The 130251-nt window shown below is 38.4% G+C and overlaps 1 protein-coding gene across 1 annotated transcript; it reads right to left on the reverse strand.

The window, feature by feature from the left end:
* Nucleotides 1-2701: 2701 nt before the first annotated feature.
* Nucleotides 2702-92807, reverse strand: kcnn3 (potassium intermediate/small conductance calcium-activated channel, subfamily N, member 3; the record flags this gene model as incomplete). Its single annotated transcript, XM_038290184.1, has 7 exons — nucleotides 92241-92807; nucleotides 90544-91667; nucleotides 61944-62039; nucleotides 21144-21440; nucleotides 18395-18516; nucleotides 13902-14043; nucleotides 2702-2881 (listed from the first exon to the last, which is right to left on the reverse strand). Coding segments are annotated over exons 2-7 (1932 nt in total), but the record flags the coding sequence as incomplete, so codon positions are not given.
* Between the last annotated feature and the right edge of the window lie 37444 nt (nucleotides 92808-130251).

Here is a 130251-nt window from a genome sequence, read left to right on the forward strand (position 1 = left end):
TGGCTGCATTTAGGTTCCCTCTACAGAGATCTCTGTCTCACTTTTCTGTTTTCTGTATGTCTCAGCTATTATCATTACTGTGTTCAAGTATCCGCCCTAACTATTATATAGGGCACTATATAGTGATTACGCCATTTTAGAGTGGCGTAATTACTCTAGTGGATGAAAAAGTAGTGGACTCGAAATTTCCCACTATGCACCTTGAAAAGTAAAGTGTACATCCATGGTCACTAGATCAGCATAAATATTCTGGAATGCTTTGTGAGGAGAGCTTTCCTCACAAAGCATCATGGGATTTGTTGTCACAGCAGCAAATGACAAAGATGGCAGGAGCACCATGCAGGGAGGCGGAGTTACGTGACCAACAGGGAGCAAAAAGTAGTGATCATCTGTCTGAACGGTCAGTTAACTGAGTCCACTATATAATCCCAGCTCTAAATAGTGATTGAGAGATTTTGGGGTTAGGGCAGATGTTCTGAGACAGCCCATGTTACTTTAACACCGTCTCTTTCTTTACATATTTGACAGACTAAATATAAACAAATGATAAATGATTATACATTTATGTTAAATGCTGACATATGAGCACACTGATGCAAATAACAAATGGTGTAGAGACAACAGGAGGGTGAAGTGATTGCAAACAGTTCTAAAGCCTGTTTGTTTCTTTTGTTGATATTTAATCCATGCTCAAATTATTGATCACCCAACCCAGCTCAGACACCAAGATAACCCTGCTGCCAAAATGTACCCTACATATTTGATATGGGAGCTATTTTTAAAACTTGGGTCTTTCAGCTTTATGAAAAATTGAAAAGGATTGGAGGAGGGAGGGAGTGAGAGATGAAGAGAAGGAGGTAGGGAGGGGACAAGAAAAGAAGAGGGTGGCAGAAACAGAAAGAGGGAGAGAGAGGGATTTACTGTAAGAGAGACAAATGTCAGAGGAAAGAGGAGGTGGAGGGACGGCCATGTGGGAGGAAAAAGAGTGATGGAAAGAAAAAAAGAGGTGGTAACTGAGGGAGCAGAGCAGGCTGAGCCAGATAGAGATGACCTTTTATTGCTCAAGTAACACAGTACTTTGACCCAACCGTGCATGTTGATGTGTAATGTGGTAGTTTGGGAAAGTGAAAGACCCAAGAGTTTAGAATCTTGAATTCAGTTAAATCCTGTGATACTCAACCCAAAAGCAAAATAAAAACAAAAGGTCAGTTTTTCATAAAGAGTCACAAACATGTTTTTAACATATTTCACAGAGATTGTAGGTGATTCAGACATAAAGTCTGACACCTTTAACTCTTATTTCTTTTTCTGTTTCAAAAATTTAGATAGATATGAACATTTTGAGGTTTTCCACAATCAGGTTTGCATGTCAAGAGAAGGATAATCTTTGCCATTCTGTTTAACAAAAATGTTTCAAATGAAGCTCTGGATGATTGGATGAGGTGCATCTGTGTACACTAGTTCAATCTGAAAAACTCACACGAAGAGAAAAGACAATTAGGAGAAATTTGTTGATACAATTACTTTGTCATTGGCGCTCAGACCTGCTGCAATTGTTTTTCCTTCAGACATTCATCCAAGCACCACACAACAGTTAGAATAAGGTACATAAAATAATAAAAGGGTCTTATGCGACATAGCAGCATCAGAAACTGTATATATTTCAATGTATTTTTATTAAGTTTTAAACTGTAAAGATCCCTGCAAAATGTAACTCTGTGAAAAGAAAATTCACAAGATTATATTAGAGATCATTGGTTTGATATTTATATACTAGATGAAAATAACTACCGGGATCTAAAAATTTATCGTAAAGTTCACATAATGTTCGATGTTCAAGGAAATAAATTCAATTGAGAAGTTCAGACTACTTTATCTAGACAGAGCTCTGTTAGCCAGTTAATTTATAACATGTTAACTTTTATAATTACTCTTCTTAAAAAAATCATAATCAAGAATTGATAGTAACAGGAATCATAACTAGGGATCAGAACTGGAAATTCAAATTCAGACAATACCCAACCCTAATCCTGAGGAAAACTCAGAGTAAGCCTTTGTATAGTTACATTTTGCACCACTACTAACAGTTGTCCTGTTGATGGAATCCCCAAACTGAGCTTTGAAATTCTACAGCTCCTCTAGAGTTGACACTGGCCTTTAGTAGCTTTCTCGATTACTGATCTCATAATCAATTATTGTCTGTATGGCATTAATGGCTGCTGTTTTTGGTTAGCAATGCTTTCTAACCTCTGCTTCCCTCACAGAGCAGGTGGATTTATACTTAGACTAAATTACACACAAGTAAAGTTCAAATACCTGTTAATAACGCCTTGTAAATAGATAATGGATTATTGTCTCCTGTCAAACAGATTACAATTTAAGCATGCATTGTTCATTTTTGGTTATTCAGCATACTGTAATGGTTTGTAGCTACACAATTGGTTATAACTCTGATTACTAGATGGCGTCAAAGAGCTTTCAATGTGATTGAAAAGAGCGGAATATTTATCAATAGGCATAAGTGCCTTACAAACATTACTGTGGCTGTGGGGTGGTTTTTATACAGTTTAGGACAATAATCAACAAAAAGTCCATTGATAATGGTGAAATCTTAAAGAAATTGGTTACACAAATGTTTATTGGTGGTTGGGTAAGAAAATTATAAAATACATGGAAATATGTGAAAATGTAAAAAGTTGGAAAAAAAGTTACAAGGTGTATAGATTTTGTATGTGTGCTCTTCAACAGTACAAAGAAAGTGATTACACACCCTCTTGGTGAGCTGCGTGTCCATCATGAAGTTGTGCACATGTTTCTCAGCCTTGGTCAGCTCCAACTTCCTGGCTACCACAGCAACCACCAGAGCTGTGCATCCAGCACCCTGAGAGAGAGGGACAGAGAGAGAGTGAGAGAGAGAGGGGCGAGTCGGCGGAAACAAAAAGTCAAGGCACAGACACATTAATATGGGAGATTTCAGGACAGAGGGCTCCCCCAGACAATTGATGGTTTATGAGGGAAAATTTGAGAAACTGAATGACAGAAGGAGATATGAATAGGGGAAGAGGAGAGGATTAGGAGGAACAGCTCTGCTCCAAATCCACATTTATTCACGGTGAGAGACAAGTCAAGTCTATTTTCACTTTCACTCCATCTGCTGTTAGATGAATTCTATATATTCCCTACATATGCAAAATGTACCTCCTCATGGGTTAAAAAAAATCAAAAATCAATGATCGGCACCACCTACTTTCATTTAATTATATGCTGTCGTTTTGAATTATATGGTGTCAGTCTTCTCCTCTCACCGGAGACTTGGAGGCTTGCAGGACGTGTGAAAGTGTAAAACACAGACCAGTTTGTCTGTATTCCAGCTAAGCCCACGTGGGATACATGGCAAAATTCATTTGGGAGAGAGTGACAGCAGACTCTCAACCGGAGAGACATGCTTGAGAGGAGAAGAGGAGCAGAAACACAGGGAGGAAAGGCAGACTTAATTAACTTTCAGATTAGAAGCAGTTTTGAACGGGGATGGTGAGTGCTCACAGGTTCCTGTGGAAAGAAGGGGAGAAGGAAAGAGGAGATATGGTGAACCAAGGAATCATAAAGGGAGGCATAAGTGCAGGAGAGGGATGTGTGTGTGTGTGTGTGTGTGTGTGTGTGTGTGTGTGTGTGTGTGCAAAAATAGCAGGGGAGGAAAATAGAGAAGAAGTCGGTGTTAATGAGGTCACATATCTCCTGATAGGCAATGAATTAAGATTAAGAGTGGTTAATGAAAGTGCACAAGTGTCTTCCTTCCTGTTTTTGAGTGTGTGTGTGTGTAGAGGATACAAGAGATGTTTAAGAAGACAAACACAAGTTTAGAGAGCAAACGCACGGAGGCTGCTGAAATGTGTGGGAAGGAAGGAGCCAAAGATTCGTGCACACTCTTAAAAGACAAGACAGGTTTGCCAAAAATAAGTTTGGCTGGCTCCAGTGAGATGTAACGCACAAACAGGCATTAGTGCCCACGTCTATACACTCATCCACTCTATTTGCACTCATACAACAGCTATGAATAAAATATGATGAGAGCCAAAGGAAAACCCTTAGAGCATTCATAAATGCGCTCAATGAACGAGCATCACAGTACGCGTGCAAACACTGCGCTGGTGCAGTATGCACAGGGGTCCTCCTTGGTCAGGAGCAGTAGGGGAGTGATTGGTTCATCACATCAGCCGAGGTGGGTGTATGTGCACACACGTTTGTGTGTATATGGGAGTTTATTTGGGTCTGCATCCACTTGATTCCAGCAGGGTTCCCTGTGCAATCTCTGCAGAGTGACACGACTGATGATGGCTGAGCTGCTGTGATTTGTTTTATATGCCTGCCAGGGTGTTTTCCTTCGCTTCCTCCGGTAAAGCAAAGCCATCTACACAGCAATCAGAAAAAGAGGGGAAGCTCCATCTGTGCTTATGCACAGTCATAACTAAAAGGGTCTTTATGAACACCGACACGGACAAGCAAAAAAGCACAATAGTGCTGCAAAACAGATTAGATCACAGTCATCATGGCAACATCAAAATCAGCAACATCACCATTACTGTTTCTTAGCGGAAATATTTTGCAGGACATAACATATAAATGTCATGCATACAAATTCGGAATAGAGGTGATAAATTTGCTCCGTTTAATAAAGACCTTCAATAACCCCAGTGCTCACACTTGATATTTTATTTAGTAGACAGAGCACACAAACCGGGGTGGGGACATCATGATGAAGGAGAAGTAGGTGAAGAAAATGGTTTAATAACAATGTTGCATGGACATTTAGGCATATAGTAATATTGCAAGAAGCCTTTGACTCAGTTTAAATGATGCTCTTACCCAGTTTTACATTACTGTACTCTTTCTAACAAAGATACCTCAGTGATGTTTGCAGGCATTTGTTATTCCACAGCTCTCTTTATCTCCCGCTAAGGGATTTCCATCATGTCTAGACTCTAGTAATTGTAGTCTAATTCATTCTGTTTACTAAGCCGTGTTTAGGGTCATTAACAACTTGTTGACGACCCTGTTTGGGTCAAACTTCAGCAGCTGCATAAAGAGCCTCAAATTTGACTTTATAATACTTTGGTATACAAAACATAACAAGCTTTGCTCAGCAACTCTTTTGGAGCAAACCAAACTGAGATTACCCTACCTCTACTATGATGCCTGAGAGTTTGCAGAGAGGGTTTTTTTAATACGTCGTGTTTGTTTTTGACATAGCACAGCAATGTTTATGATGATCGGAAATATTTTTGGTCTAACCCATTACAAGGACTCTGTTCCAGAAATTGAGTAGATAACTTAGTTTCAGAGGATAATTTGGCCATATTTACTAGAGGTGAGCATTGGCATGAGTGTTGCGATTCGATACATGTTGCGATACTTGGGTCACGATACGATATTATCACGATATTGCAGTATCACCATATATTGGCATATTTTCCTCAGCTATCAAAATCAAATGATGAGATAAAACAGCAAGTGCTGTATATTTTCATCAGAAAATATTGATTAGGTATTATTATCCATGTTGTTTGGGGTTTTCTTCCACTGTGACTGCCTCAAATACAGATTTGGTGCTGCATGCACAGTTAAAGGGCTCCACAGCGCTTTCTGCCAGAGTGGTGGTGCAGAGGTAGCCCATTTTCCCATCAATGTTTTATATAACCATTTTCTTTTTTTTGAAAATCGATACTAAGAAGTGAAAGATCGATATTATATTAGCAAGCTGAATATCACGATATATCGCCAAAACGATTATTTCCCACACCCCTAATATTTACTTTAAAGGTCCCATATAATGCAAAATTCAGTTTAATGTGTAAGATTCACAAAAATAAAAAAAAATAAAAACATATCCCCTCTCTCGCCCTGGCTTTCTTCACCGTTTAGCTAATGTGTTTAAAATCATCTGTTTGAAATGCCCTTTTTATGTAATTTGCCCATCGGTCATCTACAGCCTTCATCTAATAAACTATTCCATGCTCCTAGCCAGTATCTTTACAAACTCTGACTAGCTGGCATGTTGCGGGTTGTGGGGGCATGGCCTTCGGGTGGACAGCCAAAACAGCTCATCCAGAGGAGTGCTGAATAAGGAAGTTTTTGCCTAAAGGCTGTTTGCCTAATGGCAAAAACGTGCTCTGGGGGTCTCATTGTTAAAATTCTTTATTTTCAAATGTATAATAATAAGTATTAGAATAATATTAAAGAGAAAATGCTTTCTGCTTGGGAACCTTTCCAAATAAGTAAGATATTCAAAATATTTTTTGATAAACTATAACCTTTAACAAACTGAGGAAAGTGAAGTCAGAGCTTTCTTACAACAGATTGCTGGACTTCTAATTGTTTGGAAATGGCTTTGAAGAACTGCAAAGCACTCAGGACTGCACATATAATCAAACTTGCCTTTCTTTAAAGCACACCTGTCTGCCCCAGACAAATGAATTGACCAAATTCCTCCTACTTAAAGAAGTGGTCACTCTCGCCCATGGTAAATAAATCAAGTGCATTTGCATTCCCATGATCATGTAACATTCATGAAGTTAATTCACTATTTAGATTCAGAGGGAGGATTATGTCTGCACCTGTCTCCTTCCGCTTAACCCCATTTTAAATCACACTGCAATTACACAGAGCAGAAGTGTATTGGCTCTTGCTTTTTTTGCTTTTTACACCAACCAAGGTCCTAAAGTGAAAGGTGCAATTTCTACTTAATATAGTGCACTTGCAGAAACGAATCTGTGGGTATCTTAAAGATTGATAAAAAAAAGAAGCTATTTTAGTCTAAACCCTACCCACCACTGCTATGTTTTGTACATTTAGCATTTCAAGACTTAAAACAAACATAGAGGGAAAAAAAGAACAGTTAGTGAAAAGAAAAGGGACAGGGGCGGATACGGAGGATGTGGGATCTGGGTGTCATCCCACGTGGCGTACTTTCTTGTGATTAACTTATTTGTGATTGGTTGAAAACCATTACCTGCTTAAAAAATGCATTTGTGTATTGAGGCACATCAGTAAAGTCTCAAAAATCAACACACAAATGCAGTGAAGTTTAAAGACTACTGTACTTTGTATTTTAATTCATAATTGTTTATGGACCAGAAATACTTTGGTGAATCTTGTTCTTTGCGTGTGTGGATCCTGTGTGCTTTCATGAATCGTTCTGTGTCTGTGGATCTTGTCCTATGTGTGTGGACTTTTTTGTGCTTGTGTGAATCGTGGTGTGCATGTGTGGATCTTGTACTGTGTGTGAGTGGATTTTTTTATTGCGCCTGTGTGAATCGTGCTTTGCATGTGTGGATCTTGTACTGTGTGTTTGTGGATTTTTATGCGCTTGTGTGAATTATTCTGTGCATGTGTGGATCTTGTTAGATGTGTTTTTTTTGCACCTGTGTGAATCATGCTTTGCATGTGTGGATCTTGTACTGTGTGTTTGTGGATTTTTTGTGCTTGTGTGAATCATTCTGTGCATGTGTGGATCTTGTCCTATGCATGTATGAATCACGTATGTGTATTTGTGAAAATTGAGACCGATCTAGCTCCATACTTAGATGATGAAAGTGCACAAAGCTATTTGAAAAGCAGTTATTCTCTGAAACCTGATGGAACATGGTTATAAAAAGAAAGTGGCCACCAAGGCAGGAAAAAACTCCTCTCATGTTTGCATCACAGAGTGCACTAAAAGAAGCATAACTCCAAGGGTCTGAAAATTGGAGTTGGTGCAGGAGTAATAAAAGCCTGTTTTGTTCAAATGGTCAAGTAAAAAAATATTTTTTTGCTCAAGTCTATAAATAAAACCCTCAACATTTTACACAATATGCTTATGGCCTAAATTGTTTTAGTTCAAAATAATGTTTTTCGTTTATCGTCATTACATAACTATTGAGAAAAAGAGATGATTTGAGTGGGGTTTTCTGTGGACAGGATTCAGCAGCAACTGACAGATTTTAAAAGATAAATTATTTGAAGGGTTCTATATATGTCTGAAGGGCTGAATTTAAACAACCTTAACAGTAGCTGACTATTTAAAAGTATAAGGATGTTAAGCCTCTTTCCAGAAAATCCTTCAAATATTACACACTTCCATCATTCAGAGCTCCTGAATCAAATAGATGAATGCTGCATCAGCATACAGTCAAATTCTACAGTCCAGATGGATTGATTCTTTGGTTCATGTGCGTTGTAGCAGAACGACATGTTAAAGTTGCAGGACACCGGTCCTAGAGGGCTGGAGTTTGATGTCCATCTGTTAAACTGTGGTTTTTATGGTGCAAATGCTCAGTGATAAAATCTTTTTTATTTTTTCACTTTTGAAAATCATTAATAAAATAATCTTAGGGCTGCTCTAGAGCCTCTTACCACCATCCTTTCAAAGCCTGTGCACAAATGTATGGCTTACCAAAAATGCTATTAGCCAGCAAAATAATATTATAAAACCCACATGCTTGTGATTTGTGTCATTTGAAAGCTAAGACTTTCTAGTTTCTGGAGATATATGTACAGACTCTGTAGGTTTTACACAACCAGAGCTATGTGACTTCAAACATCCAAAAAACCCTTTTCCCCCCCTCTAATAAAATATATGCAATTCTTATTATGTTATATCTTTTGTATAATTCCTATTGACCTCTCCCACTTACTGCACTTGTTGTTGATGTGGTGTAAATTTCAGATCTCTAGTCATAAGCATTGTGAAACTATGACCCTTTTTACCGTATTTTCACGACCATAAGGCGCACCGTACTAAAAGGCGCAGTCTCAGTTATGTGTCCCATTTCTGTATTTAACACACACATAAGGCGCACCGGACTATAGGGCGCGTTTTTTATATACCGGTACATGTCCTCTACTACCTTTAAATACCTCTACTGCGTATTTAAAAATACAGCGGGGGCAAAACTGAGTATGACTGTGCTTTATTCATGTATTTATTAAAAAGTATTAATCAAACCTGGCAGCTGGCCGTGAGACAGACACATCGCAGATGACACAGCGCTGTGATCACTCCTAAATTAACTTAAAATCCTGAAACCTGCCGACGGAATATGTTCGCTTTTATGGGTGCCTGCAGTTTAAATTATTTAGATGAAAAACACCTGCCATCCACCGCGTGAACCCGGAGGCTACCCAGCCTAGAGGCTGCTGATGAAAGGATTTCTACTGTCGGCGCACCGCTGGTATGTGGGGGTCTGAGCGCCTCCGACAGAAATAGATAATCTGGATGAACTGACTGCAATTATTAAGTTTTCAGGTGGACTTTCTCACTTAAAAACATAATAAAACTACTTAATTCCCACTGATCACAGCAAATATAGCTGCAAGATTTAGATTATTTAGATGAAAAAACACCTGCCAGCCACCGCGGTGAAGAGGAGAAGACCCGCCCAGAGGCTGCTGTTGAATTAAGTTTTCAGGTAGAAAAATAGAGCGGGAGCAAAACTAAGTATGATTGTGCTTTATTCATGTATTTATTACAAAGTATTAATCAAACCCATCAAAGTCATCATCCTCTGTTTCTGAATAAAACAGCTGCGCTAAATCAGACATGCCAATTTCCCCTTCTTCGCTGTCAGTCACTTTCCGTGCAGCGCGGCTCCTCAGAAATAATGCCTGCTTTTGCGAAAGCTTGAACAACAGAGCCAGCAGACACGTTAGTCCATCTACAATCCATCCGCAAACTGTGGCGTAACTTGCCCGGCGCTGCCTTCCACTTATCGTGAAACTGTGGTCTCTGTCGGCCATCCATCGCTCCCACGCCGCTCGCAGCCTTACTTTGAACGGCCGCTTCACACCGATGTCGAGCGGTTGAAGCTCCTTTGTCAGACCCCCCGGGATAACGGCGAGCACAGCGTTAATTTGATTCACCTTTTTTTTCACATCGGCTGTGAGATGGGCACGCAGCGATGGTGATGCGTGGAAAAAAGCACCTGGTCTCCTCACATAGGCTACACCTCCCTCAGCCACGCTTTCATCATCTCCTCATCCATCCAGCCCGTTTCATTTGCGTTAATATCATATGTCATCAGAGCGCTGTGTCTGTCTCGCTGTCAGCTCCCAGATCAGCTTCTCTGATTGGTTGATGCGGTGCGACCAGCAGCAAAACTTCAATTTTTCCATCTCGAGCAGCAGCAGCGCGTTGGCAGATGCTTAAACGCTCCTGCTGCTCAAAACGCGCTGCAGGACCTTTTTCTGCACCTATACGCGTGTCAACCATTGACTTTGCATGTAAACTCGCTGCTTCTGCTGCACCTGCTGGGTCCGGTTCACACCGATGTCGAGCGGTTGAACAGCGAGCACAGCGTTAATTTGTTTCCCCATGTTTTTCACATCAGCTGTGAGATGGGCACGCATGGAGTTACATTTTAACAGCGATGGTGATGAGTGGAAAAAAAAAAACACCTGGTCTCCTTACATTTAGCCACTCTTTCATCATCTCCTCAATGAGGTGGTCTCAAAAGTCGCAGTTACAACACTCATAGGGCGCACCGCACCATAGGGCGCACATTGGCGCACACTGCACATTTTGAGGGGAAAAAAAGACGTTTAAGTGCGCCTTATAGTCGTGAAAATACGGTATATGTAAAACTTACTGTATGTATCATAAATACACATCATTATGGAAAATGGATTATATGTGTTCATCCTTATGTTTAACAACGACCTTTGGTGGATTATTGCAACACATTAGTTTATTTTTTGGGAAATACAACTGGATGTTAATTTTCTCTAGAGTGTTAGGGACAATATTAGCCTACTTTTGACATGTTTGTGTGTGTTTAGGACCGCCAGAATCCAAAACACACATTGCCAGGTCATATGCGGGGTTTCACTTTGATATGAGCGTGATGTTTGATGTATGGTTTGAGATAAAATAACTAAATACCCTATATAAGCCAACCCAAAAAAGGCAGTGACTCTGCGCTCACCTTCCATAATGTTCACCCTCTCTAGAATACGTTTCCAAACCTTTTAATGATAATCAGATGTTTCTGTTGAATGAGATGGGCCTTTTTATTATTTTTCCTCTGCAGCAGTTTAGGCTCTCCTCCCATGGATGCTGATTTTGTGCGAGATGTAGGCCTATATCATGCAGTCTGTTGTCAGGTGTCCTGTATTGTTATTATCTGATCCCTGTGAGACACTTAGCCCATGTCAATCTCAATTTTAAAACAAATGTCTCAAACTGTTCACAGCATTTTGAGGCTTTTAAACTCTCCCACCATCTACCCGCTGACAACAAACATACAACCGCCCACATGTGCTCACTAACACCTGGAACACCCCCAGGTAGCTTCAGGACGATGGTATATTCCTTCATGTGTTGTCATAGTAACATCACTGAGAATTTCTCTCTTGCAAACTCATTACATTAACTCTCAATCACACACATATACACATACAAATGATAAAACATATCCTGCTTTGACAGGTCTATAGGCTGTTATTTTTGTTTTGTTTTCAAGACTGTAAAACTCTACCTTATATTTTCCAGTGAGGCAACATTCCTAGTAACCATCTGATGTTCAATAAAAATAAAACACTCTGACCGCTCAGAGGAGCGCATGTTTATGTGTGTCTTTGTTTGATGAGTGTGTGTGTGGGCGCCATGCCGAGAGAGCACCTGAGGGGGGGGCACTCCAGCCTGCAGAGTTTGGCTTGGGACTATCTGTATCCACCACTCTGTTTTATGTCTGTCTCTTTCTGTGTGTGTTGAGGTGAGTGTTTTACTCCATGACAAACATCTATTGGATAATTCACCCAATAAATGGGGTCTGTGTGTGTCTATCTTGTGTGTTTGCTCACACATATAATGGACCGCAAAGTGAGGAAGGTGGGTGAGTTGGCAAATACAGAAAGAGATGTTGAATACAGTGAAGATGAAAGAATACACACGTTGTTTTTTTTGGGGAGAAATCTGAATCATCCATCTGATTTTTTGGAAAGATACGTCTACACACAGCTCAAAGATCTTTTTAAGTTTTATTTTTGGAGATTTATTTCATACCTATTGATGGTTATAGACAAACAATATTTTTAAACAAGGCTGTTATCCTCTTTTTTTCAAAGTTACTACAGAGTGTAACAATGAGAGCCCTTTCAAAATCTTTTTGTGCTGCTATGCACACTAATCCCTCAATGTGGTAATGCAGCCAACCTTGCCTCTGCTCTCATTACATCATTAATAGAGGGACCAGAAGGATGTTTAAAAAAAAAAGCAAACAGAGAGGCTGTAAAAGTAAGGTGAATTGTAGAAGCTGGGTGACCTTAGACAGAAGCACACAGGGGGGGATTATGAGATAAGTTATGGAGAAAGGAAGGGGGAATACAATGGCTTCTTTATGACTGTAGAAACTTTACCTAAAATAAGTTAGGTCAGCTTTGGCAAAAATTCAACCAAACATTTTGATGAGGATCATGGTATTTAGTTGTGGATAAAATTTAACATTGAAATCTTCTTCGCAATATTGATATATGCAAAACTGCAACTGAAAAGAACTGGTTTGATTCGATAGTTAATGACGAAGTACATTGGATTCATGCACTGGATCCTCATCCGTATAATTTCATTGTCTATTTACCTTTTAAAATTTTTGGAAAGGTTTGATGATATTATGATTTTTGCCAAGTTCTGATTTACACTGAAGCAGGTCATTGTATTAAACGTATAGCGGAGGATTTTATTCCAAATTTTTGAAACACTAACAAAAATGCACATGCACAACCCTGTATCCGCTCTCTAGAGGGAACGACTATTAAACGTGTGCAAGAGCATGCCCAGGCCCATTTCTCCTCGTGCACGCTCTGTTTCAAAGTTGCTGTTTGCATCACTTATACAAGCTTACTTTCCAAAAGAAGATTTGCAATTTTTTCACAATGTCGGACTCACGACTGGTAAGTCAAAATGGGGACGAGCACAAAGGACGGCCTTACGTAAACATATCACGAGAATGATGGATAATTAGGAGGACCACTTATTTTGATGATCCACCCAGATAAAGAACATCCTTTACTATACCTTTAAATGGAGGCAGGCTATGGATTTTTTTGAAGGAAACACTAAAACAAGATGCCTCCATCAACTGCCAACAGAAATCAGCAGACCAAGATAAGACTGTGTACGTCCTCAAGCCTGGATCCTCCTTTGGAACTATTTCCAGACTGTTAGCGGTGTCACATTCAAGTATGTAAACCCCACAAAAAGCTGGTTTAGAGTGAGTACTAAGAGGTAATTTTCTTCCTTAAAATACTGCAAAAAGCAAACAAATGAAGAGATGGCTTGATTAAAAGGATCAGAATTGTGCCAAAAAAGAAAAGCAAACAAGAAAGTGAAAAAGTTGAGAAAGAAATATCACCAGCAGTGTAAACAGTGTTGAAGTTGTTTGCTTGAACACTGCAACTAGCAGATGGACGGTAGATAAAAATAAACACATGGCCTTGGGGAGAAGGAGATGGACGAGAAGAAGGGAAGATCAAAGAAAAAGGAAAGAATATGGTGAAATGTAAGGGGTAGATTGTGGCAAAGATAGAAATTGAAAAAATGATAGAGATGGTGAGAAAGTGAGAGTGGGAGGACATGGCACATTGAAAGGTAGGACCTTCATTATGCAATAAGGACAGAAACACAAACAACACACACAAAAACACACATAAACTGCTAATGTGCTCTTGTTTGGACGCCTACGCAACCAAAACACACAGAAGCACAGATGCAGCTAATTCGGGGAGGATTGCCCAAATTACACAAGGCAGGATTGCTCTAGCAAACGACAGCATGCTCTCCAATCTGCTGACCTTTGAACAGGGAGAGGACAACGCCTAGGGGAGACTGTGAGGGACACAGGAGGAGGAGGAGGGAGACAAAATGTACTGACCATGATGCCTGTGAGCAGACAGACTCCTTTGCCACAGTAGGTGTGAGGGACCATGTCTCCATAGCCGATGGAAAGAAAAGTGATAGAGATGAGCCACATTGCTCCCAAGAAGTTACTGGTCACATCCTGGGCATCATGGTACCTAAAGAATAAATGAATAAACAATACAATGAAAAACATCAATAAAGGTTTAAGTACTATCTCTTAATAAATTTGTGTATATTAAGTAAAATAACTTTTTACATGAAAACCGCAGAGCGTTTGTAATCTGGCTCACGGAGGTTATCATTCCTAGAATCAGGTATGATTGATTTCACCAGATTTTCATAGCTTAAGAGTGAAAACTTAAAATATATCAAACTTTGCCAGATTATTTGTAGCTTTTCCTTTTAAAATCTTCCCAGAGATCTGCTGTTGAATATAGCTCTGGACATTAAATGGACCATTATAACTTGTGAATATTTATGTGATATAGGTAAACCTTTGGCCTAAATTCAAGTCTTTTGAAGCATCAAAGTTTTCTTCCAGTGTTGTCCTCTAATTAGTACCATTTATCATCCCATCACCTTTGACCAGTTTCACTGTCAATAATAGGGATAGTATAGACTGGCCAACCGGACTGACTTATACAGGGCATACTATAAGTCAGTCTGGTAAGACTCAATACTCTCCGGTCTAAAAAAGACTGGATCAATCACAGCGTGGAGGGCGGGTCCATAATATCACAGTGACTTTCTGTAACAATAACAGTCAAGACTGCAGTTGAAATGGAGCAATGTTCTATTGTTAACCTTTATCATGGCCTGAAAAAACTGTTTGCATTATGAGAGCTTTTCTTCAAAAAGTGATGCTTTTGCATGATTGGTTTGAACCTGATGACACATACTCTGTTAATCTCACCTTTGATAATGATCTCTACCAGCTCTTTACCAGACTGACAATATGGACAAAACTAATACTTCATTATATTGATAGACAGGATATCATTTTAAATTCACATAAAAAAAAAAATAAAACCTTGCAGAAAAGAATATCCACTAGACGAATCCTACATAAACCTAACAATTATTTTACCATGTTTGCAACATTAATCCAATATAACACTACAATCTTTTTTTTTCAAACCAAAATACATAAAACTAAACAAAAACAGAAAATCAGTCAGTGAAAAATACCTAATCATAGATTGGAATGTGTATTGAAATTTCTGACCTGTGATTTCACAGCAGTTGAATAATTATATTTTGATATATATTAACGCATTATTCCACCCTAAGTACTCGGATGTTGAGGACTCAAGTGTGCCTGAGTATGTGGGAGCATTAATAGTATTATTTTTGATAGATTCTTCAAACTACATTTTGGATGCAGGTTCTTCTGGGACGCATGGTTCTTTTCTTTGTTTCTGTTGACTACGATTTTGGAACATTTTCTAGGGTGACAAACCCCTGCTTTAAAGACCTCTACAGGTAAATTTACCTAAAAAGGCTTAAACTTTCTCCAAATATTTCTCTCTGACCTGTCTACTCTGTTTCTTAGTCTCTGTAAGAAACCAATGAGGTCTTCCTAAGCAGCTGTATTTATACTGAGATTAAATTACACCTGGGAGCTGGTTGTACCCTCTGAAATCGAAAAATTTATTTATAGTTACAGAAAGGGAGCTCCTTTTTTAAAAAAAACATTTCACTCTAAAAGTCCAATCAAATACTTTGATATTTATTGCTGTGAAGTGATAAACTGTCAAACAGTTCAAAGGAAAGTATGTGAATAATGCAAAACACTGAAATAACAGTCAAACCTGACATGCTCACTGGCTCAGTCTGCAAATGTGGGCGTCAAAACTAAAATACGTGTCCTGCTATTTTTCCTAGCACTGAATAAAATACATTACTGCAACTACATCATTCCTGTTCCCATAGCTACCAAAGCCAGTACAGATAAAAAAAAAAAAAAACTGCTTCTCTTTCAGGAAAACTATTCAACACACACAAAAAATTGTAACCTTGGTAGTTTGCTCTAAACACTATACATACATTCATAGCAAAGAAGTTTTTTTATTAACAAATTCTTTACACATTCTTTTAGTGAGTTTAAACTCTTTTAGTATAAACCTAATTTGCAGAGGAGAGAAAATGTCAATTAAAGATGGATGTGAAGTCAGGCAGCCCAGAAGCCAGTCAATGATGTCTTTAATCAAGCTTATTAACCAAGTGACATTTCCTGTTATCTCTGAGATTATCTTCAAACGCTTGAGAACTCATCAAAACAGTGAGTCATTTCTCACCTTCTATGCAATGCTACATCAGAACCATTACACAACTCATGAAGTTAAATTACCATCCGTTAAATGCAACAGAGCCATGTGATACCACATGAAACACTTCTTAAGAAACGGTTTTTCCAACATCTGGAAGCTGAGCCAGCATCAGTATTCAGCAGAGTGAAAAGTTTGACAGTGTAATAAGAAGAAATGTGTCTTTTAGAATGTGTATGTAAGGAAAAACAGCTTACCATGTAACTTCGGCAAATATTTAAATATGTCATTTAAAATCAGCTGATCATCAAATAAATAGCAGTTATCAGCGTTTATCAGTGCCATGGAATGAAATAATAATTGAACTTTATTGATCTCACATTGGAGAAATTTACTTCTGCATTTAACCCATCCCCTTAGACAGGACAGGGGGCGCCCGATGAGGGTCTCGCTCACAGAGCCAGAGTGCCAGTCTGTGCGAGTGGGGCTCGAACTCAGAACCTCAGGATTCCAGGCTCTGTGCTCTAACCACTTGGCCGCCACTCCCCCTGGCTCCAGTAGTTTTTCGTATCATATCCAGATTATGGCTGATAATAGCTGCTTCAACCACTTCTAAAACCGTTCCACTTTCTCTTTACCTAATTTATATTTTTTATCTACTTTATTGACAGGCTATATTCTTTTATAAAAACTACATTTAAAGATTTTACTTTAAGTGAATTCAACATGTTTCAGTCACATGGATTTAATGTGGGGTCTAAAAAAAAATTCAGTTGACAGACGAGCGACATGCAAATCACCTTTTTTATTTTATTTATTTTTTTTTTACAATACCTGAAGAACTACTAAAATTATGTTCACATTACACATAAATACATTTATTAATTCTTTGGCTAAAAAAGGAATTACCTTAGTGTTAGGATTGGATTTCATTTGGTGATATCAACCTACTGAGCATACTGATAGGTAGGAGGCACAATCTGAAGCCTTTCTATGGGACTAATAACTGCTAATTTACAGCCATTTATTGGGATTATAACATCTAAAGCCGCTGTTTGAAATAGAGGCCCATTACTCTTGCTGCTTGTGTGAATTATTTCATGCAGCCAGAAGTACTCCTGGAGATATAAAAACCTCTTAGGTTTTATTTTAGCTAGGTTTTATTTTTCCTGAATTTTAAAATAATGCTTCACTAGCAATTCACCAGGCCACCTATAAAACTTTGCAGCTGAGAGAAAGAGCTTTGAGTCTCATTCCCAGACTGCGGCGTGCACTTCCTATACTGTTTGATTATAAGAAAAAAATTATTTTATTGTGTTTTTTTTAAATACTTTTTAAAACTTTATATTAGGAACCACATTTTAATGAAACCATATGGTATGTTTTTTTAAAAAGGGATCTGAAAACAGTGTTTTTATCTTAAATCTTTGATGAGCATCTTATTAAAAGAAAGGCTTAGTCCAAATAAATTTTTCATATTTTTATCTGAATGAATTTTTCTTCATGTCTGACAACTTTACAGTGAAGTAATCATAATGCTGCTTTAAATAAGCAAAATAAACTCAAAAACATATTCTTTATAACTCAACTTATTTCCAAAAGAAAATAAAGCAAGTCTATCAAACATTTTGTTAGTAATGTCTTTTGCACTGAAGTTGTACTGCTGCTGATATGAGTTACATTTAGCCAGTCTTATTGGTTTAACAAGATAGAGAGTTAAGACTGTCTCGTATTTGCAATGTTCTGTAAGTTAGCATAATTTAAAGATAATATAGCAACTGAAAGAATTGGAGCTGTTAATGTGAAGTGATCTTTTTCAGTATAGACACAATATCTGCATACCATGGATAAGGTTTCATGGTTATCTGATAAATACAAGAATATTCATCTGTACATTGCTTGTGTAAATTCTTTAGTAGGGTCAAAATAAAGTTGCAAGGTGATAATATAATAAATACACAGAAGTTTGTGGATTTTCTACCACAAAATGCAAAACCTCAAGTGATGCAACAACTTTCATCAGTGTGTAAATTCTTACTTTTGTTTAAACAGAATAATCAAAGAAATTTGCCAAACCACTGACTGAAACAAATTGAAAATATAATCCCGAAAATAAACACACATTCCGATGTTTCCCATATTTTTAATTTCATTTTTTTCTGCCAAATGCAATGGTAAACTCACTTTAACATAATATCCACATCTATTTACAGTCAAAAATGCTAAGTTCTCTACTGACCTCTCACACACTCGTACAGTCCAGGCAGCGATGATCCAAAGGGAAATGCTGAAGACCAGCAGCACCGTCCCGGGGCAGATGGTCATGAGGGTTTTCATTACAAACCTTGTGTTAAAATGGACCTGAAATGCACACAATTGCAAAAACACACTTTCTAAATACATTGGTGTTGATAAAGGACAGAGTAGAGCTGACTGAATCTAAAATAGTTATCCTATGATACTCTAAATCTTCAACTGGAAAGTAAAAGATCACAGCCTTTTCTAATTAGTGGGACTCTGACAAACTGAGAGCAAAGGGAGTAAAGAGCAGGTCTTGACCTCCATCTTTGGTCAAGCTTTACAGTGTCTTTGAGTAATTGGCCTGTTTCTGAGTAGCTGTTAAACGTGAGTCATTTGTCAATAAGAGGCAGACGGTGAGGTTCTGGCAGATGGATCATTTGATGGTTGTGCCCTGAAAGGATAAAGGGGACGATAAATGAGTTGTCATTTTAGAGCAGAATTTCAGTGGCAGCTTCACCTCCTCTCCTTGTCACTGTGAGCCTTAGGGCCAGAGGAATGTCATCATATTTACAGCAGCAAACTGTTAAATTACTAGTTTGAAGTCTGATTCATCTGTACATTGCTGTTCGGCCTGTTTTACACCTGGTTGGCTGATAGATGATAGATGAATGGATGGGTGGATGCATAGGTGGGTGAAAGGATGGATGAATGGATGGATGAATGGATGGATGGATGGATGGATGGATGGAAACATGGATGCATGGGTGGGTGAAAGGATGGATGAATGGATGGATGGATGGATGGATGGATGGATGGATGGATGGATGGATGGATGGATGGATGGATGGATGGATGGATGGATGGATGGATGGGTGGATGGATGGATGGATGGATGGATGATAGATCGATGTATGAATGAATAGATTGATGGATTTATGGGTGGGTGAAAGGTTGGATGATGGATGGATGCATGAATGGATGCATGGATGGATGGATTGAAGGATGGATGAATAGATGGGTGGATGGAAGGAAGAATGGATGGATAGATGAATAGATGGATGAATGAATGGATGGGTAAATGGATGGATAGATGAATGAATGGATGGGTGGATGGAAACATGGATGCATGGGTGGATGGATGGATGGGTGGAGGGATGGATGGATGGATGATAGATGGATGTATGAATGGATAGATTGATGGATGCATCAGTGGGTGAAAGGATGGATGATGGATGGATGCATGAATGGATGGATGGATAAATGGATGGATGGATGGATGGATGGATAAATGGATGGATGGATGGATAAATGGATGGATGGATGAATGGATGGGTGAATGGAAGGAAGAATGGATGGATGCATGAATGGATGGATGGATGGATGGATGGATGGATAAATGGATGGATGGATGGATGGATGAATAGATGGATGAATGATTGGATGGATAAATCGATGGATAGATGAATTAATGGATGGATGGATGGATGGATGGTGGATGGATGGAAGGATGAATGGCTGGATAGATGAATAGATGGATGAATGAATGGATGGATAAATGGATGGATAGATGAATGAATGAATGGATGGATGGATGGATGGATGGATGGATGGTGGATGGATGGAAGGATGAATGGCTGGATAGATGAATAGATGGATGAATGAATGGATGGATAAATGGATGGATAGATGAATGAATGAATGGATGGATGGATAGATGAATAGATGGATGAATGAATGGGAGGATGGATAAATGGATGGATTTAACGTTTTGATAATGGGGCAGGAGACAAACATTATTCCATATATGAATTTTCACAATTGATCAAATCAGGTTTCATATTCTTCTAGACATTCTTCTAGACATTCCATGAACAGACAAAACTTAGGGTCTGAAGTTTTTCCTTATTCCACACTTAAAAAAATGTATCTGCACTTCTATCAAAGTGCATCTTGGTAAATGTTTCACATAATTTCCTAATAAACATTATGCTAGAGAGTTTAAGCTTCCAGATACTGAGAAATATGTTATTAGTTTTTTTTTTTTTTTTGTAAATAATTTTCTAGAGAGACTGGTCACTTATCTTATCCTTCCCCAAATCCCACTGGTTCTCTTGCTTTGAACAATAACATCAATAGGTTTAGTGTGATGTCAGGCTCACATCCTTTTTTTATATATATATGGGACTCAGTTAACTGCTATATGCTTTATTCACTACTCTGCAGTTGTTTCTCATTTCAATTTTTCTTTTTGACTTTTGCTGGTTATTAGCTCTGCAACAAAAATTATGTGTTAAATTCAACCTTACAAATAATAGAAAGATGGATAAAATCATCAAGCGACTGTTGAAGTACCACTAAAGGCAGCCCAACAGTTTGAGAGACATCAATTTTTTGCATGATTTGCTCAGTTATTCCCCCATTTCCATTTTCTAAATTCATTCCAGTCTTCAGTTTTTTATGGCCCCTCTGAGCCGTATGCAATAACATGTTCTCACTCGATACTCTCATCTCATACTGTATTATGAAAAATTTACAAAAGCTTAAGTCTTAGGCTCTAAGCACAACAAAAACAGAGAGGAACAACAACCTGATGAAAAAAACTTATGAACAGGAGTGCAAAATAGAGGAAGGAGCTCTTATAATAAGAGACAGAAGCTCTTGACATCTGTGGCCTAAGATTTCCACCACTTAAGTCGAGTTAAACCTTGAAGGAAACCACACTCTTGAATCCACTGAAGTTTTCTAACCTTATTTAGGGCACCTATACTCCTAGAGGAGGCATCAGTGAAGAGTTTGCTGTGCAGAAGCATGACTCTGGCGATGAGGTAGAGGCGCAGGAACATGGGCACGCTCAGCACCATGTCCAGGTCAGCCTCGGCATGTGAAGGTGAATATGAGAAGGCCAGCCGTGCCCGCCAGTGGAACTTAAAGTCCCCTGGCACAGGGTGCACTGCAGACACCAGCAGCTCCAGGGCAATCAGCAGAACCCTCTCCATGGTCATGGCAATGCGCCAGTCGTCTGCTCCGTTGTCTATGACGAATAGCTGTGGGGACAGTAAGGACACGGCGAGAGTCAAGTCAGTAAAAAGAATGGGACGATTCTTAATAGCTGTTTGGGAAAAGAAAAAGAAAAAAAAAAGCTAATTTTATGATGAACCTCTTGTGGCAGAATTCTCTCATCAGACTGGCTTCATGATTATAGATACCAGCAGCAAATCTAAGTAAATGTCTTTTCTACAATGTAAAACATAATCCATTTAATCAGCAGTTTAGTCTCGTCGCAGTCCTCTGGCTCATTTTCATATAACCTGCGAGACTTATCTATCTCAAATTAAACCACAGATGCTGAGTCATGTGGAGTACCAGCTCTGATGTAAAAGCTTTCTAATTACTGAATGACTTCTTTTTTTTTTTCAAACAAAAAATGCTATTGTTTTTATGATTCCATGCAAGTCTGAGTGCTGTGGCTATAAAATGAAGAAAAATAGCAGGTGAAAAAAGCAGAACATCACCCAGAGACCTAAGTATGTTGTGTCCATATATGGTCAGTTCACAAAAACCCTCATTACAAACAACATAAATGTATTGTGTGGCATACAAGTATAAAAAATAAAGCTCTGACAGAAGGTTCTGTCAGGAATTTAAGGCAAAGGTCAGTAGGCTGAAATTAGAAAGAGAGTAATGCCTCCTGAATGTGAAGATAAAGTAATTTTCTATGTAATTTGATTCAATATCTTAGAAAAGTTAAAGCTGAATTTATCGGATAAAACATTTAATACTATTACTTTTGTTTAGATGGAAAGCTTTTTTGTTTTAGCTCTCCATATTCATTGTATCCACAGGAAGTATCTGTCCCTAAATACAAATACAGACATTTAACACATTAACATTTATAGACAATATTATTGGAACTTCAGCAAAATTACAATACCAGAAACAATAAGTGAAGAAGATGATTATATCTTTCTTGTGGATGGATCATTCATTAATTTCCTGGAAAGATAGATGATTATAGCCAATTATCCTGCTGGTCTGATCAATCATCTGAATCAATTTGGTCTGTTAAACTGAGAGGTTTACTGCATATGGATGTTATATAAAAAGAGAGAACACAGCAAATAACCTAAGTGATCTTACTGATGTTGACGCATCTCAATGTCAAAGGAGATGATTCTTTTCTTAAAGATTCATATGTAAATAAAAGGAATGTGGCCTACTATTTAGAGCAGAGTGCTTCCATTCTGAGAAGGATGCAAGAAACGGGTTCAAACCCCACAGCCTGCTACTCTGACTCCCTAAGAAAGTTTTTTTCCCCCACTTTCAATCCCCCTATGGGATGGGTTAAATGCATATGTCATATTTCGCTGTAATGTATTCTTGCAAATGACCAGTGATGTTTACATTCCATATCCTTATAAACATGGCCTGAAATTAAAACAAAATTTTTTGTTGATTTTCAGAATCACTGTGATGTGACCTCTGTGATGTATTGAAGGACAAATAGAAAAAAAAATTATATGTATAAATAAATAAAGTAATGAATAAATGTATCATTAAATTATTAAGTATGCATTTTAAATTATTCAAATTAGTACATTTCATATTTTGGATATAATCCTATTCAAAAATATATATAAGTATTTCATTCTGTATTTATTAACCCTTTTCTGTATTTTTAAAATTGGAATAATATACTGAAATAGAGGTTTAACAGATTGCCAAAATGGGGTCAACAGTCTCCGCCAATTTCATTTTGGGTTTGGAAATTAATGTTTGGGAACCCCTGCTTTAATGAGTTTAAAACTGGTATTAAGTAAGCGTATTAGGTAGTAATGCCTCAGTGCTGGCACTTATTAAAAACATCCCTGAGCGCCATTTACTAAAAGCCTTTAATCGTAACCAGTGAGTGGTAGCTGCAATGTCATGCTGTCTTGTGTGAAATTTAAAAGGTAATCTGGTATGTCCATGTTGCTTACTATGTGCTGAGGTGATGTTGGATATCTGTGTATTTTTCCATGTTCTGCTGAACAGAATCTCACCTTCAAACAGAAGTTATGCTGAGGCAGGCCAAATTACTTTAATCTTTTCCTGTTTTAAAAACTTAACTAAATAAACTTAATCGCTAACGCTTTCTTTTACAGAACATCAATGACCATGTAATAACATGGTAATAACATAGCAAGTCACACTATATTACTTGGTGACAAGAAAAAAAATATTTGGTAACTACCCCAAAATTAAGGTATATAATTTTAAAGTAATTACCTGCATGTAATTATTATAATTGTATGTTACTATGTAACAATGGAGACTTTTGGTGGGTAATTACAATTAGGGTACCACATAGTTTCTATTATTTTCTACCACCTACCAATGGTTTACAAAGTAAATTGTAACTTATGATCAGGTAACTAAAGCATTCTAAAACTGAAGTCAAGTTACATATAAATAAGAGTTTAGTTTAGAAGATTAGCTTGTTGTCTTCTAGGTGTTGTTTTCTGTTATATGCCATGTAATAAACTGCATCTTACTAGATAATAACACATTCATTTTTTGCGTTTGGTGAAATTAATGAGTTACCTGGTAATAACGGTAATAACGGTTTGAAATCTTGAAGTCTGACATTACCTTGTCTGCTTGAAATTTGAAGCACGGCATTTATCAAAATTCTTCATTAAGTTTTTTTCTTGTTACCTACTAATATAGTGTAAGTTAATATATTATTATTATGTTATTACATGGTTATTGATGTACTGTAAAATAAAGCAATACCAATTATATTGAAGCTAGGAAAGTGGTAATGTTGAACCTTAAACCATGGTAAGCCACAAGACAGGAAAAGTGCAGAAACAGATACTGGGAAAGACGTGGATTAAAGATCCCGATGTGAAGACCTGTACTCTGGATGGTGGCATGGATGATGAACAGCTGGTTGACTGCTTCATAACTATGAGGCACCCCAAATAACAAATACACACACTAAGAGTCGGTGGGGTTGTTATCATACATCCAAACATATACATCAGCAGATTTAGCTCTAAGGCTTGTGTATTTTTGTCTACCTTACATCTATAAACTTTAAATAAGATGAGGGATAAATACATATACTTGTTTTAGACTCAGGAGGCCTGTCTCTTTAAATTATTTTAAATAAGGTAATAAGCCTCAACCTTTTTTTAGCTTAAACATTTTAAAGCAACCTGAAGCAAAATTGTGTAAAAGCCAGAAAATAAATAAAAATAAAGTAAATCGCTGTGTTTAATGATAAACATTTTTCGCAGAGTTAACTGCAGTACGGCATAAAGATCTCACCTAACAGATACAAACTGCATTTTTATATCATAAGGAGTTAATTTACCTAAATACAATGAAGAATATGCTGATGGATAAAGTATTTGGTTATAATCTTCCATTAGCCAAATAAATCTCTTGGCTCTTTTACTTGATGAGTAAATTGATGTCAAGGGAAAATTGTGGAGCTCAGCCAAGAAGAAAGCTTTATCCTGCTAATTTTCTTGGAAAACAGATATTAGCTTGATTTATTTTATTTTTTTTTAGTGTAGGCACTTACTCAGTTATACCTCTGTGGATGACCCAGATTTTGTGCACATCCTGTATGTTCCTACAGCACATTTCCTATTAGGTATACTACTATAAAAATTTTACGTAAAGCTTAAATGTGTTTTCCTAAACATACACAATTGCTTCATGTGTTTTTATAATTTTTTTTAACACAAATTTACATTAAGTGTTTACTAATTACGTTCACCGCAACTTTCATTCCGATGTTCCCTACAGAGAGTATTTATCATTTGTTGTTGTCCTCCAGAGTGAAATCAAATTTCTGGCCTCACTAACAGCGTTCCTTTAATTGCGGTTTTCCCTCCATGTTTGTGGATATTTTGTGTGCATAATTGCTGTGGTTACTCTTGATATTGTCACCAAAGCCGCTGTTACAAGGAGGTGGTAAGAGCTGGTTTTCAGTAAGGGGGCCCTCCCACCAGGATGAACTGACTGGAGCTGGGGAGATGAGAGGAAGAGTGAGTTGGGCTGATGAGCACAGTGGAAGTAGATAAGTGAGGAGAGCAGGAAATGGAGAGATAAATATAGGGAAAAAGGGATATCAAGAAAAAAGATGGATTTTGGTTGCTTCAGCTCTTCGAGAGGAATAAATCACAAAAAATGCAGAATCGTTGGACTGAGTCCCATTTCTTCCTTTCCTAATTGTCTAATTTGTGCATCCTTTCGAGGGGGAAATAAGTCACAACCTTTTGTAATTCAGTTAAGGTAAAAAATAAAAATAAAAGGATCTTAATTCTAGTCTTTTGTACAAATAATTTTTAAAGTAAAAAATAGAAACAGCTGGCAGTGCTAGCAATAACATTCAAAATTTCAGTTTCTAAATATTGGATATTAAAAAAGGTATGTAAAGAAAAACAATCCCCCCACATATGAACAGTTAAAACCAATTAATAAAAATAAATCAGACAGAAATCATGTGCTATATCTATAGCGATTTATGGCACAGGTGAACAGGACACCTGGCCAGGGTGGAATTTTTCCCCCAATGACTTACAGGGGGCAGCACGAATACTAAAAACAAAGAAAAGAAATAAAAAATCATGTGTGCCTTAAAAATGGTTACCATTATCTATCCTATCACTGTGTGGGGGATTGACAAATTGGAGCCCCTTGCAGCTGCAGACATTACTAGACTACAGTGCTGGTGTGATGTATCTGATAAGTCAGTAACTAATATCCAACAAATATATCACCTAAAAAAACTGTTTGTTTTTTTCTTTTGCTATAGATTATTTCCCTGAATGGAAATGGAAGAGAGCAAGTCAGAAGAGGTGAAGCAGGAAGGTTGGGGCACTGAGAGAGGAGAAACTCCCCGACATTAAATCAACCCAGTTTACCAGCTGCCATCCAGCATAGAAAAACTGCCTGAGCTATAACAATTGCTCTTTACCTCATGATTCATCTCAAGGGCTTTTAGGGCCAGCAAACATTTATTTAGTAAAACAATACAAGTCCAATAACAGGTCAAGCGTGGCAGCAAGCGGACATGATGGCTGGTGTGTCAAAACCGACTGATCGGCGTCATGATCTGCCTGAATTAGCTTCTTGAAACCACCTGTGGATATGCTCACTTCAGAGTTCATCATCTTCTGTATGTCACACAGCATTATTTTTTTCCCCTCAATCGCCAATGTATGGACACAGATGTTCCCCACTCAGAACTCATTGTGTGCTGTTGTTTGAACCAAGGGTCAAACGCTGGTTGTTTTCCTCAATGATGGCAGGCAGCATACACCAGCGTGCATATGCATCTCTCTGTCTGTTTGTACTGTACTCTGTGTTTCGTTGTGCCTCTGAGAGTGTGGGTGCGTGTGTGTACAGACCCAACTTCGTCATGGCGACTGTTGCCGAGGCGACAACATCAAAGAGCAGCCAAGCTTAATTAGGATCCCCAGTGAGAAAGAGGGAGTCAAAAAGAGAGAGAGAGGTGAGCAAGGAGAGGCGAGGAAAGTCTTGGAAAAAAAAGAGGAATAAGAACAAACGTTGAGGTGCGTGTTTGTGAGTGAAGAGGGGATACAATTGACGGGTTGCCTAACACTCATGATGGAGATTTGTAAAGGTTTATGTTTCTGTGAGTGACTCCTCATACTTTGGGGAGGAGGGAAGGAATTCATAGAATCGCATTTGCAGATAAAAGACTGCCCCTGTCAACTTTTCTAAGGTTTTTTTTTTCTCTTTATTCTCAGGAAAGGCTTTGCCTCTGTAAAATGTAAAGTTTACTGTGAGTTGGATTGAGATGCTTATTGTATGACAGTAGCCTATATGATTCATTATCAACCTATTGGAGCTTTTAACTACCAAAAAAAATGCTATTCCTTAATCAAAATAATATCCAAAGATGTCGGAATAATCCTAATGAAATCTGCTGTCTGAGCAGCAGCTCCTCCCTCTCCTGGAAAACCTAGTTGCCACCACCATCCTACAAAGGAAAGTTATTATCCGCCCCCTCCAGGAAATACCAACCTTGACCATTACAGCTGGTGGTGTTTACTGCTAAGGAACACTCCTTTCAGAGAGCCATGATGCCAGGCAGAGCGTGTTTAGACATGGTGGCTTCTTAGCATCTAATCTGCACGGTGACAACAACTGTTTGTTTTTCAGCTAATGTCTAAGATGTAAAAAAATGTTTTTTTTGGCTGCAAAAAGGTATCAAGCTTTGTTTAACCTTCCTAAAGTGGAACCAAATGCCTGAAGCACCGTGATACGACAACCTTATGAAATGTGTGGCATCCACAACGGAAGAGCTGGCTTTGCATTGAAGGCAAGTGTCTGTCTGTCTGTCTGTCTGTCTGTCTGTCTTCCGGTTTGTATTTCTGTTTACACTGATTATGCAACAAATTCATATATAAATGTATTTGCTCTCTATATGTTTTTCTTTCTCCCAACCCCCTTCACTTCTTTTAGTTGTTTCTCACAAAATGAGTTTCCTCTGAATCAGAGCCTGAGTGATCCTCCTTCTGGCACCGCTGGAGGAAATGAGCATTGCTCCCTTCCTTTTTCCCAGCGTCCTCCCCTCCTGTCCTATCCTGCTGCAGAGTCATGCTGTTGGTCTTTTCCTGGCAAAACCGCCACGAGGAAATGATAAATAATTAAATTCCATTAGGAAAGTAATCTGTCAGTGGGAGTGAGTGAGTGCCACTGCCCCTACATGAAGAGGGCAGAGGCAGGGGATGACAGAGGACTGTGCAGGAAAATTAGTCTCCAAATGGTTCCAAACGCATATTAGTCTTCATCATCTGCTAATGAAAAATAGGATTGTGCATAAGAACTAGTGCAAAACGTTGGGTACATCTTTAAAAATTGTACAAATTCAAATACAAAATATTTCTTAACTTCCCACCCTACAAACTTAATTTCACATTTTTTTTACAGCACTGACAATCAGTAACAATTATTATTAAAATGCAAAGATAAGAATATACTGTTATATGGAACCTGTCAATGTCTAGCGGAAGTCGACACGTTGCAATTCATAGACTTGCTTCTAACTCTGACCTTTGCAGTTGTTTTATGTAACCTGTTCTAGCAACGAGAAAAAGCAAACAACCGTCCGCCAACTCACCCCTGAAGAAAATTAAGTGCCACTAATTAACCTGAAGTGAATGTTTTTCAATTGTTCCAGAATAGCTGGAAAAGTCCTTCTTCCAATCCAAACCTGCATGCTTTATACAGTTAACACTGTGTTTAGAAACAAATTGTATTAATATTCTAAAAATAAAATACTGACAAAAAAAAACTGTTTCATGGCACGCAGGGAGCTTTCGCAATTTCCTGGAGTATTTATTCCCAAAGGCTATAAATACTCCAGGAAATTGAGAAAGCTCTCTGCTTGCCGTGAAAATGTTTTTTGTTTTTGGTGTGGAGGTAATGATTGTGGGTAGCTGCTCAGCCAGCTAAAGCTACAAAGATCAAGTAGTGTTGATATTAATATGTTAATATTGTTTCATATGAAGAGTTGATAGGTGTTGATTTTGTTTTTTTATTTTTTTACGTTTAAAATGTTAATGGGAAACTGGGTCATATTGGGTAACACTTCATATCAGTTGTTTTGTTGTTGGATTAGACACTTCACCTGCTGTTAATGGTCAGTAGACTAAATTATGCCAATTGTATGTCAGCCTTGTGTGAAGCTTTGGCTACAATTAAGCAAAAATCATCACTGTGTCCTTAAACTTGATAAGGCGCTATGATTTACACAGCATAAAGACAGAAAGTTGGTTTAAAGAATTGGTAAACAATGAATTTTAACAAAAAACTAAACAAATAGCAAGTAAAAAATACCTTTTATTTGTCAAATAAAAAGAGAAATCAATTCCTAAAGGAAAAGGAAATATAATTTCAAGTTAAAAGTGTCCTTATCTGCTGTAATCAAATAACAGCAAGGATAACAAATATTGAACACTATTAAAGAGTGAAAATATTAGTGCTTCACTTTTAATACAGTCATTTTACCTGAGGGTGTGTGAGAATTACATCACCTTGGAAAATCTGTTAAAATGTAACATCACATACACTATATTGCCAAAAGTATTTGCTCACCCATCCAAATTATTGGAATCAGGTGTTCCAATCACTTCCATGGCCACAGGTGTATAAATTCAAGCACCTAGGCATGCAGACTGTTTTTACAAACATTTGTGAAAGAATGGGTCGCTCTCAGGAGCTCAGTGAATTCCAGCGTGGAACTGTGATAGGATGCCACCTGTGCAACAAATCCAGTCGTGAAATTTCCTCGCTCCTAAATATTCCACAGTCAACTGTCAGCTGTATTATAAGAAAATGGAAGTGTTTGGGAACGACAGCAACTCAGCCACGAAGTGGTAGGCCACGTAAACTGACGGAGCGGGGTCAGCGGATGCTGACGCGCATAGTGCGAAGAGGTCGCCAACTTTCTGCAGAGTCAATCACTACAGACCTCCAAACTTCATGTGGCCTTCAGATTAGCTCAAGAACAGTGCGCAGAGAGCTTCATGGAATGGGTTTCCATGGTCGAGCAGCTGCATCCAAGCCATACATCACCAAGTGCAATGCAAAGCGTCGGATGCGGTGGTGTAAAGCACGCCGCCACTGGACTCTAGAGCAGTGGAGACGCGTTCTCTGGAGTGACGAATCGCGCTTCTCCATCTGGCAATCTGATGGACGGGTCTGGGTTTGGCGGTTGCCAGGAGAACGGTACTTGTCTGACTGCATTGTGCCAAGTGTAAAGTTTGGTGGAGGGGGGATTATGGTGTGAGGTTGTTTTTCAGGAGCTGGGCTTGGCCCCTTAGTTCCAGTGAAAGGAACTCTGAATGCTTCAGCATACCAAGACATTTTGGACAATTCCATGCTCCCAACTTTGTGGGAACAGTTTGGAGCTGGCCCCTTCCTCTTCCAACATGACTGTGCACCAGTGCACAAAGCAAGGTCCATAAAGACATGGATGACAGAGTCTGGTGTGGATGAACTTGACTGGCCTGCACAGAGTCCTGACCTCAACCCGATAGAACACCTTTGGGATGAATTAGAGCGGAGACTGAGAGCCAGGCCTTCTCGTCCAACATCAGTGTGCGACCTCACAAATGCGCTTCTGGAAGAATGGTCAAAAATTCCCATAAACACACTCCTAAACCTTGTGGACAGCCTTCCCAGAAGAGTTGAAGCTGTTCTAGCTGCAAAGGGTGGACCGACGTCATATTGAACCCTATGGATTAGGAACGGGATGTCACTTAAGCTCATATGTGAGTCAAGGCAGGTGAGCAAATACTTTTGGCAATATAGTGTAGCTTGAATTATTACTCCTATTAACTACTTCGTGTATATTTTGTTATAAAGATTACATTGCTAAGAGAGGTAAACTTTAATATTTTCAATTAGTTCTCAAAAATAAATAAAATTGCATAAAAATGTATAGATGTATTTAATTACATTAAATAAAACATAATATATCTGAACAAAAGTATACTATACTTTTGAAATTGTTCAATTTTGCCCTGATTATATAAGAGATCTGTAGTATCCTGGTTTTCTTGCAGTTTTCTTTCTACATGTGCAATCTTCTATGGTAGGTCTTGATCAATAAAGAGGGACAAGAGGTTTGATAACAGTAAATCAACTTCGACATAAAGAAAAACCCTAAAGGAGAGAAGAAATGTTTAAAAGAAGATTTAGCTGCCTATTTTTAACAGGTTGTGGCATAACAGGGCAGAGGGCGAGGGGCAGGAAGCAAAATGCAAAGTGAATGGGACAGAAGGAGGACACAATGAGAAAAAAAAGGAATCAGCTGGAGAAAAACAGACTAAAATCGAAGAAGTAAAATGTGAGAAAATGATAAGCATTAAAAATAAGCCGGGGAGTCTACAGAGGTGAAGGTGTGAAGTCTGACAAACACTCTCCACCCACGGCGTTCCCCCGTCTGCTCCTGCTGCCAGCCAGAGGAGTCTGCGACCTCTCCGTCTTTCCCTCTCAACAAGCCAGCCAACCATGCCTCAACCTCTAAACACTCCTTAGAGGACTTCATATTTCTAATTCCAGATGCCTCAGTTCATGAAGTCAGACTGTTTACTGTTCCAACTCTGCAAGTCCAGCAAGAATATTTCACATTTAAATATGTGCACATCCACATATGCATCCTAACAGTCTAAAAAAAAGGTGCACCTGCAAGAATAAAATATCAGCACTAAAACTCAACTTCCCATGGATGTGAGAGATGCTAAAGGAGATATTTGCTAAAGGAGACAGTGACAAAGCATGAAAAGCTAGTGCACACTGTTACCCACACACAGTGAGAGCTCAAGGGAATGTCTGGGTCCTGTAGCATAGAAACCTCAGCTACATGAAGACAGACTAAGTGGGGCAAACTAAACACACATACACACGCTCGACACGCAAGCCCAGTTTCCCACACCCTGATATATATGAATATTCAAGGAGGATAACACACGTTTTCCCTTCACTGTAATTGCAGTTGTGAGGGAACACCCCTGTGGCTGTTTCTATGTGAGGTGGAGTAAAGGAAGTGAGAAAGTGAAGAGAAAAGGAAATGTTAGAAAGTGTGATAGATGAGGAAAGCATCACAAGTTGGGCATGTGTGTGTGCTGTGCAGCCTCGTTTTTAGGCTACACAGCCTAAAAACAGCAACTGAAGGGGAGTGAGGAGGGAGTTCCACCAGTGGTGTCTGGAGACAGGGAATTTCCTTCATTCAGAGCAGATATGAAAGAAGCACTGTCTTCCCCAAAATGTCCTGAGGGAAAATAAGAAACACATGGAATCGGATAAATTTTGGATTTCTTGGAAATGACCAGATGAAATGCTTTTTCTTCTGTGTCTAAAGAACATTTTCTATCTGTTCTCTGGATACATTTCGTCTGCTCATTTTCAACAAGCAGATGAAATGCTTTTTTATTGTATCCAGAGAACCGATTTTCTAGTGTTTTGTGATCGTATTTTGTCATTCTCTGTCATTCACAGGATGATGGAGTATGCATCATGAGGAATCTGCAGAGTATGACATCATCAAAAGACTGTCCAAGTGTTAGGCATCTGCCTGAATGAGAAAAGACCTCCCCCTTGGAAGACAAAAGCTCACTTTGCTTTCTAATGCCATCTTGCTTTCCTCTGAGTGTCCATGAGTGCCAAGCTGCTGTCTTCTTGATCAATGGAATGCCTCTAAAACTCTCAGAAAGTAACCGAATAACAAGAGTCAGTAATGCTTAAAGTGCACTAATGGACTGGAGAAACATCCCTTCCTTGCACACTCTCTTAAAAGTTTCTATTTGATTAATTTCAACATCAATTAAATTTTTTGCCTCTCAAGTGTAGATTTCTTTCAAGTGTATGAGCTACAATGATCGGTTTCTTTCACAGCAGTTTGTTTCTTGTTGCTGAGTTTTTCCACCTGTGAAGGAAAATGGAGAAGCCCGAGGCTGAGATGGCAGCTGAAGGATTTCTGTAAAACGCAGTACTTTAATAGAATGGGTCTCCACAAAACACAAGAGACAAAACGCAGGCTTCTTACATATTCAGTGGTATGGAGGAGTATTCTGTTAAAATAATTTGATTCTGAAAAATGTTTAGCATCAGATGCATATAATTACAAAAAGCTTTTTTCAAACGATGATTTCATTCATCCAAACAAAAAATGTCAGATGATACATATTGCCACACTTTCATTCATGATTATTATCAGAGAGGTATGAGATAAGTCAAGAACTTAATTTGATAGCATATGTCTAACATTAAGTAGACTATAATATCACTTTGGCCTAAACCAAACTGGGAGCCATTATTCAAAATGTAAAGGATGTAGAAGATGTGGAACATTAGTTGAATGTTTCCAGAACCAAAGTTACTTCAAAAGCACAGCACTCATTCAGCAGAAAAACAAAGAACAGTATAAAAAGCAGGGCAGGTATTAATTACCTCAACCTAGGTGAGTGTTCCTGATACAACAACATTAAAACATGACTAAAAGCCCAAAATATATCTTCATGGTCCCTGAGACCTTTGGGAAAATAGTCTGTGGACTGTAGACATAGAAGTGAAACTTTTTAGAGGATGTTTCTGGTGCACTTTAGGAAAAAAAAAAGGGCTTGCATCAAACAGATTATGCAGGAAAACATGTTCAGGCCGGGCCTACACTATAAAATTTTTTGCACTTTTCAGACCGATTCTCCAGTCATGCGAGAATATTTTTCATTCGAGCCGAGTTTCAGCCTCATCTTACGTCCTGCGTCGTGTAGTATTCAGGGGGTAACGAGGGGCGATCAAACTCTCACGACCACCTCCTGATCAGGGATTGTAAGATCGGGAGAAAATCAAACATGTTTGAAATCCAGTTGGCCCTCGTGAGGTGTTGGTGGACAAATCCTGCAGTTGAAGCAGAGCTACGAGCCGATTTACCAGAACCTCACGCACTCCGCGTCCAACCAGCGTCATCTCTCCTCGCTGAGTCAGACATGTGGTTTTTGGACATACAGTGTGAGCAGGTGATAGCATCAGAGCGTCGGACCGTACAGTGTAAGAACAGAATTTGTGAGCTGTACACTTTAAAACCCTGGGGTTTCATCGCACAGTTTGAGCTGTAGCTGCATGCAACGATCTCTGCAACGAACGAAGATCATACTGTGTATGCCCAGCTTTAGTTGTAATATGAAGAGGTCTTTCAGTCAGTTTAACCTTAAATTCAAGCAGATTAAATAGGAGGTGAATGATACAAAATAACACAAACATGTCCCAACTTATATCTTTTTATATTATCTCTCCACTCAAGCTGAATAGAAACACATCTGCGAGGAAGAGTCGAATGATAATCCTCTAGCGCACTGTAAAAGACTCATTACCAATTACTGCAAACACTTGATGGCAGATGTTACCATCGAGGGTGGCCCAACCATTTATTTGGCTTAGAGGCCATTACTTTTTACAGGGTAACAGTGGGTTGCTATTTTCAATTAGTAAATGAAATGATCATTTTAAAAAAAATACACTTTTGATTTACTATGATAAATACAAAATGTATTTAAGTTCTTCAAACTAAAAAAAATATTCTGATGATAGGGAATGCTTCATTGTTTGAAATAACACGAAACAGGGAAAATCTGTATGAGAAGAACACATTTTTGATGCAATTCACTTCTTGATTTTCTTTTTCCATTAAAACGGACCTTTAAACAATGTCTTGGGGTAGGTCTTAAAATAATATCTCTGATTAGCAGTGTATTTCACAACTGATTTATGATGTTTCACTGTTCCATCAGCCGGTGTCCTAATGGGTTTTGTCTTGATTTACCATTGAGAAAACCCATATATTTCTCTTCCTCGTCTCCATTATGTCTCAGTGATCACAGTCAATAGGTTTTGTATTTAAGTCAATCTAATGGAAAGAGGTTGTTCACTTAAGGCTGTCAAACATGACACATCACTCTTACTATGAGTTAATATCGGTCCTAACTATCACAACTAATATGATAAGTAATAATTATTAATAAGTAGACCAGTGCAGACATTTCCTGAAAGCAAACTACTCACTATTATTGGAATTAAATCTCCCAACAACATGAATGTGCAATTACAAAAGCAGTCCTGAATCTAATAATGATTTTTTTCTTAATATACAAACAAAATGGCTAAAATGTTAGTGAAAAACTCTGCAGATGTTGAATGTTCCATAACAGAGGCAATCTTAAATGTTTTCAGCATTTCAAAGAGAAACACCCTGAGCCTTACTTTAGAAAGTAAGGCTATGCCTTTGATTTTATTTTTTGAAAAACAACAGAAAAAAAAAATTAAAGAAGGAACTTAATCCCAGCAACAACTAAAGTTTTTTAAGTACAGCTTGTTTCGAAAGTTGAATCCTATGTTTTTCTAACTGTCATCTGTTTTGTTTTTTCAGCACTAGTGGCTTATTTTTATGGACAGTACACAGACAGGAAAGGGGGTGAGACATGCAGGAAAGGACCAGGCCAGATTCAAACCCATGTCAAGGACTAAGGCCTCCAAACATGGAACGGTGCGCTAACCACTGCTCCACCAAAGCACACCCCTTCTATCTGTCTGTCAAATGTAAGTTAAGCTTAAGGCAGAGGTGGATGTTTTAAATACATTTCCAATACTGAGATAAACTTTGTCTGAACACATCTGCTACCAGTTCAATACAATGCATCAAATTTATCTATATATCGCAAACTTACAATGTCAACCAAAAAATATTATATAGATAGACTGGTTAAAGGTTATCTATGTAAGGAAAGCCAGTGGATAACATTAAATTATTAACTTGCAACCATCCTAGATGAGCATGTAGTGACAGTGGATAGTTGCTTCCATTGTCTCATTAAATTTGTAGTTTCCCTATAACAGAGCATGAATATAAAGACAGTGGAAAGGAAAACTCTTCTTTAACAGGAAGGAACCTCCAGCTGAGGCATGCTCAGTGTGAGTGGTCTTCTACCGCAGCTGACTAAGGGGTTTTAGCATACAGAGCACACTCAAAAAGAACACAGTATCACTTATCTACTGGTACCATAACCTTTGTTTAATGTTGCAAAAGCAAACTAGATTCAAAATGCTTCTGACACTTCAATTTTCTCTCCTACAAAATATTTCCACATCCCTCTTTGCACTGAATACATACTGTACATATGTTCTGGTCATAAAGGACACTAAAAGTCAGTAAACATATTAACATTACAATGATGACTGTGATTGAACATAGTGTGCAACTCTAACCTAGCTGAAGATTCTTAATGCAGATCCATACACTATGAATAGTTTTGGCAAATTAATAATCTCAAAAGATTTAAATCAAATAATACCAAGGCCCTACATAGATAATAATAGTTAATTTGAAATTCTAGCATATAGCTAAACATGGAGACTTAATAAAAATGAATGAAAGTAATTTTCTTTGATCTCAATATTGCAAACAAAATACATACTTGCCTATGTAAATTCTCAGTCATCCGGATCATCACAACTACAACAGGCTTAAAATGGAAGAAACTGGACTTTGGCTCACATCTTTGAAGATGTTTCGACACCTATATAGGAGTCGTTGACAATTCTGTTGGCTTGCATCAGAGTGTATAATTTTTGATTCGTAACATTGTTTAATTTGACGTGTTCCAGTCAGGTTTCCGTGCTCACCGCAGTACAGAGACCACCCTTATCAAGGTGTTTAATGACATCCGTATAAATACAGACTGCAGAAGAACCACAGTACTGGTACTATTGGACCTCAGTGCAGCATTTGATACTGTAGATCACTCCATCCTGTTAGTGCACCTGGAAAACTGGGTCGGCCTCTCTGGTACAGCTCTCAACTGGTTTAAATCCTACTTAAAGGACAGGGACTTTTTTGTGTCAGTAGGCAACTTTACATCAGAGATAACAAAAATCACATGTGGGGTTCCCCAAGGGTCTATCCTGGGTCCCCTCCTATTCAATATCTTCATGCTCGCTCTGGCTCAGTTAATAAAAAACAACAACATCAGCTACCATAACTATGCAGACGACACACAGCTTTACATCACCATGTCACCAGGTGATTATAAACCAATGCAAGCACCGAGGAAATGCTTAGAAGAAATCAATGCCTGGATGTGCCATCATTTTCTTCAACTGAATAAAAACAAAACTGAAGTAATAATCTTTGGACCAATAGAGGAAAGATCTAAAGTTAGCACACAGCTTCAGTCGCTTCAGCTAGTAACCACTGATCAGGCCCGAAATCTAGGTGTAGTACTGGATTCAGACCTGAACCTCCATAAGCATTTAAAGACAATTACAAGGTTGGCTTTCTATCACCTGAAGAACATTTCCAGGATTAAAGGACTAATGTCTCAGCATGATCTGGAAAAACTGATCCATGCGTCTATTTTTAGTTGAATTGATTACTGCAACGGTGTTTTCACAGGTCTGCCTAAAAAGTCAAGTCAAGTCAAATCAGCTTTTATTGTCATTTTCTTCATATGTACAAGACATACAAAAGTGGATCAGACAGCTGCAGCTGATCCAGAACGCTGCTGCCCGTGTCCTCACTAAGACTAAGACAGTAGAGCACATCACCCCAGTTCTAAAGTCCTTACACTGGCTCCCTGTATCTCAGAGAATAGAGTTTAAAATACTTCTGTTAGTCTATAAATTTCTGAATGGCTTAGCACCTAAATACATCACAGACTTGCTATCAGTGTATCAACCCTCCATACCACTCAGGTCTTCTGGCTCCAGCCTGCTCTGCATACCTAGAACCAGAACTAAACATGGAGAAGCAGCATTTAGTTCCTATGCTCCACTTATCTGGAACAAACTTCCAGAAAACTGTAAAAGTGCGGAAAGCCTGAGTTCCTTTAAATCAAGACTAAAAACACATTTGTTTAGGATTGCCTTCGACTGCGATGGACTGGCAACCTGTCCAGGGTGTACCCCGCCTCTCGCCCATTGACTGCTGGAGATAGGCACCAGCACCCCTCGCGACCCCAATTGGGACAAGCGTGTAAGATAATGGATGGATGGATGGATGCCTTCGACTGTTCTAGTTAAACAATTCAACTAAAACATATTTTCTTTAGTACAACTGTTTTTAATATTCTTTTTTGTTTCTGCATGTTTTATTTTATTTTATTTATTTATTTATTTTTTCCTACTTGCTTTGATTCTGTTTTATCTTCCTGTATTTTAATCATGTAAAGCACTTTGCATTGTCTTTGTACTGAATTGTGCTATACAAATAAATATGCCTTGCCTTGCCTAATTATCAATACAGAAAATTTTAAGTTGGAGTGAAACTTAATATGTCAAATTTTCATGCCACATACGAAATAGGGATTTCAACAAATTTCTTTCCTTTTTAGTTTTCATTAACAATTAGGTGTCACAAATCCACGAATGCTGTTACATGCAGAATGCAGAAACAAACAATGAGAAAATCTTTGCCCCCATCTGCAGTTAAAGATAAATGGATTCAGATATCACAGTAACTGCCAGAAATGAAAGAGACAGGAGAAAGACAGCTTTAAAATAAATTTGCACCAGAGCAATCCCTCATCAGTTTATATGTCTAAGCTTGAGTTGAACAATAAGACCAGCACTCAGTGACTGAAGAGGGGATTATACTTCTGCAACAGCGCACATCAAATGTCGCTTGCGTCTGGTCACAAACCAGTTTTCTGGTATACTTCCGCAACACAGGTCAAGAATTTCTAGGGACACACAGCAGTTTCCTGCCAAAGCACTAGGGGGAGCCTATTCGAGAACTCGAAAGAACTTTGGCGGATGGTAATAAGAACTTCGCTAGGGTTATTTTTTCTAGATTGTCTGTGGCATCGTACTTCTGAACCTCCTAGGGGGTATGGTCACCCACAGACACAGTTTTGACGGTTGCAGAGGTTATGCGTCAGAAGTATAAATTGGCCTTTAGACCACTGGCCGAAAAACAGGTATTTTTCTTATTTCTGTCACTGTTTGTTTTTCTTGCCCCAAAACTAAGTGTTTTTACTGATTTAATTCTGATACAACAGAACTAATACATAAATCAAGGACTGCTGTAGCACTGTTGTCTTGCAGCAAGAAGGTTTTGGATTCGATTTCTGGCCCAGGGTGCATTTCTGCATGAAGTTTGCATGTTCTCCCCCTGCATGAGTAGGTTCTCTCTGGGTACTAGCTTCAGGTGTGAATGCCTGTCTACATAGATGTGTGTCTCTATGTTGCCCTGCAACAGACTGCTGACCTGTCCAGTGTGTACCCTGCCTCTCACCCATAAAAGATAGATGAAAAAAATCACAATAACAGATTATAGTGTAAAATAAAGTGGATATAAATGTGTACAGCGCTAGTGAGTTTGGATATAATAAACTGCTAAATACCCCCACAGGTCTGCGCAGTTGATCCAGTGGTTAGCATTGTCTCAGAAAAAGAGGGTATTCTCTTAAATATCATTTGTTCTCCCTGTGCATGCTGAGCCCATCAAAAAGATATGCTAACCAATAAATTCAATATTTTGGGCACCGGTGATTATTCAGCCAAGCATAGTAGAAAAACAACTACTATCTTAATCAATATTTTAAGCTTCAACCCTCTGATTAGCACTATCAAAACAGTAAAATACTTCAAAAACAAAACATAAAAAGGAAAAGGCTTTCTAAGTAAATAGTTTAAAATGTAAAGTATGATTTTAGCTCAATATATGTAATCATTTCTACAAAAGACTGAAATTATTCCCTAAAAAATTCTGAGCAGCACAAGTCAGAGCTGATTACAGACGATACTGAGTATGAACTTTTTAGGCAGTTGAAAAGATTTGGTGTATTTCTTATTTCTAACCACCTGCATAAGTACTTAAGAACTTGTAAAGTATTCCAGGAAGACATTATTAAGAAAATTAACCAGTAATAGAAAAAAACAGAACTATAAGTCAGTAGTTACAAATACATTTTTATGCTCTGACTTACCCTTAGCTTTTTACTATGTTTTTTATTCTCTTAACAAGTCCTCAATGAGATCACTATGCTATAGGGAAATTCTGCTCCTTAATTTAGACATCTGATCTCTGAATTGTGCTTCTGATATGACAAAAATTATACCAGAAGCAGCTGTGTTGGCTTAAAGAACTGCAGCAATAGATGAAGGGCCTGTTTTTGTGCTTTATGACTACAAAAAGAGTCAATTGAAAGGTCTGGATGGCCCCAGATATGAGCATGTGAACTGCTGCCTCTTTAATGATCCACATCAGACTCCCATCAGACCCTGAAGCACTCATAGATGCGCAAGATTAAGTCCCATGTAAGAGACTTAAAGGAATCAGCATAAAAAATGGGGGGACTTGATACATGACTTGAATAAAACATCTGGGCATCCATTATATCATTAGGATGTTTAGAGCTCTACAGAAATGGGCTATTTTTCACTTCACTGATCCAAGTGAAAAATATGTTAAATAGTAAAGAATCTGAGGCAAAACTGTAAAATCTTTTTGAATTCCCATAAACTGGTTTGGTTTAGGGACAGCTAATGATCACAATAGCAAATATCAATCCAAACCTTTAAATTCACATCATATCCTTGTCTTTTTGGGTAAGATAAAAACTTTTGCCTTATGTCATGTTAACTCTTTACTCTATAGACAAAAAACGTAGTAATAATTAATCTGTATTTAAATGGAAAATTACTCCATTAAGTCCCTTCAGACTATAATAAAACTGCCCAATGACACTACAGTAAAAAACAGAAGGAACGTGGCTGCTTGCTGGAGGCGATGTCTTCTGGGAAGCAGAAGGAATTAGAGCTAGGGCTGGACGATACAGAAAAAAAACATATTGATAAAAAAAAAATGCATATTGATTGATATCGATAATTATCTAAGATTTAAAGATTTGTGAGGGCGTACCTGGGTCCACGATTGCGATTGGTTGGGAGGAAGTAGTGACTGTAGCATCAAACTACATGATAGGCTACAATGAAAAGGAAGGAAAACCTTGTTTCTATATCGACCTTTAATTAACCCTCTTTTTTTGTATTGCACCAAATATCTATAGATTGATATATATATTGTTAGTGAATTAACTTTAACTTTAACCTTTCTGATGTCAAAAACTGGATGTTATGTGATGATTTTCTCATCATGAAATATTTTGATTATAAATATTCTGGAGTACTTTTAATCTGTGGACCCTTATGGATGAATGAATATAAACAATTGAAGACTGGATTTATAAAACAGCTTCTTGACCCCATCAAAGGTATGTTTGTGGCTGGTTTGTAATGTTTACATTTTGACATGCTGCTATATATGTGCTAATTTTACTTTGGTGCTCGCTTAGTCCATAAAATTAACTTGGTGGTTGAATTGTTAAGAATATAAGCTTTCCAACAATGTCTAACTTGTCCATAGTGGTAAAAATTTTACCGTTGTAATTTTCGGGCATTCTTATTAGTTATTAGTCGTATATGCTATAAAAACGGTTGCAGGTGATCGGGTGGGTTTTTAGAGGATAAAAATACTCTTCTTGAGTGAGACCTTGGTCATTCATTACCAAGGTGGCAGTGACTGTATCCTGCTTCTTGCATGATGAGATCAGTTATTTTTATTATCATTGACTTTGTTTATGTAAACTAGACAGACAATAAATGCTAAAGTGATTTATTGATCAGGCCCCTTTTCAGATTAATGTAAAAAAAAAGAAAAGAAAATGTTTTATGCACAATGCAAAGCACCACCTGCTTACACTTACATACCGTTTACATACAATTGCACATATAGACTTGTTAATAGGAAACAGAAGGGACTGGTGAGTAATACAGAATAAATGTTCCATACTGTCCAGAGAAGGTCTGATACATATTTGTACTTCATCACACAATCACCTTTTTACCATTTGTTTAGAAAATGTAGGAAAAGGCAGTTGAATTACTCATATTGACTGAATGTCACAGAATCCTCACAAAAAGAATTTAATGGTGTTATTTTTTTTTCTATTAGTAAGACAAACAAAGTCATTGCTGCCATTGGTGAAAACCACCTAATTGCACACTATAGGCAGACCACAATTAGTTTGGCTTGTTCCTCACCAAATTACACAATACTTAATACTGTAATAGCTAAAGCCTAGCAGGAAGGCAGTAATGTAAGGCAGGGTTTTTCAACTGAAGTCCTCAAGCTCCGGTGTCCTGCATCTTTTAGATGTGTCTCTACTTCAACACAACTGAGTCAAACAATCAGGTTATTGGCAGGACTCTAGAGAATTTCACTTCATACTGAGGAGGAAAAGCAGCCATTTGATTCAGATGTGCGGAAGCAGTAGCACATCTAAAAGGTGTAGGACATCAGACCTTGAGGACTGGTACTGAAGATCCCTGATGTAAGGAAATGTCAGAAAGAAGTAGAGAGTGATTCAATGAGAAAAAGGACTGCATCAAGCTCTTTTGATGGTGTGCTTTTTTTATCGATTTCAGGAGTGAAAGATGAGTGGGAGATATTCATGTGTTAAAGTACAACAAAAGCAAAGCAGGAGAGAAGCTGAATGTCGTGTAACGAGGGAGTAGAACAGTCTGGAGAAAAGGATGCAGGACTTCATAACAAAATTGAATTGAAATCCGTTGGAGGAAAACAGAGAAAAAACACTATCTGATCATGCAGAGGGAGAAAGAAGAAGAGAAGAAAGACAGTGAAGCATACTTTTGGTGGTAAACAAACCGTACAAAGATAAAAGGCGTTAAGAAAGGGAAGCCATAAAGAATTCAGAGAGAGAATGAGCAAGGAAGTGTAAATGCCATCTACACCAGGTCACATCATTCAGATCCCAGAAACAGCTGAATGAATCTCTTATAAAAATACATACATGTGCTTTATGTTTAATATCCTGCAACATCGGAGTCAAAATGCATGAGGAAGACTGTCTGAACTCAGAATAAGATATTATCAAATCACGGCTTTAATTTTGCGTGACAGTGCTTCTCACAATATATGTCTGGTGTTTATGCCACAACAATCCAATAATAGTCACCAGCTACCCAGAGTAAAATTCATTCTGTTTAGCCTCCAAGGTAAACAGGGGTGGAGCCAGGAGGGCAGGTGCATAAATGTCATAACGCATAGTGCATAATGTCATAAGTGAATAGTCTGAGGCAGTCTTTGAAGATTAATGTAGTTTGAATTCACACCGAGGTAATGAATAAATCTAAGGGGCACCACACTCCTTGAGTACCAGGAGGCAGCTGCAGCATGTAATTAAACTGTTCTTCTATAGCTGTGATTATGAAAGTCTTAAAGAAAAAACAATATAGTAAGGTAATAAACATGATGATTTTTATTTAAAGCAGTTTTCATTTACAAAGAACAAAAGCAGTGGTTTACAACTGTCACACCTACTTGCACCTCCTCAACCTTAAAGGCCTATTTAAGTAAAGACAAAAGCATTTAATGTATTTTATTTCACCTTTAAAGCAGCTTACAGGGGAAGAACAAAAACAGTTTTTACCTTTGTTAATTCAGTCCTCTTAATTTTTGATTCTACTTTTTTTTGTATCACTATCACTTGAGAGAGCTGGAGCTTGTAAGTAAAACACGGACATTTTTCATGGTGTCATGGTTTTGGTTCTGTTTAAGTTTTATCTTTGAGTTTTCATCAGTTTTATTTCCATTTTGTTTTATTCTCCTTATTTTTGGTCGTATTTGAGTTCTTAGGAGTTTATTGTTCGCCCTCTGTTGTCCTCTTGTGTCAGTCTCATTTTCCCTAGCTCCCTTCTAGACTCTCACACCTGCTCCCAATCTGCTGAACAGTTTTGAATCCACTTGGTGTTCCCTCTCCTGAGTCTGAGCCTGCTCTATACCCATGTTGTGGGTCCCAAGCATGGGTCCATGTGATGGACTTGGGACCCAAGTGATGCTGCTTCGTTGGGCAGCTACCGAGGTTTGACAATGACTAGCTCTTCAGACCTCCATCAGTCAGGCCGCTGTACTCACAACAGAGACCACCAAGGGCGCCGCCCTGCCCACCCAATAACCTTAATTAAGACATAAAAAAAACAAATAAATCTTAAATTTTAAAATCAAAATATGTCAAAATATATTATTCTTTTTTTTTAGATGTGCTAAAAAATTTTCAGATAAATATTTAATCTTTAATAGTATGAGTAAAGCTGTTTCGTTTTTTGTCGGATTGGTGACGTATTTCCGCCCTAGGGCGCAGATATCTTTGGCCATACTGTAGACTCTCGTTAATAGTTGTACATGTGCAGTAGCTCCTCTGCAATGCAAAAGGATAAGGGAGCTCTGGGCGCAGGAGAGAGAACTGATTAGCTGAACATCAAAATTAATCAGCAGTCCAGAGACCGATGGAGATGGTACACACTGTCTTTTTCCAGGACTGGGTTTAGCTACAAGGCTTGGCTAACTGCATGCAGCGAGGCTAATACTTTATTCTGCTTTTCCTGCTTTTCTACTCTCCGTTTTTCAATCATCAGGATCTTTTTTTTTTTTTTTTTTTTATATATATTAAAAAAACAAAAAAAAATCGTCAGGATCTAACCCAGCATGGAAAAAGACAGGTAAGACTGGTTTACAGCACTTTTTACAAAAGGCAAAGAAGCATGAACAATCTGGGATTCACATGGAAAATAATATAATATAGTGTACTTTTGTTAGGTGTTTGTTAATTGAATAGTTTCTCCTAGATAAACACATTCTCAGAAAATACATAGCTTATATATATTATAATTATATATTAATTAAAATCATATTGTACGAACAGTACAAACATCCACTTTTAAACAGAGCATGCACAAGGAGAAATGGGCTTCTGCATGCTCTCACACGCTTTATTAGGCATTCCCTCTTGGGAGCAGGTACAGGGTTGTGCATGGCCATTTTTTTTAAAGTAGAGAGGACGGGTCTCATGAAAATCCTCCATTATACCTTTAAGTTGCTTTAAATTGCAATTAAAAAATATTAATTAGAGTGGCTTTCGACACTAACAATATCAGTTAAAGTCTGTAATCCATCTTTCTTTCATTTTCAATTTATCCATGTTCATTATCTTAATAAATTAAATAATTTTATGTTTTCATTGTTATTTTCCTGAGTTATTCTTATTCATCTATTTTTAAATACTTATATGTGTTCACAGTCTTTTCCTATTATGTCTTTTCATATACAGCACTTTAAATTGCCTTGCTACTGAATGTTCTGTATAAAGTTGCATATCCTATATATATTTTAATAAAATTTCACAGCACTGAAACGTTGAAGAAATATAACAAAACAATTAAAACTTAATTATTTAAAATAAAGTCATGAGAAGCAGTGTTGGGAAAGATCTCTTTCTACTTGAACTAGTTCAAAGTTCAGTTCACACATTTTAAAATGAACTAGTTCAGTTCATAGTTCATAATTCAAAACCAAAAAATGAACTAGTTCATAGTTCTTTTTTTTTTTTTTTTCATATATTGCTCAATTACACCATAGCCTACTGTAGAACCACAGACAGCAATTATTTTATCAGTTGTAACACTGAAACTGTGCGTCATATTTCATCTTCATATCCAGTTTTGAATCCTTATCCAACCAGGGTTTACATTAGCATTGAGGGGACAGATTTCCCCATTGTTGCTTTAACGCTTTGTTGCTGTCCATTCACTTCACACTAGTAGCAGCTGCAGCTTTCATCCCTACTGTATATTCTCAAAAACATCAGGAAAAATGTGCTGCTTGAATGGTCTTTTTCATGAGGAATTATTAAAAGAAAAATAGGAAAGTAGTCTTTAAGGTGCAAATGTTTTTTTTATTTTAATAATTTTTTCCATTTGATATTCCATTTCAATACATACTAAAAAGGAATACTGGAATCCTGGAAAATTATACCAGGCAGGTTTAACAAACAAGTTACATGGATAGTAAAACCCTCAAGAACAGGGGTCTTCTATGTTTTCCAGACCAAGGACCCCCAAACTGATGGCGAGATGGAGCGGGGACCCCCTAACTATATATATTGTATGAAATTGTGTCCTATAGTCACTCTATTACAGATGGAGTAATGTAAAGAAATTAATTTCTCCCTGGGATTATTAAAGTTTTTCTGATTCTGATTCCTGGTTGTTGTGAAGGAAACGGTGCCAAGCTTGAAAGAGCTCCTGTGTGTCGCTGAATGTGTGCATTGATGACTGAAAGACATCTTTTGTCTCCATTTATCTGTTTACTACAGTGTGTTGATTTCATGTTAATGAGTATTTAAAGACATTTCAATTAGTGGGGGGGGAAAATTGCAGGGGGGGAATATAAAAATATCAACTAACCATGCAGACCCTCATGCAGTACCTCCGTAGACCCCCTAGGGGTCGCAGATCCCCTGTTGAAGACCTCCGCTCAAGAAGATTTTACTAACACAAACTGAGGGACCAGGCTGAGGTAGGAATTTAAGGTTACTGAAGTGCGGATTTTTTTACTGAAAGCCGGCGGGCAAACTTGTTGCCATCATCCTCACCGACCACCTGGTCATAAAACTGTTTTAAGTGATCATACTGCTGCTTTGTCGCCTCCACGCTGCTGTGGCTTCCACGCGGCATTTTGTTTTGATGACGCACGCGGCTGTAGGCTACGACATTGGTAGCTGGTGTTGCCAGATTGGGTGTTTTTCCCGCTACATATTAAGGCCTGTTTACGGTTTGATTTAGCAGGGGTTTCGCCTGGAGGACTCTATAGAAATCTGGAAACCTATTGAACGGAGCTGAACTGAGAGAGCGTGCCGTTCACAGACACCAGAATGAACGAGTTCACAATAACGTTCATCAGGCAAGAATGCAGTACGTTCAGTTCACGTTCGCCCAAAATATGAACGAGTTCATGAACTTTCGTTCAATGAACGCGTTCAGGCACAACACTGATGAGAAGTAATTTCTGATGAGAAAAAAATTTGGTAACCCCTATTTTATATTCATACAAAGGGCTACTTTTACACACAGGCATTTCACTTTAGGTACATTTGATGAGAACATGATTACTCAGAATTTTAAGGTTTTCCCTGTTAAAACTTAAAGCCTTTGTTTAGGTGAGCTCCTGACTGTTGAAGTAAGTAACAAAAAGAAAAACAGCGTGATGACCTTATAACAAAGACTGTAGCAGCCTACAAGGCTGGTAAGGAGTTTAAGAAAATGTCTAAAAAGTAAAGTATAGTCAGGCAATCTATTATACAGAACAAAGGGCTTAGCAATGAAACTGGATTATTGATTAACCAAATTTTCTGCTTCTGGAGACATTATTTTTTAGAAAATCAAGATTTTTTTTTCACCAATAGAATCTTTGGGCTTCCATAGCTCAGAGCAATATCAGTTCAATTTTTGTTTCCTAATAACTGGCTCACTGTACTAACTGCAGACATTTAGTGTGTTCTTGTTGTTTTGTTGTTGTGAAACATGCTTGTAAAACAACCATGTTTCATAGCTTGAACTTTGTTGCCCTTTCAAAACTAGTTTTTGATAGTAATGCAAGTCATTTGTCACTTTATTATGAAATTTAAGCGGGGGGGGGAAAATCGATTAATCGAATTTAGTAGGGAAAACCCTGGGATTAGATTTTGAATCCATATCACCCAGCCCTAAGAGAACATAATTTATGAGTGGAAAACATTAAACTCCTATTATGTTGTAATAGCAGGACCCATTCTTTGGAGCACTTACTCTTTGGATAAAACTTCACATAAAACTTCTTATAGAAAACAACTCCTAACCAAGACTTAAATTTTAACATGATCTTATCTAAGTGTAATAAAGTAATAAAACAGTTACAGCACTGAGTAAATGTTGACATCGGTGTGAAAATATCAACCAGAAATGTCATCATATGGGTATCTATCAACCCACCACATCATAATTCCTGCCTTAGTGCCATGCTGTGTCTTTTGCCACAGCATTATGGGCATGTGTTTTCTCTTTATATGCCTGCCCACTGGGAAAAGTTACTTTATTATTTATTGTCAATATACAATAATAATAAATCTATTAAAGTTGCTCTGTATCCTTCTGTTCTTTTCCCCAAACTTGTGATTTATGCAGCGAAGGTGATTAATTTACTCTCCTTCAGCTAATTTGACTCCTTAGAGAGATCAATGTTTAAATGTATACCTTGTAGTTTTTCTCTATGGGCAGGAAAAAACTGTCTATAATTAATGGAGAAGTATACACATCTTATATATTTAACATGTTATGTATGCTTAGGATTTACCAAAGTTATTTCTGAATGCTCAAGATTATTCCCAACAATTAGACTGAATTACTCAACAGTTGCTGTTTACAACTACAGGATCCTGTAATAGGTATGTGTCAAATAGTTTCTTTTTGATAGTGAAAGAAAAGAAAATTAGTATAAATATGTGTAAAATAAACCCAAGTATGTATAAGATGATTCATTTATACGGTACAAATAAATAATAAACTTTTTGCAATATATAAGAATTACGCTCTAATTTGTTGTTATTGATCTGTTGTTACTATATTTTACTTTGACAAACCGGATCTTGTGGCTGTTCTTTTTCCTGTTATGTGCAATTGCAATAGCGGATCTTGACCTGGCTCGGACTGGAGCAGAGCCTGTACATTTTGAGTATGTTTGGCTCAACCTACTGCTCTGAAGCAGGAATCTCCACAATGAAAATAATAAAAAATAAATATGGATCCAGGCTCAAAATGAGCACCTTGATATGTGCTTGAGAATGGCTCTGTCTCCATTGAAACCCAGGTTTAAAAGCCTTGCGGGGCAGCCTAAAGTCCACTGCTCTCATTAAGCCATAAAAAAGAAAAAACAAACAAAAACAAAGTCAGTTTAGGTCTTTTGTAAAATATTTGAATCAGGAAATTGTCTATTTACCAAACTGAACGATTATTATCTATTTCAAAAACACTTTAGATTTTAATATGGAAAATGGTCTATTTATTTTATAAATTGTTTTATTAAAAAATTCAATGTATAACATGGATGTATAAAAACCTCATTTTATTTCAGCGTTAAATTCTGTTTAAAGTAACAGATTATAATTAAAAATGTCTCTGTACCTTTACTCGTTGATGATTTTCTTTATTCGGACCACGCTGATTTTTAATTGGTTACCCCTGCCCTAAGCCAAAGTTCAATGATCATCTATGTAGTCGAATCTTCTCACCTTCGAGGAAATGTCTTGGACATTCAGGTGAAGAGACGAGCGTAGCTTTTCACTGATCATCACCTAGTTCAGGAACATGTGGATCTCGTCTTTTTTTTTGGCAAATGATATGGTTCTGCTGGCTCCCTCCTGCCAAGATCTACAGCATGCACAGGGGCAATTCTCAGCCAAGTAAGCGACCGGGATAAGAATTTGCTTCTTCAAGTCCAATGCCACAGTTCTCGACTGGAAAAAGGTGGCTTGTCCCCTTCAGGTTGGGCAAGAGTTACTGCCTCAAGTGGAGGGGTTTAAGTATTTTGGGGTCCTGTTCAGGAGTGAGGGGAGAATGTAGCAGGAGATTGTTGCTACGATAATGCAGATCCTGGATTAGTCTGTTCTGGCAAAGAGACACCTCAGCAAAAACACAAAGCTCTCGATTTTCCGTTTCATCTACATTCCTAGCCTCACCTATGGTCATGAAATCTGAATCATGACCGAAAGAATGAGATCCAAGATAGAAGCGGCTGAAAAAAGCTTTCTCAGCAGGGTTGCTGGGAACTCCTTTAGAGATAGGGTGAGGAGCTTGGTTATTCAGGAGAGGCTCTGAGTAGAGCCACTTCTCCTCCAGATGGAGAGGAGTCAGTTGAGGTGGATCAGACCTCTTTTTCATATGCTCCCTGGACGGCTGTTCCAGGCACATCCCACCGTGAGGAAGCCCAGGGGATTACCTAGGACACGATGGGGGGGACTGTCTGTTGGCTGGCCACACCAGAACCTCCGGCTTCTCCAAGAGGAGCTAGAAGATATTCTAGAAGAGATGCTAGAAGAGAGGGAAGTCTGGGAGCCAATGCTTAGACTGCTGCCCCCGTGGTTGGTTAAAAGGACAAGAAGCTATTTGAAATAATTTGATAGACCAATATTTGAAAGTTCACATAACATCACGTAATGTAGAATTAATATTGATTGAACTAATTAAAGGTGCAGTAGGAGATCTTGAAAAAATGGTTCCAGCAAACTATATTTTTGAACATACACAACCATGCCTCTCCCTTCGAACCCCTTGAAACCACGCCTTCAAAACACATGAATGTGCATGCTCTCCGCAGCACAGCTGAGCAGCTGAAGCAGCACGTCGCACAGAGCTGGCAGGGAGACAGACAGCACTGATGATGTCGAAAGCAGTAAGTTTGGGCTGCACTGCACTGTAGACGATTTTGAAATTCCCCCCAGGCCAACCTGGTGACCGTGTCCTTCTCCCTACCAGTAAGGGTGGCAGGGGGAAGCATACTGTCCGGTCTATTTCACTGCTTACTAAGCGGCTGTGGAGAGATCTTTAAGCCATATGGTAAAAAGTGCGTTAGAAAAGATCTTCTACTGCACCTTTAACTAAATAAAATCTATGAATCATTAAAAGAGTTGTTGTCCATTAGATTCCTTATCCTTTGTTCCAATACTGCATATTTTATTCAGTGGTATGTACCCTAAATAGACTCTGTCCAACAATACAGAAAAATTTTCACTACTGTAAAATGGTGTTCTGTCCCATGGATGTACAGTGGGGTATAATATTCAGAGTGTTGTTGAAAAAGAAAAAAAAACTAATACCAAGACTACCCATCGATCACTGTCCCCAAACTCCTACACCAAGAGGAGGTCTGCTTGAGCCGTCTCCTCCAACAGGCCACAAAAATCTGGGTTAACACAGCCCACCCACGGGTGTGTCTTTTAAACAGCCTTTCCTCTGACAGACTTATGGTCACGCAACCTACAGCAGCAAATAAAGAGTAGCTTTTTCCCCATGGTTGTGAAAAAAAATGCCATAGGACAGCACAAATACATACACCACTCCCTCGCAGTCCAACAAATGGACTACTCCACATTTTTAAATTAAGATTTAAATGTACTTTTTTCTGAACTATTAACTTCAAATATGTCTTTATCTATATCAAAACCAAATATTTACAACACAAATTTTGATTTCAAAAACTCCATTGGATATGTTGCCATTATTTATGTACAACATCATAAAAGGGTATAGTATGGTATGGTATGCTGTAAGACAGGCTGCAACAGGAGATCCTACCTGTCTAAAGCCATCATCATCTACAATGAAAAAATCAGCATATTATGAACTACAATTATATCAGGAACCAAGGTTGTGCAGTTTGTAGCAGTGTTCCCTTTAAACAAGAAGGTCCAACGGTCAATCCCAACCCTGGAGATTTTCAGCAGGGAGTTTAAATGCCTGTGTAGGTTTTCTCTGGGTACTCTGGCTTCCTCTTATAGTCCAAAAAACATGTTAGGTTTATTGGCATTTATAAATTGTCCTCAGGTCTCTGTGTGCATGGCTGTGTGTCTCTGCCCTTTTTTATTCCACAACCTCTTCAGCCTACCTTGCCTTTTTGTCCATACACTGAAGAGCCCCCCCTCCTGTGATATATCCAGCAGATGTGGATAGATTTTAGTATTTTAGGGTAGTGGACATAATGTGGTGTACCGTACTTTATTTCTATCTGTAGCAGCATTAGTTATATAAGTCTTACTCCAATGTTATTTAAGGCATAACATGTATTAATGTATTGCAGCAATCTTTGTGAGGATAAGATTTTCAATATCGAGGCATTTAAAAAACAAAAAATTAGCGGAAGCTCATGTACTAGAAAAGAATTACCCTGTCAAGCTGTCATCTGCTGTTGTGTAGAAATGCACACATTTTGTCACCTTCCTCACACAAGTGATTATCCAAAGTGATTTTGGGCTAATCCCAACCTCACCTCCCCCAGCAAGCTGGGAATCCCTTTTCTATGTTGTCAGCATCCTCCCCAAACTCCTTCTTTTATTTAATAAAAAGGAATTACTTCTCAGTTAGATTATCAAAAGACCATTTTATATCTCTGTTGTCGGCTCAACATGCTCCCAATCTCCTGCCGGTAATAGCGTCCCTATCACGTGAAACCGCAGCAGGCGTGTGCGGATGACAGACGGTATGTGTAAAAGTCCATAAGCAATAATGATACCTTTTTCATTAATATACATACAAAATAAATCTAGATGAATATATGCAAAGATTTGCTCTTTTTTTATTTTTTTTTAAAGCAATAAGTAACAGCTTTTAACACTTGAAGCATTAATAGTTTATTTAAAAGTAAATAAAAAAACCTTTACAATGGATCTATAAAAATTTATCAAAATACATATTACATTAGAGATTGTCAAGCTTCATGTTCAAAGGATCAAATCTGATTTCTAGATAAGGTCAGAGGTCTGGAGCAACAAGTGATGAACAAATATCTTTTTATTAAATTCACTTGACTAAGAAGCAGAATGAAAAAAAATATCTCCACGATTGTGTCTCTGTGACTCGTTGGCTTCAACTAACATCCAATAATTAATGCACTCATTTAAGTTAATATATTAACCTAAACCTAATCTACTTTTAATATTTTTCATTTCCAAAGAAATTGATTATTTCATAAAAGTGAAGAGACTTTAACAAATTCTTAGGTACAAATTCCAGATACCAAGAGATTTAAAGCAACCTATTAAGAAACTGCCCACCTTTGGGTGGCAATTTAAAACATTACAATTTAGATTATAATTATGCTTTATTTTTACCCATATGTGTCACGCTGGGTGGAGGTTTTGGAGGACCCAAATGCAGAGGCCAGGAGGCAGAGGTGAGTCTTTCAAATTTAATGAGGCAACTAAAATAAAATCCAAAAATCCAAACACCTAAAATACAAAGAACCAAAAACCAAAACGTCAGAGAAAAGTCACATGGGGAACCAGAGATGGGGAAGCAGCCAAACAAACCAGCACTGAGTGACTGCTGAGGTGGTGTATATATTGGGAACCAAGACAGAACAGGGCAACAGAAGGTAACTAAAGAACTCAACACTAGTAGAAATAGACTATAAAAACACAGACCCCCCCCAACCCCCCCAGGGGGAGGATACTAGATACTAGACCTTAGAGTAAAAAAAAACAATCCTGAAGACGTGGGGAGGCAGATGGGGGCTCAGGAACAAGGGTAAGAAAACAAGTCCAAAGTCCAAAACAACCCAAAATCAAAAACAATCAACAAAGGTAGGCACTGAAGAAGCAGAGTCTATGAAGCCCCGCAGTGGGGCAGGGGATGATGCAGAGTCTCTGGAGGTCGGCCGTGGGGAAGGCGACAAAGAGGACCTCTGTAGGATGGCATCTTTGTAGCAGGTACCTTGGGGGCTGCTGGCTGCGGCACAGGGCCTAGGAGGAGGTGGCAAAGCTTGGGACCAGTGAATAGGCGTCACAGCTTGGGACCCATGAAGAGGTGTGGAGCGCCCGCTGAGGGGCCTTGGAGGTGAGTAGTGCCCGCTGAACGGCATTTGGAGGCTTAAAAACCTTGGAGCTCTCACAGCTCTCCATTTCACTTCTTGATCCTCCCTGTCGTTCAGGCGGCTCTGGAGACACAGAGCGTGCTTAGGGGTCTCTGAACAGCACAGGGCGTGCTCCGGAGTCTCTGGACGGCACACAGCATGCTCCAGCATCTCTGAACAGCACATAGTGTGCTCTGATGTCTCTGGACTGCACAGAGTGTGCTCAGAAAGAGGATCTAACAGCAGTGAATTAATAAAGGGATCTGACTGGAGAGTGGAGACACATTGACAGATTCTGACTGGAGAGCGGAGACGCTAACGGGGTCTGACTGGAGAGTGGAGACTAACAGGTTCTGATGGTGGAGCTGGACTAGTGGCTAGAACACTGAGGGGAGCTAACTTTGGACAAGGGGAGACTGTCCCGCCAATGGGTTCTGGCTCAGGGACTGGCTCGCTACGGGGCTCTGGCTCGGGGACTAGCCTTTTAAGGGGCGCTGGCTCGGGGACTGGCCCGCTAAGGGGCACTGGCTTGGCTCGTGAAGGTTTTTGAGGACCCAAATGCAGAGACCAGGAAGCAGAATTTAATATGTAACTGAGAGAATCAAAAAATCCAAACACCAAAAATACAAAGAACCAAAAACCAAAATGTCATGGAAAACTGGTGAAAAGAGATGAGGAAGCAACCAGACAACACTTGTTATCATCCTTCGTCAGATTTACGTGGTAACTAACCTCAGTTTTCCCTCAACAGAGATTATAGCGTTTGACACCCTAGCAGCTGAATTACAGATCTGATGTTTATCAATAAACACTTTTGAGATTCACCCGTTTGTTTCGAATTCTGGGTAGTCTGTTCTGAGCCTTGACAATACCATTGTGTGCCCTAAATAAAACTATTGCATACCAGTTTATTTTTCATAGTGGTATTTTTGTAAATTACAGAGGTAGGTGGTTAGAAGCTCTCTTTCTTCATCTCTTTGAGCCACAAGGTGCAAATTTAAACTGGAACACTATATCTGCTGCAAATCTAGTCATTATGTACCTCTGCTCCAGTGTATTAGCTCAGCTCCACGCCTTCATATCAGCCATTCATCGTTAAGGACTGCCTGTGTAGGGCTCCAGACTCTTAAATGTTTTGCTTTCCCACTGAACTGCCCTCTTCTCCCCGTTTACCATCTTCATTCCAATAGCTCCCCTCCTTGTACAGCCTCCATTTCACCGCAAGGGTCAGACTCTGGGGGAAGCAACGCCTCTAACCTAGATCCATCTGCTTACCTAGAACAACTGCATTTAGCACCAGCATCATCCTAAGCACCAAAGACTTAATTTCTTCATGTCAATAAAACCTTTCAATTGCTGCTTTTTTCCATGCGAGTCTCTCCACATTAATTGCTATCAAGTTATATTGTAATTGTGTTCTACAAAAGAAGCTAATGTTAGCTTCATTTCTGGACGTTCTCATATGACTTGATGATATCGTGGCATGTTGTGTGGAAAAAACTATGAAAAACATTAGTTCTCCAGCTTTATCAACAAATAACATTGAGTTGAACAGCTTTCATAATGAATAACTGATGTTAATACATCATACTGTTCAGCACTGTACTCAGGTTTCTTCCACACTGTGTTTTTAAATAAAGAATGGAACTGGGTCCAAATTGAGAATCTTTGTCCTCGACCTTTTATGACACCACCAGGCTTTCAAAAAGAATTAAAGGAGAAAAAAGTCAGAGGGCTGAACTATTATGTAGTTATAAAGATGAACACAGCATTGTGGTCTACCTGCAGGGAATAATAACCACTCTGGGGACACCTATTGGATCCCACAAGGTTTCCATAATAGTCAATATATTGTCTATGCGCATCAGCTAGAAATGGTTTCAGATGGGAACCCCAGCTAAATGACTGTGGTAGCATTGTATCAGTGAAATGACAAACACCACAATAGGTATAATGAAGCATGAAAGCATCTCTGATTGATTCTTTCAGCCTTACAAGAGGTGAAGGCTGTGTGTGTGTGTTCTGTTTGTATTATTGGTTTCTATGTGTGAAACTGTGTACTGCTGAATGACAGTTTTATTATTGGCTCTACATATATTTAACATTACATTTAGTGTGTACCTATTTGCTGTTAAGTCATAAATCTAGCTTAGTCGATTCCACAGACTCTAATTAATGTCATTAATTGGGTAGAGTCGACACACCTGGGTACACGGGTCCATCTCAACACCCTGATGAAAAACAACCCTGAGGGTAACCACATGGACACAACTCAGAAAGACCACAGATGGGCTTTTGTTTTAAATAAGTAGTTTTTTTTGTTTGTTTTATCAAAATAAGATGAATAAAAATGACAGCTGATAATGTTTCAAATAAACGCTGGAAAAAAAAAACAGATAGCTCTTATATCAGTTGAAGAATGGATACACACAAAAGTAAAAACTGAAAACAGTTATTCTCGACTGGCTTGTAAAAAATGTCTTATCAAGGATCATGTTTGTATGATTTCTTTTCAAACACTGCTGTCTGATCCACCAGTTACAAACATGAAAAACATGTGTAACAAAGATCAGTATTAAATCAGGGGTGGACCACACTCTGATAGACTTCTGTCCTGTCGATTCCAGCGTGTAAGTGTTCCAAGTCAACTCTTTGATTAGTTATCCTAAGTTTGAGTCAAGTCCTTTTTTATTTTTATGCAAAATATTTGTTATAGTGCATTCAAAACAAACATAGTGTCTGTGGTAAGAGCAGCATATTTATATAGCATCCCTATAAAAATGGTACTGGCATGAGCAGTGAAGAGGCCAGTGGTGAATTCCATGTGGTGACAGCGGTGACTGGTGAGGTAAAAAAATGATTCCTTGATCATTGATCAACGAATCAGGGACTGGTTGTGGTAATTGAGAAGTGCTCACTGTTACAGATTTAGACTGGTTTGTGAACAATATTTGAGGGAAATGGTGATATTGTGTTGTAGAAAGTTTTAGTTATTTGAGTTAATCTCAGAAAAAATGGGAACAAAACCAAAAATGTTGTGTTTATATTTTTGTTGAGTGTATATATAGAGAATTTTAAACTACTCTTTCACCCAGCACTTTACTCATGGACTGGATGGATGGTTTCTTCGAGTCAAGCTCAGATTCTCTACCAGAAACAAGAGAGTTCCAGGGTTCTTTGGAGTACCTTAGCTCTTTCTAGGACTTCACTCTTCGGGACAAAGGGGTCAATTGTCCCAGGCCCAGGACAGATGGGAGCCCAAAATTGACACTCTGGCCATTAAAAATACAGGCAGAAAATATTTGTAATAAAAATATTCAATATTAGAGTAACTAAACATATAAACATATCTGCATTAGGTAGATGTAATATGTTTTCCTTAAATAAGGGGCAATTAGAACTCCCCCCACGCAACATAAAATGGTTTTACCAGTACAATGGTGGGCTGAATTTTTTAAGGTTTGTTTCGCTTCTAACTAAGAATGTTAGGTTTTCAGAAGTCCGGTGCACAGAAAAGAAAAGAGAAAAGGGAAAGATGAAATCAAAGGCTTGGGGGATTTTATGAGTAAATATTAAAAATAAACTGATGAGACAGGGACAAGTCCAGGAACGGGATTGCAGAAGAATGATGCCCATTCAGAGCCAGGTAAGAAGCAATGCGTTTATCAATGTGATTTCAAAGTATATTAACCGCTAGCTTGTGTAACGAAGATAACAACTTTTCTTTTAGAGAAATACTGGAGCTTAGCGCCAAAAAGAGTAGAAAGATGGCAGATGTCCAGGTGCAGTGTGAAAGACAGAGTGGAGCGGGAGAGCCATCTGAGGCATAACAGCTTCGTGGGGTGGGGGGAGCATGTGTTTAAGGAGGAGACAGAGAGAGCCAACCCTACCGATAACAGACAGTGCAGGTGGAGGGGCTTGCTGCCCGATCTGAGAGTCTGAGCATAGTGGCTCAGAGACAGATCATACCAGGATATGATAGGTGTAGAGGGGGGGCCAAAAAGACCGTGTTGTCCCGGGCCCTGGCAAAGCTGTCAGCTGGCCTGCTTAGATATCGGATATTTCTCCACCACAGTTGGAGCCAGTGTTAGGGTTACAGCCCTGAGTGCACTGATGACCAGGGACAGTATAGTTGCCTTCCCCTTTCAGGCTCTTTCTATTTCTTCCCTGAGCTCTTGATATTTCTCCAGTTCCTGTTATATTTTACTGATGTTTCCATCAGTACAAGTAATGGAAACATCAGCAAAAATTTGTTGCATTTGTTGCGTGGAGTAGGACACTTCTTCTCTGTCTCCCAAACCCTCCCCTGTCTGCCCTGCTTCCTCTCGATGTCTTGTCTTCTTTTGGAGCTGCTTTTTACATATATACTAAAACTGAATTATAGATATGGTCAGCAGTCTGTCGTTGCAATGGATTTATTTTTTTCTACAGAAAGACAGGGTAAGGGGGACCCTCCTGTCAAGTCGGGACATTTTTCTCAGGATACCGATGGATTCCTGGCAGAGATAGAAGATTGTTTTCCTGACCATGATGTCAGTTGAGGATGTAGAAGATGCATACATAATCAGATTTTTGATAACAGGATTTCTGCTGTTTGGGGTTGGTGGATACCTGGCATATTGTGAAATATGGAAAACTATGGCCGCTGTTTTGGTTTAGGCTGCCTGGCATATGAGGGGATCTGCAGAGTTATCAACACTTAGACTGAAATGTTAAGGGAGCAGAATCGTAGACTGGGTGCAATCCTTACACAGGACTGTGTGCAGACTGAAGCAAGACAAAAAGCGCAACACTAGCTAAATTTAAGAACAAGATAGAAATAAACAATGTGCAAATAATAACATGGATGAAGAGAAGGTAAAATAGAAAAAAATAGAAAATCCCTTTACTGTCCCACAATGGGGAAATTCTGGTGTTTGCTGTGTGAACAAAGTCACTTAATGTACAATGACAGCTGCTGACTACATAAAAGCTGTGCAAATAATAGTATGGGTGTTAAAAATAATTTATGCCTCAGATTAAAAACAAACAAACAAAAAAAATAAATAAATAATAGCAGCATGGTTTTAAACACTTAATCAGACTGTTGGGAGCCGTGAAGATAGTCAATGAACAGATAGTCGTAGCAATCTTTAATTGAAGAAACACTGTAGTTGCTTAAAACATTCTTGCATGGGCTCAGAAACAATGTACAAACAGTATTGTCATTATCGTTACAGTTTTTGGTGTTTTCTACAACTTTTTATGTGTCCAGGGGCATATAGTACAGAGGGAGCCTACCTAATGAGCTGTGTTTTAAAATCAATAAGCAATTTAATCTCATATCCCCTTACATTTACGTTTCAAACCTACCCAATATAATTAATACCGGTAGCGCATTATGAAAAACAAATTTTAAAATGTCAGTTTTCAATTACATGTATAATTGATTCTCTTATGAAGGTCACGTTAAAGTCCGCTAGGTTTGTGATGCTTCCTAACCAAGCAGTATGTGAACCAATCCTGATCATGAATACCTTTTTGCATAGCTAATTAAAATAACACTCAGCAGTAATACCTCGTTCTGCTAAGCCTGTAAGTAGGAATACTGGAGTGGTACAAAAAAGGGTGCAAGAATTTCCATTTGGGTACTGGGAACAATTATTGCAGGTTTTTGCATATGACTCCATCAGGTTCATTGGAGTTTTGTTGATGAACCAAATGCAGAGACAGAAGGCGGAGTTGTTTTCTTGTAAATTTAATGAAGAGGTAGATGGTACAGAAGCATCGATTCAGACATTACCGGCGAGGAATTGAGGAATCAAACTAGGAGATGCTCAGGAAAAACAAACAAAAATTAAGAGAATCCAGCAATAAGGAACTGCACAGGAGCTGTACATATGGGAGATAGAACATTGAATCGGCTGATCAGCTGATAGGAAGCAGGTATGGATAGAATCAAATAGAAAGGAGCTAATGGCAAAGGAAAGGGACACTACGAGCAACAAAAAATAACCAGGGAAAACAACAGTATCTAACTGTAAGTAGGAAAGAACTTAAATGAAGCTAAAGAGAAATAACTAATGACTACTACTAAAACTAGACCAAGGAATAAATAATACAAAAAATTCTGATAAGAGATAACTAAAAGAAATAACAAGGTAGAGTAAAACTAAGAATTTTAAAATGATATTGATCTTTACAAACACAGAATAACGTAAAATAAAGCACCCAAAAAGAAAACTTAAACAGAACCAAATATTCTAGAAAGGTCAGAATCATGACAGACTCTGCACATGCGGAGCTAAATATTTTTTAGAACATTAATGCTTTTTTTTTTTCAAATCTATTCCCAAGATAAAATCTGTTCAGTTTTGCATTATAAGTAGCTCTGGAGATAACTGGAGTTTTCAGCAAGTAAACAGACAAGATTGTAAAATATACCGTTTGCCACCAATTGTATTAGGAGCCAGCTCTTTTTTTTATTTTGATTTTATTATCTTTTCTTTCTATAACTATTAACCATAAAATTCAAAAGCTACAATTGATTATATTGTATTTTCACCTATAATTTTCACTGAACGACAAATGTCTCTTCAAAGCAGTGAAGTGTAGGGAGGATAATGTATACATTCTTTTATGTTTTTTTGGAAGAGCTGGGGTTTTGGCAGCTATTAAGCAGGAGAAAAATAATTAAATTCATTATAATTTTCTTCAGTGCCACATGCTAATGGAAAGGAAGGTAGTTCCATAAAGCTGGCTCCTACAAATTGATTATTATGTTCCCAGTGCCACATTGTTAATGCATACAGCACAGTCGGCTCCTAGGTTTGAAGCAGAGTTATTTAAATTTAGTCCGTTTAGTTTGTAGCAAAAAGAAGCATATAAAAAAGCCTCTTCACCCATAAAAGACAACTTCCCTTAATGTACAAAATCAGTGTTATTGAATATAGGAAACACTTCTCTAAGCTAAGATGACAATATTTCTACTTTATGAGGTTCTCACAAAGGCAGAAAAGAGAAAAGCAGAAAACACAACAGCTTTAAAATCTACTTTAGAACCTGACCTGTGTTTTCCTGACTGCTTTAATCTCTTTTCATGGACATGTATCATCTTTACAGCAACGGAAATATACATTGTCATTGAGTGACCATTTACACAAATTTAATTCATTTGAGAAGTCAGTTAGTTATACTGCCTCATGTATATGCTAATTGGAGACATCTCAGAATGCAATCATCACCTCTCTTTACTGAGTCTATCAAACCAGGGTAAAATTAGAATTTTAATGTAAGTATAAGTCATTGTTTTCCAATCCTGGTGCTAATTGCAAACCACATTGTAAGGAAACCATTGCAGCTGTGGTTAGTCATCAGTTTCCTAACAACTGGTTGAGCACTTTATAATCTAAAGCAGCTACAAAAAAGCAGCATTTAGATCATTTGATCTGACTTTGAAATAATGTTCAATTCTACTGGAAGTGTTCCACCTTAATTGGACACTGATTGGATCTAGTCAGGCTTTAATTTTTTTATATCTATCAGCTCTGATCAGTAATCACCTCTTCAGATACTATAAAATTTTCCTTTTCAATATGACAAAATCCCTTATCCACAAATTCAAAACAAATATTCTTGTCAAACTTTTGCACTTCAGGCACGAGTCCATTTCTCCTCGTGCACGCTCTCTATAAAGATTGCTGTTTGCATCACTCATAAGCAGACAAGCTTACTTTCCAAAAGACGATTTGAAACATTTCCACTATGTCAGGCTAACAACGAAAAATAAGTGAAAATGGGGACGAGCACATCGGAAGGCCTTACATAAACATATCACCAGAATGATTGACAATTAGGAGGACTACTTATTTTGATCATCCATCCAGAAAAAAACATCCTCCACTATACCTTTAATATATAAGCACTAATAAAAACAGTCCAATAAAAAGCAGTACACATTCTTCAAAGACAATACACAACTTCATGTTGAAAGAAATCACACTGAATGTCACATTTCAAGAGTTAAATATCACACTTCTTTAATGGAAGAGCATACATGGTAGATTTCTGAATATTGTCTTAGAAACAGATAAATATCAAGGAGATGTAGGCTGATGTACAAAAAAGGTTTCTGTAGGATTTAAATTCCCTACCACTATCACAACACTGCACATATTTCACAAATTATACCTTTGATTAACATTTAAATCAACAACTCAGATCTAAAAAAAAAACCCAGAACTGGCTATCAGCTAAGAAAAGCCTGATTGGTTCATTTTTAAGCAGAAATGAATTTATAAAAATCTAATGCTTAGATACAGGGGTTTTTGGTAATTTGTATCGTACCTAAATTAGTATAAAAGATTCAAATCTGCTTGTTTGGGTCAGAATTAAATTGTTTTGCTTTACTCTTTCTATCAGAGCTCATCAGGAGAAGTCATCACCGCAATCCCCTTAATCTGCCCACGGTTATTAAATCTGGCCTATGGTTTCACATCCCGTATGTTTGCACATGGACATGCAGGTGACCTACCTGAACCTCACGTGCATGGTAGGCTATGATGAGGCCCAGCAGGATGACTGTGGACAGGCTGATCAGACACTTCAGGGCCAGAGAATACATGGAGCTCTGCAAAGAGACAAAAATACTGTGATTAACATTATTAAAGACAAAAAAAAACAAACAGGCTACACATTTACAATGGAGTTTGCTCCGGTGGTTAGATTACCATACTTAAAAAAAACATCAAAAAACACAAACGCTTTTCAAAGAATAACATTTTACAAGCCAGTTTTAATCATTAGGATGCAGTATATAAAAAGGAAGTTGGAGTAAAGTTAAACTGTAGTATTTGAAGCATCAATATCTGTCTGGAGTCAAGCTTTAAATCCTCTGCTTGTCTGGTTTGATAGTGCTCATAATCAATGCTGTGGGGAACTTCCAATCAATACAACTCATAGCACTTCAATGGCTTTACCAACCTCTCACTTAGAGCAAAGCAAGGCATTCTCGTGTTATCAAACCGGTGTTTGCAGAAACACACGCTTGAATGTTCATGCAAAAGACTGAAAAAGAAAGTACAAATAAATAAAATTGATGAATTCGTTTATAGTGAATGAAGGAGGTGAAATCAAACTACTATTCAACTTACTCCAATATTTTTCTAATTTTAAGCATTCAGGTGTTAGCAGTGAAAAGTGGAATTAAGAAAGCCTGATTTAGTCAGGTTCATCCAGTTCCCTTTGGTCACTCATTCTTCCTCTCATTCATTTTCTTCATGCACCAGGCGCTACACAGCGAGGGGTAGCCATTCAGAGAGCCTTGCTGTCTGTCAAATCGTTGGACCCATTTTTTATGGCTTGAGATTGGAAAAATTTGATTTCTTTGGTTTTTAATATGTTATATAAAATGTTTATCTCTGAGTTATAGATTCTGCTATTAACATATCTAAGCCTTATCTAATACAGAAAATATCTCAACTACTATGCTGTAAGCTAGAAAGAAATATAAGATACTGAATTTAAAGAAAGTGTCCCCAAATTCTGTAATATAAACTTTTATTTTCTTTCATCTTTTTAGACTGACCATTGTGAAAAATGTCACTGAGTAAGTTACTTTTAGATATTTAGCATAAAACTAACTTGGTGTGCTCCTTTTAAATAAGAGACCAAGTATGCAAATTGCAGCAGTTGTGAGCAGTGGTATCTTGCAGCAAGAAGGTACTGGGTTCAACTCCCAGGCTGTGGGAGACTTACATGTTCTCCATGTACAGGCAGGGTTTTTTCCCGGGTATTAAGGTTTTCCCTCCACATAGTCTTTAAAACATTCATGGTAATCTTTCTGTCTATTGTAACTTGCTCCTGAGTGTACATCTGGAAGGTTTTGTGTCTTTGAGTGACCCAGAGATGGACTGGAGATCTGTCAAGGTTAAAACTACAGGGTGTGGGTGAGATCTGAAAAAAAATAGTAGCTTGCAATTTGAATGTTGTAGGTTTTATTCCAGCTTGCTCAAGGTATTTAGCCTTGATTTGCCAACATTTGCCCTACGTCAGATCAAATCTCCACTGTACATATAATGCAACCTACACCCAACCACAAATATGTTGTGGTTTTCATGTTTAATGAGGACTTTTATTTTACTTCCCTTCATTTGTATGGCCTTACCCCAATAAAAACCATTACCAGAATATGGCAAATCTAAACTAAACCTTAGATCTACACTTAACCCCAAATCCAACAAGATAAGTTTTCCTTATGGGGACCAATTGATTGGTCACCACAAGTCTCCACAATGTAGCATATTTAAATGAAAATCACAAGGTAACAAAAACAAGTCTAAGAAAACACACACACACACACACATCTAATTTCTACATAATTGGAGCAATTAGTATAATAAAGCACCTTTAGATATAAAATATAGTATACACGTAACATACAATTTTGTTAAAATTAAATATACCCAGAAATTAACATTTACTTACAAACTAATATGTCACAGATTAATATAATGAGGCCAGCCCTTTTTTTAAGGGCTGGTTATACTCCTGGAGCTGTGTGTCGCAGTGAGCTCGCCGCAGATATTTTTGATTTATGCCCAATATTGAAATGTGGTCTGTGCTATGTTATTCCACGCCACAGTGCAAGAGGAACAATCAAGAACTAGCTGTAGGTCTAGATACGGCCGAGGCGGTGAGGAAGTGGGGCCAACATTGTGCGACAATGGAGGAAGATGAGGGCAATGCTGAGAAATTAGTCCACGTATTTTTAACTTCAGGCTGGACTATTGTAACTCTTTACTATCAGGAAGTCCCCAAAGTCTTGAGCTGATCCAAAATGCTGCAAACAGAGTTCTGATGAAAAATAATAAGAGAGATCATATCTCTCCTATCCTGGCTTCTCTTCATTGGCTTCCTGTTAAATCCAGAATAGCATTTAAAATCCTCCTTCTTACATATAAAGCCTTAAATGGCCAAGCTCCATCTTATATCAGAGATATGATTGTTCCTTCTGTTCCTAACAGAGCACTTCGCTCTAAATCTGCAGGTTTACTAGTGGTTCCTAGAATTTCTAAAAGTAGAATGGAGGGCAGATCTTTTAGTTATCAGGCTCCTCTCCTGTGGAACCAACTACCAGTTTTAGTCCATGAGGCAGACACCCTGTCTACTTTTAAGGCTAGGCTTAAAACTTTCCCTTTTGATAAAGCTTATAATTAGAGTGGCTCAGGAAACCCTTAGCTATCTCTATAGTTATGATGCTAAATGCTTAGACTTATGGAGGACATAGGGACCCTGATTTTATCTTTTTGCTTCATTCTCTCTCTATTCTACCACTCTGCAGAATCTGTTAGCTCAATCTCTAACGTTCTGCTCTCTCTGCTTTTGCTAATAGTAGCTTTGCATCGTCTGTTCCCGTTTGGCTGTAACACCATCCTGGAGAGAAATATCAACTGTGCTGCTGCCATCAACACCTTTGTTAATAGATGTTGGAGATCTGCCTGTTTTTCAGTGTAGTCCTGTTTCTACATCCTCTGAAATGGGAGTTGGCTCGGCGCTAGTCTGCCTGGCTGTGTGTTTCCTGGATGGGGCCGCCTTTTACAGCTGCTCTTTGTATCTCTGCTTCTGTCTCCTTGAACCCCAGTTTCTTCCTGTTAAAGGGAGTTTTTACTCTCCACTGTTGCTACAAGCATGCTTAGTGTGAGGGATTGCATTTGAGTCAATGAGTCGATGCAATCCACTGATTTTCCTTAGATAGAAAACTTTGAATCAATTTGACTGCCTTGAGATGACATGTGTTGAGAATTGGTGCTATATAAATAAACTGAATAGAATTGAATTGTTTTCTGGCACACCTTGGAAAAATTGGTACCCACTAGGTACTGTTTAAAAAACAAAACTCTTCTAAGTAATAATAATGACCCTTTTCCATTCCTCTTTGGAATAAAAGTACCCAATTTCCATTAGATGCTTCGAGCAAGATAATAGACAATTGGATCCCTGTTCTTTAATGAGCTCCACTGTCACTACATCTCCATTCAATGGAGACGCCACTAGGCTATTAATATACTGTCCCTTTGATTTGTTAAAGGCATAAAGTCTCTGTCAGCTTCTCTTCTAGGTATCTAGTGATGCGAGGTGAGATGGCGAGTCTCGTGAGGTTTTGAAGCATCCTCTCTATATCTAAAGTTAATAGGACTGCTTTGTCAGGCTAATGGAAAATAAAAAGTTAAGCATGGGCCTTTGCACATATAATTTGTCTTTTTGACAAATCCCAGTATTTTTATGAAATTTTTGAAATCTTGAATTAATGTTGCTAGTAAAACTATGATGAACTCAAAGATTTCATCCTGTAAGGGAAGTCCTATCTTTTTAAAAAATTATCTTTTTTTGAGGTGCACAAAAGCCATGTACTGAGATCAGTGTTACTTGAGAACAAGACTGCGCAAAAAAAATGTAAAGTGCTTATAAATGGCTGTCTATAGCAAAGGAAATCTTGTTTGTAATTTGTGTTTGGGATTAATTAACTATTTTTTTATTTGAATTAAATAGGGAGGGTTGTATATGCACAGTAAAGGCTGATTTATCCTCAGAAACCAGGTCATCCGCCCCTTCCGCAGACACTCGGCTGCACCTCTCCAAAATTGTGACCACAGACAGTGCCGCAGACAGGAAGCCTCTGATTAGTCGATCTACATCGGCTCTACAGTATGCGTATTTCCGGGTTGGTACTTTACCGGCTTGTTTAGTTTGTATGACCACCATAGACTCGTGAAGTTGGACCAGCCAGAAGAGCGAGCTGCGTGAGAATGCTGGCACTCTTTTATTCACCTGGATCCATGCTCCTTTTTCGCCCTCATGTCCCTCCGTTGTCGTACAAACTTGCCCCCAATTCCTCACCACCTCGGCCATAACTCGACCCACAGCTAGTTCGTGATTGCCCAATATTGAAGCGCAGACCAGGCTTTAATATTGGGCATAAAACAAAAATATCTCCAACAAGCTCACTGCGACACACTGCTGTGGGAGGATAACCAGCCCTTAAGCCATGGAACCCTAACAGAGTTGCTTGCAGTTCAAGTTTTTACTCTTGCTAGCAGTAAGGTAGAAAAGGCCAACTTTGCGTTACAGTATGAAATGTATTGTATCAATCCAGACCGTGTCATCTGAGTATTTAAGCAAAGATGTGGTTAGTATGTTCATGAATGAACAGCAAAGGAAAGAGCTCAGCACTTACCGTTTTGTGCTTTATTATAGGTTGTGAGTGCAGGACACACAGTTGTGTCCACCAGATTAGCTGTAGAAATAATGGCCTGGATATTGTGAATTACATTAAATGTTGGGTTATTGCATATCTTAAATAATCAGGTGCCCCTGGATGTAACTGAAAACACAAATAAGGTTTTACCATCCTGACAATAGTAACTGATGAGTTCAACTACTTAACAAACTACAGCATCCACTTTAATGCTATTGATCCTGTAGTCAAAATGAGAAGGGATTCAGTGGAGGGGCAAACTGTATTGGACTTGGTTTCTTTTAGACAGTTGTAGTTGTAACTGTTTTACATATTTTTTTTTTTTTTTTAAACAGTCTGATTTGATTTAGAGGGGTTCAAAAAAGGAGTAAGCTTCTATGATGCATATTCAACTACAATATAACAAAGTTTTAGTGTGTGTAAGATGAATAATAAAAAACAGCATTACTAACAGAAAAACATAATAGTATGCCACTATTTATCAATGCTCTTATATATACAAATAAAAATAAGCTCACTAATCATATCAACAGTGACAAAATGTTTAAATTGTTCCATTGATGAAGCTCGTCGCAGTTAATAGTCTGCTCTTTTCAGTCAATTCTTGCTAGAATGGTTCATTTGTCCACATCAGCTCAAGGACATGGTTTGAATTGCAAAGTGTAGCACACATAGCCACATACAACCTCCGAAATACATTCATCATTACCTTCAACAAGGTCAGTTTGAGTGCAGCAGTCAGATAAAGGCGGGATCCGAGCCACCTTAAGATGCTACACTTTAGATCAGATGCTGATGTCTCTGGGTTTTTAAGTAGAACACTGCTAAGCCTTCATCATAGAATGCTCCATGTAGCATTTTGGATTGATACCGTTATACTGCCACTCAGGCTTGCGGAAAATTAGTTACTGTGTTATTTTGTTTATTCAGTCTCAATAGACTCCTTCTCTTAAAACATTAATAAACACATAAACCACACAAGATGTCTTGTTTATTAATCCTCACAAAGACTCTCTGTTAAGAATTTATTATCTACCATGATTATAAAAAATAAAGAATACTTTGTAATACCCCAATAAAAAAGGCACAGCATTTTAATATGGCATTAAAAAAAGAGAAACAACCATATATATATATATATATATATATATATATATATATATATATATATATATATATATATATATATATATATATATATATATATATATATCTATTGCTATTTTTTCTGTTGTTCTGGGCCAGTGCACAAAGCTGGAAAAGCACCATCTTGTTTGTCTTGCATCAATCTCCCTCTTCACTGCTAAAATCTCATTTGTACTCTCCGCAGCAAACTAGGTCCAAGCGAAGCCAACACTGTTGTGTTAATGAGAAAAATGCAGGTTTTCAGCTTTGGCTCTCAGTAGCAGCAGCATGTCAGCTCAAACATGGTCACACTGAGCTGAAATGTTGTTGGCTTGGAGTTCACGTCATCTCTCTCCCTGGTCTCATTCCTCAACCACCTGTCGTCTACGTGCTGATCTCTCTTTCTTTCATTTTCTAATCCGCCTATTATACTGTCACTAATGTCAAGCTGACAGAAAATCTCAATTCCAAATCTTAAAAAGCCAAGTTCAGTAAACTGCCTTGCAAAAGTATGCATACCTTAAAAAAGCCTTTACAGATTTTGCCACAAACTTTAATGTATTTTGTGATTTATGCATGTCCTATTTTTGATGAACCACCACAGAAATGCCTAATTGATAAAAATAAACGTCATGAATGTAACAAATTTGTGCAGACAAAATATTTTAACGCTTACTTTTTTTAACATAGAACTTAGAAAACCAATCCTTTGAAAACGAACAAAATGAAAACTATATTTGGTGGGACAGGGTAATATACTTACCACTGTCAATATCTACTGTTTACCTGATTTTGGAATAGTTCAAATTACTCACAGAGGAAAGAGTAGTCAGAGATTTTACTCAAGTAGGGGTAGCAATACTCTATAAGACTATTACTCAAGTAAAAGCAAGAAGTACGGCACACTAAGCCTACTCTTAAAATAAATTTTTTTTCAAATTGTTACTCAAGTAAATGTAACTGAGTAAATATAACTAATTACTAAATTAAAAGTTTTTGTCACATGTTACAGTAGACTCTGTTTTTTACATGTTTGTCCATAACAGAGCTAACTGCAGCATGGGATTATTTGCTTTACTTTTAGTGTTCAACAGTATAGCCCCTTTTCCATGAAAGTAAGATTTTTTTAACTGCAAAACTAAAAGGTTTCCTGTCAGCAGATTCCACCAACCGAGCTTGGATCTCTGCAGTTTCTCCAAAGTAATGACACCCCCCCTGCTTATTCTCTAATTAATGCTCTGTTTCGGTGGACAGCCATGTCTTGGTAAGACTGGGGTCATGCTGTGCTCTAAATGGATCATCATAGCGATCTTTATCCTTGATCTCTGTGCTGTGTTCCATGGTCTTCATCATGCTGTTTGTTTACTAATAATCTGTAATTAATCTCTGAAGGGTAAACTGAACAGCTGGATTTATACTATGATTAAAGTAAACACAAGTTGACTCTAGTTACTGTCAGGCCTTGATTTTTACTGTATGTGGGTGCCAAAGTAAAGGAGCAGAATATATATGGAGAAATTCAATGAATTAACAGAAATGTATACTGCAAACATATAAGCTCTTCACTCAGCTAACTTTGAGCTGAAAAAGTAAAAAAATAGAAAGTTTAAAAAGGGTAGCACTATTGCAAGAGGCTATAAGTGATTTAAAGCAGAGTTTTTTTATGTAGAAGACAATACATTTTTTTATGATTAAAATGCAATCAAATTTGACAATTCCAGGTTTGCCGTCAGACAATAGAGATGCTCCTTCCATATTTGTGAATTAGATTATTTTTTCCTGCATGTGCTAGACCATATCCTTTGAAACTGTCATATCTACACCCAGTTAATGTTTTGTACCATTTTAAATTCATTTATTTGGGGTCTTGCTGGGAGAAGAGGGGATTAGGTTAGTATGAAGGGGAAAAACCAGCTGTTCTGCTGTGTGCAAAGTTTAATAGCTTGTCTTCTACTGATGCCTCGAAAATCTACTAATTTCAGACAGATTGTGGTTTCTTAGGAAGATTTAAAGCCAGAAGATTTCAAGTAAGCTTTCATCTTCAAATGTATACATTGTGATGGTATATTAACAGAAGAAATTAGCTTATTTCTTGATGGAGATGTTTAAAACCAATTTCCCACATGGTGAAAGTGTAAAAGCTGCTCTACGGTGGTTTGCTCTTCTTTTAAAAAGCAGGTCAGTAGATTTAGTGGTTAGTAGTTTTTGTACAGCTGCTAAGATACATGAGGAAAAGCTAAAATCAGCCAGGATCACACATGACTAATACAAAACAGACAGCCGTGCATGCTTACACCTGCTTACAGCCAATTCAGAACGCCAATCAATCTAACATGCATCTCTCTGGGCCGTGGGAGGTAAATCGTGCACCTGGAGAAAGCCCACGCAGGACTAAGTAAAACACGCAACCCCACACAGAAAGGAAGAATGGCCCCAGCTGGCTGCCAGGCCTAAACCAAGACCTACTCGCTGTGAAGCAACAGTGGTAAAGACCACATGCTCATGCTTACCTGAAATTCATACTCTACAGGTTGGGCAAATAACAATTGGTATTACTTAGTTGTACAACCCCTATGCTTTCGGATTCTTTTAATAAAAAAATAAAATAACAAAAATTAAATCTGGGACTTAGATTGAAGCCATCAAATATAGTGACTTTCTCTTCATAAAAATATTTACATAGTTGGTTAATAATGATATTGCACAAACTTTTCACATGGACTTACTATGCATGTTGACCTGGTTTGTTCAATAACTGATAGAACATGATACATATTATTTCATTTAGACCATCAAACTATCTTTAGTAACATCTAGGGCTGGGCGATAATTCAATAACGATATATATCGATCGATAGACGTGTGGCGCAATAGAAAAAAAGAGGGCCGATAAAAGTTCGATAAAAAAGAAACGCAGTTTTCCTTCCTTCTCATTGTAGCCTAGCATGTAGGTTTATGCTAGTCACTGCTTCCTCCCAACCAATCACAATCGCGGACCCAGGCAGCCGTCACCAAGCGCCGCCCTCTCAAACCACAACACAGAGCACATGAAGATGCAGCAAGGAGAGGCGGAGGGAATTGTTTCAAAGAAGGGTTTTTGTAGTTCGGCAGTCTGGCAGTATTTCGGTCATGGCAAGTCGGACCAAAAACAAACCACAGTCATCTGTAAAATGTGTCGGGAACCAGAGAAACGAAGTCTGATAACACAACCAACTTTTTTTTTTTTTTTTTTTTATCGTCTCTCTCAGCCGCTCACCCGCAGGAGTACGAGCTGTTTAGGCCCCGGTGCGGCTCCCCTCCGAGGACTCTTCGGAAAATATATATATATTTTCAGTTCTGGGCAGTTTCCCACGTAGTTCTAACAATTGAGAGAAAAATGGTGAGGGGCCAGAAACTTCAAAGTAATAACTCAGGTTAAAGCAGGAAACGGGGACGGGGGCGGCGGCGGCGGTGGGGGGGGCATTTATTTATTTGTTATATTTATTTTGGTCACTTTAGTTTATTCTTTGTCAGTATTTAATAACATAACTCAGGTCTCTTAAGTTATTTTTCTTTAAAACAATTCTGTTATGGTTAAAAAAGTTGGTTAAATAAAGATTTAATTCGAAGTCTGTGTTTGTGTTTTTTATTAAAATTAAATCATTTAGCAATATTAAAAAAGTCCAGGCAGAGCTGCACATAAAATATGGTTTCAAATCTTTTCAATAATTATCGATATCGATCAATATGCATTTTTTTTTATCGATAAGCTTTTTTTCTATATCGCCCAGCCCTAGTTTCAAATCTTTTCAATAATTATCGATATCGATCAATATGCATTTTTTTTTATCAATAAGCTTTTTTTCTATATCGCCCAGCCCTAGTAACATCTATACCTTATCTTAGCCCTTATCCTAAAGCCTTATTTCTTTTAATAAACAGTGATGCCAGATTAAAACAATAAATGATCTTCAGTCAATCAAGATCTACAATCCATATGTTTCAACCAGTCTAATTCCTGTGTTTTTTGTTTTTTTTTCACATCTCCATTAATACTTCGATTATGAATCTTTGGTGAAGGGCCCTTAACCCTCATTCGCACTGACTCCTTCATCCATATCCCTTTTTTTCTCCTTCATAAACAGAATCCTGTTTAGTCAGACTGGTCATTTCTACCGACTCTGTTGCGCTGCAGCATGAGTAGTAGCGACTGGCCAATAGAGGGTGCCAGGGCGCCGACCCACCCACTCAACGACCTTGATTAAGACATAAAAAAAAAAAATAATTAAATTATAAAATCGAAATATTTCAAAATATATTGATATATATTTTTTAGAAGTACAAGATAAATATTTAATATTTAATGAAGAGTAAAACTGTTTCGGTTTTTCTCGGATTCCTGACGTATTTCTGCCCAGGGGCGCAAAAATGTTTGCCTTTTGACTCTCAATAAAAGTTGTACGCGCACAGTCATCAGCAATGCAAAGGTATAGGGGAGCTTGGTGCGCACGAGAGCTGTGCCCTGAGGTGGCAGAAACTGTTGTCACAGTTGTACTAGGGGTGACTGGCAGGTGTAGTCATGGAAGGGAAATCCCTTGAAGCAAACTTACTAAGAGAAGCTGGAGGTGAAAGGGTTTGGACATCATCAGCCGAAAATCTAAATTAATCAGCAGTCCAAAAGAAATGGGCACGTTACACTTTGTCTTTTTTCCAGGACCTGGTTTGGCTACAAGGCTTGGCTAACTGCATGCAGCGAGGCTAATGCTTTAATCTGCTTTCCTGCCTCTGTTTTCAAATGTCAGGATCTGACCCAACAGGACTAAAGACAGGTTTAAAGCACTTTTTAGAAAAGGCTAAGCATGAACAATATCGCATTCACATGGAAAATAATTTATTATAGTGTATTTTTCTAGGTGTTTGTGAATTTGCATAGTTGCTTTTAAATAAAGACATTCTCACAAAATAGTTTTTATATATTAAAAAAGTATAAAGCGCACTAATAGCTTCTCCATCATTAAACTGGTAGATAATTTTTTTGGTTTGTGTCACAATATTGGACCATGCAAAACACCTTTGCCTTCAAAAAGCCTCACTAGGGCAAGATTTATGTACAAAAAGTAAACCTGCACATGAAATAATGTTTTGTTTTTACAAATTGTTCTTAAAATGTTTTTTGTTGTTGACATTCATATAAATATACTGGTGTGAATACATATAGTATATGTATATGTCTATTTTGAATTTATAGCCCCCACTGGAGAAAAACTCACCAGCTGCCACTGCGTGTGACTCGCAACAACCCTCCGTCATCCATCAGATATACGGATCACGTCTATTTGTGACGGACAAATGCATCAATAACTAACAGCCATAAAGCCACACAGGAAGTCACAGGGAGAGGAATGCAGACCCAGATATTGTTCAAAATAAGAGGTGATGCATGGAGAGGTCCTGCACATATCGAGTGAGGACTGCTGCACGGCAACTTTTAAAGGTGGCTGACACATTAAATATCATGTGTGAAGCTGGCTTCATACGCGCTAGTTCACATGTTTTGTGTGGCCTATTGTGTTTTCCGATCTTGACGCATTTTCAGGAAACCCAAGGACACTGTGCATACAAAGTAAGAGAGTAAGGGGAACAACACAAGTAGACAAAATGCAATAAAATTACATGGATTAAAAAAAACAGAAAAAAAGTTTAAGAAAGAGAGCAAAACAGTAATGAAGCAGATTGAGTGAATATAGGAGTTCATAAGCACGTTTGAACAGGTGAGTTTTGAGTTAAGATTTAAAGAGAAAAAAAATTATTGATATTTTGGAGGTCTAAAGTTCCAGAGTTTGGGCTAAAAGCCCTGTAGCCCATGGTAACCAGTGAAGGGCGATGTGGGTAAATCCAAGAGAAGATAATCTATCCCTTTATAGGGCATTCAGTAAAATACTTTGAAAATCAAAAGAGTTTTATTGGAGGAAAAGACGAGATCTTATTACTTTTGTAACATTAAAAAAATATGTATATTTTGATTGTACAAATTAAGGTCAGTGTAATAACAAGAGACAGCCACTTTCCCTAATATATTAAGAAAACACTCACCAAATGAAAGAAACACATTTTTTTGTTACATTACCTTAGAGCACTAATGCTGATACAGTCACAACTTTTTTCTTCACAACTTTTCAGTTATTTATATTTTCTTCTTAACTTGTTTAAGTTTTATTTTCTACTTAATTTACTTAGGGAATAAATCATTCACAGGCCCATCTAACTGGTCAAATGCCAAAATAATATGTAAAACCAGGTAGCAGTATCTTTGCTGAATGGCTGGATAATAATCTTGTGCTTCTATACCTCACTGAAGGATGGGTGGGGACTCCAGTTGTGTATGCAAGTGATCAAAATTGGTAACTGGCCCTATAAATGGCTATTGAGGGGGATGGTGGTTGATAAGTTGCAAAGGCCACACTAAGATCAAGGAGGATGAAGATGAGACCAGAATCTGCTGCCATAAAGAGGTCATTAGTAATTTTTAAAAGGGCAAAATTAGACCAAACCAGGAATGTGAGATTCACGAAGCTGTTGTGGTCTGACCCATTATTTTTTATTTTTTGGAATTAAAAGTTCTTATGGTAGTTTTGAAGAGTTTTGTGACAGTTCCAGTGGTCATTGAAGAATAAATGATAGTAGTGATAAAGGATAAAAGTAAGATAGTTTTGAGAAGGGGAGTAGGGAGGGGGTCGAGTTCACAGGAAGAAGACTTGGATTTGTTAATTAGTTCTGGTATGAGTGAGGGGTAGGTATTCGAAACTGAAGAGACGCGATTTACCACTTTAAGATCAGCAGAAAAGGAAAGATTACTTGTAGAGGGTAGGTACTGGTGAATAGATTCGAAATTTGCAATAAAAAGGTCCATTAGAGAATTGCAGAAGGCTATAGAGTAGAAACGGCCTTAAAATGGTATTGTATACAAAGAAGAGAGACTTGGAATCATTATTATTGGAACAGATAAGAGTGGAATAAAGGTCTGTCTTGGCTTGTAGAATATAGTCCTTATAATGTGAAACATGATTAAAATACATTTCTTTATGCACAATGTGTCCAGTTTTCTTGTATAGGTGCTCTAATTGGCTGCCTTTTGCCTTAGAGAAGTAGTTATGGGAAGAACCAAGAAGTAGAGAGGGAGAAGGAACATGTACTAACTTTGAAAGGAGTAAAAGTATTGAGAATATTATTTATAATGGAATCATAATGAAAGACAAGGCCAGAAGGGTCAGATAAATTGTGTGAAATGACCAAGTCATTCAGACCAGAAAAGAAGAGAGCAGGATCAATGTTCTTGATTTCTTTAGATATAAGATGTTGAGGCATGTTTGCAGAGAGAGATACAACAACAAGGAACAAGGACGGACAGAGTAAAGTGGTCGGCAATGGGTAGTTCATCCACTGAAAAGCTAAAAGGGGTGAGACTGAAGCAGCAAATTAAACACAAAATGTGACCTTTTTTATGGGTGGGGTATTTGGTATACTGTGCAAGGCCGAAGTTGTCAAGGTAGTATGCAAAGTCTTTGGTGAGTGGAAGCTTGAGGTTATCCATATTAATGTTAAAATGGCCGAGCAGGATAATATGGGGAGACAGGGAGGATAAATATGAAAGTTAAGTTGTAAAGTCTTTCATAAATTTGCTTTCATGCTTAAGGGGGTGGTGAAAATTTGAAATTATTGTAGGGGGTGGACAGGCGTGTTTACAGACATTAGGTTCAAAACTGTAGAAGGGACTGATGCAACTTTCAAGTTCTTGCAATTGATTACTGCAAGATTACCACCACGCCCAGAGCCCTGAGGTTGAGAGATGTAAACAAACCCAGTAGGCATGACCATGTTTATTTGTGACATGATGTGTGGATATTGCCAAATTTCTGTTAAACAGAAAAAAGTTAGGATTCGGATTAGTGAGGAGATTCTGGATAAGATGATCTTTGCTCATGAGAGAGTGGATGTTTAGCAGACCCAAGTTGAGGGACCATAAGAAGACCAGATGGACTTTATGGGCTTAGATGTATCCCGGTGAATATATCTCCACGTCCGGGAAGACAGTTGGTGGGAGTGGTGGGTAGGAGTGATGTATTATCGGTGGCGGTACAGGAAATCTGGGATGTAGCCACAGGAGCTTATCACGTAGAAGTAATGGAGGAGACCGAAGGCGGGTAGGCAGGAAAACAGTTCAGTCCAAACAGCGATGAACAGCAGGCAGATCCTGTCAAGCTTTACTTTTAGCCGTTTACCTGTGGATTAGCAGGCGGACAAAAGATCAATAGGTTCAAGAAGAGCTAAGAAATAGTCTAAATAAAAACAAAATAAGACTACAGTAAAAGGCAGCAGCAGAGCAGCAGCTTCAGATCGCCAGCGTTCACTCCAATTAGCTTAAGGTCCCTCATTATATCACTCCATATCAGAGGAAACTTGCTGAAAACTTAAAAGATTGCTTCAAGTCTGCATCTGGCTATTCATTACTTGGTGTCAGGATCTGCAAGTTAGATTGTCTTTAACCATTTTCTTATTGTTTATTATGTAGTTGTTTTTTTTGTCTTGCCATACAGGCTATTTGGGTTTGCCATATAAGTTCTTGCTCCCTTTATTGTGTGTTTTTTTTTTTGGTTATTTTCTTGTGTATTTCTTAGTGTTGTTAGTAATGCGGTTGTGTTCTAAGTCATTTCTGTATTACTGGATAGGTTTCATTTTTCCATTTTGCCCTGTTTAATAATTTCTCCCTCAGCTAGACTGAGCAGATAATTATTGGATCCCATTCATCTATGTGCTCTCATTTTACCTATTGTTTGCACCTGTTTTCTCTTCTACTTAAGGGTTCATTTATTTGCTAGTTGTCATTGGGTACATTGTTTTGTTTCCTGTTTTCCATGTCATATTTTCTGTTGTCCTAGAAGCCCATAATTATATTAAACCATCAAACTCACCATGCTACTTCTTCGCATCAATCTGCACTTTGTTCATAAACATCAACATACATTTGGGGCTTAGGTTTATTTTCACATAATATGAATATTTCAAATGGAGTAAATGCTGGCAGATATTTCTTTCACAACTTAGGTTGTTTTATTTATCCTTGCCTTAAAAATATGCTCGCTAAGGCAAGTTGTTCTGAAGGGAATAGCTATAAGCAACCATGAGAGATTCACAATCCAGTTCCAGGATATATCAATAGGCACATTAAAAACAACAGGAAACAGAATCATACTTGGTGAAATGAAAATGGCAAATACAAGAATCCGATAGATAAATATCAGTCTCCGCCATTGGTTTAATTGATCCTATTTTCAGAAATTAAAGCAAGTTAAACATGCCCCTTGTTTAACCTCTGTGAAAGTAAATGATTTAAGTTAGTAACCTTATGAAAAATGTCTTTTGTAACCAAAGATATTCAATTAAGATAATATAAATTCCTTAATAGGCTAAAATAAAATAATTCATATTCAATAAAAAAGTTTATTTTATAAAAGTTTATTTATTTCAAAATATGAATTTATAAGTTAAAACATTGTGAATCTTTATAAAATATGCACGGATGTCCAATTCTTTGTTTCCACTAATTATGATTTTCTACTCACAGCTAATACAAACTTGTCATTTTTGAATGAAAGCAAATTTATTTCTGACATTTTCAGACAATATTGACATTGTCTGAAATTGTCCAAAATAAATTCCAGACATTTAACACTACAGTATCTCTTCAGACTGATTTGAAAACTTTTTCAAGTCAGACATGTGAATTTAACGGAAAGCATGAGCAATACCTGCATAGAGGTTAATTTCTAGATATGACGTAATCTGACAAACCATCCTCATTAGAACTTATCTTCTAATTTGCTTAAAATGACTGTATATTATGTTCAGATGAATTTGGAGCAGGATAAAATACGAGGTTCTGCTCAGAATGAAAACATGTTTTTTTGTTTGTTTAAGAGTGTGTCATGGCATGCAGATTAATAAGCAGTTAGAAGATGAACAAAGAAAGCTTGTCAAAAATCTTTACTTTATTGACAAGCCAAGATAACAAATGCAAGAGACAAAAGAGATATTTATTTTCTCAAAGTTGAAATATTATGACATTGATCCTAGAAGAAGCAAAAGTTGGTACTGAAATGATTTAGAACTGTGTTGAAACGCCCCCAATGTCACCTTAACATGCTATTGTTTTAAAAGTAAAATGTTTCTTCTGTTTTGATTGATTTAGGCTCTCAGAAACATTTGTCACACTTGAATAAATAAGTTTTGCCTTATCTTTTTCTGCAATTATATTGTGTTCGAACAGCTTCGATATTAATCACACCTCTACAGCTGTTCAATACCCTTATGCCATCATTATCAATTTATTACCATAACTTAATGGATATTGGCTTTTTCCCCCAGCCAAATAGACTTCGAAATGTAAAATTTTCTAGGACCAATCTAACACAATCTTAAACAAGACAAAATAAATACATTTGGATGACATGTTTGGATGTCTGCATAAAGTTTCTAATCCTGCTTGGCATTGGTAGATGCAGCTGAGCCAATTAATTTATTTGAACCAGTGAATGTTTCCTTTTTTAATCAGACAATTTGAGGATTAAAGGTGTTCAACCCAAGCATCCAACCCTGTGTCTTTTGAGCTTTGGATGCTTTCAAATTGTGACTAATTATATTAATGCCAAATTGGCAACTCCTAAAAGTGTTCACACCAAAATGTCAAATATTTAGCATATACTAAGGTTCAGAAAATCTGTTTTTGCTCTTTGTGAATAAAGATTAAGTGGGTTTAGTGTAATGCTATGCTAGATATCTAAAAAATGGTCAACCTGTGTAAAATGATTGACAGTATCCAATTAGGATGGATGGATGGATGGATGGATGGATGGATGGATGGATGGATGGATGGATGGATGGATGGATGGATGGATGGATGGATGGATGGATGGATGGAAATGTAAATGAATTGCTGTTTCAAAGTTTTCACTATCCAGTTCACTAGTTTTATTATGCTAGCCCTTAAGCGTCTAACATTTTAATGTCCGTTAATGTAAAATAACACTATATGTTTTTGTCATCTAGTTAAAATGCTGTTCCTCTATTTGACAATATGTTTAATGTTTTGAACATGCAGCATCTTTTTGACCAATCTGACTTTTAAAAGCACTGTGGTGTATGTTTCCAAGTAAAAGCAACAGTTTTTTGAACCATGTGTCTGTGTTTTCTTAAGCCAGCTGTGCCTAAGTGTGCGATTAGCGTGCATTGATCACTTACTTGGTGGACAGCATGCAGAGATAATGAGCTTTTTCAGGTTCTTTAGTTTGGTTGAAACTCTGCTATCACAGACACAACCATGCACACACACACCCACCCACACACACAGGTAGTATCTAAGGGGCCTTCCCCAACCGTCCCCCAACAGCACAGACATAAATGCAAAGGTAATGCACTGCTTACAACACATTACTCTGGCAGAGACAAGTTGCACGATACACATGTTTATAATGAATATCAATGACCATGTGTGTGCATGCTAATGGCTTAGCCTTGGGAATCTCTCCTGTCAGATTGATGCTTTCTTGCAATCAGTCTCCAGAGAAACAGGCAGTGGGCAGAAAAGTGATTGCACCTTACCAGGATAAATTCACACACAAGGACCACATACACACACTTGACTTCACTGTGGAATAAGCTTTTACAGCCACATACACTCAATTAAATCCAGACAAAGCGAGATGTGAGCTCTCACACATCAGCAGGTGCATCCATGGTTATTACTTTGACGGAGCTGAGCACAAAATAACACAAAGACAAACACTTTTCACACGTGTATACACAGAAGGAGATGGTATACACACTGTGACATGAGTGTTTATGTTACTGCCGGATGATGCAAGTTCTAGCACACCAACACACTAACACGCACTCATGGAGGAAGCCTTGTTATGCTGGAAGAAAGAGCGGTATTTATACCTGCTATGGGGTGAGACATAAGGGATCTTAAGTCCCTTAGAAGCATGAGAGGAGGGTAGTGACTACGGAGGAGGGGTAAGAGGACACAGAATGGCTGAGATAGCTGATAGCCTCTTTAAAGAATATGATGGCAGTTCAATTCCCCGATCATCATCATCATCATCGTGTACCGCCTGAAAGCAGCACACAGCCTCTGTAAGTGGACAAGCAGAGAAAGGTCCAGGGAGGTCCACTAGTAAATGCCTGCCAGAAATGTCACAGATAGAAAAGTGAAGGCAGCGAGGGAGGGGAAGGCATGCGAGCAGACCAGGGGCAAGTGAAGGAGATGCTGTAAGCCGACTGAGACGGCAATGACCCCCTTGGGGAAATGGAGACATATTTAAGTAATACCAGAGGGATGGAACATAAACAGTCACTTTAAGAGACATGAAGAAGAAAGAGAGAGGAAGGGAGGAGGGGGAAGAGCGCTGCAATAAATGATTTAGGCAACTGAACAAGGTTTCAGTGTCATCTTAAAACTAATCATGACTGTATGCCTTTTTTTGGACATGATCCCATTCAGAACCACAGATGAAAACATGACAAACAGCAGTGATGCTAACAGTGTTAATGTAAAGTAGAAGGGCCCAGGTTCAGCCCCCACTTTTAGATGTTTCTCTGACTCAAAAGACTTGAATCAAACCCAGCCCATTAGCAGGCTGTAGCAATACTTGAGGGCATGCTGGGGAATATGCTGTGTTTGAGCAGAGAACCCATCTAGAACCTGCTGGACCCCAGCCATTGATGGCTCGAGTTAGATGCCCCCGTTATATAACATCAATAGAGCTCAAAGCTCAGTCACTGAGACATTAAAGGTAGGAATGTGGTGACTAACTGCGTCTCTTTCTTTCACCTCATTCTCTCATGCAAATCAGTTTTAACTCAAACAGCCTCCTTGTTTTCTTCAGTTATTTTTTTTCCTATCCATTCTTCACACTATTGAACTTTTTAGTCCTTTTTAGTTAATTCCAATACAACCCCCCACACACACATTCCTCCTTACATATATTGTCATCTACCTCTTCATCCCTCTCTGTGACCCCTGCTTATCAAGTCATTCTCCTCATATCCCCTCTCATTCATCTTTGATCCAATTGATCTTTCCTCATCACTATATTGTCCATTTTATTACTTTATTCCTCCTCATCCCTCTTTATTAGCTCCTTTTTATCCCACTCAATCTCCTTTCCAGTCTTCTCATCCTCTTCCTGTCTCTTTATGATACATTATCTTCCTTTTTATTTTCTCATCCCTCTTTGTGATGCATCCTCATCTCCTCATCCCCCTTTAGACCCCTTTTCTTCCTCTTCCATACTTGCGTCCCCTCTATAAACCTCTCTCCCCATTTATCCCATTTAATAGACTTGTTTTTATCCAATTCCTATTCTCAACCTCCAACCCTCTCTTCCCTATCATTCCTCCTTTTGACTTCTCTCTTTTCACCCCTTTCACCCTCTCCGTTTTTTGATCCCGTCCATTTTCCTCATTTCTCTTTCAAACTTCTCATCCATTCATCTTGCTAATCCCTGTTTATCACGAACTTTCTTTCCTGCTAACAATTAGCAGAATCTCCAGAATAAGTCCAACCTCTCTCCCATCTCATCCTCATCATCCTTCCTCTTAATGAAACCAGTGAACTACTATTGTTTAAGCATGGCCCTTAAAAATGAAAGAAATCAGTTAACAGCAGCTGAGACATGCCTGTCGCTGACAGCAGCCGCTCTACCTGTTTTTAGGGAGCTGCAGGAGTCTCCGATGAAAGAGTGAAAGTTTTGTGAAGTTAGAAACATATAATGCAGTAGCTACATTAAATATTAGAAACAAATTTGTGTTGTCACTAGGACAGGTCAGGTTATAAAGGCGGATGATATTATGTACTTTGTTGCTTTTCACTTCTTAAGGTTCAGCTCCTGTACAGTGTCAAGGTTATTTTTTCCTTTTGTATTTAACTTTAGGTATTTTCTTCCAGTGTCCAAAAAAAAGTAGTTTTTTTAAATATTGGTTATCATATGGATTCATTCTCATAGCTAAAACCACAGAATGGCCTGATGAGTTGTTAAATTCATTACTAACATGCACTCAAAGGTAGCCAAGCAACAAAAGAAAAAACATGTTTTACAGGGAAATAAGTTGCTACAGGTATATAAATCATTATTACAAAGAATGATTTTTTTTTTATTTTGTACTCAGGGATAACAATAATGTAATTCTTCCTTGGCCTATTCATATAGAAGAAAATCTGTTTTAGCTCGGCGTGAGGTAATTATTCATTCATGTCAGCTGCTGTTGGCTTACTCTTCAGAAGCAGAAATAGCCAATCAGTCATTTTGAGGGAAACATGTGCTGCTTCATAACAGCTGTTTGCATATCATATTACGCAGATGAGGATTTAAACCTGTTTGCCAATCAGAAGAAAAAAAACCCTCACAAACATCATGTACCACATAAAACCCAGTTTGTGATGCACGTGCTGAAAATCATCAAGTACAGCTCATACTCCCACTTGTTAGCCCGTCCCTGTGCGTCACACATGTGCAAAGCGAGGGCGCTGACGGTGTGACAGGTGTGTTTGACAACAGCTGTGCATTCTCTCAGAATAACCGGATTGCATCGCAGGCCTGATGTATGGAATGGAGAGCAGTGCCTGAACTGGCACCATTGGGCTACATGCTACAGGCCCAACTGTGCAAGCTCCATGGCTGCTCTGAGCCAGAATCCCCACGTTTTTGATAAAATCACTAATGGCTGTCTTAGATGAGCAAATGTTCTCATTGTTTTGCTAAATGTGAACTGAAGAGGTACCAAGAGATGCAAACTTAAAAATGCTTGGGACATGTACAGTGCAGGAGAGGACTTTTGCAGAGAATATAAAAGGCTCCAAGCTGCTCTTTCATCTTTTAGGCTTTGTAAGTGAAAAGTCACCATTTTGCCTGACAGCAACTTCAATTATTCATACTGCCTGCCATACATGAGAACACTTTTTTAACCTGCGACCAGAATTCATCGTGCTGATCTCATATCTCGGTGCGAGGCTTGAACTTCAGAGAAAGGGATGGAAAGATAACGAAGGACAGAGGCCACAAGACAATGAGTGGGACATTGCGACTTCAGAATGTGCTGACGGCATCTAAAAGCTTTTGATACACTTGTTTGTAACATTCACCGACACGGACATTGTGTTCTCCGAAGTTAACCTCTCTCACTTCATCCATGCAAATATTCGCTCTGCAGAATCCATCCCACCCCCCTTGGTTCCAGTTTTATTCTTCATCTCTATTTCTGGGAGCAAAATCGAGCAGCTTGACCTCCTGAGGAGTGCTCTTAGAGATACATACACACTGGCAGTGGACCGTATAGGTACCACTGTTATTGGAATATGCTGTATTTACCAGAGCATCTCAGCTTATGGGAGAATCATAACTTCAATTAATTAAATAATTTAATTAAAATATAGGTAAGATACATTGTATGGATGTTTTGCTGTGGTATTTTCTGTTTGTATTTCTCTTCATTTAGTAGTGGGATAGTGCTAAAAGCACCCAAAAATCCAGTTTTTAGAAATAAATAAATAATAATTTAGGACGAATAAAAGGATGTCAATAAAGGAACATGATCTTGCAAAATAGTCAAGGAGATGCAACAGTTGTTGAGCTAACAGGTAAAGACAGCAACCCAAATTATCAAATTATCATCAGATTATATGGATGGACTATGGTAGAGAGGAAAATGAGACACTAGCTGTGCCTCCATAAATTATCTAATTGCAAAAATTGTAATTACAAATATAAATTCCCTAAATAGAAACACAGCAATTTTAAAGAAATATAAAACATTTTGAATTGAATAGTTTTTACAATTTCATGAGGTGTTTTTTTTTTGGGTCATATCGAAATTTTTACATTTTGCAAAACTGCAAAGTGCAACTGGAACTTAAATGCCTTGTAAAAAAAATGAAGTAGTTGGAGGACGATGGCGCCCACTAGAGCTGTGCGTTACATCCAATGCTGCCATGTTGTTTTCAGTTATTGCGGTAACTAATGTAATCTCATACAGTTTCAATTAGGGGTGAGTATTGGCATGGGTGATACGGTAAGGTAATTTTTGTTAAATTTTTTTATTGATATTAAGAACTGAAAATGTATATTATATCAGGCAGCCGAAAATCAAGATTTATCGCCAAATCGATTTTTTTCCCACAACCCTAATTTCAATTGTATTTGTCATTTAATGGAAACGCAGTAATTGCACAACTTTTATCGAGACAGTTTTGCGCACATTTGAAATTTAAAAGCAGCTATTACGAGGCGATGAAGAGAGCAAGTATGAGAGCAACCTGGACTTCCAGAACACCTCCGTAGAGCCACAGATCAACTATTGATCCCATATATTGTACAGTATATGGGCATTATTTTTAATAGGCTGACATTCTTTACATTATACATCCTTTAAACATCCTTTTAAACAGTGTAATTTTCACTATCGATGTGCCATAATCAACATATTAACCCAAACATAAGATTAAAACATAATACTCTGGGTAAAATAAAAACTTGAGAGCAGAGGAAATACATTTTTAATTGAATATTAAAGTAAATGTACTTTTTTTTTAAACAATAATTCTATCAGCTAAAGGGTTGTTTTTGTTTAGTTTTTTAGTCAAGAATTACAAATAAAGCAAAAAATGAAGGCCAAATAACTTAAATGAAATAAACCATTCTGAGTTGGTTTATCCGGGGGTTGGAGAGTGCATGTGTGGGTGAGTGATTTCAGGAATCGATATTAGAAATCATTTAAAGCTTCCACTCTGAGACGGGTTTAAACTGCAGCTGAAGGAATGTCTCTCCACCTTTTTCTGGGCTCCCTTCCCATTCATCTCTCTTTCCGGTCTCACTTTCACCACCACTATCTGTTTTTCAACAGAACCACCAGTGGGCCTCTGTGCACCTCAATTATCTAAGTGAGCGTTTAAGCTGTTTGATGGCCTTCCAGTATCTGTTGGACTGAAACCAAATCAAACCCATGCTGAAAAATAATTGCCCGAGCAAATTCATCTCTTTGGGTTCTACTACGGAACAAGCATTTCTGAAAAGTTTCAGGTATTTTTTCTCCCCTTACAGTCCACTCCAAACAAGAGCAATTATAAATTATTCATTAAGGTGACAAAGCTGGTATTTCCCCACTCAAACACATGGGCTCTTCATTCATTTGTTTTGATAGACGATACTGCCAGTTTAGGATGGGACGCATTGATCGTAGCTTAAGAACCTAAATCAGGCTTTTCATTATCGCCTTTCCTTTCTTCTGTCCTTCCACAGACTTTCATTCTCACTCAGCCGCTTCTCTCTTCCGATCACACTCCCCCAGTTTGACGCCCACTGAGAGAGCAGAGAAGCAGAGGGAGTGAGAAAGTGAAGCAAAGAAGATGGGAAAAAAAATTATGAAAGACAGACAGGAATAAAAGGACGGCCATGATAAAGAGAAAGGCAGGGATTTTAAAATAATAATAAAAAAAAACAAGAGAGAAAGGACAGATGGAGAGTGAAGACATGAAAGTACCAACCATCTCCTCCGACAAGGACGAGAACCAAGGAGAAAAAGACAACGAGAAATTGAAAGAAAATACAGACCCATGCATTTTCATTAATGAAAGACAGCTTCTGAAACAGGGATTTTTATACACTAATGAGGGGGAGAAAATAGAGAAAGCTGGCAGCAGATAGCGGGCATATCCTATCCCAGAGTGGCCAGTATGATAAACTGGAGGCCACTCACATTGAGAGGATGGGAGGCACGCCCAGCGGGTAAATAGCTACCTGTAAATCTGAGCACACATGATGCCACCAACTCTTTTAAATGATCTATGATCTTCCTGTGACAAGCTGAGGAAGTAATGTTTCTGCCTCATTAGATAAAGAGAACCAGCCCTCTGTGATGTGTCAGAGCCAAAAAGAAGGATGGGATGAGGACCGGGATATCAGAGAGGTGAGCACAAGACAGTAGGAGGTTCTGTAGCACACATACACACCCAAAACAAACACACAAAAAGAGCCAGGGGGCCGGTTCAGCTTATTACACTGGCCATTACACAGACAAATGAGTTCCTGGCCTCCCACTGATAATCTGCCCCGTATGTCCTTTGCGTTGTTGCATTATATCACCCGGAAGCAGCTTCTGTCGAGCTTGGCCATTGCAGTGCATAAGAGTCCCTCAATAACGTGTGTACAGAGCTGCAAGCAGTGATAAAATCATCTTCAAAGACCAGTATCAGAATCAGAATTACTTTATGAATCCCTTGCGGTAAATTATTTATAGAGCAAAATAAAATATAGTGTAAGATAATAATATAATAGTAACCAATGCTTATACTACCACCCCCAACCCCCCCACAGACACACATTGCACCATTTATTAGATATTGCATGATATGGGAGTTGAGAGGATGGAATGACCTGCTTGCAGTCTTGAACTCAATATTTGTGGGTTCAGGCAATTCCTCCTGGAGTCACTGATAAAGCTTTCAACAAATCCTGCAGCAGGAATGGGTAACCACTGAAATAACGTGTGTGACCAGCATGAGGAGAGACATGCCACTGCTTTGGTATCTGTCCGCTAAAATTTGGAATGTTTCTTCAAATTTTAATCATAAAAAGACACTAGAATCCAAAATTAAGCAGAACACTTTGGCATGTATTGGCAGAGGGTATACTCTGCTTATCAATCCACAAATTTATTTTCCTTACAAATGTGGCAAGGGAAATGAACATGCTTTCATTCAATTTATTGATGTTGACCTAGTCATCTAATAATGAATCCTTGTCAGGCTGGAATATTCTACACCGATTAGATGTTCTTTAAACCCGGCCGCCACAGTCCTGGTGCATTGACCTTTGCTGCATGTATTCCATTGACACTAGCAGGAAATGAAAAAAAAGAAAAGAAAGAAATGGCAACGAAAAACACATATAGTCATAAAGCTTGTCTTGTTAGACAGAAACGTCACCGTGCCACTGCCGCCATTTAACCGATCTTTATTACAAAATCTAACAGGTCCAGCCCAGTTAGTCCTATTTGTCAATTCACGCTCCCATTTATACACACACTGTATCAAATCCGCCCACTGAACCTGTGTATAATTTAAGTAAAATAACTATATCCACTAAATAAAAAACAAAAATGTTTAATTAAAGGAGCATAAGGGAATGCTTTATTATTTTACATAGAAAGAAGTAAAAGTAGTGATGTGAAAAACTAAAGGCGTCTTTTTAAATGGTACGATGTCACAGTCCATTTTTCAGTGTTGTTCTCCAGTGTCTTGTTTACAAGCTGGACTGCATGTAGGTCCATGTGAATAGCTGCCACTCAGGGCCTAGCCCCCCTCCCTGTGCACTGAATGCCAGCGCCAGAGCAGCGTAGCTTAGGAGCAAATTGGCAGAGAGTGCCTAGTAGGTATTTTGCATGAATTAGGGAGACAATTAACCGAATACATTCACAAATGTCACATATAACGTGCACCACATTTATGTGACAGATAGCTGCTTTTGTCCCGAATAAGTTGAATTAGGTAATGACTAAAATTACAAAAAAGTGAAGCAACAAAATGACCTTTGAGGTTAGCAATAACACACAGGGAAAATGGACAGAGAAATAAACAGTTCAGGAAAATCTAACCAGAGTTTTGTAATAAACCAAACAGCTAGAACCATGATGCAATACTCCAGTGTGATATTTCTGGACTTGTTGCTTCTCATGTTAAAGAGCATTTACAAGTTCATGTATGTATGCTGCTAGAAAGATGAGGGACATACTTGAGCTAAAAAAGACAACAGCAAAACGTTTCCACCCAAAGCAAGTGAGATTTTAAGATGCATCAACAAATTCGACTAAGTTTCACCTTGAGTGTTTTTGACCAGAGGTCGGTCAGCTGGAAACTTGAAAATGTGATCTGCTTCAAATAAGGAAAACTGTAAACCACAACTCAATTTGCTCTGGAAGTTATTATTGAAAAAAAAAACACTAACGGGTAATCCATTTCAGAGGCACCTTTTAAAAAAAAAAAAAGAGAGAAAGCAAAATTAGGTGCATTAAGGTTTTAAAAGGAAACATAATTTTAGTTTCTATTCAAGCTGCTAAATCAGCAAGTTATGGTACCATTTTTTCCCCCAGTTTTGGTCACTCTGTACCAGATTATTTTTCCAGATACCATTAAAAAAAAGAGTCATCTGCAACAAAACATTAATTCATAGTGGCACTGGCAACAATTTGTCAAACCGGCGAGGCAGTGAACTGAAGGAGAGCTGATTTCAGCAGCTACCAGGAATGCTGAATGTATTCCAACAAAACTGCTCTATTTTACCTCTACTGAGCTTTAGACATCTGTCTGCTACACAACATGCAACATTTTGACATTTCTGCAGCCTTTTGGAAATCTATGAGTCGTTTCTGTTTGAGACAACAAAATGTTAAAATACAGTTATTACCAAAATAAACAGATGGACATGGAAAAAAAGTAAGCTTCTGATCATCTGACGGTTATCCCACATTTACTGCTCTTTGAGTTTATTCGTTTAAATGTTTGACTGTTTTCTACTTGACTGAATAAAAAAAACCCTGAAAAGATCATTCAACACATGGTCCTCACACTGTTTTGAATAGCTGCTGTTCCCTAGCAAACTGGACCCCTCTGGATATTTGGGGCTGGGGCCAGGGTTTTCCCCCAATAGGAAGACAAAGAACAGACTTTTAGTATGCACTACCACCACTTAAAAACTCGGAATTGCTTTAGAAAAGTCCTTGAGGAGACTTATGATTACAGTGTGCTCTCCTTACTAATGAGAGGCTAAAGGCAGTTTATTGTGTCCGATAAAAAAGTTTTTGTTTATAATGAATACAACTGATTTCAATGGGCTGCTTTTCTACACAGAGACATCACCTCTTCTCCTAACTTTATCAGCTTATAACATCTTATAGCCACTAGACATATAAAAAGAGTAATGCTTTTGATTATAGTTACTAAAGATTAAATGTAATCAGTATGAGCAATAAATCCAAACTCTGATCAATGCACCTCTATAAGATATGACAACTTTTTAATCTGGAAAAAAGGCTTAAAGTATATATATATATATATATATATATATATATATATATATATATATATATATATATATATATATATATATAAAATTATGGTAAGGCTGGAACAATACATTTCATAATGAAAATCCTATTTTGGAAATCAAAACTTTCCAAAATCACAGAACCACTCATGGATTGGTCATGCTACCTTTAACGAGAGTAAGACACGTTATTCTTGCACTCCAGGTCTTCAGGTGGTAGTAATATACTTTATGGCCCTGTCACACCTTGTCGATTTAGACTGCATATGCCCGACGTCCCAGAATCTTCTAAAATGCAGGCATACGCTGAACTTTGTATATTTTTAAGTTTGGCCGTATACATGGCATAGTCATAACGAGTCCAGAACTTATGTCCAATGACAGCCTAACTGATGCATAACGCGTGGCAGCATAATGTCCATGAAATTATGCACAAGCAAGTGTCGAAAGGGGGATCAGCTATGCGCCCGGAGAAGCCCGGTCTGCATAAAAAGATGTCTTTTATCGCGAATCAACGTTTGCAGTCGTAGCAGATTCAGCATCATGTCTGCTAAGAAGTTTATTGGTCATGGCCGTGGGCGTGAACGCAGAGAGGATCCATCACACTAACCTTCTCGCTCAACCTATGTTGAATTTGAAGTCTGGAGGAGAACTGATGGTTTCCTTCTGTGAACCCGTTTTATACCAAACGCTGCTAATACGCCATTATACAGTAGCTGTAAGTTAGAGATACATTCAGCGGTCAAGTATATACGTTCGAAGCAAGTTCTTGATAAGTTAGGCACAAGTTACTCATAGGTTTTGGATAAGCTAGACACCAAGACTTATGAGTAACTTACACAAAACTTACCCATCACTTATCTAACATATTCCAGCGTTTTTGCCAGATTTTTTGTACGTCAGGCACATGCTGGTCTAAATCGTCAAGGTGTGACAGGGGCTTTAAGGGGGTTTACCACCACACAGAAGGAAAGAGTTTCAATTCACATGCATGCGAGCCAGAAGTAGGAACTTTTCCACCCAGCAATAGTCCTTCAACAATATACTCTGGACAAGAGAGCATTCAAGGCCATGAAAACATGAAACCCAGCAAACAGAAATGAAAGCTTTATGCATCATCTGGTAATACTCTGGTTTTAAGAAAGGTGACAGTAGCCGGTCCCAGATATTATCATTACCATAAATGTTCATATATTTTACCAATGGATTAAGTACAACTGTTTAATTTATGAACTTGTTCATAAGCTGCACTCTACTTTATCCTCAACTTTATCCTCAACAAGGACTGATGTTCAACTCAGCATGCTCTTCTCTTGATTAATAATACTTGAGTTAATCAAGAAAACTGCTAAATTCCTCACTTGAATTAGAGTTTGTGTTTTAGGGTCCACTTTTTCTTTTTAATGAGTCAGAAGGTCAGTCAATACATTAAAAATAAATCAACCGTTTCAGGAATAAAAAAATAAAATAAAATATGTGTTAAAATAAAACCTGCTTTTACCTGCTAAATATACAACTTTTTTATTTCATTAACACTTGTTTTGATATTAAAAATTCCTAACTTTATTTGCAGTAACGCGGGTGATAATACACCATTATTTGAGGAATGATTAGGCAAACCTCACCTTGTTGTACACCCCCCACGAAAGCTCAGTCTCAATCACCATGACCACGATGCCAAACATCCCGAAGATGAGGGCGTAGTCGCTCAGCCTCTTCCTCTTCTCGAACAGTGCCCTGCGATGACCCAGCTTATAGCCAATGTTTTGGTTCTTTCTCTTAGGGGCCTTGGAGGTGCTGCCTCTGGCCCCGGAGCCCGCTGCAGTGACCCCTACCTGCCTGCTGCCCCGCTCAGACTGTCCCCGCCTGCTCTCCACCAGCGCATGGTTCTGGTGGTAGATGGACATTTGGTTGGACATGGAGTCAGTGTTGTCATAACCTCTTCTGGGGTACGGGGAGTCTTCTTTAGAAGAGATCACAATCTCTGGGGGGCTCTGGATGGGGGGTGGATGAGTTGATGACTGGGTCTCTGAGTAGGTCGGAGGGGCTTCTCGCTGTCTGTCATGTCCGGCAGCAGCCGATGCCCCTGCAACAACCGAAACGCCACCCTCTTTGGTTTCGCTGCTGCTGTCTGATTCAATGAGGTTTCTCCTGGAGGCGCTCAGCCGACTTAGGGGCTTCATGACCCCGCCTGTGTACTTACAAGAACTCATGGCAATCTCCGTGAAGGGGTTGCTGTCCCTGCGGTGGACAAGAGGACTGGCCTGTCTGTGTTTGCTGCCCCTGTCTCTCTCCCTGTCACGGTCTCTGTCCCTCTCTCGCTCCATGGAGGGGGAGTGGGAGGAGTAAAAGAAGGCATTGTAGACAGGGGAGTTGTCTCCACTTAGGCTGTGCTGGGAACCCAAACAGGATGAAAGGGGAGTACTGGTGGGGTGCAGAGCATTAGGGATGGGCGGGGGAAGAGGTTGAGCTCCAGGGGAGGACAGCGGCAACTTGGGGAGGGATGCCGGAGGCAAGTTGGGTGTGGTAGAGGATGGCGATGGGGTGCTGCCATTCAGACGATCGATACTTGAAGCTCCTGTGTGGTTGGAGTGGTTTGAGCCTGGCATGTTGCCAGCCGTGGAGGGATGGGATATGCTGCCTAGGGGAAGGAGGAAGCGCTGGTCCTCATCCTCACTCCCCCCTAGCAGAGCCAAGCTCAGGGAAGGGGGAGGCTCCATAGTCAGAAAGGCTGTGGACACGCACCTGTCTACAGAAAACACACAGGGGAGAAAAAGAAACACAGAGAGATAGTGATTACACATTTATTTTTTCATGTAACAGAAGAAAACATAAAAGGGTTGGACAGAGGTCAAAACGAACGGGGACAACATGTTGGGTGTGTGTGTGACAAAGAGGGTCAACAGAGTGCAGAGAAGCTGTCATAATTTGGAGGAAATGTTCTTCCTTGAGTCACATTTGAGTCAGCTGCCTAGCCAACCACCCTTTCATCCCTCTGTCTCCTTCTCTCACTTCCCACAGCTCTCCCAGCAATCTCTCCCTTAAAATGTAATTTGTGTTACATTGTTGTTGTTAGCCAGGAGCAGGAGGGGGATGAAAATCCTCTGGCTTTACCCCCATGAAAATGAAATCAAGCTCAGAGACTCTGAGGATAACAATTTCCCATCTGTCAATTTGCCTTGCAGAAGAAGCGTGGCTGCAAAGATGGCTTTGTTAACTATAAGTTGGCTGCGATCAGCTGCTACCGATTGATCAAAAAGCAATAACCTATTTTCAGGGTGATATAACAGATACCTTCAGCACCCCCCCACCCCTCACCTACCTCCGACCTCTTCTCCCACGATCCTTGCCCCCCAGGTTAGGTGCGTTCAGTCAGTGGCTGGTAGAAAAACAAGACCACCACACTTTTTCTTTCTCATGTTGTCACTGCCATCCCTTAATCTATTTTTTTTCCACCTTTCGTCTCCTTTCAGCTCCTCCACAGGTCCTCGCGTCACAAAAAGAGAAAAACACAATTTGCGCGTCGTTTCAATAAACGGATGCCTCCTCTCTCCTCCTTCTTACTTTGAATGTTCACTTTGTTCCCCCCAAACCGTTCATCGCAGATGTATCGACGGTTCCCATTTCCATCCAGGCTCTGGGAGAAGATGATGAGGAGGAATAATCCACTGGATTAAAATATGCCAACCTGTGGCTGCGCGTCAACAAAATGCGCAAAATAAAAGGAGAGAAAGCGATGGAGGAAAGTCGCCTGGGTGTGATTTAACAATCCAAAGATGAGCAGTAAAGTCAGTGATTAAATATGTGACAACCGCGATTATGACACTCAATCCCCAGCTCCCCGTCTCTCCGTTTCTGTCTCTCACTCTCTCCTCCAACTTCTCAGCGTCCTTTCTCCGCCTCCAGACCGCCGCTCCCTCCTCATTGGATGGAGAGGAGAGCGCTGGAAACAGGTGGCAGCATTTGTGCGCGATGTGGCCGCCAAACGGATGCTTGATATACTGTACCCAGGTTATTTATGGGTTATTATTTTTACTGTAGCCTCACAAAACCCATATGGCTTGTATGGCCTATAAATTTAGCGACAGGACATTTGGTGCTGTAATGCACCTGTTAAAATACAGTTAAATATATAAGTATTACACTCAGACAAGCAAAAACATGTTATATGTAAATTAGAACAAATTATATATTAGCCTATACATATTTGAACAGTTTAAAGTCAGTACTATAACTCCTAGTAGTACTACTTGAATATTTCTTTAACAGTTCTTTCGCAAGTAGAAGTAAAAAATAGTCTTTTAAAATTTTAAAAGATATTTAAAAGTAAGGGTAAAAATTTCCTGCTAAAATGTCAACTGAATGACTGTGTTGTTGTTGGCTCACAATATCTTGTTTAATAATCAATTCAATCTGAAAAAGTCACATAAGGAGAAAAGACAATAAGGAGAAATTTATAGATACAATTACTTTGTCTTTGGCGCTCAGACCTCGGCAGGAAACAGAGCGCTTAATTTTGATAGATATGCATGAACAGGAGCAAAGAATAGTGCTGTTTCCCCCCCAGGCCTGAAACTGGTGGTGGAGTGGAAATGATGTTGGTCAGTCTGTAGACAGCTGGTTAGCGAGACGGTCTGCTGAGCTTTATGGGGAGATCCAGTGGAACCTGGAAGATGGAAGTCCATTTTGATAGCACAGGTTGATAGAACCTGTCCATGATGAGCAAGCATGAAGTAACAGTGGGGAGGAAAAACTCCCCGTTGGGAAGAAACCTCTGGCAGAACCAGGCTCAACATGGCGGTCTTCTGCTGGACCGGTTGAGATGAGACAGAGAATGCAGTAAGAGTCCAGGAGGAAAGACACTCTGATGAAGCTTTAGCCAAGAAGGTGGAGGAGGGGCTGGAGGTGGGTTGAAACGGTGTCATCTGAATGAAGTCACGTAGTGCATGCAGCTTTGGATGCCGATTGGCTTTCATGGAGGTGTGGTTCAAAGCTGATTGGCTGTGATGCAGGTGGATGTATGAAAAACCAGAGTTTCTTCAGTTGAATTTCCGCCTAGGCTCCATAATAATGTAATTAGACACAGAGTTATGTATTTCAAGCTATTAAAATAAATGATTATAAAATACAAACATCACCTATAAGATTTATTTTTACAGCTACAATATCTACTGTTTACTGTATATTCACATGATCTCCAAATAGTTCAAGTTATTTGTGGTTGGTAGAGTAACCCAAATGTTACTTAACTAAAGATAGTTATACCCACATAAGATTCTTATTTACCCTTAAGTAAAAGTAAAAGTTTTGTTCAGTACAACTAATAAAAGTAAAATTTTGCTAAAATGTATTCAAATAAATGTAAATGACTAAACATAATATCATCCATACAATATGTAGATTTTACAGCACACTAACTAGATCTCCATATTTGGTTCTGCGAGTAAAGGAAAATGGTCTCAAAACATGGAAGCATGTTTTAAAAAAAGGAATTTTTAGTTAACTTTAGGTTTGTGTCCGTTTTTCTTTTCTAATAACATATTTGTTTTGTTTTGTTTTGTTAGAGGACATAACTGAAGTTTGGAGTACAATAGCATTTTACTAAAGCATGAGTCAAAAGTAGATTGCAGTAAAACTGCTCCTTTTTTACTTAGAGTAACTCAATAAAACAGAACTAAGTTCATGTGAACAATTCCTACCCACAATCTTTCACAAGTGATTGCACATGGAGCAGGAAAATGGATGGAATGGAGATTTGGTGAAGCAGGAGCTAAGCCAGAATCCAACATTTATTGTTTATCTACATTCCAACATTCACCTTAATGATCAGGACATATGCATCATGAACAAAGAAATACATTACTATATTAGAGCAGATGTGTCTAACCAACCTTTTGGTTGGAACAAACCACACTAATATGGTGGAGTTTCAATTTATATTGGTAAAGAGGAAAACCAAAACAAGGATGTTAATATGGTTTCTTGCCGAGGAACACCTAAAGATCCCCTAAACGCTATATGGCTTGGGAAACAGAGGTTAGGGTATCTCTCCTATGAATCACTCTCAAATAACAGAGTGTTGGGAGCTGGAGAAATACACCTTTTCTCCAGCAGAGTCCGCCCTGGATCCTCCCTGCTGAGCTGCTCTGCACACCTGCAGCTGATGATCTCATCTGGAGGACCTGGACTACTTAAGCTGCCTTCAGACCTTGCCTCGACGCCGCAGTGTCTTAATCAGTTGGTTTCCTGTTCTTTCTCCTGTGAAGCTCTGGAAGAGCTTAACCTGCCGAGCCAGCCCTCCGAGCCAAACCTGAAGACTCACTCTCTGGATTTCCTAGCAGCTCTGGATACCGAGCTGGAAACACAAGCCAAGGTCAAAACAGCCTTTAGAAGTAAGACGCTGAAACAGCTTAAGGACTCTGCCAACCCAAGCTTTCTCCGGACCCAACAGTTCCGCTCCCAAAGCCTCCTCTACGTTCATCAAGGTACAAACCTGAACACAATCAGTCAAGTCTCAACCAAGCCTTCGCTAACCAAACTGTCTTTCTCACAGACGCCAGTGAACCGGTCCCAGCCCAGAACCATTGCATCAGTCTTTATTATATGTGTGAATTTGCCAATAAACTCTGTTAAACTTTCCATCCGTGTCGTCAGTGTTCTGCATATTGGGCCTCCCTGATACCCATCATGACAGAACACTGCGGCCAAACACAAGGCCCAGCAGATGATCTCCTCCGCCGATTGCAAGAACAAGATGTCCAAATACAAGGACAAACTCAGACCCTCCGTGAGTTCTACCGTCTGGTTGATATGCATAATCATATGCTTCAAAACTACGCTAATTACGTGGGTAATGCTAATCCCGCTCCAGTTACCCAACCATTTCCGGGTCCAGTTCCTCCGCCGAGGTCACCGGCTGTGACATCATCCGAGTTCCGCCCAAGTCTCCCAGAGAAGTTTTCTGGTAACGTAACTGATTGTAAGGGATTTTTATTTCAATGTCGTCTCATTTTTCAGAACTCTCCTGCCAGTTTTCCCACGGACCACAAGAAAATAACGTTTATCCTTTCCCAGTTAACAGGAAGAGCTCTGGCTTGGGCTCAAGCCAGATTTGCCTCAGATGAAAGCTTAAGCTGTCACTATTCAGATTTCGTTTCTGAATTTTCCCAGGTATTCAACCAAGACACTGACCAAACCCTTGATTCTCGAGCACTGCTTCATTTAAAACAGGGAAATTCTTCTGTGGCCGAATTTTCTATAAATTTCCGGGTTAAAGCAGCTGCTTCCGGATGGAACCAGGGTGCATAAAAGAGTGCTTATTTCGAGGCATTAAACGAAAATATTAAGGATGAGTTGGCTACCCGCGATGAACCGGCTACACTCGAAGAACTAATCCAATTAACTATAAAACTGGACAACCGGATTCGGGCCAGAAACAGCCGCAAACATAAGAGTTTGGCGTTATTTTCCTCTGCCCCCGCCTCTAATAACGTGACTGTTGTTTCTGCCCCCACAGAACAGTTATCCAGACCAAAGCCAAAGAGCCAGCCTCTCCCTTTGCCTGTTCAGGCTACTCATCCTGGAGAAACTGAGATGGAGCCGATGCAGGTTGGACACACAAGGTTGTCTCCTGAGGAAAGGCAAAGGAGACTTTTGGGCAGACTTTGCATTTATTGTGGTGAGAGTGGACACTTCATTGCTTCCTGTCCAGAAAGATCAAAAGCCGGGGCCCGTCAGAGGTTTTGAGGAGTCTGACGGGCCATGAAGAAAATGAAAAACCTCCTCGTCTTTTGCTTCCTGCCACGTTGTTTTTCCTCGACCAGAGCCTCTCTCTTTCAGCCTTCATTGATTCTGGATGTGAACGTAATTTAATAGACTCTGATCTCGTCCAACAGCTCCAAATTGCTACGGTTCCTTTAACCCAGCCTCTCAGAGTCTCTGCGATTGATGGGAAAAAACTTCATCAAGTCACCCACCAAACTCAACCCCTTGAACTTCTAATCTCAGGTAACCATCGAGAGTCCATAACCTTCTTTGTTTTTTCATCCGCATGTTCCCCACTCGTACTGGGTTATGAATGGCTGGAGAAGCATAATCCCCATATTAATTGGGCCGATCGTCATGTGGAGTCCTGGTCCACATTGTGTCACGAGACCTGCCTCCGTTCTGCAGCTCCCGCTGTGGGGTCCCCTAGAGGTGGGGGGGAGATGGACGTCCCTTACCTTACTCCGGTACCCCCTGATTACCATGATTTGGCTCCTGTTTTCAGTAAGGTCAGTGCTTCGTCCCTTCCACCACACAGACCATACGACTGTGCCATCGAGTTATTACCCGGTGCTCCGTTACCCAGCAGTAGACTTTATAACATTTCCAAACCAGAACGTGAAACAATGGAAAAATACATTAACAAGTCGCTAGCTGCAGGAATTATTCGCCCTTCTTCATCCCCGTTGGCGCAGGATTTTTCTTTGTTGGAAAAAAGGATGGTTCTTTGAGACCCTGTATAGATTATAGAGGCCTGAACCAAATCACTATCAAAAACAAATATCCTCTTCCTCTTCTCGCCTCAGCCTTTGAGCCTGTACAAGGAGCTACCGTTTTCACAAAGCTCGATATAAGAAATGCCTATCATCTCCTTAGGATACGTGAAGGAGATGAATGGAAAACGGCATTTAAGACTCCTTTGGGCCAGTTCGAGTATTTGGTCATGCCTTTCGGCTTAACAAATGCCCCCGCATGTTTTCAGGCCCTAGTGAACGACGTCCTCAGAGACTTTCTCAATGTGTTTGTATTTGTATACATTGATGATATCCTGATCTACTCCAAGAATCTATCTGAACATAAGAGACATGTCCGCCTGGTTCTTCAGAGACTTCTAGAGAATAAACTTTTTGTAAAGGCTGAAATATGTGAGTTTCACCAATCTTCAGTTACCTTTTTGGGGTTTGAGCTCGAGGGCGGGCAGGTTAAGCCTTCTGAAGAAAAGATAAAAGCTGTTTTAGAATGGCCCGTTCCAGAAAGCTGTAAGCAGCTACAAAGATTTTTGGGCTTCGCTAATTTCTACCGGAGGTTCATCAGAAATTATAGCCAAACCGCCCTCCCATTAACTGCATTAACTTCTTCCAAGAGAGTTTTTCGATGGTCCCCCGAGGCACAAGCAGCTTTTGACAAACTCAAAACCTTGTTTTCCAGAGCTCCAGTCCTAATCCAACCAGATCCATCTAAGCAATTTATCCTAGAGGTTGATGCTTCTGACTCCGGTGTAGGGGCAGTTTTGTCTCAGAAACTCGACTCTGATCAACAAATCCATCCCTGTGCCTTCTTTTCCCGTAAACTCTCTCCCGCAGAACACAACTACGACGTTGGGGACCGAGAACTTTTGGCCATTAAGTTGGCTTTGGAAGAGTGGAGACACTGGCTCGAAGGAGCAGAGCATCCAGTCCTGGTGTGGACTGACCACAAGAATCTCGCCTACATCCAGTCCGCTAAACAAGCTACTCCTCGACAGTCAAGGTGGTCTCTCTTCTTTTCACGTTTTAATCTCATTATCTCCTACAGACCTGGATCTAAGAACACCAAGCCCGATTCTCTCTCTCGTCTCTACGCTGTGGATCAACCTGAGTCACCCCAACCTGTCCTCCCTGCCTCATGTACTGTTGGAATGGTCACTTGGGAGATAACAGATTTAATCAACGCTGCCCTGGCCACAGAACCTGACCCAGGTAATGGACCACCTAACCGTACCTATGTCCCCTCGTCTGTTAGGTCTCGTCTCATTCATTGGATGCACTCGGCAAGATTCTCTGCTCATCCGGGAGTGAGCCGAACAGTTTCACTGATCTCAAGACGGTTTTGGTGGCCCACTTTGCATCGAGATGTAAAGGAATATGTGTCTGCCTGCTCCACCTGTGCACGGAAGAAAGCCTCTCATCAGCCACCCTCCGGTTTGCTGCAACCGCTCCCTGTGCCCTCACGTCCTTGGTCCCATATTGCCATCGATTTCGTCACTGGTCTCCCAGAGTCTCGATGTATGTCAACTATTTTAACCATCGTAGATCGTTTCTCCAAATCTTGTCATCTGATCCCTCTCAGAAAGCTTCCTACGGCCTATCAAACCGCCCAGTTGCTGATCAAGCACGTCTTTCGCCTCCATGGTATTCCCCAGGACATCCTCTCAGATCGTGGTCCCCAATTTGTCTCACAGGTTTGGAAGGCTTTCTGTTCTGCTCTAAATTGTAAAGTGTCACTAACTTCTGGCTATCATCCCCAGTCAAATGGTCAAACAGAGGATGAACCAACACCTCGAATCCACCCTCCGCTGTCTCACCTCCAATAATCCCACCGATTGGAGTCAATATCTCACCTGGATAGAATACGCCCATAACTCACTCAAGTCTGCATCTACCGGTCAGTCTCCCTTCCAAGTTAGCCTTGGCTACCAACCACCTCTCTTCCCTGCTGACGAGAGAGAGATATCGGTGAAGACTGTCAATCACCACATCCGTCGTTGCCAGCGTGTTTGGAGAGAGACCATCCAAGCACTCAACCGTTCCTCTGAGTCCTCTAAGAGGTTCACTGACCCCAAGAGACGTCCAGCCCCCGAGTACAAGGTCGGCCAGGAGGTCTGGCTGTCCACCCGGGACATCCCCCTCAAGAGGATGTCCCGCAAATTATCCCCGAGATTCATCGGCCCATACAAGATCACTCGAGTCATCAACCCCTCCGCCGTCCGTCTTCAACTTCCCCCGACACTCAGGATTCACCCTACGTTCCACGTCTCCCAGGTTAAACCAGTCATCTCTAGTCCCATTTTAGTCCCAGTCTCAACCAAGCCTTCGCTAACCAAACTGTCTTTCTCACAGACGCCAGTGAACCGGTCCCAGCCCAGAACCATTGCATAAGTCTTTATTATATGTGTGAATTTGCCAATAAACTCTGTTAAACTTTCCATCCGTGTCGTCAGTGTTCTGCATATTGGGCCTCCCTGATACCCATCATGACACAGAGTAAATTAATAAATGGGCCGAAGGACAAATTACTATTTTAAGGTGTACTTGTCCTTCACAGCTATACTAACTTTTAATTGTAAGATTTACTCCAGACATGGTTACCAGAAAAAAATGCCTCCCTCCACATATTAAACTGTGTATTTTCATTCAAAAGACTATTCAAAGGGAACAGTCTTGATATCAATATAATCGCTGGCTTTGCAATAAAACAATGGAATGAAGACATTTCAAATATTTTACTTCCAAGTGGTAAGTGCAAGAAATATAATTTTGGAGCCATGGTGGCTGGTAGACTTTGGTAAAAGCAGGACTTCAAATTCATTTTTAATTAAGACCTCATATAAACTTGGTCTCTTGTGAGAGAACAATGGATTATTTCAGTTTCCTTAGTGCAAAAAGTTTCCAGCTTCATTTTCCAGCTCTTTACTGTGGAGCTTTCATCTTCTCTGTTGCTCTTCACTATTCTAAAGCATTCATTTTAGAATAATTGGTTAGTCTAACTTAATATAAGGTATAACTGCCTGTGCACATATTGACCAGAATTTACTCTTGCTGCTCTCCCACTGACTGCTGGAGATAGCTGCAAGTCCCAGAACCAGCTTTATGAGGATTAGACAGTTACAGAAAATTAATCAATGCATTTAATTCAATTTTATTCCCATTCGTAATATTACTATTAATAATAAAACATAAAGCACAATTCACCTTAAAACATCACAGGTTTAACATAATCCTACATAATTATACTACTTTACCCATCCTAATCTGCTTCCTTTTATATCATAGTTTTATACCTTTTCACCTTAATCGGATTAAGGTTGAGGGGAAACAGATTAAAATGTTTCCATATCACGGGTCAGCCTACCCTGCAGGCTATTAGGGAACCTGATACATATCAATAGAGAAGATAATATCAAGAAGAAGTCAAAGCCAGTAAACCCACCATATGGTAAACTCTTGCTTTTGTACGTAATATCAGTGCCTGAACTCATTTTTCAATCCAGTCTCTGGATTTCTTTGTGCTTTTGTGGTTTCTCAGTTTTTTATTTTCTCTAAATCCTTAGTTGGATAATTTCATCCATCTCTTCCTCATGACTTGAAATAAGCATGGTAATTTGCTGCATCTGCCCTGGGCACACTCGTGATGGGTCAGTGATGGAGAGAGGCTGGTTCAACAAGCTGGAAATTGTTGGAATCTAGGCCTGAGGAAAGGTCATAGATCACAAGTGCTCCCCCTCAGATCAAATCTACTTTTTTATTTAGTTAGATAAGGGAGGAATATTATAAATTATATTTTTTTTACACCTTTGAAAGTAATACAATTTCTTGATAAATCTCTCCTTTTAAGCTTTACTTCAAGTTGCCACTTTTCTAACTTCCTGAATCAGAGACAAGTAGTAGAGCACCATCTGTGTCACTGGTTTAATAATTTGCAAACTCTCTCAAGGAGACAATAAATAATTCATACCTGCAACTTTCACCTTGATGTATATGCTTGAAAGACATATTTGAAAGAAAACTGTGCTTCCTGGTAGGGCTGGGAACACTTCTTCCAGGAAAGCAGAGAATGACCAAAGCACTAGAAGGTCAACAGAGAATAGTAAGCTTGTGTTGGGAAGATCCAAATTGGAGGGCATCATCAAAAATTATGCTAGTTCAGAAAATGTAATTCTTCCTCGAAAAATACACCAGAGTATTTTAATGTTTTTACTTTATTATATTTTGTAGAGTATGGTGCTTCTGGTGAGTTCCACTTAACTAGTTTCCTGTTAAATCAAAAATAGGATTCAAAATCTATTTTCTAAATTCTGTCATATAAAGCCCTAAATAAACAGGTTCCATTTCATTTCAGAGATCTGATTTTTATATGTATTCCTAAAAGAGCACTTTGCTCTTAGTCTGCAGGTTTACTAGTGGTTTCTAGAATATCTATAAGTAATTCAGAAGACAGGTTTATTTTAACCATCCGGCTTCTTTCCTTTGGAACGAACTACCAGCTTTAGTCTGCGAGGCAGACACCCTGTCTACTTTTAAGACTAGACTCAGAACTTTCCTTTTGATAAAGCATATTGTTAGAGTAGCTCAGGTTATGCTGAGCCATTTCTACATTTATGCTGCTATAGGCTTAGGGACCTGGAGGACAAAGGGAACACTTTTTATCATTCTCCTTCATTCTATGTAATTTCTACAATTCTACAATGTTTGTTTCTAACCTAATGCTCTCTGCTTTTCTGATCATGGCAGCTTTATCTGGTCTGGTCCCGTTTGTCTGTGAGACCATCCTTGAGGGAAATACCAGCTGTGCTGCTGCCATAAACACCTTTGATTATAGATTTGCCGGAGGTCTTTTCCTTTTTTAAAAAAAAAAAGCATTTTTCCTCTCCACTGTTGCTACATGCATGGTCGGTATGAGAGATTGCTGCAGAGTCAACAACAAAATGCGACGTGTTGTGGATTTACTTTATATAAATACACTGAACTGAGTTATTTGATTTATTCATTTGGGCTTCTATACCTTTCTGTAAGATGTTATAGAAGATGTCAAAGACATATAAATATCAGGTCATCTTTCATTTATTATAACCTGTTTAAAAAAGGAACTTAAAATAATTTATCCTGAAGAAAACCTTAATCAAAAACTATTATCGTTGTGGAAGACTTCAGATTATCCATATTGATATATTCCTCCAGTTAACGTGTGTTGAGACAAAAAAAAAATGTTATCTATATATATATATATATATATATATATATATCTTCAACAATTTATATGAAAGAAAAACATCTCGGGTATTATTAAATGTTCTGACAGCAGGTTAGTTCACGTGCCCAGTCAGTAAAACACAGGTGTGCAAAAGCAACAGATACAAAGTCTGAGAACACAATGGAGTGCAGTAAATGAAAAGGGTGTGCCAGAAGCCCAGGGGGAGATTAGAACTGACAGAAAATAGAAATTGTGTCAGGGCTCACAGCATATTTTTCACAGGTCTTAATATTGTCAAGGTTAGTGGTCAGTGGCAGAGGATGGAGAGTCTGAAGCGGGAAGGTGTGACGGTGAGGAGAAATGATCTGCACTTTGGATGAAAAGGTTGGCAGGCAGTGCTGCCCCGCAGCATGTGTGGTTTGAGAAATGTGAATGAGGGAAATCGGTGAAGGATTAAGTGAATAATGGAATAGAAAGAGGAAATATAAAGAATGCTGCAAGTTTCTATGTTCATGCTGTAGTACACAAACCTGCCCCTATTCTGGCTTATCTGTCATTCTGATCTCCTCCTGAGTTTAAAGCTACACCAGAACAACAGAAATTGACAGTTTAAATCACATAAAGCTCCTTTGTGACACAAAGTGCAGGTGGATGAAGGAGGAAATGATAAAGTGCAATGAGCACCTAGCAGGGCAGAAGGAGATGTAAAGAGTGGGAAAAAAAGTTATAAAACAGGAAGATTCAGAAGTGAACTCCAACCTTCAACTGCGGAAGAAGTGAACAGAATTCTTCATTCAAGGGTGTCTGAAGAAGTAAGGAGAAAGTAGATGAGCTATCTTTAACAAATACCATGATGGACAGGCATGATGGATAAGAATGATTCCCCCCCAATAATCTGATTGCCCCAACCCCGGTGGTAGACATTATACAGCACCAGATCAATCTTATTTAGTGCTAATTAGAGGTGGAAAGAGCTAAAAAAAATTTAAAATCACTCAAGTAAAGAGTAACATACATTTTTACTGTAGTTACCAGTGTAAATTTTTACTCAAACCTAAGCAAATTTAACTTCACATAAAATTCTAATAAACTGAAAAAAATGTTTCTGGTTCATTTGATAAAGCTAAGGAGAGATATTGCCTTTAAACTGTTAATCAATAAAAAGCTGCAATAAATAGGAGGAGAAATTCAAATCTTGAGAAAAATTATTTTGCACCAACAATGGTTTATAAGGTAAATGACCTGTACTTGTATAACACTTTATTTTGCTTCTCTGGTCAAGACATTCAGTCATCCTTTCATAAAAACATTTACATTTTTTGTACATTGCTTATGTACATTTTATGTAAATGGAAGCTGTCTATGAGCAAAAAGCTGGGTAGACCCTGAATAGGTCGCCAGTCTATTGCAAGGTAACGCAGAGACACACAACCAAGATACATTCACACCTAAGGACAAGTTAAGATACACTAACTAACCGTAACGATAACTATAACAGTCATATTTTTAAGCTGTGGGAGGAAGCCGGAGTATCCAGAAAGAAAATGCAAACTCCATGACGAAAGAATCTAGGCCAGAACACAAACAGCCTTCCTGCTGCCAGGCAGCAGTGCTACAAACTGCGCCACCATGCAGACTGCAGTAGCACCAGCTCGAGCTTAACCCTGATGGTAAAGCTGCAAAAATGGATGGATGTTTATAAATGGCAATTTGCATATACAAATCTTATGCCCTTTGTGTTTAATATGTGCTTTAATGTATTTAATGTTTAGAAACTCAAACTGCAAATGACTGAGTTACATATTCATACTCCGAGTCGGTGGACACCTCTGAGATAGCATTGCCCCCCTCTGCCCCTCCCAAAAAGTCTAGCTCCGGCACTGCTCATTCATAGAAATTCAAGGACAGATGAGAAAGAACTGATATCAGTTAGTGACTGGGAAAATCATTGTATTCATTATTTTGAAATCTGGCAAAATAGGACTACATTTGATACTGATTTATGCATTTATTTTTTTATTATATTCTTTTCTTTTTCTCTTTTCAGATGTATTCCTCTTTCCCTTTGTAATGTTTGTTACATTATCTGGTATTAGCAATTTACTTTAAACATATTTGCTCACCTGCCTTAACTGACATATGACTGTAGGTGACATCCCATTCCTGATCCATAGCGGTTCAATAGGAAGTCAATCCAACCTTTGCAGCACAAACGGCTTCAACTCTTCTCGGATGCCTATCCACAAGATTTAGGAGTGTATTTATGGGAATTTTTGGCCATTGCTCCAGAAGTGCATCTGTGAGGTCACACACTGATGTTGGACAAGGCCTACCACTTCGTGGCTGAGTTGCTGTCATCCCCAAACATTTTGATTTTTAGTTTACAGTTGACGGTTGACTGCGGAATATTAAGGAGGAACTTTTTTTTTTTTTTTCTTTTTTTACAGTGTCCTGTCTGGCAATGTGGCAATAAGAATAATTGTCTTGTACTCTGTGTTACCTGAAGATATGAATGTGGGGTTTCTGTTTGGAAGTGAATCTCTAAGTACCTGGAGCCAAGCACCTGTAGTTGTTTGTGAGAAACTTTCAAAACTGGATTTGTTGCACAGGTGGCTTCCTATCACAGCTCCACGCCGGAATTCACTGAGCTCCTGAGGGTGACCTTATCTTTTACAAATGTTTTTAAGAACAGTCTGCATGCCTAGCTGCTTGATTTATACACCTGTGGCCATGAAAGTGATTGGAACACCTTATTCCAATAATTTAGATGTTTGAACAAATCGTTTGTTGATATTGTGATGATGGATGAAGGAGATGAAGAACGGAAGCAGAAGGTGAGAGAGAGAAGGGGATAAGGAGAGCTGGGGGAGATGGTGTTAAAGATGGAGAGGATGAGATATGATGGAGAAGGATTCAAGGAGATACAAGAGGGGACAGGTAAAGGCAAAGAGGGATTAGGGGGATAAAGATAACAGGTCAGAGGAGTTTGTAGGATAAACAAGGGAAATATGGATGAAGGATGAAGCAGGTAGTGAACAGGCATAGAATGTATGACAGAGAAGGAGGGGCAGAGCAGGCAGAGGTGAGGAGAAAATGAGATAAGGGATGGAAGTTGTAGTGAAGGGGGAGGAGATAGTGATGAGGGGTCAAGGAGCCAGGAATGGTGGGTTAAAAAAAAAAAGGAGGGAGGAGGAGGGGCGGGACAAGGATGAAGGAGATTATTGAGGAAAATGGAGAGCAGGTAGAAATAGTGGATGAATGGGTAAAAAATGCATGTCAGATTAGGTATGAATGAGGAATTGAAGAAGAAATCAGTATATGTAGAATGAAGGTGGTAGGGCTAAGAGGAAACACGATCAGTGAACTGCAATTAACAGCTAAGGGGATGAAAGGGTGTGGTCGAAAGGAAATGAGAAATGATAAACAAAATTCTGGATAATTAGAGGGAAGGCTGGGGTATGGTCCTGCCCCCAAAACAACAACAAAAAAAACTTTTATTTTAACCCTCATATGTCACTGTCAGCAAATTTGCACAGATGATGAATCAAATAACTTTAAAGTGGCTTCTTTCTTATAGAGCGCACACTATGGTTGACCATGATAGCCTCTACGTAATGGATAGAGATTATAGGCAGCATTAAAGGTGGTCTTATCCTGAGTGAAGCCAATGGTGGAAACCCACTTTGTGGTATATGCTCTTATGGTCAAATCTAAAGAGCATCAGTGTAACAATGTTAAACAGAAGCATTCATCAGCAAATGGTCACAAAGAGCAAGTTAAAAAGGTTAATGTAAAACACACCCCGTCTCAACAAAGCAAACTGTGGCAGCTCTCTTGAAGGTAAAATTAAAAATCCAACAGCACCCAAAAGTCCCTGAAGAAACACGGTCACCTTCTGAGGGGCTGTTGCAAAGAACGATTGTTCTCTGGGTGTAAATTCACAGGATAACTTGGGTACTGAGAACCGGTGAGGCAGCAGTGAGGAAACAGACGGAGAGCAAAGGAGATGTGGGTGTGTGACAGGAAACAATGAAAACAGGCTACCCAAAAAGACCACACACTTCAGGTATTTTTATGAAAGAAAACATACACAGGCACTCTAGCTAAATCTAATCAGACTGCATCATACACATTTTTTTAAATCCATGCTTTTGTTCTCGATTGAAACTTTCAGATGGGAGAAAATACAGCTGTAATGACAGGGCAGCATTTTTTTTTACCTAAATATATGTAGAGGTGTAGCATAATCAAGTTATTTAGCAGCAGGTCTTAAATAAATGGCCAAAAAAATATTATATAAGACAGTTTTGTATTTTTATTCAACGTGATGTGAGGGGGAACTTCTTTTATAGGGACTACAACATTTACAGTTTATGTGTTAATAATTCTGCAGGGGTTCTTTAATAGCCTGCAGGCTAGGATTGTGCTTTTTATACACTAAAATAAAGAAATTGGAACAAACTGTCCCTTTGTGACAGACTGCTGATAAAAAGTGGCTGAATATTTTGAACGCAGCACTCGTTCACGTTTTGAGTATGACAGCATTTTATGCCTGAATGATTTTGATTTAAATGGTTACAAATACAGACAAAATGCTTTCTACTGAAACTGAGCCAGACTGGAAAGGAATGGGGAATATCTTTTTGGCTTATTAAAAGCAGACAGAGTGGAATAAGACTGTCTGATGTGTTCTAACGGCACTTACTCTCTGTACTTGAAAAGAGGTATTTTCCCCCAGTCATAAGAGAAAAAAAAACTTCCATTGAAGTCAAAACCCAAAATAAGGAGATTAAAAGCGGCACACAAACTGTCCAACCTTGATTTTTGAACTTATTTCTTTATTGTTTCAATGCATAAAATGGAAACATAGTTTTAAATTTATACATTAATTTAAAGTCATTTCATACTTGCAAGCAGAACCCTCAGAAGTGATTGGATTTTCTAATTAGAGGTCTTAAGGCACTTAATTTACATATTTTTTTACTTCAACCAACATTTCAATAATCCAGCAGCGCCTGTAGGCAGGTACAATGTCTTATTTGTGAACATTTCAGTTTTATCTTTGAACACATACATAGAAAAGAATCATATAGCCAGTCGCTACTAACAGTTAGCATCAGAGTAATTAGGATATCCCTGCGGTTTCTAATTTGCAATTGTTACATAATCAGGCACACTATTCCCAAAGGTGTCATTTGCAAGGAAAATGAAACGCAGCATTGATAGAGGGCAGAGAACCTACACATTTTTTGTTTTTTTTTTTGTCTCTGACCCTTATGTCCCATGGTGACAGAATATAGGCCAGGACCAGTTACAGAAATATCTGCAGCTCTCTCATAAGAATTAATCCATTTTAACCTCTGACCTTGAATAGGTGAAAAGGGAAGGAGTTCTTTGGAGGACAGTGTTTTTCAAAAGGGAGACCATACTTTTTGATAGTTGTGCACCACCTTAGACATCTAATTGATATTGTCAAGTGGAGGAGGTCAGACGGGACCCAAATGCAGACAAAAAAGCTGAAGGTGGTCTCTTGCCAGATTTAATAAACCAAAATAGGGATCAGAGGCATTAATCCAAAAATATAAATCTAAAAATACTGTAAACCGGCAATACTCACAAAAGGGAGGAAAGAGATGATGACAACCCAGCAAAGAGTGATTGAACAGGAGGAGAATAAGTGGGAGAGAGAAACAAAGACCAGGCTAATTAGCAGATTGGGAGCAGGTGTGAACAGAGGCAAGAAGGGAGCTAGGGAATAGGAGACTGACGCAAAAGGGCAAACAAGAAATATCTAAGAACTCAAATACAATAAAAAATAACTAAAATAAGATAAATGAAAACTCAGAGATAAAACTTGAACAGAACCAAAACCATGACAGATATATTGCATGCAATGTTGTCTATATTTAGAACTAACACACGCAATATTTACTTCAAACGAACAAACTAGTTTAATATTTTCAGAGAAAAGGAATTTGTAAATCGTCGTTGATTTTAAAATATAAAAATTAGTTTGCAGATTTCTTTTATTAGAAGAAATACTTCAAATAACCTGTTTTTTTTTGTATGTCTATTACTGAAATAAAAGTTTTTTTATTGGTAATGCCAACGTCTATGGGTCATAAATACTACTGTATATGGACCTTTTAAAAGTATCTCATGAAGTTCCTGAATGGCGATATAGCCATAGCAACAATAAACAGAATAAAATAAAATAGATAATAGATTTAGCTTATTTTTTCCCAACTGGATGAATCTACTTATATTGTGCTTAGATCTTTCTAAATAATATAAGTGTGAGTCTAGGTCTTTGCAAAATACGGCAAATGCAAGTGTGTGCATGTTAATACGTACCTAGTTTAACTATTGGAACTGCTTCACCTCTAAAGAGGTATCAGATTATTAAACCATTACTGTAGCACTAGTTTTTATGGCACAATTAATTAGTAAGTGTATTTTAGTGAGCTAGAACTTGAAAAATGTTGTCGGTATGCATATCATGGATATCCTTAGGCAGAAAATGACAGATATTGGCAAATTTTTCTTCTACACCAAACAATAACTTTTTAGTGACTGCATTAATATATAAAAAAAAAGAAGAGAAGTGATGAGTAAGTGCATTGTTAAGCTCTCTGGCTCTTCTTAATAGACCACTGGCCTGAGCTCACTCTATCAGACCTGCCCTAATTGTTGCTCTACACTGCTCCCTTTCTATCCTAATGGCTCAGACTATACGAGGGGCTGAGAAGCTATACAGTCTGAGGCCGACTGCTGAACATGCAGATGGATTTCTGCTTGGTGAACAGCACTCCATCTGCCTGAGAGAGGACTAATCAAATCCAGAGAGTGGGGAGCTGCAGGTTGTTAAAGGTACAGGGAAGGAGGAGGAGGTGAAGAAGAGAGGAGGGGGAGTAAATGGTGGAGCTTGCAAAAAGCTGTGGGTAATGTGTCTGCTCTCTCATTTAAGCGGTGAGCAATCAGTGCAGAATATCTCGCCTCCAAACAACTGTGCCCTTTTAATGAAAAGAACGACACACTTTTTTGGCACTCAAGCCCACACACACATAGTCATACTCACATAGCTTATTGACACAGGTTTACTGAACTCTGCGTGAGACCGAAAAGGTATCAAACAGAGAACCTAATAAAAATCACAGTTTTAGACGCTTTCATGTCAGATATTTGCAGTCAGGTTGCTAATATTTGGCACCAGCAGTGCTCAGAAGAAGACCATAGCTCTACAGAGTCAGCAGTGCTGTGGCTGTGCTGATTGACTGGATCTGGAGTTTGTGTCAGCTGTCTGAAAATAAGCACCCGTCAGCAGACTTGTGACACTGCTGGCTTTCCTCTCATACAGAGTGTTCCTGACAATCTAACAAGTGGGAAAAAAATTTTTCCCCTTGTGAGCTAAATGGACGGCTGCAGGCTAGAATAGTCAGTGATTAGTTTGGATTTACCCATGGAGCCTTATCAGTGGGCCAAAGAATGGTAGAAATCTTGTTCCAGATCAAAAAGGCCTCCCTGGTGATGAGGTTCTTCTAGAACAACCACTTGAGTCATAGGCTAAAAGGTCTAACACAGTGTGTAGTACATGTAGTACATTTTATGAAATGCAACTTTTCAGATTGTCAGGGTCTGCTTTGAAGCTGTTGAATGCCAACAAGAGAGCTGAAATACCACATGCCACATGCTTTTACCAAATCTTGATAAGAAGGCAGTAATAATGATAGTTTCAGCAGAAAAGTTACATGCAAATTTAATCTCAGTCTACCGAAAATTACACGTAAACTGCTAAAACCATTCAATAGCATACAGATGAGACAGGAAGATTTTAAAAGTTACAAAATTATCACAGAGAGAAGTATTTATTCTATGGAAGTGTGCAAAATAATCACCATGATAAATACATACATCCCAAATAACGTCAAAAATAACTGCAAAATTATCTGATCAGGGGAAAAATCAGCAAAAATCTTATAAATCTTGAGACAACAGTTTAAAGATTTAAAATGATTAGTAAACAAAAATATAAAAACAAACAAAAAGAAGTATGTTAAAGACCTGAAAACATGTATTATAGCATGAATAATTACATTAAATTCAGGGAATCAAGATGATTGCAAAAATTTGTGTGCAGGGAAAATCTATCTATTATATGCACACAATTTAAGATGTTTTATTTGGCCTACTGTCTCTGTACCTCTGCAGCAGTCTAAGTGGGGACTTGTACGCCATTGTCATAATTTCCATATTTACAGCAGCTTACAGGGACAATTACTAGGCTGTGCAGTTTCTGAGATTCATTTTGAGGAGTTTTGGTCTTATTGCTTGTTTTTTGTGTTTATCTTGATCCGCAGGACTTATTTCCTATCTTTGTGGCACTAAGAAACATAACTTTTCTTGATTAGAGCAAGACAGATATTTCCTTCAGAAGTGCCCATGTACTAATCCGGTGAATTTAGGGATCAGATCAGGGGTCCCATTCCCATTTTTGGTCTCTTGTTTGGCACAGTGTTAATCATAGCAAACCAGAAAATAAAGCTGCATTTGGCATGGATATTTTTTGAGAAATTATTCTAACTTTGGAAGTGAGGCTGTCAGAGCTAGAGTCTTGGCTCCAGGTTATTGAACAACCATAGAGTGGGTTCAGGGCCACGTAGAGCTCCTACAGCAGTTCTTGATTAGCCAGGGTCCCAGGAGAGCTGATTGACAGTATGTGGAAAGCATAGCCCCAGGCCCACTAGCGACACAACCTCTAAAGAGCCCACTCTGATAATTAGTACCTCCATAGTCCGAAATGTATTATTTAATATACCAGGGATCATAATCAAATGTTTGCCCGGGGCCATAAAGGGGGGCATTAAATCCTACCTGAAAATGCTGGTCAAGGATAAGGTTAAATACATTAAGATTGTTATTCACGCTGACACCCGGTTCCACTGAAAAGAACTGACTATCTTTAGTTACTTAAACCTAAATTTGTTGATTGAATGGGTTGAATGGAAGTTGCTTGAGGACCCAAATGCAGTGATGATGAGGCAGTGATGAGTTCTTGCAGATTTAATCAAAATTCCAAAGGCAACAGAAGCAAAGTTCAAAAACAAAACACTCAAAACCAAAAATCAAGGAGACGTCATGGAAAACACACATAGGAGTAAAGAAACGACGAGGAACCAGCAAGCAATAACTGAAAAAGTAAAGTATAAATCGGAGACTCAACAAAGACTAGGCTGATCAGCAGAAGAGGAACAGGTGTGGATGGAAACATCTAGAAGGGAGCTGGGGAAGGAAACTAACTCAAGGCGGCATCACAGGGTAAAAAAGGAATACATAAGACCTCAAATACAACCAGAAACAACTAGAATAACACAAAATAGAAATAAAACCAATGAAAACTCGAAGAGAAAACTTAAACAGAATCAAGACATGACAAAAATGGTACCAGGTATTAGTGACAGGAAAAGTATTTTGTAGCAAAAAAAAAAAAGATTGTTGAGGATTTCTGATCATTTTAAGTGTTTACAGCATTAGCTATAAACACTTTGTGCTTCTCATCTGTAGCAATTGTTTATTACTATGTTTGAGATCACATTGTCCCTGTCAAATTAAATTAAATTAAATTAAATTGAATCAAGTTAGTTTAGTTAGATTTCTATTTGCTTGTTTAGGATTATTAACTTAGATATGATTGATTGAGGGTTGAATTATCTTTGTTAATACATTTTCATCTTTTAAAAAGAACTTGTGTATTTATTTCATATGTGTGCACAGTTGACCGTTTGCAGCTCACAGTTTTTAAAAGGATACTAGACTGGATTCAGATATCAGTAGCTCTGTATCAGTGTAGAGAGATTTTACAGCAAAGTTGGTGCTTATGGAATTATTGTTCTAAGTTCTTATGGGGCCCATAGACACATGAAAACCTGGAGTTAGATTTGTGATTTAACCAGTAAATGGCTCAACATTTAAAAAATCCCTGACTAACCCAAGCTCCTCTAGGAAGCTGTTTCATGATTTAAATATTCAACAGGAAATCAGCCATCCTCTATCCTCTCCAGCAGTCAACAGAAAACAAATAGTGTGCTCAGGACAGCTCGCCAGTCCAATTCATGGCAACACGGAGAAAAACAAAACAGACAATCGTATCCACAAAAGCACATGGTCTTAAGGGACCTTTAGTGCCATTTAGAGAGGTCACTTATCCTAACATGCATGTTTTTAGACACTGGTAACTGGAGTATTTAGAGAGACAACAGAGATTCATAGACTCCATATAAAAACGAACTTGCTTGGATCGAAAGCCAGAACCTTTTTGCAGCAAGCCAACAGTGTTCACACTCTATATGTGCACATGCAGCCACCTAAATAACCAGGAGCTTAAAATGTAATCAGACAAAGCTTGAGAACCTTTCATGCATTTTATACATAGTATTTTGTGCATCTAACAGATTTTAGCAGCGGTTCAACATCCTGTGACATAATATTTTACAAAAATGAAAAATATTTCTTATTAAAGTTACAGGTATGTCTCAAAAAGTTTTATCTATTTTTTTTATCTTAATGAAAGAAGAATATCAGAGTGAGTGCTTAAAGGTATAGCGGAGGATTTTTTATAACTTTTGAAAAGACCCACCCTCTCCACATTAAAAAAAATGCACATGCACAACCCTGTACCTGCTCCTGAGAGTGAACGTCTATTAAACACGTGCAAGAGTTTAAAAGTTGCTGTTTGCATTGCTCATACAAGCTTACTTTCTAAAAGAAGATTTGCAATTTTTCCACTATAGGACTCACCACTGGTAAGTGAAAATGGGGACCAGCAAATAGGATGACCTTACGTAAACGTATCACCAGAATGATTGAGAATTAGGAGGACCACTTATTTTGATGATCCACCCAGAAAAAGAACATTCTCCACTATATATTTAAGCTCCACATCAGATATCTAAGATTTAGACCCATCTTGATGTAATACAGATAATTTGCAACTTTTTAAAAGTCCCACACCAAGCCCCAATCCAACAAAGGCATATCTAATTAGATATATACTCACGGGACAATTTATATGGCAGTTTGGCTATCACATATTTTTGGGTTAACAATCATTTAACAATATTTACTTTTTTAAAGTCTTAAATATATCCACAAGCAAACAATCATCAGAGATGGAGGTTTGAGGTTGTCACAAATCCTTCACATGTCACCTCTCCCCTGATTTACAACTGCAAATCAATTTGCCTCTTTCCTCCTGTATCCACTGTGCTGAATGATGGTTATAGTTGTTATAATGAAGAGAACAAGGTCAAATGACAGCTTTGTGGGATCTTCAATTGTGCAGCTTGGAGGGATTCAAGGCTTTTTGACAAAAGAAACGCTGCACTAAGTCACCCCTGATTGAAAAGGCGAATGACTAAGATGAAGTTATGCAACATTTACCTCTACTAAGGATGCGCTGAGTCTCAGAGTAATCTTCTAATAGAGACCTTTAACAAAAGAATAAAATTTAATTTAAGAAGCAAAAGGATGAAAATCATTCAAAGGGAAAAGAAATACTTAAAATAACTATATATTTAACAACAGTGAGACTTGAAACATCAGCTGGAAGTAACGCTTTAATACATGACAAGAATATTATTGAAAGGTTAATTTATTTCAGGAATTCATATAAACATTAAAAAATATCTACAATTATAACACAGAGTGTATTATAAAATGTATATTGGTGTTAATTTGTATGATTAAGTCTTAAGTATGGGGAAGACTGCTCACTAGTATATTAGGTTGTCTGGTTGACATTCACTGACATCTGTCACAATTTACCACAAAAGGTCATTGCTAAATAAGTTGCCTTGTCACAAAGTGCTGCACCAAGAGTATTTTGTTGTAAATAGGAGAACATGTTGCTTTGGATTTGGTTTAAAATGTCCCAATTACAGTAATGATTCTAGAATTGCACTGCTTAAGGTGGCTGCACATTGGAGTAGCTCTGCTAGCTTGACTTTAATATTCCTTTTTAAGAGAACTTGAATCCTTCCATTTTTTGGATCAGAGTTTCTTTTTTGATGTTTTTCACTTTTGTTGATGAATGTTGTGAAACTGGAGGGATTTTCACAGATATTTTTGTCCCTTGTCTATACTTGTTATGATGCGTTACCACAGCAACCATAGAGTTTTTACAGCCGGGGAGCAGCTCTGTAAGATCTCTGCCAGGCTTTCTGACCATACGAGCAGACGGGGGAAATTCAAAGGAGCTGGGTTGGCAGTGTTTGTGAACAACAGATGGTATCATCCAGGACATGTTACTGTGAAGATTCCTCAATGCAGCCAAGATATTGAACTGTTGGTTCTTTGCCCAGAGAGTTCAGCAATGTTCTGATAGTAACCGTTTATATTCCACCTTTTGCCCTTGCCTACACTGCATGCAATCAGTTCAATTGTTGCTAAGCTATAGACACAACAGCCAAATGCATGTGTGGCATTAATTGGTGATTTTAATCAGGTCTCACTCTTTACTACACTGCCAACTTCCCAAAAGTTTTTCAGCTGCCATACAAGAGAAACAAAACGGTGGACTTGTTTTATGCAAATGTCAAGGACTCCTACATCTCTAAACCAGACATCCCAAGTCTCCCGGAAGTTCTGGGAGTCTCCCTGATATAGATAGTTGTTCACGGATGCCCGCGAGTTGGATAAATTATCCCAGATTTTAGACTGTGGGAGATGGTGTTTTTTTAATGCGAGTGAGAGCGGGCAGGCAATACAATAATTCGTGCATCATGTGCGGATCAGAACTACTGAGATTGCGCAGACAACAAGAGAGCGCAGGGTGTGGGGAGGAGGTTGCTGGTGAAACCTGTGCAGCGTATCTGTCCAAAGCAATGCTCCGTTCAGTGAGAGTTCCAGGCGACTGATTGTCAGAGAGCTGATTGGATCAGTCCAATAAGTTTCGGGTTACTCTGACCTAGTTACCACTCAAAGCTTTGCATCCTGTGAAACGGCAGAGGTTGAATCCTCGTGTAAAAAATTAAAACATCAGACTAATTTTACAGCAGAATTTACTAAAACATATCCACGTCTAGTGAAGGTGGGGAACAGTGGCGGATCTAGACCAAATGTGCCAGGGGGCAAGGAGGGGGCCAGCGTGTTTTCATGGAGGCACAGAAGAGCATGAAATAAAAAAAAACAGGCCAAGAGATTCAAATATATTAAGAGCTGCATGAAGTGAAATTTCTTTTCAATTAGGTTCAATAAAAATTCTATTTCTTATGAGGTCAATATACATTTATAATTTAGGAATTTTAAATATTTTTGACTTAATTTAAGTTAAAACTACCGTTTTCTAAAAAATTTAGGTTATAATTCAAGAAAAACTGTTAACCACATCTGTAAAAATTTGAGCATTTTTTGTCCTATTTGTTGTGAAAAAAAACATTTAGCAGATGAAAACTGGGATCCTATCTCAGTACCACTGAAGCTATCACCTTATCGTTTTTGAATAATTAGTAAAAAAACTGAATTTGTAAAGAAAAAGAATGAAATAGATCCAAAGGACCTATCAGTTAGTATGTCTGTTCCAGCGCATATCATCATTAGAATTTCTTTTAAGTACTATGCCTTCAGTACAGGGGCCATAACACGGTCCAGGACATGATCTACATGGGCACTGGCCCCCGTTGGTCCCTGTCTAGAACCGGCCATGGTGAGAAATGATGACACCGTTAATCGGTAATGATAAGCATCTCCCTGAAATTAGTTTTTGGAAGTTGAGATGTCTGCTCTAAAGTAAGGCCTCCCCTTGGGAAATCAGATCACAATCTTGTTTTTCTCTTCTCAGATTATAAGTCACTTTATAAGAGACAACCTACATTAACTGTAAGGAAATGGACAAAGGAAGCTGAAGTAGCTCTGCAAGGTTGTTTTGAGGCTACAGACTGGGATGCACTGTCAGCCACATGGAGAGGACATTAATGCATAACTGAGTGTGTGGCTGACCACATAAACTTCTGTGTAGATAACACCATACCTACAAGAACAGTGAAGTGCTTTCCAAATAATAAACCATGGATTACAATTGATCTGGATCAACTAATTAACAAGAACGAACAAGCCTTTTAAAAGGGAGACAGGGAGTATACAGAAGCAACATAACATCATGTTGTCAGGAATGAAGAAGATCACAGACTTCAAGCAGAAGGATGGATGGAAGTCTCAGCAAGGCAATAAACTGAATACATTCTTGACCAGATTTAGTTCAGGAACATGCTCAGAATCTTTCTCTCCTGCCAACAGTCCTGTGGACACCCTGCCCTCCTCTGCCATTGACTCTCCTGCTTCTATTAGTTTGCTATAAGCCAAATCAGAAGGTGGTGCTGCTCCCTTCACCTTTCACTTGTCTGTATCTAGAAGTCAAGTAAAGAGGCAACTAGAGAGACTGACATCCCACTTTGAGAAGGTCCAAGAGTTCACCTCAGCAAGCAACCAAGCAACTATCAGGACCCCTGTAGTTTGCTAATCATTGTGGAGTTGATGTTGCCATCATACACCTGCTTCAATAAACCCATTGTCATTTAGACAAGGGAGACCGCACTGTCAGGATCATCTTTTTTTAATTCTGCACTTAACACAGTTCAGCCTGACATACTTTGTGAGGAACTTCAGAAGACTCAGGTGGAGGCATCAGCAATCGCCTGGATCAACTTCCTGACAAACAGACCACAGTTTGTTAGACTCAAGATGTCTACTCAAGTAGTCAACAGCTGAGGAGCACCACAGGGGTTGGTACACTCTCCGTTCCTTCTTACTATGTTCTCCTCTGACTTCCAGTATAAGACAGAGTCCTGTCATCTGCAGAAATATTCAGAAGACTCTGCAATCATTGGGTGCATCAAAGACGTTTTTTTTTTTTTTTTTTTCAATTATTTTGTTTAGCGCCCAAGAAAACAAAATACAAGCGCAGTCTTGCCCCTGCGGTCAATCTGGTCTCGAACCGCCACTGGAATTAGGTTATCAAGCCTTCACCAAGCAGGAATTAACACAAAAGGAGACAAGACATGGATTTTAATGCTAACCTGCTACAATACATGGAGATTCTATCAGTAGGCACAGAGTGACGTATTGAAAAAAGGAAAAAAATGTCAATATAATATTAATTTACATAAAAATGTACAGAAATGAGCACTTGAAATACATAATGCAATGATAGTCTGTCCAGTAAATGTATTAATTAATGAACAGAATTGTTCAGACTCATTAAACTTTTTAATTATGTTCTTATGTATTGAAATAATCATATATTTCATTTTGCAGCTTTACGTCAACCACACGATTAAGACAATTTAGATCCCATGTTACAGGACTAGGACCCCTGATCCCCAAAAAACCTGTAAGAGCTTTATACTGTAAAGTGATAACCAGATGATCTGATGCCATATATCTTCATACTGAGGTGCTTGAAATGTCTAAAAACGTGAAAGCAGCTTAGAAGACACTATTTTAATGTGTCAGCATGCTGAAAAGAGTTATGCAATCTTGGTGCTTGTGAGCCTTAGATGTGACTGCAGTCTCTCTGAGTCCCTGTGTCTTACCTCCAAGTCAGATGCCATGGCCTTTTTGTCATTTTGTGAAGCTATTTTGAAAGAAAAGGTTTCATTACATGTTGAAAATCTAGATTTGTTCTACTGGATTGAAGCTAGTTTATAAGGATTGCATCCTACCTGATTTACCATGTTTGTTTTCTTAGTAGACTGAGAATATTGAAGAAATAATAAAACATGAACTGCTATGCTGCCATGCATCTTACATGTGAATATGAATTAAATACATTTATAATATCCTGTCCTTCCCATTTGTGATTGTCCAAAACAACACGGATGAAGATAAAAGTGAAGAGCGCGCTTGTGACTGCAATTAAATGTCTGCTCTTTTGCACTTTGAGGAAATATATACAGGTGCTGGTCATAAAATTAGAATATCATGAAAAAGTAGATTGATTTCAGTAATTCCATTTAAAAAGTGAAACTTGTATATTATATTCATACATTACATACAAACTCATATATTTCAGATGTTTATTTTGTTTAATTTTGATGATTACAAATGACAACAAATGAAAATCTCAAATTCATCATATCAGAAAATTAGAATATTGTGAAAAGGTTCAAAATTGATGGCCCCTGGTGCCACACTCTAATCAGCTAATTAACTCAAACCACCTGCAAAAGCCTTTAAATGGTCTTTCAGTCTAGTTCTATAGGCTACACAATCATGGGGAAGACTGCTGACTTGACAGTTGTCCAAAAGACGACCATCGACACCTTGCACAAGGAGGGCAAGACACAAAAGGTCATCGCTAAAGAGGCTGGCTGTTCACAGAGCTCAGTGTCCAAGCACATTAATAGAGAGGCGAAGGGAAGGAAAAGATGTGGTCGAAAAAAGTGTACAAGCAAGAGAGATAACCGCACCCTGGAGAGGATTGTGAAACAAAACCCATTCAAAAATGTGGGGGAGATTCACAAAGAGTGGACTGCAGCTGGAGTGAGTGCTTCAAGAACCACCACACACAGACGTATGAAAGACATGGGTTTCTGCTGTCGCATTCCTTGTGTCAAGCCACTCTTGAACCACAGACAGCGTCAGAAGCGTCTTGCCTGGGCTAAAGAGAAACAGGACTGGACTGCTGGTGAGTGGTCCAAAGTCATGTTCTCTGATGAAAGTAAATTTTGCATTTCCTTTGGAAATCAAGGTCCCAGAGTCTGGAGGAAAAGAAGAGAGGCACTTCATCCACGTTGCTTGAAGTCCAGTGTAAAGTTTCCACAGTCAGTGATGGTTTGGGGTGCCATGTCATCTGCTGGTGTTGGTCCATTGTGTTTTCTGAGGTCTAGGGTCAACGCAGCCACATACCAGGAAGTTTTAGAGCACTTCATGCTTCCTGCAGCTGACCAACTTTTTGGAGATGCAGATTTCATTTTCCAACAGGACTTGGCACCTGCACACAGTGCCAAAGCTACCAGTACCTGGTTGAAGGACCATGGTATCCCTGTTCTTAATTGGCCAGCAAACTCTCCTGACCTTAACCCCATAGAAAATCTATGGGGTATTGTGAAGAAGAAGATGCAATACACCAGACCCAACAATTCAGAAGAGCTAAAAGCCACTATTAGAGCAACCTGGGCTATCATAACACCTGAGCAGTGCCACAGACTGATCGACTCCATGCCACGCCGCATTGCTGCAGTAATACAGGCCAAAGGAGGCCCAACTAAATACTGAGTGCTGTACATGCTCATACTTTTCATGTTCATACTTTTCAGTTGGCCAACATTTCTATAAATCCTTTGTTTTTATTGGTCTTCAGTAATATTCTAATTTTCTGATATGATGAATTTGCGATTTTCATTTGTTGTCATTTGTAATCATCAAAATTAAACAAAATAAACATCTGAAATATATGAGTTTGTATGTAATGTATGAATATAATATACAAGTTTCACTTTTTAAATGGAATTACTGAAATCAATCTACTTTTTCATGATATTCTAATTTTATGACCAGCACCTGTATTTGTCAGTAAGGGAGGATTTTCCTCATTACCAAACTCTTCGCTCAGCCTTTCTGACATCGGGCTACATTTTTTTAAGTTGCCAAATCTGATGAACAAGAAAATATATTCCCAATTAACAAAACATAGCTGCTCCCACACATCAACTGCTTCAATTGTTCCGATGGAGCTCTGGATAGCGTCTCGCTCCTCAGCCTCACAGACACAGTGAGAACACAAAGTGCAATTGATGAAGGAGTCCTAACTTGCTGGAGCTCAAACTTTAGAACATATTTCAAGTTCCTCATTAGCAGAGTGAAATCACTCATTGCTACAGAAGTTCAATTTGTCTGTAATTATAGAAATAGATGGAACAGGCTCCTCTTTCCCCTTAATTCTCCAAGGTCGTTAGGGATGTTTCTCTTCTACCACCAAAACAATAAGCAATCACAACAGGTTTCTTCCTGTTAAAAGGGAGTTTTTCCTCTCCACTGTCGCTACAAGCATGCTTAGTGTGGGGGATTGTATTTGAGTCAATGAGTCAATGCAATCAACTGGTTTTCCTTAGATAGAAAACTTTGTATCAATTTGACTGTATGATCTGGTTGAACTGTAAAGTGCCTTGAGATGACATGTGTTGTGAATTTGGCGCTATATAAATAAACTGAATTGAATTGAACACGTGTATTATGAACATACTGACAAAAATAAGAATAATGCAGTACTTAGCAAGATTAACCTACATGGCACCATTTTTCTGTGGTTGCATTTCATAATAGATACATAAAATATGGCCAAAAAAATAATTACAGGATATTAGATATAAACCAGAATAAGATTTATTTGCATTTTTACATAATGTGTATAAGTACAGTAATTCTTATTAAAAGTAAATAAAGAAATGGGGCTTTCCCCTCTGATAAAATATGTATGTTTAATATGTTACATACACAGAATGTTCTCAGATATTTCATACAAATACAAAACATAACTTCCACATGGAAACACCTTCATACGATTAACATACCTCATTAAATAATTTCAACATGGAAAATTCCTCCATGTGTAATAAACTAACCATGGTATCTTAACAATTCTGTTAAAAAAATAAAAATATTTTCTGCTATTTTAATCAACGTTTTTAGCAGTTGTCAATGGTAAAACGATTCCAGCTTCCTTTATCCCATATCATACTGTCAACGGAGCAAACATCTTTCATTCGGAGAAATAAGGCTTGGATTCTCAGTGCTTAGAGTGGACAATATGAATTGAGAAGTGCTATATAATCATTTCTATTTCCCATGTAACTGCAGGCAAAGTTTCCAATCTAAAGTGTTTCACACACTAAGCCATCTAATTCCTAAACTGCATGCTTTCCATGTAAAAAAAAATGTTTCACACGTCTTGCATTAAATTTTAACAGGATTTCTTATTTTTTATCATATTAATGTGATAACATGAGATTTTGGACATGAGTCATGTGAAAATTAAAGTGCTCTAATAACAGTCTTAAAGCACACATAAGAGACTGATGATACATTTAGAATATGTCGGTTGTTTTGGTCATAAATGTATGACTTCTAAGGGTAACAGCTTTATATTTCTTACAAGCCTTTCAACACATTTGATTATCATAGACTTATCCGTTCTATCTTTGATGCTGAGCTCACCTTCTCCACTCTCCGCCTGGGTCTATTCCCTGCTTCCCAGCTCTCATTTATTTCCATTGGAGAGCATCGATTGGCTTATTTAAGGCCTTCGCTTTGGACTAATATTTCACCTCATGCCATCTCACTCATCTCATCCATCCTTCTCGTCATCGTTCTTCACTCATATCCCTTCATCATCACTCCTGCCCTTCAAACAATTGACTGCAGAGACAGTATGAGTCCAACTTGATGGGTTGAGTTCCTGATTGGAACAGGCCCTTTGCAGTGCATGAATCATCAAAATGGCAGGAACATGCATTTGTAAGTACATGTTTTCCTGGTGTTTACTGGGCCAACTTAAGACGAGCCTTTTTGAATGATTGGGTGTAGACCTGAACTGTCTGTTCACTGAAGTTGGTTGGACTGCATTAATCAGCTGCTCTTACGTGAAAATTGTTTCTGTGCTTTCCATTTAGATTGGCTCTGCTTTTGCAAACTGTGCTTTCATTTTTGGTCTGTTAAAAACCAATACAGGTATTGGCAGTTTATGTAGGAGGTTGATAATAGGAAAATACTCAAGACTATTAACCATCCTCTGCAAAAATGTAATAATAATTAAAAAAAGATATAAAATGTACCATATACATGCACTTGATTACCTGCCAATAAGAGCAGTTCTAGAGAGACCGACAGGCGCCAAATTGGTCCTGAAAAAAATTAGCGGGTGGTCTGTCAGACATTTAAAATGCAGCATTGTGCTGTAATCTGCTAAGTAGTATCAGCTGTCCAGCTGCGCCTTGTCTGGTTACGCAGTCCATCTGGCGTGCAGCGGTGCTCATTCTGCATGACCAAAAATAGATCACAGAGAAAATAACCTGGAATGGTCCAGTACTGCACGCTCAACTCTGATCTTCCAGTTGTGCTTGTGCAGAAATGCGTCTTTTCACAGCGTAGCTCAGAGTCTGCGCTTCTCGTTCCACACTGATGGTTCGCTCTCAGCAGTATGGCTCTTCCTGCTCTCGCTACTTAATAAACTATGTAGCTGATCATCCTCTGCCAAATGTAAAAAATCCCTTTGTCTAACTATCAGGATTTTATTTCTTCCAGCTCACAAGAGGTGATGCTAAACATTCTTTAACTTCTACCAAAAGGAGATAAAATTATATAACTACACTGTAAAAACGACAACTCAAAATTGTTCACCTTACTAAGATTTTTGCATTCACTGACAATAAAATTGCCAGTTGGAACTTGAACTGTCTTTTGTGAGCCACTTGAACTCACTTTCATAAGTTTCTGATGAAAAGTTCATCTTATTCTATAAATTAAGTTGAGTTTACTTAGAAGTTGTAGTTGACACCCAGTCCGAGCGAGGTCAACTTATCTGCGCATGCTCATTTCAAATTTGTCATGGCAACCGGCTGCTACAGGGTTTCCATGGATTTTCCCAGGAGCTCCCTTCTAAAGTTTGGTTCAGCCATCTGGTCACTCTGCTGGCGGTAACTTTCCCTGAGGACTCGTCCAAGAGAAGACTAAGGCACTAGTTTCCTGTCATCTCTGGCAATATTGCATTATTTGTAAGGTTTTAACAGGAGTTGGAAAGTTAAAAAAATATGTGCTGAAACCTGATTTGCTTTAAGCATAAGATTACTTGTTTACATTGTGAAATTGTAAACCTGTTTTTGCCAAAGTGGTTCAAATAAACATGCAAAATTTAACTGGTTTACTGTCAGGGCTGCTCAGTGGCGTAGCACTGCTGCCTTGCAGCAAGAAGGTTCTGGGTTCAATTCCTGCATGGAGTTTGCATGTTCTCCCTGAGCATGTGTGGGTTCTCTCTGGGTACTCCACAGTCCAAAAACATGACTGTTAGGTTGATTGGCTTCTCTAAATTGTTGAGTGTGTGCATGAATGGTTGTTAGTCCTGTGTGTCTGGTGACCTGTCCAGGGTGTACCCTGCCCCACTTGGGACAAGCATGTAAGAAAATGGATGGATGGTATACTGTCAGTGGATGATTTAATGGGGGGGATTTAAACTCAAAAATGTAAGTTATTACAGGGGATGTAATCTGAATTTAAAATAACGTTTTACAGATAATCTGAACTTAAAATAATACGTTTTTACAGACTTGAAAGTTCCAGTAACTTGAATTAAAAAAACTTAGTTGGCAGAACTTGAAAAACTTAGCTGACACAACTTAATAAGTGTAGTTCTACAAAACTTAAAAAATTAAGTTGATGCCTTGAACTCAAAAATTCTGTGCAGCCGGTTGCCTTGAAATTTTGAGTTGAACTAACTTTTTAGTTTTTACAGTGTAAATTATAACCAAAGAAAATATTTAATTGCATTCTGTTTATTTCTGGATAAAGAGACAGATGAAAAGGTTCATAGATCTTTGACTATTTTTCTCTAATTGTTCTCGTTTCTATCTACCGTATTTAAATATGATGTAAGTGTTTCCTTGTATTGTCATTAAAACATTTTTTATGTTTCCTTTGAATATGTCAACATTTTAGTTAGCATATTCATTCAATTTAGGTCTAGATTGGCATGGCATTACAAGGCAATTATGAAGGTTCTCTCTGTATTTTTCTTTAGATCAAAACCCTGACCATTGACCCATGAGCAGTGGTAACTAAGGGATAAATTCTTAAAATAAACCCAACATTACCAAAGTAGTTCTTTGCTTATTTGGAGCAATGAAGATTGTATTGATCTGTGTGTAATGCATTATTCATAGCAGACCAGGAAGTGTTTGCTTTATGCTGGAAACATTGTACGTCTAAAACCATTCCTTTGTTGTACATTTTGTTAGCTTGTCTGTCTGCCACATTAACCAATATGATGTGTTGAACTACATCTGCTATTTTCACAGCTTTTGTGAGACACTTTTTTATAAAGTCGGGCATTAATTCATAAATAAGTTTATTGGAATTCTTTAAATCAAAGTTTTCTGCCCAACAGCAATAATGAACTGCATGGCAGCATTCTATATCCAGCAATTGTAGTATCTAAGCAAGAGCTGTCAGTCTGGTAAAGAATCTGGTTGTTATTCAAAATTGTAAAGGTTAACCTTTTTTTGCAACATAAAACTGACTAAAACTATCACATATCGTAATGAATAAAATGCGACTAAAACATAATTTTCTTCCTGAAGACTAAAACTAAATCTAAGACGGCTGTCAAAAACAATATTGGCTGCAGTGCAAACTTTATTTTTATTAAAGTTTTTATACCTTTTAACGTTTTTAACACCTACTTTACAAACTTTAACATAGTTTATTTCAATTAGTGCCTGACTGATAAAAAAAAAAATATATATAATAAAAAAAAAAGAGTTTGGGGTATTAAGGCCTCAATGCATGTGTTGCCAGTCGTGTCCTACTTTTTGCTTACTTTTCAATAAATGCATAAGCATAACATACTTATTAAGGGACAAAAAGTATATTTTACAAAAGTACAATAAGGGGTATCCTTTACTCTAATACCCCTTAATAAAATCTCCAATTGTAATTCAGCTGTCTATGGTTCCAAAATTAGCAAGTGAAACAAATGCGTTGTTTAATCTCATTATCAATACAGCTGCTTTGTCTTAGGTTTAGAGAACATTAGTGAACAAACAGCATTATAAATACAGAGCAATATGAAAGTGCAGACAGCAAAGGGATAAAGCAGATTTAGGTTATGCAACAATATCCCAAGCTTTGAACATGTCACTAAGCGCTGCTGCTTCCATCAGCTGATGATTGAAATGATTAGGCAGAACCATCAACCTAACAAAACATGGCCTCCCATCTAAATCGACTGGCCAGACAAGAGGTGGATTAAAAAAACAAACAAAACAAAAAAAGCCACGTGACTCATGGTAACAAGAGGACTGCAGATATCCACAGCAGACAGAGGAATCCACTGAGAAGATAACTATTAGTTTTATCCTCAACGTAACATTATAAGGATAAGCAAGAAGAAAGCAAATTTTAAGACTTCTGCAAGTTGCCACAAAAACAGAACAAAAATAAATACGTGGATCCAGTCAGATAATACCTTTGATCTGGAAAGAGGAACGGCTAGAAATTTCAATCTGTAGATGTGTTAATCCAGAGGAGGTATACCTCTGGGTTACACAGCCTTCTAAGAAGTATTGACTCACATTGGCTAAACGCAAAAGAACGATACACATTTTAAGGTTTATTTATTATACATTTATAAGCAACAGATGATGGTCTGGAATCTTAAATGTATTTTCGAGGATTTTCGCAAATTTTTGAAAAGACCAGCCCTTTCCACTTTAAAAAGAAAATGCACATGAACAACCCCGTACCTGCTCACGTTAGAGCAGTGTTTTTCAATCCTGGTTCTCAAGGCACCCTGCTCTGCATGTTTTGGATGTTTCTGAGGTTCAGCACACCTGATTCAGACGATTCCAGTTCAGCAAAGCCTGATAATCTGCTATCAATTGATAACAGGTGTGTGAAAACTGGGAAACATCTAAAACATGCAGGGCAGCATACCAGGATTGAAAAACACTGTGTTAGAGAACGCCTATTAAATGCATGCGAGAGCCCATATCTCCTTGTGCACGCTCTGTTTAAAAGTTGCTGTTTGCATCGCTTAAACAAGCTTACTTTCCAAAAGAAGATCTGCAATTTTTCCACTATACTCACCACCTGTAAGTGAAAATGTGGACGAGCACGTAGGACGGTCTTATGTAAACATATCACCACTTATTTTGATGATCCACCCAGAAAAAGAACATCCTACAATATACCTTTAATTTATAGTAAATAAATAAAAAGTAAAAACCATTGATTACAGCTTTTTATGTAAAGATATTATAAATAGTTTTGAAGCCAGCAGAATATCAACAATTATCCAAGAATATAAAAATGTGTAAAATGTCCTAAATCGGTCATTTATATCATCTTACTAGCTTCCAATTTGGATGTTCCTTTATGTTAAGACCATGCATCTTAATTCATGTCACTCACAACCTATTCCTTTGCACCTCTAAGTAAAATTAGACCAGAAATATTTCCTGGCTCATCTGGTGATTCCTGATCAATTTTCAGCAGCTTCTTCAAAGAAAAATCTCTGATCAAATATGTTTCTAAAATAAAATATGTTGAAAATGTGTATGAAAACAGAACATAATACATTTAAAAACTTTATTTCAATGTAGTAGATCAAATCTAAACCCATAATAGGATAATCCACTCAGAAATCCAGCATGAATATAATGGCAGCCTGTAGTTGACACTGAGCAGCCCAGGGGCTTCATGTGTGCACATATCACCATCTGCTGATCCTTTAGAGCATTGTATTGGGATTTACTTGTTACAAATGAGGGGTGAAAATCTTCGTCTTGTGAAGGTATTTTTCCCTCTTACAAATTTTTATTTTTTTTGTTTCAGATCAAACAAATTTTAACATAACAAAAACAGAGTACATAACAATACTAAAAGAAGTTTAAAAATAATCCCACTGTCCAAACCAGCTTGGGTCTGTGCAGAAAAATAATTATTACCTAAACCAAAAGGCTCGTCTCAAGTTTTGGAGAAGCATCTTCAGCAAACTAGTAGTCTAGCTATCATTTAATTTAAGGCTTAGGATTATTATGTCCTGGTTCACTGAGAATCTACAACAGCTAATAACTGATTGGATTGACAATCACGAAGGGTGGAACAATATGCCTCTATGTTGTACGTGACCTTTTACTTTGTTGTTGAGGAATTTTAGTTTATTGCTTTTAGAATTTCATTAATTCAGTCACAAAGAAAGGCTGTAAAGTCTTGAAAATAGTTATATCTAGACTTTGACTAGGCCCTGCTGAAAGCCTCATCTCCGTTCTCAGATGCGACTTGGAACATTGCCCTTCTGCATAAGCCAAGTGCTCTGGAGGTTTTTCCCTGCTTCCACAGGCTGCATTGCTGTTTCTCTTTGAACATAAAACAATCTTTGTCAGTGTGACTTTTGTATTTACTAAAACTCACTGCGATATAATATTGTATGATTTAAGACATTTCACAAATCAGTACCAATTATGCAAATTAGTAAAAAGAGAAGAAACGTGTATGGGTGGTACATTTTCACATGAGTTTGGATCCTTATGCAGATTATTGTATTGACCTTTTAATATTGTTTTTAATGTTAATTGGCTTAGTACCAAAGTAGAAACAACTGTATTTGAGGAATAACAAAGCTATTTCAACAATCTGTGTAACATAAATCATTTGAGGTGTTTATATATTCTTATTAGGCCTTTCTCATGGCAGATGTTACCTTAAGGGTATACTATTAGAGGTTTTATTCAAATGGTAAAAACTGTAGATCAATTAATTAATTAATTAGAACGCAGCCCTGATTAATACACCTCCATTAGTGCCATTGAAACAGCTCTTTTAAAACAGAAAGTGCTGCATGTCACTGAGACCTTTCAGCTCCTGTGTGCACAACCATTGAAATACAAAATAAAACAAATCAATTGCCATTTTTACTACCGGTATCTAAATTGTAAAATGTTTAAAAGAAATATTTCACTGGAATCTAAATAAAAAGAATTACATGAAAATATATATAAAAATGAATTTTTTTTATTGTTTTATAAACTATATACATTTGAAACACAAATACATTCACACACAGATACACACGCTGTATATAAGCATAAAACTCCTAGCAACTGTTAATCCATACAGCAGGTTTCAGAGGTCTGAGTCCACATCATCATCAAACAATAATCTAATTTCCATCTCTATTTTTGTATTTTGAATAAATAATATTGCTACTTTATGGTTGATTTAGTCCCTCTGATACAGCTGAAATGTATACACTGCTAATATGTTGAACAAAGTGCCCTCTGTTCTACAGCAGCAACTGGGGGCAAGAAAGAAAATCAGAGAAAATCCAAAGTAAAATCAAATATTAATTCTGCCAAGGCAGCAGACACAAAATGGCCTAAAGTAACAATGAGTGCTTGCATAGCTTCTCCTTGCTTGGAATAAAACCCCCAAAACAAACAACAGCTTCTCAGGCATATCTGCATATGAGCTTTATTATTATTATAAGGAGCAAATCATTTAAGAATCTATTTGCATTTGTTAAAAAAAAACGACCAGCTAATAAACAAAACGAGTTCCTGACACTAGACTCAGGCTTCTAAAACCTACCGTATGTCTGTGTATTCGTGTATTTGTGCAGAACTGATGTATATATTACATCCTTCTTAATGATGAAAACAGCACCCCTTGCAGCTATATTCCCCGACAGACCTCCTGAGAGGGCAACACATCAAGCTCTGACTGCATCCCATGTGGTAGCTAAAAGCAACATTTTAGGCTTCAAACTTTACAAGAACAACAATAACAGATTTAAAAGAAACACACAAAACCGCACAAGCCATAAGGACAGCAATAGTGTACTGGTTTCAGACACCAATACCAGCATTTCTCTATAAAAGCTTGTATATCAGGACAGATTAAACCAACAAAGGGAATATGCTGCAATCTACGCTGAGTTTGTGGAAAATATGAGACACCATGTTAAGGGATGTCCAGGAATCAAACCAAACTTGAAAGGTAAAACTTGTGTGAATTAGAAAACCAGATGCTTCAACTAAAACCTATAAATTAAGGGTTAAAGCTAGACCGTACTGCTGAAAATCAAATTAGGTCAGTGCATTCCTCAATTCCAATATAAGTAATAATAAACAGTAATTTGACCTCAAAATAAGGACATTTTCAGTGTGTATAACAAAAACATGTATGATTCGGTTTCAGTCTGAATTCACCTAAAGTGAACGGCAACGTAAAAATACAAAAACAATCCCGCTGCTACTTTGCTGAGGCCTCTTTGGTCTTTACAACAAGCCCTCTGTCTTATAAACCAGACAAAAAACATGATGTATAACTTTTTACGCCAACACTTCTCATGTGTTAGCATCAATAACACAAGCAGATCTATTTCACAAGTACAAACTTTCAATTTTTGCTCAATTTTCAACCCTGAACATTGAAGATTTAGAAAAACAGTTGGGTTGTCAACCTCAAACGTAAAAGGTTTAACTAATTGGTTTTACGACTTTATTAGTTTCAAGTGGGCAGCAGAATGAGTTAGCAGTCTTTCTTTTAAATCCTTTCTGATCAGTTTTTTTATTCTTTAATTTCAGATTCATATTAACGGGGGTTGATTCTGAGATTTATCAGCCCTTACCTGTAGCCAGATAAGAAGAGCCACTAAATCGCTCTCTTCTATTCTGGCGCCATCACACAAAGGTGGATAAGATGGTGTGTTTCATCAGTGAGGGATCTTAAATTTATTCAGAGGGTAGAAACTGTTGGAGGAAGCTCTTTGAAAGAAACATGTCCATTCATTTTATATATACAATACATTTCTTGACTATGCTTTTGTAAAGCTAGATGCAAATCAGGCTAATTCAAGT

The sequence above is a fragment of the Cyprinodon tularosa genome, unplaced genomic scaffold, assembly GCF_016077235.1.
Source record: "Cyprinodon tularosa strain WSP-4 unplaced genomic scaffold, ASM1607723v1 ctg277, whole genome shotgun sequence".
NCBI lineage: Eukaryota > Metazoa > Chordata > Actinopteri > Cyprinodontiformes > Cyprinodontidae > Cyprinodon > Cyprinodon tularosa.